Consider the following 144179-nt stretch of genomic DNA (forward strand, 5'->3'; position numbering starts at 1 on the left):
CACGAGTTATCGGGGATGGATCGCCTTCTCTGTCATCTGTCATATTGTGCGAAAGCGCGCGCTCCTATATCAGTAGGCGCAAAACTTGCAGGGCTCACACGAGCGTGTTAAATGCGGTGTAAATAGTGAGAGCGGAAAGAGAAGCAAGATCCGTTGCCATCTCAACGCCCAGCATCAACATCATCACCACCGTCATCGTCATCATCACGAGATAGTCACCGTGTGCTGCTGTGTGCATAAGCATAGTTCTTTCATCTAGGCCCAGCTTGCGTTCCCTTCCGTTATTTCTCTACAGGGGATGGGCGGGTGATGCAGCAACAAGGTTGCGCGGCTACGTGAATCGTAACGACACACGGTAGAGTAGCCTGTTGTCCATTGAAAGCCGTTTAGTTTATATTTAATCGCTGTCGTGGCAAGAGGGAATTTTCGTGTCGTTCTCGCTTTCTGTGTTTGGTGACTTGCTGGCTGGTGCCATCGCCTTCTCCGGACTTTGACTTAACTAGACAGAAAGATTCAGTTGAGCTGCTGAGTTTCGCGCGTGCTGCTTCATCATCGGTGCGCGTTTAAGCGCGAGGTTTGCTTGATTGGATTGTTCTCGGTCTATCGGATTAACATAGACAAACCAACCTACACACGCCGAGACGACCGAGGTTTTGTCTGTTTGGCGCGTTGTGCTTGCTTTTTGCCAAGTGCCGGCACCAGCATCGAACCGGGCTGCATTTGTTTTGCGCTCTCTGGGAGTTGACCGCATTTTCCCATCGCATTTTGTGTGACAGATTTGTGGTGCCCGTGTGGAAACAGTTAAAAATAACTTAAAATCTTCTTCTTGAAGAGTACTCAACCCAACAGTTCAACTGTTATTGAGAGCAACGGAACGGAACGACCCAGCTGAGTAGAGGCAAGTGACAAATATTCAAGACCAGACGGCTCAGTCTGTGGTTGCATGTGAAGTGTGTTTACTGGGTGACATACAGACAGACAAAAGTACCGAGAAAAAAGTGTGTTCTTGCTCAAAGGAAGGAGGTGAAGTGCAGATCTCGGCGAAATAAGTGAGATTGAATTAGTGTTGAAAGGGAAGATTAACCCAGTTCTGTAGCATCAGCTGCTGTTTGTGATTTACAGCTTTGCAGGGTGATTTTATCAACTGTTCGAGTGGCATTTAGAGGAGAGTACGTACAGGAAAACAACAGTTGGGGGAACGATTGCAACTTTCAACTGTTGAAGGATTCAGCAAAAAGGCATCGGTTGAGGCAAACTAAGTGTAAGTTTTTTTTCTCGTCACTATTTTAGTAAGATTGGTTATTTTATATGTTATCATCACATTTCGTGCTACCCTGTCGGTGCAGAGAGCTGCAACCGCAAGTTATGGGCCAGTTTTCTGCTTTGGACAGATCTTTTGGGGTTCGGTTACCACTACACTCTAGTAGCCTGACAAGTCTTAAATCGGAACAAAGTATTTGTGTAAAGGTTTAATTGCAACTCAATCACTTTACACCAAGTGTTTACATTCTTATCGCTCGAAGCGTATCTTTCTGATATCAATTTCGTCAGATGTTCAAGTAGAGCGCGCAAAATTCTGGTACTTTCTGGAACCGATTAAGTGCGAATTCAGTTGAACATGTTTCTCGATACGTAGCAAACCGTGAACGCATTTTGGCGGTTAGTATTTAAAACAAAACCTTAAACAAACTGGACCGAACCAGATGTAGCAACATCCCTCTCTGTGAGTCATGGGTTGTTATTCGGTGGTCCTAACGAGAGGCACTGGTTCGGTCCGGTAATATTGACACTGCAGCACCGATACGGATGATCACCCGAACAAAACCTAATGGATCAGTCCTTCATTTGTGGCAGTTTATTCTCTGCCGTTAACGAGGTTACATCGCTACGGTCAGTTGTGTGTGGTCTAGCAGTTAAGCCATGGATGATCTGAAAGTAAGTGTTCTGAACTTAATAAACTTAGTTATTCGGTAGATTTACAAGTTAGGCATCTAATCAATGTTATGTAGTGCCAACAAAATTAACGACGAATTTGATTGCGGTTCTGCTCTGTCTACTCTTAATCGAAAATTTTGTGAAAATTGTGGTGAATAATAAGTGATAATGATTGGGTTTAGTGAACAATAGTAAATATTCCAACTTCCTTTTTCATTGTGACAATGAAAATATACCTTTCAAATCGGTGAATTGTTCAATAACCCGTTATGCACTTCTAAGTGAATTTTTTCCAAGAATCTCAAAAATGTTGAAATCCAAGTCCAATAGGTATAGAAATTCTTGGATCCTGCAAACAAAAAAATAGGAGGTTAAAATAAAAGAAGCGATCTCTGATATTTTAAAATTCTTAGAGCGAATGAGAGGAAAAATAAATAATTTTAAAAGTGCAAATAGGTCTAAATATTCCTTGATCAAGGAAATAAGAAATCCAGAAGAAAAAAAATGCAGATCTCAGAAATTGATGAACTCAGAATCTAAAATCTCTGGAGTCCTAGACTAAAAATATCAAGTTTTTAATACCAAAATCGAAAAGTACAAATTTCCAAGACCCTCCAGCCCAAACCTGTAGAGCTCAAGATAATTAATACTTCATTGAATTTGCTAGCATGCGACACTTGTAAATTTAATTTTAATTCAATATTACATCACCAACCTAGAATCTCTTACCAAATTAACACATACGGCTCGTTACGCAACCCTATACCCATAATCAGATACAGGACGCACCGATTGGGAATCTGCCGTCAACCGTCAGTGCCAGATTGATGCTGCGCGTAGGTGTCAATTATCTTACACCCCGGGAGGACATTGTGGATTCCGAATGCGGGCTCTACCTGCTATGGCATTCCCAACTTGGTGGTTGTACACTGCACGTGTGATCGGCCACTTAGCTTTGCCCAACTGGTTCGGACCCGTTCGACAACGAGGTGCAAATTGCTTACTGTATGATTATTTAATTATGATGTTTCCGAAAATAAACCGCCCAGTTTGCGGGTTGTTTTTATCTGATTTACGGATGTGTTAATTTGACTAGTCAGTATTCGGTGACTTTGACACGCGGGCGTCAATCGCAGTTGAAATTATGGAAAAATGCTGATGAGCATCTTATTGTACCATAAATCATGTTAAATCGGCACTGGAATTATAAATACCTAATTATCGGTATTAAATCAGCGCGTTTACTGCAGATAGTCGTCGCTGCCGGTGACTGATATGTTTACATTGTTAGCTGCACATCTCAAGAGCAAGTTATACACAAACTATTAGCAACAAGTGGGTGTTGTATAGCGCTATAGAAGAACGTCTACTTGACTGCACAGTATGGCACATTGGGCTCTGTACTCACGGTACTGGGAAAGATCAATGTTATTGTGCTTCATACGGTCCATAGTGAACCCAATTGGCGATGCATTTGCTGATGCGGAAAGCGCACTATGGTTGCGGTGGGTGTCCGTACAGTGCCTACTTGTGTCTGACGCAGGGTTGTTCTGGTATGAGGTTCATCTTTCGTTGTTGCTCATACAGCGGGAATGCTTTAGCATTTCAACCCTACTGCTTTGCCTGTGCAAGCGCCTATTTTTGCAGAAATTGATTTATTTTTCACAGACGTGAGCACCGGTTGCCGGTTTTGTTCATGCTCTGTGCATATAAAATGAATATGACTGTTGTATTGGTGTAAATTGCAGCTAATCCTGGATCTGACATAGAAGCTTGGGTGGATTGTTTCTAAGATGCGTTATTATATTTTTTCCCGATACGTACGTTAAAATTTTTCAGTCTACTTCCGTTTCAAACTTTGCAGGCAATGTATGTGTTAAAGGATTCTAGAAAATCTAGAAATCTAGAAGAGTGGCATGCTGTAAAATATGACCCCCAACAGATTTTATCGTACCGCTTTATGATGTTTATGATCTTGCTGCTACTGATGGACGGAAAAAATAAATTTCAGAGTGTTATATAAACCAAAACGATTCGTCTATTTCTCATAGTTCTACGTCAAAACTGTATTTGTTTAATGTGATTGATGCTTGCGCCCTTTTACTCTAGGATATGGAAAATTTTACTCAGCAAATAGAATGCGCAAAAATTTTTAAATAATCTTCATAAAAGTTGCTTTATTTTTTAAACTCCCCCAAAAAATATATGAATTCAACACTTAAAATGCTTTTTTCTCGAAAACGTAAACTTTCATAATAACGATTTCTCATACGTTGTCCATACGATATTTTATAAGCTATTGCGCTAAGGGCATTTCTTTTGGGAAAGCGATTTACTAACAACAACTCTTCAGAGTTTTTTTTTTCGAAAAAAATGTTAAAATTGTAGGATGTTAATGGATTGACAGTAGTAAGATAACAGAGTTTGCTTGGACACGCGGTGGTCGTGGGTTCCAATCAGGCCATTTTAGTTACTAAGGACTTTATAATGAGCTTATTTTCAGGCTCCTCACCACATAAAAAAATACATATCACTTATGAAAGTAAATTCCGACCGAAGACCCAGCCCTACACAAAAAAAGGTCGCAAAGACTATATTTTAATATTCCTATCATATCGCCATCTGACTTGTAAGGAGGTGGCACGCATTGGTTTATGAAAAATTGGATCGTTAAAAGATGCGCGATGAGGAGAAATGGCCAGTCCTAATCGTAACCATTTGATATTCAGAATTGAGCGTTAAATTTTGTTACCTAAGATATATAATATATATTTTGTTCAAAAAATAACATGTGGGAAATGTTAAATTAAACCTATATAAATGGAATTATAAAAATGGGATTCTGTCTGATACTTATAGACTTGGAAATAACAATTCAGAGGTTTTTGGGACCGGGGAAGCTTCTTATCTTGGTTTGAGACCCAGCTCTTCTCTAGAAAGGAGAGTTCTCATACCAACAAAACACAAATTTCTGCTTAACTCGGGAATTCATAGAGCAAGTGTAACTGAAATTGGGATGTGAGGATTTTGGACTACAGGAAATATTTCAATGAGGATTTGATACCCCTTCTTCTTCAGGGACATAGAAATGAAACACATATTTCAACCAATTTTTCCAGGAAACAGACTACAAAATACAGGATCCTATTAATTTTAGTCAAAAAATGGAATGTAAGAAATGGTTACATTTGCTTAAAAACCTTGAAAAAAATATGTTAAAAAATTAAACGCTTTGTCCAAAAACACTTTTATTTTGGCCGTCATAAATTTTATTTTTTTATGTCACCCTCCTCCTCTTCAGAAATGTTGAAAATTAAAAAGGAGAGAAAAAAGTTTCAAGCCGTTATGCTGATAGGTGTTTCGTTTAATAATATCAATTTTTTGTCTGATTAAATAATTTATCATTATTAAGAAACAGAAAATCTTAGTAATCAAAGAAATGGGTACCTTGCCAAAAGAAACGTTCGTTTTTGGAGGCCAAATTGTCACCACTTCGAGAGATTGGGAATGTGGTTCTGGAAGTTCGTGCTGCATTGATCGAAAAAAGTGATAGTCAAAGCCAAGTCTAGAGTCTAAGTCTAACAATACGGCGGGTGGGGAAGGTAACCCCATTGGATGTTTTCTAAACATCTTTTATGACATTTTACAACATGAGATCGAGCATTGTCATGTTGGAATAAAACTGTGTCTCCGGGCATATTCCGAACGTTTTTCCTTAAATGCACAATGGTCGGAAAATTAAGATTTACGGCCAAATTTGTTATTTTGTTGTGAAATTGTTAGTTTTCTACTGTATATGATTTTTCATATGAGAAAGTATTGTAGTGACAAGGGGCTGTCCATAAACCGCGTGAATTGAGGCACATTTTAGTTTTTTTATACTAATTTTACGTATTCTCGATGTGTTCTTAACCAAATTGGTGTGATATACGAAAAATTTTGTTGATAAATCACTCAAAAATTCAAAACATACAGAAAAACGAGAAACTTTTAACCATCTTTTTCCACAAAAACTTAATATCAAATACTCTTCCAGTTTTAGGAAGCTGATGTGATAAGCTCTTAATTGTGTGCAAATATACCATTACAGCTCTAGTAGGATTATATATACTCTAAAATGTTCAGAAAAACTGTTTTCCTTCATTTTTGAAAGAGGTAACTTTGGAGGCGTTCTTCAACATGATCCGTTTGATATATCAAGATTTTATTGATAAATTATAAAAATATAGATCAAAAACTACAAAATTTGGTGCTCAAAACTTCCTAAATATGAAATTTGCAGCTTGGTAATTTTGGCCACTCCGCTATCTGGAGACCGTTTTATGTGCAATGCTCTGTTCAATTTAATGAACTGTTGATGGTATCGTACACCTGTAATTGTTTCACCAGATAATGCTTATGAATCTACAAACATTTTTGGTTGACCTGGACGATCCTCGTCTTTCACATCAAAATCACTAGTTTTTAAGCCATCGTTCACACGTTTTTTGGGTTGAAACATGTTCAGTATAAGCTTTATTCAATAATCAATAACTCTCTGTAGTCGCTTTCTTCAAATGAAAGAACATTACAAGGCTTACCCGCAAAACGTCTTTTCCTGATCTTAAAATTGACATTTTTAACGGAAAAAACTATGTTCTTGACACAGAGACAAATCAAAACAAAGTGACTTTCAATCACATTCGTTTACACTTCAGAACACAGTAAATGTCACTAGGGTGAGCAGGGGCGGACGATTGCAGGCAGGATGAGTTGCAGGCGAAAACTGATTTCGTTCACGCAAATTATTTCATTACGAAAACCCAGCGATGGGTATACAATAACAATATCGCACGCTAGCCTGGATGGCTAATGCGGTCTCAATCAACGTACACCATTTTACATGTTGTAGGATAAGTACAACGATACACCGTGCCCCAGTGCTGAGTCGAGGAAATTTCCAGCTCGATCCTCGACCTGATCGGGAATCGAACGGACATCACAACCGTTTGGGAGAGCTAGCCGATCCACATCGCTAACCACAGAACCACGGGGACCATGGGCGATGGATATGTGTATCGCGATTCTGTCGATGCGAAAGTGACGTGTCCCAGAAGCATACAAAAGTTTTCTACCCCATCGTGAGAAAGCCAACGGATTCGGACCAAGCAAGGCGGTGGTGGTGACGAGGAGCCTGAGAATAAACCCATGCTTAAGTCCTTCGATAATCAAAAATGGCCTACTTCTAATAAGATTCGAACTCACGACCATAAAATCACAGCGGACTCGATTCTCCACGACCCCAGGAGCAGTGTTATAAAAATGACTGCTAGACAATGACAGCAAATTTTTAACTGATCCGGCTCTCATTGTATTGCACAGCTCTCTCTGTTTCCCATACGTTCGGTTAACAGTCCGACAGCAACTGACGACAGCACACATGCAACTCCATATGGGCTGTTAGTTTTCATCTTCTTATGTCTGTTGGTTATTCCAAGCTGTCGTAAATGACAGCATATAATTTTTGATTATGCCGTCGACGGAGAAGTGCTGCGCACAGTAGATTACGTCAACGACCTTGGAGTTATACTTGACAGAAAGCTGACCTTCGATAGTCACCGTGCTGCAATTGTTTCGAAAGCAAGTCGGCAATTGGGATTCATCGCAAAAATTGGACGTGACTTCAAGGATCCCCATTGTCTGAAAGCTTTATACTGCTCACTTGTACGACCCCTACCAGAAAACGTAAGTGTGGTTTGGAGTCCGCACCAGCTTTCATGGAACCTGCGTCTCGAGCGTATACACAGACGTTTCATCCGATTGGCCCTGAAAGAGCTACCTTGGCGTGATCCTACGAATTTGCCACCCTACCCGGATCGTTGCCGCCTGCTTGGACTAGACACTCTAGAGCACCGCCGCAAAGTACAACAGGCTGTATGCATTGCCAAGATTCCAAACGCTGAACTGGAATCCCCGAAGTTGCTGTCATTGATGAATTTCCGTGCATCTCAACTAGCGAACCTATACATTAGAGAAATGACAAGACACTCATCGTTAAGGCAACTGTCAACATCAAAACGGATAACGGCAATGCAAAATTATACAGATCGCCCGTTTTGATGTTGACAGCTGCCTTAACGGTGAGTGTCTCGGCGTCTCTCTGGTGTATAGGCTGACTAATCTCAACGTATGCTGAGGCCCTCTTCGATGCTTTTGAACCAATTCCATCGCACGAACTATGGTTATTATGAACCTGTTGCTTTTTGTGTTAGAACATTCACGAGTGTCGAGCATCTGTTTGATTTTGGTGTGCCTAGTCATATTTTTAAACGTAGGTTAACTAATTCTAGTTACTTTTAATGATTATCTTTTTTCATTAAGGCTTTATGTCAGATGATGCACTTAGAAATAAACAAAATAAACAAATAATCTTCCGACATCCTTCAGCACGAATCCGAGCGGGATGTCAGGTGATTAAGATACACGACAGTAAAGCCGATGAAAGAATGAAAGAGAGATGGTGCGAAGCACGTTTTTTCTTACGTGGGGAATAATATCAACAATGGAAACGGTTTGCTTTGTATTCAATATGCCACCGGCCTGTGAAAAAGGAGATACGAAAAAATGCGAGTCGATGACAGCCGCAGCCGATCAGCAGACTGTCACACTGAGCAAACTAGGCTGTCATGTCCGAAAGAACAAAATACATGCGCAAGAATGAACTGTCGTTCGCAACACAAGACAGTTTCTTTGCCTTGTTTAAGCTGTAGCTGTATGTGAGCTCTCATGAACAGCTCATGCATGAGGCTGTTAAAGTGAAAAGAGAGAAAAGTCGTCAGTATAATGTTGCTTTCTAGTCGTTCTCCTAAGCTTGCCCAGGAGCGAAAATGGAAGAAGATGGCTTGGTAGCTTAGCTATTCTTCACCTTACGCGATAATCCCCGGGTTGCGGCACTCGAGAACCTAGAGGAGACAGACGGTCAAGCAGCGGCTGTTCGTCGGAGGTAAGAAAAGCAGCAGAAGTAGTGTACCGACAAGTGTCATCACTGTGGCACAGTCGGGCACATGCAGAAGAACTGTCGAAGAAACCGGAAGGAAATGCCATAGCGGTAGTCGATAAGAAGGCAGTAGCGTTCATGGTTAATGGCAACCAGAAAAAGTCTGAAACCGGGAAGATCCACTTCTGTCTAGGGTAAGGATGCAGTAATCATCAGGGTGGGGCAAAAAAAGGATGTTAGCTCCCATGCACTTTTCGTGTTCCTTATGGGTCCCATAACAACTGTGTAACTTTTCAGATCGGTTAAACGCCCGATTTTTAAAGTTTCCATACGATTTTATATGGGAAAATCCACTTTTTCAATACTTATTCTCTAGAGATGTCCAGTTGGCTCTTAAAAAAATATCAATACATGATATTTGTAGGAAATTTCCCTGGGAAAAACTCTTCTGGAGACCGTAAGGCGCTACGATGCTTGTAGAAACAGCTATTCACCCCAAACTGATTGAATGTCTGACGGACGGCTCACCATTGAAATTTTCCAGCAACACTGCTACAGGATGCTGCTATTGCAAACTTGCTTGAGTATGAGAAATAATTTCGCGTGGAATTAATTTTCAAAGTGTGATTTTTGCTCAGAGTATCATCTGGGAAGCCTCCAAGATAAATTCAAGCGATATTATTTCTCATCACATGGTTGAGTTTGCAACAGCAGCATGCTGCAGCAGTATTGCTAGTAGAATTCAATGGTGAGCCGTTCGTCAGATATTCAATCAGTCTGGAGTGCAAATCTTTTTTCACAAGCAAGGTAGCGCCTTGCGGTCTTCAGAAGCGTTTTTCCAAGGAAAAATTCCTATGAATATCATGTGTTGATATATTTTTAGGTGCCAACTAGACATCTCTATAGAAAAAGTTTTGAAAAAGTGGTTTCTCCCATATAAAATCGTATGGAAGCTTCAAAAATCGGGCGCAAATCGGGCGTTTCACCAATCGATCTGAAAAGTTACACAGTTGTTATAGGACCCATAAGGAACACGAAAAGTGCATGGGAGCGAAAAAATAACACCATCGCTTTTTTCCCATATAACCGTGTCCCAGTCTAGTGATCATATTGTGAAGGTTGCAAATCATCTGCGGTCCATGCGAAAGCTGAAAGATCCTTTCATCGGCGACGTGACCAAAAATGCCGTGAAACTGGTCGAAAAGTATGCTAGAGAAATCAGAGGTATGTATAACAATAGAGTTGGGAACTCCGTAGCCGTAAGGATACAGAGTTTGCTTTGTTAAGCGGGTGGTCGTGGGTTCGAATCTCAGTAGAATCAGGCCGTTTGGTTGTCAAAGGACTTTAGGATGGGTTTATTCTCAGGCTCCCTACCACAAACCCTTTCTTCCAGCTGAATTCTACAGCACCCCTGTTGACTCTCCTAACAAAAATTAATCCCAATTATAATAAAACAGGAGTAAGTAACGTATGAAAATTCGCTCCAAGGGCTTGTTATTAAGCGATATTGTTAGGATGGTTATAGTAGAGCAGTAAGCTTGATACGGAAAGGTCAAACTTACACACAAGCACGGATATGAATGATAAGCGTATCACTTACTTCAATAGTGATACTGCTAATAATATGAAGTGCGGAGTACAGAAAACACCTGGGAAATATCACAATAATAGATCTAATCTCTGGTCGAAGTGATGAGTCCACACAGAAAAAACAATGGACCGTGCGGAGTTTCAGGAGAACAGTGAACTTATCAGTGCTGCGTACCTTCGTGGCAACATGTACTTGCTGACTTTGAATGTCATTTCGTTTGGGCAAGACAATATCAGCGTAGTTGGGATAAACAGAGAACGTATCACACGTCTGTTGGAAAGTGTTCAATCAAGCGCAAGTCGAAGGTGTCCCGATGTTTCAAGGCCAAGAGCGCGAATATTTTTAAAATGAGAGATTCAACTACAAGAAAAATCGAGGTACCCTACAGCAAAACGTGAAACCTGAACGCTTCAATCGGACGTAGGTTGAAAAGTTGAGATCAATTCTAACTAATTCAAAATCTGCAAAGATATTGTGGTCGGAAGCAGCTCTGACGCAACGTACCTCCAAAGCTGTTGTCCTGCAATGGTTTTGGCTGGAAACGTAACTTCTACGGAGAAGGGGATGAACGTAAAAGCAGACCTTGACAAGATTTTTACATGTAATGCTATGACATGGATCTCGAACCAGTAGAGAGACGAAATTAGACACCACGAGCCGGTAGAAGGATACGCTTTGAATGGATACCAGCTTTGAGACGAAGTGGCGAACAACGTCAAGTTCAACGATTAATGTTTCCCTTACACTGAGCAAATTAAAAAGACATCCCAAGTTTCCTAGGTGATCCCCATCTTTTATAATCCAGAGAGGGGCGAACAATCCAGATTATGAACTGCCACCTGAAGTGCTTATTAAAGAATCCGATGATGAAGTTTCTTACGAAGATTCGGAGGAAGAAACATCGTAAGAAACAAACCCTGGTTCGCTCCCTTCGCAACAAACAAATGAAGATTGTCCGGACTCCGGAGTCAACGCAGGGCGTAGCGAATAAAGCGCCAACTCCCAGTTCCTTGATTGCCAAACCGGGTTTAAGTCAACCTCCCCGGGCAGGAGAGCATAACAAAATCATAACTCATCAATAGTATATTAAGCTATGAGGACTTATCGTGTTATTCGAAAGATATTCACGTCTCAAACATGCATATGAAAATATCATAAAATTTTGATATCATATCTCGATATACCTTCAATAAGATATTTGAGTTGATTTTAAATATCTGATTAAAAGTAAATTTTTAAGTGAAAATTGTTCGTCATTGATTATTTACAATATATTCAGTTATGCATTCAGTGTTCAATAAGTTGAAAATATCGAATCGGTCATTTTCGCGATTTTTAATGCAAATTCTTGGTTTGTTATTTAAAAATCTAGCTTTGTTATTCATATAGTCTTGGAGGAACAATATTTTGGTATTATTTTTCGTTATTTTACCAACTATGTAAACCATATTGAGATCAAAATGAGGTGTATTTTTAATATCTGGTTGTGATATTATAATGATATTTTGTCCTGCTCGGGTCTGCGGAAAGATGAACGGCATAAGGCAAGGATGACTACCTAGTTATACAAGTCAATGACCTGTTAATCATGGGAGTGAAGCTCAATACGGTAGAAGAGGTGAAGAAAAAACTGTTCCAACTCTTCAAATGACGGATTGCAGCGAGCCTTCTTTCTCTGATTTTTTTTTTTTGAAAGGGAGCAGGGAAATCTGCAAACCGACACCTGAGAAGAGTACACAGGGTGCGGGAATGAAACTATACTATCACTCTTCTAGATGCTGGGGTAGTTATATTCCCCCAGGCACCTACTCGACCCGATCCGGAACCACTAAAACCCCTCCAGTCTTCAGCCCTAATTTTCCCGGACGACGGTTAAGTAGGGGAAAGCGGGGTAAGACCGCCACCTTAAGCATTTCTGTTCATAGAGAAAAAAGTTGCGGCTGCAATTTCATTTTTTCGTCGCTAAGAGGCTCTTCTATTCAATACCCGCATCTAAAAAATAAGAACTGAGGATAACAAATATTTTAAGGTCCAAAACGGTTGGTTTTATCGGTAGAGTGTCTTTGGCAAAGTTGTAGATGGTATTTTTTTCTTAACTAGGTATACACTATGAAAAACTTGAAGAAAAAATTTTTTTTGAGCTTTAACTGTTTTTATTTTTTAAATATTCAAGTTCGAATCAATGTTTAAACAACTTTTTGTGGTTTTTAAAATGAATAGATTTTTCAGAATTGGGGGTTTTCAAGATATTCATTTTATAATATACCTGCTTATAATAAATACTCATTAAACCTGTCTGTATGTTTTTTTCGAAGACTTATTATATATAAACAGTGATGGCATGAACTCGTGCAAAGTTGAACTGAGTAACACTTTTCCAGATTTGAATCCAACTTGAATCTGCTACCTCTCGATAGTTTGAGTTTTTTTGCACCGCACACTCTGATCGATTGAGTTTAAATGCGTGCAATGCATGCAGTGCACGATGTATCCAACGATGCAGGTGATGATGTAACGTGATGAGTTTTGTTTTTAGATCGAATTTATGCTTTCAAAGGACAATGCAACAAACTGTTGCAGCAGACGCGGCGCGAATTTCATCGCAATTTGATTTTTATGCAATTGTTGTTATGCAGGATTCAAACTCAAATCTAACTCAAGTGTAATATACTGTTAGTAGGGTTTACGTGCAAACCGAAAATAAATGTGCAAGCAAGTTTTAAAACTCACTTGGATACGAGTGCAAAGTCACACTGCATACTCTGTAAATAAATTAATAATAATAATTATTATTTTTTTAATTTTTTTTAGATTGTTTTTTATTTTAAGAACAAAATTACTATCTGAAACTTTACCAACGATTCTATACTAGTCAAACGAACCGGCCAAAAATTTTTTTCTTTACAAAATTTGAGCTATTCAAATTTTTATTACTCCATGATCCAACAACCATCAAAGTTGAGCAAACCTTTTGCAGATTTTGCAGGCAAAGACATGATTATTTAAAAAAAAAAAAAATTAACTTTTTTTTTATCTTTCCTTAAAAATTTTTAAACAGTGTATACTCTTTTCGGAAGGACAAAACTTCTATTAACTACTATTTTGAACTCTGCCGGAAACGTCATACCGATCAAACAAACCGTTCTGGCTCTAAATTTTTTTTTTGTTCGTTAATACCATCTTTACACAAGTTAACTTTTTTCAAAAATTAGTCTTGTTGAAAAAATATTACTGGAACTTTAATCAAATCGAAAATGGTCGATTAACATCGTTGTCTTATGTGGCTTGAAATTGCTTTACTGATCCTGTAAACATTCCCTTTGTAGTCGATGCATTTGAGTCTCGAAGCAAAACAACAAACAGTTTTATACGTGGCGGTTTTATACATGGGGTATAGTGGGCGGCTTTACCGAAAAAGTAGTCAAAATTAAAAGATTTCTCACGGCTTTCGATATTTCCGAAAGGAGACAGATTGAGGCAACCGATTCAACGTATATTCACAAACAAAACAATAGATTTTTAGACAGAAAAAACCTTAAGTCCCGTTGCCGCATAACAAAAGCGCATTGACCGGTTACCAGCCGAAAGGTTGTTTTTGATTATTTCTGTGACCGTTTGCGCACTATCGAAGCAAAATAGGGTGCAAAATGTTATGTAATAATACTGTAACAGACACGCTAAAGAAATTTTTCAATTATTATATAACTTGGTAGTAAAACTACGTTGGGCGGTATTACCCCGCAGGGCGGTCTTACCCTGTTTACCCCTATGAATGAGGGCTGGTGTAACTGGAAAGATTTGGCACATTTTTTGCTATGTGTGTCTTGTTATATATGGATATCATCTTTTGGATGTTTTCGAGCAAACCCTGTTTGATTTTAAAAAATTGACTAATTTTCCCTTTCCCCACCAAATTAACAGATTCTATGATTTTATGACAACAAAACCACGAAAAACTTGTCCACTTTTTTTCCTACAAAAATTGTTTGGACTACTCAGCAAAAAAAATCAGAAAAACAAAACAAGGCATCGTGTATTTTGAACACTTTTTTCCAAACAGCAAAAAACTAATAATTTTAGATAGATTCAACCATTGATCAACACTTTATTTTTTGACCAAAACTTTGCATATCTCATAGTTTTTAGGCAATATATTTTCAAAAACTTTCTCCTAGCTGGTCTCGAGGTCTAACAAGCCTGTTTTCGTATGTTCAAACCCTGGAGTAGCCACCTTGACTGCAGTTCTAAATGAGAAGAAGAATTCTATCTGTTGTAGATGCTGTAGTTTTGAGAGACAATTTTAGGTATGCAAAGTTGCGCAAATCACCGGTGTCATCAACTCCACTGAAAACTAAAAAAGTGCAACGGATGGATGAATTCGCATAAAATCCCTCCATTGTCTGTCTATCTTATCATTTCGCAATGATATGTCCTGTTTCATGTTGTCCATTCCACAACGTGCACACATACTCAAGCATGGAACAAAGAGATTAAAATGGTGCTATAAGACATAACCCACTCTCTCTTTAATCTTTTCCGACACAGAATAGAATGTTTTAGATGAGCCACTTGTTTGCCAAGTGGACACTGAAAGCACTAAAGTGTGATTACATGGTTGGGTACGTAGTATGACTTTCAGGTGGAAACTCATCTTCCAAGATTTTCTTCTAGAGACTTCGTGAAAACTGCTGGATAACAAGCAGAAAGGAATATGAACTTGAGATGTTGTTAAATACTCTAGAAACTGGTCTGCTTGTTAGAGTACTTTTCACCTTACGGTAACTTTCCCTTTCTTCGCAATTCCTCGCATTTAAAAATGCTCGTGGATTGACAATACAGTTTCCGGTGTGGGCCAGTTAGTGTACAACATTTTTATTGTAGTAAGCCCAATTTAACGTCAGCGTTACCAACAATTCTATATTTATATTATCTCTACTGTTGCGATGTCGCATGTTCGAATTCACGCGACGGAACTTTCCACGTAGATTTAGAAACAAAGGGGCCGCCACCTGTTGAATTGGATATTCCATCTTGACCGAGTGCAGGCAGACGCAGAGATCACTTTACAACGCCGAGTCAAGAGATGAGCAAACAAACACAACACGGTACGATTTTGCAAACAAGCGGTGCTATGTCTCGCATCATGTCTCGACTGTCACAACGAGAAGATTATTTACGGCAACCGAGAAAGATTCTCCCGTGAAGCCGGCCTGAACTCGCATCGAAACAATACACTCCTGTTAAGCCGAAGCCCGGCTAACGGCAGGAAACATTGAAGATTATCGTGCGTCATAGCCTAGCAAGTGTCATCCACACGAGAAAATGTAATTCACTTTTAGTTATGATAAATGAATTTGTCCGTTCTAAGTGGTAGAAATTTAAATCCGATTAGTGTCGTTGTGGGAGGTTAAACTAAACACGTGAATGATTCGTTCGCGCTAACGTTCGCTTATGCTAATTTGATACTTGAAAACTCTGCTATTGTCACTACATCATAATCTTATCTCGCTTACATCCAGGTAACTCTAAGGTTATATTTTTTGCAGTGCATATTCGCACGTTCAGCCATGTGGAATAAACCGAAAGCTAACTCAATTGTCCGTCTATTTATCTTAGGAAGATATAAAAGCATGAAACGTCAACTTTTTGGTAAGAAAATCAACAACGTATGTTAAATTGGATAAATATTATAAAAGAAGACAATATGTGCACAGCGTGGAACAAGAAGTGTAAAGCCTGTATCAGACTAACCGTTGTAGCGGTTGACCGCTACCGTTCCGTTCTTTTTCGACCAATCAGAGCACAGCGGTCGACCGTCGCTTGTTGTTGTTGTAAAAAATAGAATTATTTCTATTTTGGCCGCCAACCGTTCCCAACGGTTGGCGACTGCTGTCATTGACATGGCGAAGGCAAACGTGCCTCTTCACACCTACAGAAAGTCACATATAGAGACTTATCGAATAAAAATGTGTGCTTCTCTTTTTGACACACACGACAGCCAGTCAAAACATTAATAGCACCGGCAACGCTGCTTGGCGATGTCAAATTTCGACCAACGGGAACGGGAAGGAAAAAAAAAGAAGTTTTGTTTTGATCGTGCGCTAGGAACTTGTTTTTATTAAATATGTGTTTCGTTTGTTAGAAATAGTTCCAGTGCAAGTGAAAAAAAACTTGACCGATCGTGCCTCTCCGGAGGAATATAGTCAAACGGTCAGACTCAGCTTTTTTGCTGCTGCGTTTGCGGGTTTTTGACGTGTTCGCGTAGTGTTTGTTTTGTGATGCTGATTCACTTGCACGTAGGAAATCCAGCGATCAAATTGGACACAAAATCCAGTCGTCCTCTGGAAGGTATCGACGATGTTCGAGGATGAATCCGGGATCGGAGCACGGCATCGGCGTTGGTATCGGCTGCATGGTCATGTCCTTTGCTATTGGACCTATCCTGATGATGAAAAATGCAAGCCTCCGATCGGGAGCATGAATTTCAGAAGTGCTGCACCCAGACTGGTATGCTCTCGATTGAACAAATTATTATTACAATTTCGACGTCCAGCACCACTGGATGATGTTGAATCGCTGGTGCTAGCAAAGCAAGGCAATACTGCTTTTCAGCGGTAGGTTTTCGTGAATATATGGCTTTCACCGGATACTAATACGTCGTCCTATATTTTTACAGGTATTTGCTGTCAGCAGATTGTTGCGACGAGTGGTGTGCTAATTTTAATATAACACTTGCTTTGCTTGAAGCCTGGGGACATACCGATAGCAGAAGCACGAGTTGCTAAATACGTTCAATCTGCTTAATATCGGTTTTCTGTACAGTTGCCATTGTTAGTTGTATTATTAGTTAGTTAGCGAGTTAGTAGTAGTATTATTAGTTAGTTATTTATTAAAATTATGAATTCGAACGTCCCAAGCAGATGAAGATTAGTGTATTATTTTTCAAATAGAATTTTATGTGATGAATTAATTATTTACTAGGTAATATTAATTTAGAATTTATATTGTGTGTTCTGCCATAAACGGAGACATCAACACTATCACATACATTTAACACTTTATTATATTAATAGTTTGTAGTTGCTTTTAAACAAAAAATGAATTGAAATAAAACTCAAACCTAATCTTACATTTATCTTTTACCGGCTATAATTGAGAATTGCAACGATTTTTTCGGAACTTATTCGACATATTTTGTAATGTTTACAAACTCAAATTTAATAGGAATATTCTCTTGTGCGTCTACGAAAACGATAATCGCGTCTTTACTTCTTATTTGTCCTTACGCCGGTTGCCGTAGTGTGAATGATAATATTGATTATGATTAACAGTGAAACAAACTATTGACAGACTAACCTATTGTCTACTCGAAAAACTGTCGAATTATCCATTCATCAATCTACGCGAAAATAACGTTTTGTTGTAACCCGTGTGTACGGCGCGCATGGAATTCACGAGATTGAAAGCTTCCATATCGGTACGTCGTGTTGAAATCGTATATAGCTAGCTAGAGGCTAGCTATCCGGCAAACTTTGTCCCGCTCATTTATACTTTCTTCATTTAATTAACTCTGGCCACCTTTTTTTTCACCAAATATTCGTGACATCAGGTTTTTCAGGTGTGTTTTTCGCGGTATCGTAGCGTTTTTTCTTTTAGAACCCACGAAGTTTATACGAGAGACGTCGCTACTCGATCTGTAAGGTAGAAAACTAAATGTCCGGTTGACCAAACCCCAAAAGACTCCGCGTCGATACATTCCATGAGGTCGTATTATCTACACTTTAGATTCTATAGATAAATCAACAACGAGCAATAGTTATCGGTATAAAGAGGATCACCTTACAAGGAGATGTTCGATTAAGTCCAGTATCTTTGCGTATGCTCATTATTGCGGTGTTATTTCATCAAACTGAAAAAGTTCGGCAGATGTAATGAACTCGACTCGGCGCGACATTTGGTCTAAAGAACCCGACACTCGAAATCAGTGAATCGTTCACCAAAACGAACCCTGTTGTATACCCTGCCCTTTCTCCAACATCCCAGTGATTTCTCGTGGAAGTGCAGAGGTGTTCTCAGCTTCCAATAAAGCGAGTATCACGTCAACATATTTCCATACAAACTCCTTCTTTGACCTGCATTCGGATGCGGCCGGCGCTGGTATTGCCTTACATAAAGATTAAGATCTCCAGTTTTTACACATTGAGGATGCATGTTGGTCCCGAGCATCATCTGTTGGTTCTCGTGTAATTACAGCTGATCTGGCAATAACGGAGTAGCAACCGCGGGCGGTCAATCATGCTCATGCTCATGCTCATGCTCATATTTTGTAATGTTTACAAACTAGTAAGCATATGTACAGGGGTCAAAATAAGTAGGATAAGCAAGTGCCGGTAGGCATGACAAACCTGCTAATTTTTGGATGGATTTGATAATTGGTTACCTGATAAAAATGCTTATTTGCATCATTGGCATTGATGAAAAAAAAAACATTTCTAAAGTGAATGTTTCATCAAGATCAGGAATCGGCAAAGGGCTCATCGAGAAATGGCTATTTCTCATCTGGAAATCCCAGAGGAACTTGTCTCAGGGAACATTTAAATTTCTGCATAAAAATATAGCGTGTGGCACCTATATCTTCAGGATTTTTCATCTGGAATCTTTCAAAAGGCATATTTTTAAATTTAGGCGTCATTGGCCACTTCCGGAACAAACTGGATGTCCCGAAGGAACTTGTAGTGCGAGAATTTACATTTTTGCAACAAAATATGGCATGCGACACCTCTATCTTCAGGATTTTTTATCAGGAATCATCCAAAAGACATATTTCTGAACACAGACTGCATTGGCCGCTACCGGAATAGAGACATTTCCATTTCTGCATCAAATAAAGCGTGCGACACCTCTCTCTTCGTATTATTAGGCATTTTCCCCAACAAGTTCCTAGCGCACGATCAAAACAAAACTTCTTTTTTTTTTCCTTCCCGTTCCCGTTGGTCGAAATTTGACATCGCCAAGCAGCGTTGCCGGTGCTATTAATGTTTGACTGGCTGTCGTGTGTGCCAAAAAGAGAAGCACACATTTTTATTCGATAAGTCTCTATATGTGACTTTCTGTAGGTGTGAAGAGGCACGTTTGCCTTCTCCATGTCAATGACAGCAGTCGCCAACCGTTGGGAACGGTTGGCGGCCAAAATAGGAATAATTCTATTTTTTACAACAACAACAAGCGACGGTCGACCGCTGTGCTCTGATTGGTCGAAAAGAACGGAACAGTAGCGGTCAACCGCTACAACGGTTAGTCTGATACAGGCTTAACACAGTGCCGTGATTCTTCGAATCTATTCCTTGCTCAAGTCTTAGAGATGGTGACGACAACTAACTATAAAACGAAACTTAATCAGGAGATGGACCGAATTTAAATTACAAAAATTAAAATAACGATTGGCGGTGCACCCATTAACTTTATGACAGATTTACCAGCCGACACAGTGACACGGCTCGTGATGCTGCTTGAAACGGTTGAGCAAAGTTGAAAATTTGCCGCACCCACGCATCCTTTAAAAATCAAACAAGACTCTGTGGTAGCAACGACTTTTCGCAGAATAATTTAAATATATCACGTGTTGTTTGAGTGATGTGGTGATTTGACCGAGATAAAACTTCTAATGGATTGTTTTCACGTTTGCTGTTTTCGACGACGAAACATATCCTAGCAAACGGTGAGTAATGAATCAATTTGAATCCTTGCAAAGCAGATTCCACGGCGCCCACACCGTAGCTAGCAACAAGGACCTTGAGAGCAACCAGCGTGTCTCGCGTGTAATGCCTACTATGTCATTATGCATTCACTTCCATTGCAAACCGACAAGCAGACGGTATTCGCTAGAAGCCAACGTCCTTTCAGCCTCACAATCACAGATAATGATGATGATTGGTTGTTTGGCGGCAACCTAGACATGGCATAATTTGGTGAATTGGAAAATTTGTATAACGAAATTGAAGTTGACATCGTTGACCGCTTCTAGATTCAGAGGATTCACTCAACTTCTAAGTCTTTTTGTAAACAAAAAGCAAAACAAATAAAAGTATAAGTATTATTTAACTTCTAAGACTGAAGAGCGGGGATAATTCCATCTGCGATTCTAGATCAAAATCAGGATATAAATGAAAATTTTAAAAAAAATCAATGAATAGAAGGATTTGAAAAAGAGAAATAACGGAAAACATACTGCCAAACAACCTTTATTTCAAGAAAATTCGCGTAAGTTCTGGAATCTGCGTATAAAAACCGTGGAAATATCGAAACTTAGTACTCATTCGAAAACTCTTGCTATACACTTTATAGGTTTTTTTTAAACCCTTTGTCTATTTTTAGAGCACCTTTTTGACTCTTTTTGGCTCTTCTAGAGTTAACTTTTTTTTGTAACACTTCTCACAAAAACATCCATTTATTTTTAGCTTTAGAGAAGTTTAAAAAAATTTCTATAATCAGTTTTGATTCTCTCTAGAGTCTATCTTGGATATTTAAAAACGTTTGAAAGTCATTTGGAATCTATTCCAAAGTTTTTCAAACCGTTCTAAGAATGTTCCGAGTCCTCTCCAGAATTTATTCAGACTCTTTCGAAACTCGTTTGCGATACATCTGAGACTTTCAAACGAAGTGTTCACCATTGCATTACTTTTTTTTTGTTTCTTTTGAAATGTTTTCAGAAAACTTATGAAACATTTTCAAAATTTCAGAAATCTTCGAAGAGGTATTTAAAGGCATATTTGATTTATCCGATTTTCTTTTTGTTAGGGAATTACAATCACGTTGTCCATTGATGTGAACTTTTGTAATTATCCGAAATTTACATTTCAATAAAAAATCTTTTTCAACTCTATCTCTTTTTTTAAGTGATTGGTAACCCAGAATAGACTTTTTTTGGTGAATTGGAAAATTTGTATAACGAAATTAAAGTTGACATCGTTGACCGCTCCTAGATTCAGAGGATTCACTCAACAGCTATATTTTTAGATTCTTGTAGCATATTTATAGACTGTTTTAAGAACTTTTTTTTCAAATTTGGAGACATTTTACAATTTATCTATAATTGTTTTTGATTCTCTCTTGAGCCTATCTGAGCTATTTTTAAATTGTTTGAAATTCATTTGGAATCTTCTCCAAATTTTTTCAAACTATTTCAAAAATGTCCCGAGTCTTTTTCAGAATTCAAACTTTCAAACTTTTTACTTTTTTTTTTTGATATGCCAGATCTATAATATTAACCCGTTATGGAATATCATCGATTTATCATCGATTTATCAAACAGTACTTTAGATTTTTTGATGAATAACTGAGATGTGATGAACATGTTTTGTTCTCTGTATACGATATCTGGGAATGTTAAGTATAACACATCATACTAGGCAACCCTCCATTCCCATGCCGTAAGGAAGGTAGCGTTTCGCGCAAACACAATTTTACAAAAAAAATTTTAAGGCAAAAAAATTAGGAACTTTTAATAATACACTGAGGTCGCTTTTTACGCGGTTGGTTGTACCGCATTTAAATGATTAGATTAGATATATTCATACTAAACTTATTTGCGTACGCGTTCAAACAATCTTTTGAATCGAGTAATAATAATCCGCGTTATTGTAAAAATATTCCGTTCAAAAAAACGCATAAAAACAACCCGCGTAAAAAGCGACCCCAGTGTAATACACTTTTTTTATAAAATCTTTAATACTCTAGTAACTAACAGATGACATTGGTTTTGTACCATTTATTAATGTCCTAAAAAGCATTTTTTGCACTTGGGCTCACTGTAGTGTCAAATAGCAATAAAAACTCGGTTGTGGAAAGCCGGAAAAAAAATTTCTATCATTTTTTTTCTTCATTAGAACAATTAGAACAATTAGAACGCGTCATAAAAATCATGTTGGAGAAAAATCACTGAGGCCCAGTCAATAATGAGCTAATAGTGACTAGCTCGACTCTTTCTGGACTAAGCTCTCTCAGAACACTCTCCTCCGGACGTTTTCATGTACTTTCTAGTTACTCTTTAGATTTTTTTTTGAAAATTATCTCTTTTTCTATGATTCTTAATCAGTTATTTTTTGCTATTTCCTTTATATATTTTTATTGTTTTTTTGAGATTTTTCACAGATTTGTCGCAGGTTTTAAACTTTCTCAGTTATGACGTTAGTCCAATATTTCAGTTATTGTATCTTCTTATCACGGCTCGGAACTGTTACTGTCAGTAGAATCGTAGCGATAGCGTAGTTAGTTGCAAACCCTGTGTATAATAAACAGGAAAGTCAAATTCCGACAACGGAATGTTTACCATTGCATTGCTTTTTTGTTTCTTTTTTAGGTTTTCTATCTTCTTTCTAGACTCTTTCGAGTTTTTTTAAAGACATTTTATAATTTTTTGTGACGCTGTTGAAGTGACGTAATCAAAAGGGATTTCAATGTTTAAGCACCTCCTTAGATTTTCAAAATTATTTTCAAAATGTATTAGGATTCTGAATTACTGTTTACTATAATGCTAAATGAATGCATGAAAATCGATGGAAAGACTGTGTATGAGACACGACCGCAAGATAAACGTAAAATTACGACAGCTTGTCAATGTATTTCCTGCAATAGGTTTGGGAATACACTAGGTCGGTGGGCAGAAACGGTAAATTTCAGCAAAAATTCTGTTCAACAATTCTCTCGAATGCTAAACGCTAGAATTTCGATAGACCATGCTGTATCAATATGTTTTTGTCAATATCTTTTATCCAACATTAGAAAAATAAATCTCTGTAAATAATGTGATGGCTCTGAAGAAATTCAAAACGACATCTGAGGTCGATTTACGTAACAAAATATCAATCATTGGTCGCAGTGACGAAAGTTACCCAATACGGAGGTCGATTTACGGCTTCTGGTTCCATAAATACTTTTTTAAACGGTATTTGTTTTGGGTTGTTTTTCAGAAACAAAATGGCATCTGGAGTAAATTAAAGATATTTCGCCGTTTCGGGCTGTTTTCCGGAGCCGGAAGTTACCATCTTAGAATTAAAATTGGCATACGAGGTCGATTTCAGGTCTCTATTTCCGTTTTCGGTGCAATTCTGGAAGTACTTCCATTGAATGATATTTGGTCATTTCTGGTACTTTTCCATAAATGGGAAGTAACGATTTTGAACTTAAAAATTGCGTTTGAAATTGATTTCCGGGTTCTGAACATTCTGGAAATATGCACATTGGGTGGTACTTGGCCTTATGTAGCTGTTATTCGAGAATCGGAAGTAACCATCTTGAACTTAAAAATGGCGTCTGAAGTTGATTTCCCGGGCATCATTTTAGTTCCTGAAAAATCGATATTTATATTTATATTTATATTTACATTTATTGAATTAATTTCAACCAACTTAAGGTCTAAATGAAATATTAAAGCTATGTGGCTGGGAAAAACTACCTTGAGTAGAAATTGATCCATCCTCAAAGTGGCATAAAAACCCGTATCTTTTCCATAAAACATATATATAACATAATAAAAATTAAATACAAACACAAAATATTCACATTTAAAAGTTCAAATCATGGCGATGGTTATAAACTCTGGCCATGTGTCGTACTGGTTCATGCGAGCCGTAGTTAGTACGGTGAGTCCCAAAAGGCAGCAGCTGTTGATGTCGTTGAGGTCGGGCTGGACAGTGGAAGCTAAGCGACGAGAGTATTTCAGGGCAGTCATAAACACCCAGCAGGATTTTGTGGGCCATATTAGCGATGAGATCCTGCCGTCGTTGAAAGAGCGGTGTGAGACCAACTAATGAACAGAGTTCCTCATACGGTGACAAGTTATCTGGATTCCTCCACGGTAACGAACGACAAATACGACGAACGAAGCGTTTTAGAATGCACTCAATGCGACTGGACCGAAATTCGAAGTGTGGATCCCGAACAACACAGCTGGTTTTTAATATTGGTCGCAGAAGAGAGTGCGCCATGTACCTGGATCTTGAAATTCTTTTCCAATTTTTAGGATGAGTCCTAACTGTCGATTACCTTTATTAATGATCATTTCATAATGTTGTCGAAACGTAAGCTGATCATCCAGAACAACACCGAGGTCAGTAACAACAGAATTACGTTGCAAGGGCTGATCATATATACAGTAGTCATGCATCACTGTATGTTTTTTTTCCGAGAGAAGCTGATGACTGTACATTTTGGAATGCTAACGGGCATGTTGTTGCAACCACACCACTCTGCAAATAGGTTAACTAGTTGTTGTAGTCTCAGGCAGTCATTGTCGTTGCGAATAATCATGTAGATTTTCGCATCATCTGCATAAAATAATCTTGTTCCGGTCGGTAATAGAAGAGATAAGTCATTTACAAATAGCGAAAACAGCAGAGGTCCTAAAACGTTACCCTGAGGTTCTCCTGAATTATTCTGGAACCAAACAGATGTTGACGATCCTAATTTTACTGCCATTCTGCGATGTTTTAGATATGAGGGAAGCCATGCTATCAAATTTGCCGATACACCCAACTTATCGAGTTTAGCTAGCGAATTTTCATGGTCGACACGGTTAAAAGCAGCCTTCAGATCAGTATAAATGGCATCAACTTGATCACGTTGATCCATTGTTCGCGGGCATAGCGAGGTGAATTCCAGCGAATTTGTAGAAACTGATCTACCGGGGAAGAATCCATGTTGTGAGGTTGAAATATAATTTTTTACGCGAAAGAAAAGAAGTTTGTACACAATAGCTTCCAGTAATTTCGAGCAGGCACACAAAGAAGTTATTCCACGATAGTTTTCTACCTTACGCTTATCGCCTTTTTTGAAAACAGGGAACATGAAGGATGATTTCCAACTTCGAGGAAATTGCTGACATCGCATAGAGAGATTAAATAACGAAGTAATAGGCGATTTCAAAGACTCGCAACATATTTTCAGTAAGACTGTTGGGATACCGTCCGGCCCAGCGCTGTACGATTGTTTCATTTTACAGATGGTTTCGGTAACTTCAATTTCAGTGATTGTGAATGTTGGAGCTGTAACCACATCGCGAGGAACGAATCGTAATGCCTCTGCAATATTGTCAGTACTAGCACACTCAAGGTTAAAAACGCTCGAGAAATGTTTAGCAAATAAATCGCATTTACAGCTTAGAGTTGTCGCCTCCTCGCCAAGCAAATACACGCTCGAAGGTAAACCATCTTCCTTGCGTTTCTTGTTTACAAATTCCCAAAGGTTTTCGGCTTAAGACGCAAGCTGCGCTCTGTTTTCCTCACGTTATTCAGGTAGAGTCTTTCGTTGAGGATTTTATAATTTCGACTGGCTGTAGTAAAACGTATTCGGTTGAAGGTATTTCGTGTTTTCTGATACGCACGAAGAGTCGATTTCCGTGTTCGGTTTAGACGGTTGGTTTACGGCGCGGACGAACTAGGGGAATGTGTCGTACAATTAGCTCGTGAATAATTTGAACGAAAATTTCCACCGCTTCGTTAGGGTCAGTGCAGTTACGCATTGGTGTCCAATCAGTAATGCGTAGGTCTGTACTCATAGCGTCGTAGTTGCCTCGATGAAAATCAAATGCGTTGGGGTCAAACTCATCGATAAACGTCTGTTTCAAGTGTCCATGTAAGCTAACCATCACAGGCGGATGATGAGCGTCAACGACACTGAGGACGTCAGGTGCAACAGATACATTACAGGAAGGCAATGAATAACGATTGACGAAAATCAGGTCCAGCAGTCTATCATTCTGATTGTGCACTGAATTGACTTGATACAAGCCATGCAATGCGACACCATCCAGTAAGCAGGAACTACTAGCATTAACTGAGGAATGCAGGGTGTCGACAATGAGGTATTTGTTACGTGGATGCATTGCCCAGGTTATCCCAGCGCGGTTGTAATCGCCAATCAAAATGAGATCGTCGTAAGGGCCCATACAGTCAGACTTTTTCAAGTGAGGAAATGTGTCTCTCGATTACGTTATACTCATTGTACAAATTTGGTCGAATATAAATAGCACCAATTACAACTCTGGTATCACCGGAATCAATTGTAATCCATAGCTGTTCAAGTGATTCCTCCATAGCATGGTGTAGCAGAGCAGATTTTAGTGATCGACGAACTGCTACAAGAACACCTCCACCAATCGTTTTATTGCTGTTGGCCAAACAACGATCGCTACGAAACACAACATATTCCGATCCAAACAACTGCGATGAGCAAATTTGATTATTCAGCCAGGTTTCAGTAAAGACGATACAGTCATACAAAAAGTCAGATACAGCCAAATAAAACTCTTCGATTTTACTTCGGAGACCGCGGACGTTCTGGTAGTATAGTAGCAAGGGTCCCTGGACTAAATCATTGGAAGCTTGATTGCCCCCACAATCCACCGGAGGTCCAACACAGCTTTTCCCGAATGAGCCACGGTTGGAGGTATCAGTATTTGTCACAATATAGTCAATAGTATTAAAATTATCAGCAGGTGGTGTCATAAAGCTTATCTCAACTGGTGATTCGTCATAGTCGTCACCATTTCCAGCCGGTTTGTGATCGCTATAACAAACGCACATTCCTTGAGTTTTTTGAAAAGAATTAAAATACATATACTTAACTGGATAGGGGGGCCGTTGCCCCCCTGAGTCCACCGGCGGAAGAGTGACAGCATTCATTTGCCAACAATCATGTTTTATTTATTTATTTATTTAGAAAAAAGAAGGATGCACAGCTCAGCAATTGGCTATTAGCATCTAATGGACGTATACAGATTTGTAAAAAGGTAAAAGCTAACTACTAGATTTCTAGAATCTAATCAAATTTTGTTATAAAGGTCTGCTTCTTTAAGGAATTTAATCAAATTATCTACATTTCTACAGTTATCGCGTAACGACTGGATATTAATTCCATACTTTGACCGAAGTGATGCATATTGAGGACAGTGTTCTATCACATGTTCAATAGTTAATTGCGTATCACAAAAAATGCATTGAGGAGGATGCTCACGCTTGAAAATGAACTCGTGGGTCAGTTTGCAGTTACCAATTCTGAGTCGTGTTAAGACAACAGATTCTCTTCTATGAGGACGATGAGATGTTAGCCATTCAGATACGGAATTTTTAATATTGCGAAGTTTATTGTTTTCTTGGTTTTCCCATTGATTTTGCTATGATCGTTTCACACAACGTTTTGCTGAAGAGATTAAGTCGTATGATGTAATCTTTGATGGATCAATGTTTCGGTTGGAAGCGTCTTTAGCTAGTTTATCTGCATGGTCATTGCCATCGATTCCTATATGGCTTGAAACCCACATAAAGAGTACCTTTTTTCGGTTCTGTGTCAGATTGTGAAGACTATGATGTATGTTTTGAACAATTGGATTTTCTGAGAAAATATTTTCAATTTCCTTAAGCGCACTTTGTGAATCAGAAATGATGAGGAAGTTCAAATGTAAATTATCTAAAAGAGCAGTTTGAACTGCGTAATCTATACCGATTAGCTCAGCAGAAAAGACCGATGTTTCATCCGGAAGGCGCTGTTGAAAAACATAATTTTCGCTGAAGGAAGCACAAGCCACTCTGTTATCTTTCTTTGAACCGTCAGTATAAATGTGTATAAAATTATTGTATTCGCTAAACCGATGCAAAAACTCTTTTTTATAATGTATGGGAGAGGTATTATTTTTTAGATGTTTTCCTAGTGTCCAATCTACTGAAACTTTCTTAATAGTCCATGGTGCAATCTGTTGAAAACGTCGAGGTATTATGTGGTCAGTGTTACTAGGATATCTTGACAGTAAGTCCTTGAACCGCTCTACAAACGATTTTTTTGGTCTTGTGGAATTCGAATTTTTACTCTCTTCGATAGCGTGGTTCAGTGGATGAGAAGGTAATGATAAAATTCTAATTCCGTAGCTCACCGTTTGAGACAGAGGCATCATTCCAGCTTCAGAAAGAATGCTATTCACTGGGCTTATTCTATAAGCTCCGGTTGCCAATCTTATCCCAAGATGGTGTACGGAATCTAATTGTTTCAACACTGATATAGAGGCAGAATTGTATACTATTGATCCATATTCTAATGTAGAGAGTACAACTGCGTTATGAATGGTTAGAAGAAGACTTCTATTCGATCCCCAAGTCGTGTTGGATAACGTACGAATGATTTTGGCTGCCCCTAGTGCCTTAGCTTTAGTCTGTCTTAGATGAGATTTCCAGGTTAACCTCCGATCGAACGACATTCCTAAGAATTTATGATTGTCAACAACTTCAATTTCTTGATCATTTAGGGTAAGTTCCGGATCGCTGTCACAGTTATTCTTTCTACAGAAATGGATCATTTTTGTTTTACTAGTCGAAAATCGAAATCCTGTTGTTTTACACCACATTTCTAAATTTTTTAATGCAGGCTGAAGCTGCTCTTCAATATCTTTAATGGATTTTCCAGTCGCGTATAAGGCAAAATCATCCGCGAAATTCATTTTACCCACACCTTCAGGGACGCAAAGCTTCAGTGAGTTCATGGCTACTAGGAACAAAGTTACACTCAAAACTGATCCCTGGGGGACTCTGTTTTCTTGATTATATTCAGGTGAAAAAGTGTTTCCGATCGCTACGCCAAATGATCTTCCTTTTAAAAAGCTTTGTATAAAATGCAACATGTTTCCTCTTATTCCGTACGACGATAATGTTTTAACAATGTTAAACTTCCAGCTTGTATCATAGGCTTTTTCTAAATCAAAGAAAATGCATGCAAGATGTTCTCGTCTACTGAAGGCATTTTGGATGGCGTTCTCAAGAGTGGTAAGGTTGTCTAGTGTACTTCGAAATCTTCTCAAACCAGATTGCGAACTATCGAGTATTTCATTAGATTCAAGATACCAAATAAGGCGACGATTAACCATTTTTTCAAAAATTTTACATACGCAGCATGTAAGTGAAATCGGTCTGTAGCTACCGACTTTCAACGGATTTTTATTTGGCTTTTTAATAGCTACAACAATAGATTGTTTCCAATGATCTGGAAGTACACGTTGTTTCCAGAGGTTATTGAATGTATTTAAAAGATAGATGAGTGCATTCGTAGGCAATTTTTTAAGCATTGCATAATGAACGTCATCTGGGCCAGTTGAAGAGCCTTTGCATGTATGCAAGGCAGCTTCCAACTCTTCCAAACAAAACTCAAGATTGAGGCTTGTTGGAATCAATTCTTCGTGTAAAATTTGTTCATTAGTTTCGACATGGTTTTTTATAAGAAATAAATTCTGGCGAATAGTTTTCAGAACTGGATAATGCGGCAAAACTTGCTGCGAGCTTTTTGGATATCAGCTGTGGTGAGTTGATTAGTTGGGATCCTATTTTTAAGCATGAAATACCCTCAAATTTGGTTTTGCCGGATATTTTCTGGATTTTTGTCCATATTTCGCTGGTTGAGGTAGAACTGCCTATGGTAGAAACGTAATTCTGCCACGATTCCCGCTGGCATTTTGGAATAATACGACGCGCGCGAGCCTTCGCAATTTTATAGTTTTTCTCTGTTTCCGCAATTATTGATTTATTAAACGAACGTAATGCTTGTTTTCTTACTCTTATGCAGTTTTCCACATCTTTCTGCAATTCATCCTTGTAGATCTCACATTGCCTCGATAAAGCATGGTGATTACCACGGCAATTGACGCATTTAAGCTCTGGTGTGGGACAAGGGGTACTGTCATGGTACAGAGTAGCACACTTTGCACACACTCGACTTCCCCTACACTGATCCTTTTTATGTCCAAACAGCAAACAATTAAAACATCTCATCGGTTCTGGAACGTATTGTCGAACTTTGCACAGATAAAAGCCGGCGTTGATTGAATCCGGGAGATATCCCATGCTAAATGTAAGAATGAACTCTCCAGAGTCTTCCCATTCACCTTGTCTATTTCGTTTCTGTTGACGTCGCCCTCCGATCACGTGGGCTTCTAGTAATTCTTCCTTAATCTCTTCATCAGTCAGCATCACGAGGTCAGGGCAATAGATTTTACCGCGGCACGTGTTCAAAGTAGGGTGGTCAGTAATAGTGATGGGAATATGACCTCCAAGAATCTTCTGACGCATTAGTTCATCCGCTTGCTGTTTATCAACGGTTTTCAACAGTAATCCGCCATCTCTGGTTCTACTGATTGTTACGTTAGGTGTAATTGCATCAATCGCGTTCTTTATAGAAAAATGGCGGGACGTTCTTCATCGTTAGTTTGTCTTCTGTTCGCATTAGAGTTAATTAACGTGGTCCATTGTTCTTATCTACTTTTGCTGTGTTTGTGTACTGGTTTCCATTATGTCCATCTCGGTTTGCCGTCCTTTTCTTGTTCCGGTTACGTTTCTGCTGCCACTCATTACTCTTGTCGTCCAACTGTAATCCTTCATAACGAGATCCAAATGCCCACGAAAAACCTCCGCCACCGGAGTCCTCCGCCATCATTCACGTTTATCGGTTAAATTTTTGCGTAAAGCCTTTGTGATACTTTTGTTGTATTGTTTCACAAAGACATAATAGTAAGAAAAAATCCAATAGATTTTCGGAGAGCAACCAAAGCACAATGTTTCTCGCTCGGGAGCTGAAACTAGACTGAATCATGTTTTAAACAGATGTTGGCGGTATTGCGAGACCGTTTTTTGTATTAAAATCTTCAAACTCCCTAAAGAAAATACCAGTCGGCCAGGTACTCGGAGACAGCGCAGTTTCCTTATACTTGATCTCAACACCAACTTTGAATGAGACAAAGCGAAGGGTTTTCAAATCTGTATCTTTTTTAACCAGTTTTATAACTTCCGGTACGATGCTGGCCTGACAAGCCAGTCGTCGTATGTTCGAGTCCTTGCTCGGGAGAGACTGTTAGTGTCAGTAGGATCGTAGCCCCGCAATTGTCCTGTACACTTAACAGTCGGCTGCGAAGTCTGTGTATAGTAAAACAGGAGGTCCAGTTCCGATACGGAATGTAGCACCAAGGAAAAAAAACAGTATTGAGAATTGCCTGAGGTTGGTGAATTTCGCCATAGCCAAAGGTCTGGCAATTTGTAGCACATGTTTTGCATGAAAAGAAATATTTTGCTTGGCAACACCCTAATGGCACAGCCTGCTCTTAGACCGAGCTTGTTCTGGTAGACGGCCGGCATTTCTCAGACGTCATCGATGTGCTGTCCTTCCGAGACCCAAACGTCGAAGGGAACCTAATAACCGATGAGACTGGCCATGCGATAGAAACAACATTTTGAGATTGAACAGTGATGAAAAAAGAGTTGTCGACAGAAACGGCAGAGATACTGAGAAAGGTGCGCAAGCTGTGGACCGTCACGCTTGGATGGGGAGCTCGAGTAAAGCTTCCTAATAATTGAGAACCCTAGAAACTGCTGAAAGGACTGCTTCGTTGTCGAATTTGAGCAGCTGTTGCGTTCCGGCAAATCGAACCTTTTACAGAAGGTTCATTGATTTGACAATTCAGTTGCTCCGTCCAATATTTGGATTTAAAAAAGTGTTCTTCTGAATGAAAGAAGTGGAAAACTAATGGTAAAAAATATTGCGGTTTGTATTCATTCTTGGCAAAAACGCCGCGGAGCACTTGCAAACGCTTTGCGGAGCGTTAAGTGCCCTGTGAAGCATGATTTGGGAACACCTGATTCAGACCTTCACCAGGGATTTGAAATGAATAAGTCGAAAATAACGACGCAATCAAGTCTGTTGCTAGATTGATTTTAATAAACAAGCTCTACCTAATCTAGCCTACTAAAGCCCCGGAAAGAAACAATTCTCATTTCCGCTTTTTCTTCCTATCTTTTTCTTGCTTTTCAATTTTCGGCTTGGTACCTGTCACCTGAGGGTATAAAAATTTATCGCTACTCATTTTTTTGCTGCCTACTTCTTTCTCTGCAATTCGACCGTTGTTGTTTCTCCCACGGGAAGCAAGGTGTCTAGTATCATTACACTCATTACGTTACATTTTTTCGGCGAAAAAATGTCGAGAACCCATACTGTTTCAGACTATGAAACGGAAAGTTGCTTCTAATGTCTGTTCGTCTGTGGGAAGGGAATTTTGTGACTACAATCGGTTTTAAATTCGCCATCCAACTGTTTATCATTGACTAAAATACGCAACGATTTATTTAAACAGCTCGTGCGTTGCACTCACACACTTCTCCTACCAACATAAGAAGTGCACATGCAACATCCTTTTGCATAGAGTTAGATCGAAGACGGCATGAGTATGAAAGATATCCCCAAGTGAGAATCGCTTGAAGAGAAAGAGATATAACGTAAACAACACTTTGTGCTGCTCTTTGTGTGAGAACAAAGTACTTCAGTTGAAGCAGTTTGCATTACGAGTAGAAAAAAAGGCTGAGAAAAGAAATCGTATTGCAACGAACCGAAGGAATTTTTACTTTTGGCCAGAAACGGTTTGATACGTTTTTCGCTAGATGTACCAAAATCGTTATAAACATAACCTATAGAAAATTACTTTTAAGAATAATCATACTGCATCAATCCCAACATCCAACATTAAAAAAACGCGGGAAAGAATAAACAAAGAACATCATGAAGTAACGTTAGTATACATACACTGGTGGAAATAATTATAACGCCACCTCTATTATGTATTGCTTTTTATAAAGTTTCTAAACAAGAATATTTAGTTGTTGTGTTTCTATAATCTATTTACGATTACCTACTATTTTGTGTCAGTTGATCATTTGAATATTAAGTCTATACATAACGTGTTGGATCATTTCATTATATCAAGGTGGAAATAAATATAACACCATTATGAAACAAACTTGTTTGACACTTGCGTACCCGACCCCTTCGGAGCCGAAAAGATAAAAATTCTTTTACCTGCCATTCCGCAAGATCTGAAACGATTTTGATCGAACCTTTTTCAAAAGATCACAAATTTATCATAGTTTCCTGGATAGTAGAGGGCATTTCGAAATTCCGTTGTTCCGGATTTATCGAGGGGAACCGTGGGGTAAGTACCCTTCCAGAGACACGGGCTAGGTTAAAAATGGTAGCGAAACCTTGCTTTTGACATATCATACTTTAAGTTTTTGCAAAACAAAACTATTGGCGATCGGTTTTTGGCCACTGATTGATATGTAGCAAGCAAGGTTTCGCTACCGTTTTTAATCTAGCCTGTGTCTCTGGAAGGGTACTTTCGAAAAATTTCGAAATGTCCCTTGCTGTTTTAAAAACTATGATAAATTTGTGATCTTTCGAAAAAGGTTCGATCAAAATCGGTTCAGATCTTGCAAAATGGCAGGTAAAAGAATTCTCATTTTTTCGGCTCCGGAGGGGTCGGGTACGCAAGTGTTAACCTGGTTAACAGTTATTTTAAATAATGTTGAAGTCAGACACATATAGATGGTGGCGTTATAAATATTTCCACCAGTCTTAGATAATGTCTTAGATTATTGCACGCGCTTGTCAAATAACATCCGATAACCACTTCCAGTTGGTCTCGAGGTACGATGCTAGCCTAACAAACCAGTCGTCGCATGTTGGATTCTCGGCTGGGAGAGACCGTTAGAGTCAATAGCATCGTGGCGCTAGCCTCGCAATCGTCCTGTACACTATGGGAGCAGTACAAACTGTGTCTGTGGCTTTGTCTACACTGAGGTGAATTCCAGTGCTACTCATATTCGTGAGCGTGGGCGCGTCAAATCACTGTTTTTCTAATCCCGTTTTGCTACTTGATAGTCGTTGACCAAGTTTTACGACATAACCATCGGCTTGGTGAGACATTAAAGTTCCGGTGCAGACGTTCTTGTGCGCCGCCTAGAAATCAAAGATATATAATGCTCTTCTGTTGAATCTTAAAATGGTAAATAACACACTTTGTTCGTTTTATAAATGTAATCGATAGCTTTCCTCTAAAAGATAAATATTGTTCCAAAATTGCAAACTATATAGTAAGAGGTAATGGACTTTCATAAACTCTGTAAATATTAAATATTCAAAGAGATTTGCATTAGTGTGTCATTACCTGTATATGTTTATTCATTATATATTATAGCACTTTAACATGTACAGTGCTCTCCTGTTTTTAGAAACACCCGTTTCAAGGGGTGAGAATCTGATTATGCTGATATATTTATTACGTAAAATTCCGAAACATCTCTAGTTTTGTTGAGCTTACTGTAGGGTGTACGGTTCTAACCATTTTTCTGAAAAAAAGATTCAAAAATAATCACTTACTGTATCACGCATAGCGATGATAACCTTGCTAGTATCAATCTACAAAAAGATGAAGTCAGCACCGCAGTAAACTATGATTGCCGGTTTGCTTAGCTCATAGTATTGCACACGAATGCAGTGATCAATCGTCGTCCCGTGGCACGAGCTTTAAACTAACAGTAGGCGGGTTTCTTGTTCTTTTTCTTCATGCTAATCGAACTTCCGACAGCGTCGCATACGACATACTCTTGTACTTGAACGTGTGTCAGTTGTTCGCAATATATTTTCCTAACATTGTAATTATGTATTTCGCTTTAACTTGTCTTAATTCGATTAGCGAACATTTACAAGAGTAATGACTAATCACTGCTCTCGGGAGATGATAATGAATTGATTAGGAAGGGTTCGCAGAAAACAGCACCGAGTGTCAAGTTCAACCAATCGCTTGTGTTCTGACGATTATAGCGGTATGTTGGACACGGGTAAACATCAATTGTAGTTATAAATATGCAACGCTCCAGTTGTTGCTGCTTGCGATTGACGGTTGCTTGGATTTAGGTCATGATTTTAGCTGCTACTGTGATTTATGCATTAGGTACGTATTCATTCTACTAAAGATGCACTGTTTCAAATTTTGATGTCACAGTTTCACTTAGCTTATTGAAATATTGTAGATCACTACGTGGTCGTTATCGCTTATTCAAATCCTATAAATGGCAAATTTAGAGAATATATCTAACTTAATGAAATCTATTGGGACCGACTAAAAGGTAGATAAATTTTAAGACGTTAAGAAAACAGTATCACATTCTAACGAGAACGGATACAATCAAATTGCCTGTCATCTTTCTTATACAACAGCAGTTCACATAATCTGCTCAAAAACACCTGTACCAAAATCTGATGACAAAATATTAAAATTATTCACCATTGCAGACAGCAACCGTTGCGAAATCAGAATCACGAACACTTCTTCGGTTCCTACAAATAATGGAATAAATCATATCAACTTCTGCCAATACTCATACTTTGATGCCACGTTTCCACACGATCACCAAGTGTGAAAGAGAGGAAAACAATTTAGTCGAGAATATAGCAGTGGGACAGTTAACCGTTTCCAATTGGAAAACGGTAGTACTTGCTTTTTTCTACTTCACTCGTGCATCAATGATCGGAAACTATGTAATGAGATTAGCAATGGGCGATATTGTATCGGTATCGGAAATATCGATACTTTTGAGACGATATTTCGATTTTTTGGATCGATACACAAGCGTCCGATACTCGACCGTATCGATACTGAAAACCGCGATATGTGTATCGATATTCTTTTATGCATACGGACCAGCTAGCTGACATGTTACAAGGGCTAACATCTCAATGTGTACACGAGATCACCGCCACTTTTGATACGCTATGTTATGCTGTCTGTCAGCGTCAGTGGAGCCCACACATCGTAGAACCGCTGCGATGTTGGCTGCGATAAAGCAAAGCAAATCGGATGGAGATGCCAGCTAGTTGATACGAGCTGGAACCACTGAAAAGCTGCCACTGTCAGTATAAGTATCGCACAAGTCTATTTGCACTAGCAAAACTTAAGCCTGTATTACACTCTTTGACCAAGCGTCAAATATTTGGCACTTTTTGACAGATAAAAATTTGGTCGAAGATAATTCTTTGTCACTCTCCAATTTTAACATGAGGCAAACACGGGCAAACAACAACCATGATGTCAAATAAATTTGACCATTATGTCAGAACGTCAAAAATTTGACCATTAGACAAAGAGTATACTACAGGCTTTAGATGGAGAAATAGATAGACTGAAATAGATAGAACTGTCAAATTCTGAGCCAAACGCAGCATAGGGCCAAATTCGAAATTTATTTTACTTAAGCCACACATTTAAAGCCAAAAAGGAGTGCTCAATAATAACGTGTTCTCAAATACTTTCAAAAATAGGCATAGCTCTACGTTGCATTATTAAGGCACAAAACTTATATTGTTTCTCTGACAATTGATTAAAATATTGTTTGTTTACATTTATACTCAGCTTCATTTGTTTTTATTTCAATTAATTCTACTTTCTGCGTTAAAATGCATCCACAAACCCCTCAAACGAAATTCAACGTTATCAGAAATGATGTTTGGCTTCGATTTAGTTGGGCTAGCGGAAGGCCAACTAAAACGTAGCCCAACTAAACATAGCCCAACGAGCGAAATTTGACTGTATTTTAAAAACAAATATAAGTTTTCTGGTTACACTGTTCAGATCGAATATTTGCAAGCGGAAACTAACTAATGCTTTCCGTCGACACAAGTTAGAGTACAAGAGAAAAAAAAATTGCAATATTTATTAGTTAGAAAAATTCAGCGGTAGACTTCACTATCTTATTTTCGCTGACATATCTAACTTTTTTATGTCATCAACTTCCTCATCAATTAATATGGAAGTTTGTCAATAATGTATACAAATAAGACGGGAGCTTCACAGCCCATTGGGCCAGTGAATACAAATCTTGAAGATATAAGTTGTTTAATTCATTTGTTTGCCGAGGCTCAGAATTTCTGCATTACCTGTATGTATTTGTTTGTGAAGTCATTTGATTCATGCTGCTCTAGAGAATGCGGATAGATACCAGAAAACAACAAAAAGTCGCTTTACGAACTAATTTCATTTTTTGTGATATTGACTTACATTTTAAGTTTAGTAAAGCGGGCAATGTATGTAGTTTCGCGGGAATGCGAAGATGAACGGGAATAGAAGGTGTGACTAGAATTAGAAAAAAATTTCCCTCGTCCAGACGGGACACGAACGCGCAATCTCCGTTGTCTCCGGCAAGGTGTTTTGGCCAATTAAACTACTGGGTAAGGGTAACTCTTCCTAAGACCAATGCAATGTCGAATCACCCTCTACTATTGTGTTCCCGCATCTCAGCACGCCGCGATGAAACTGCACACACTGCCCTGTGGAAGTTTATTTTTGTCAACTGAGAGAGTGGTCTCTTTACGCACACTATGTATGATGACCTATGTCCCTTCTGGACGAGGGAAAATTTTTTCTAATTCTAGTCACACCTTCTATTCCCGTTCATCTTCGCATTCCCGCGAAACTACATACATTGCCCGCTTTACTAAACTTAAAAACAAAAAGTCGGCACATCAAATTTTCATTGCTGGAAACCACCAAAATTTTGCTGATTTTTGGTGTGCTGTGCTTCCAGCAATCTGTTCAGCAAAATGAAATTTGCTAATTATTCAGTAATGCTCAATTGCATAAAAGTGACAGGTCGTTTGCTGCATGTTCGGTAAAACAAAATACAACTTGCTGGTTGTCAGCTATGACAATTTGCTGTTCATACAGCAAAGCATAAATCAATTTGCTGGTTAACCAGTTAATTCAAGGGAACCATGTTTCCGTCAAGCACCAGATTCCATCCGCCCACCGGATCATAGGCAAATTACTGTTGAACTAGAGATGTATGATTATCATTTCAACTTTTGAGATCATCTAGCCCAACAAGGACTTAGCTATGGTCCCATATTCACTATCAGGAGCTTAGCGATGATCCCGTACCAGCTGCACAGCGATTTGGCACGTTTTATTAATGACAGCTTGACGTAAATTTTTTGACATATCAATTCTTTTGCTGGATTCCAGCCACCATTCATTTACTGTTTTCTGTTCAGCAAATAGTTTTGCTGTATTTTCGCGAATCACTGAATCCGCGAATCACTCAATATCAATTTTCAATTTCCCGGTTTTTCCCCGGTTTTCCCGATGATATTTAGTGAAATGAAAACATATGAGAAAAAAATCAATTTTCACATGCTTATTTGTGCCTTGCAAAAATAGTGTTACAAAACTATGAAAAACATTCCTCCTTCATCGTGTTTAGCTGTTTGTCGACTTTAGCAAGTACCTTCGTGGTGATCTGCTGCACAATTTTCGCCCTCTTTATCTCCAAATCGTTGACAATCTTTGCCTTCTCGCGCTTTTTTGCTTCCTTCTGCATCTTTCTCTGTCAACCTTCTCTCGAGCTTGCAGTGCTTCTGTATCAGAATGCCAATGAAATGCGTGGGATAAATTCAAGAGTTGGGGCATAGAGTTTTTGTCTTCTAGAAAAATGTCCTCAGGCAAAACTTCAAGCGGACTTTGGGAAGAAGGACCTCAGAGTGACCAATGAAAAAATGCACATGAAACTGTCTAGATGCATTTTGCAAAATGCATGAAACGTTGAGATCTGTTATTTCAAAACAATTTTTTTTTTTCGAAAAACTTCGATCCTGGGACTTTGAAATTTTCGAGCTGGGGTCAATGTAATGTATAAGAAATTTTGTCATGGTCCGTAAAATAAATTCAACTGACACTCTGAATAAACAATTTGAAAAAAAAAATAATTTAGCTTCTGTTTGTTTTTGATATAGAAAAAATCTGAGAAATCTTTAACAAATAGCTCTTCAAGGTGGCGTCTTTCCCCAACAAAATCAAGTAGTCAAAAAGTCCAACACAGAATGAAAAAAATTTTTTTGCTGCTTTTTGCTGCTTGTGGTTAAAATCATACCAAAAATCGGGAAGTACAAACCGGGTAGCTCCGTTCCGGTCCGGTTCGAAATAAAATCGAGACTCGAAGTTTCCGGTCCTATTTGACTTTTGACCGGATTCTCCCCGATGCGATGTCGAACACTATTCACAAAAAGTTTCGATACGCCTCCCGCGACGCTGATAACTTTTTGACTTCTTTAAAATCTGACAATATATGTTACGGAACAGTAAATTTATCCACCTGATCAAGCCTGATTTTATTTGACGCAGATCTTGCTGCGAAGCCGCTGTCGACTTTAACTGAAACCAACAACCAGCTTTCCCCTATCCGGCAGAATCATGCCAGTTAGGTAAACATAAAAAACAGGGTCTCCTGTTGACATTTCCTCAGAAACTGTTGTACAAATAAAGCGGCAGACATGAAGGAGGATGATTTTCCCGGTGTGAAGCCTAATTTCCCGGTTTTCCCGTATTTTTTTCCCGGTGATTTAAAATTCCCGGCTTTTTCCCGCTTTACCCGTTTTTCCGGTAAAGTGGCCACCCTGAGTAAATGTATTTATCAAAAATTCAAAAAATGATCTCAGCTATAGTATCGATACTTCTGGTATCGATACTTTTTGACCGATATTTTGAGTATCTCGATACTTTCGGTTCTTCGGGTATCGATACTGTAGTATCGATACTCTCCGTCGTATCGCCCAATGCTAAATGAGATCAGGTTTCAGTAAAATTTTAACTATGAAATACAAAATTACTCTACATGCAACCTGTTGGAATAGTTCAAGCAAATTTCTACTTATCTTTTATTGCTATGCTTTGGCGATGTGGAGAGCAATATGCCCTCAAGTTGACACACACGAGTCTTCTCCATCTTCTTCACACGAACACGAAACTCATACACACAACGAAACGGCCTCTCTTGATTCAGCCATTAGTTTTTCACAAATCACAAATCTTCTAAGTAAATTTTCACCCTATATCTTACTTTTACCGAATATATTTCACTACTGGCACACGCGATAGTACACTAAAGGAAAAAATTTGCTAACTTTCATAATATCATAACATAGAAAAAAAGAAAATAATCGGAGCGAGTAAAAACGCGGGTTTGTTCCAATGGCTGTATTGCCAGATCTTCCTTTTTAGCAAACAAAGCATTATATAACGCGAAACTAAAATTTGATTGTCACGAAGCCTATTGCGCGAACGAAACTACTAACTTATTTTAGGATACACGCTCGTGTTTTGAGATGTACCATGTCGATTTTATTAAAAGTATCATAGTAAAGATTGTATATGCGAAATATGTTAACATCCGAATGTGAGTCGTTGTCTAAAGATTTGCTCACCTCGCGAAAATTCATCGTCGTGCTCACAGTGCATATAATTATAATTTTAATTTGATCAATTGGGATTACTGTAATAACTGAAATAGCTAAGATACCTACTGAATATAAAAACTGGCAAAGTCCATGCATGCAAAGCCCAAGAAACTATGAAAAACGCAAGTGAAACCAAACAGAGCTTCAAATTAATTTACAAAATACCAAACCGATCACAATCCTAAATCCTAAATAATTTCAACACGATTGATTAAAAAAAAAAACAATCACAATAAGTGCCAAAAGCTAGGAAAATTAAAAATAAATAAAACTATCGTGAAAAACTGAGCAAAATATCCGTAATCGTCCGATCAGGAATACGTATGGTAACAGATGCAAGCAGATATTCCTCAACAAGGGTGTTACAGATGTGATTTTTTAGACATCTGCAGGTGCAGATGCGGATATGTGATTACGAATGCTAGATTCAGAACACGGGTTCGAAACCTAACTCTATTCTAATGTTATGCACCAACTGGTACTGCCGAACTGTAGGACAAAGAGAACTTTTATAGTTAACTAACTATGGTATGGTGGATGAGGTTCCAAAAGGGGACATTGAGATCTACACATATGGAACCTGGCGGAAGATAGAGGTGCGGAGAGAAGCAAAAGCCGCGATAGAGCGGGCAAAAACCCGAGGAGCCAGTAACGAAGCCCGTCTACGATATTCGGTTCTGTAGAGGGAAGGTAAACGCTCTTGTAGACGGGACAAGCTGGCTGATGAAGGGGGGAGAGTCGCCGAAAACGGCGATATCCGCCTTCTCTACGATATCTCAGGGCGCCTGAGTGGAGTTAGGATAGTCCAAGGATGCCTGTGGAAGATGCGACTGGACAGCTACTTACTTTGAGCACCTCGAACAATTTCTTCAAGTTTCGACAGTCGACCAGCCATCAAAGTCTCGGCAGGACCCGCCAAGGGTATCACTCGCGTCAACTCAGTCCCTTCACTGCAGGCGATCGAAGTAGCTATCCAATGTATGAAATCCAAGCTCCCCAAAGCGAGATGCTTAAAGCTGATCCCATGCTATCCGCAAGAATGCTGCATTAACTATTCTGCAATATCTGGGACATCATTACGAAAGTTGGAGTTGGCCGGCCACACACTTTGAAGGAGCGGACCCGAAATCTGTAAGCAAGCGCTGGACTGAAATTCAACAGGACATCGCAAGGATACAAGTAAGTCGATAAGGATCTTCCCTGGACCCACGTCGAGGCTAAAACGAGCAGCCCCCCAGGATAGAAATCTTTCAAGTCGGCCCTATGCACCACTACGGGTGTATAGGACACATGAGTAAAATTGTTTTACCACATTCAAGGTAGTCTTATTCTAATCAGGCAGCAACGCTCAATCAAAACACTAAATTTACTCTTCCATGCTAACCAAGATAACAGAGGTAGCGAAAGGTAACACCTTGAGACCGAGGTAATAAACATCCCAACAAACAATTGGTCTGAATAAAACAGTTAATAATTATAAAATAGCTGAATAAAGTCTGCATACAGGTGAAACGGATTGCCACAACGCTCAGGTTGATTTATGAGCTGAACAAGCAATAAAATCAGGTTCGAAAAAACTTGTGAAATACTCCACGCCATTATTTAATTGTTGACTGGTTAAGCGCTATTTCAATTTACAGACAGCATCAATAGACAACATCAATTAAACACTGATCAAACTGGTTGAATAAACGCTTTTGGATACTGTATTATCAAGATTTAGATGTGTTCGAGTCGCTTAAACAATAATAAAAATTGTCTTATTAAGACGAATATATATTTTTAATTATAATTTTTGTTTAAAGAGTAAATGTAGTAATGAAGATAGAAAATTAAGTTAACTGAAAATATGATTGTAGAAACTACGAAAAATATAGTTTAGCAGGTGGGACTCGAACCCACAACTTCAAATCTCCGGTCAGATGTGTTTCCGTTACACCACCACAGAACGTTAAAGACGTAGATCTAGAATCAAGTTTTGTATCGCTTATCCAATTCTCGCAGCTACCGTTTGCTGTAAAAGAGTTTTTCTACAAGCTGTACACAAAGCATGAATAATCGCTTCTACAGAATCGATCAGCATGTATAAAAGTTGTTCAAATGGCTGAGTTATTTCTTATTAAGCCCTTGTTCGGCTATTTAGGAAACCGAATGTAACAAGTAGCTGATTTAGTTCTCCTAAACCGACTGACTAAAAGCTGATTAAACACTTAGAAATACATTATTCGTCCTATGTTCAGACGAATAAGATTAGTTATGAAAGCGCTTATTTAGCCCCCAAATATTCTAAAAATCTCTCAGATGACGTCAGTATAACCTGTCCGAATGTTGAATTCAATCCGAATGCTTTTCTTCTGAGTGATTTGTATCTAATAAGCGCATCGACCAAGTTACTCTCCACCCTAATATAATAATAAATGGGTTGAAATTCGATCAGCAACCACTTTGTTCGTTCAATTTTCTTTTTACTTTTGTTCATCAATTCGACGACGTTAAAAGGCCACCTCTTTGTGTTCGATTTGATTTCCTCTGGATCAATGAGTGCGGAAGCTCACACTCGCGAGTATCGACGATTATTGATGTTGAGTTTTCAATCATTTTGACCAAGTCTTTTTGCAGTATGAAGTAATCCGATTGATTTCTTCCTCTGACAACTTGTTTCGTGAAAGTGTTTTTCCGTGCCATTCACAGCCAACTTTGATTGGACTTTGTGCTGTTCACTGTCTACATCTATCCTCATACTGTCTGAATGACGAAAGCAGAAGTTGGTACTTCCAATGCAACTCCGTGTGACGCAGTTTCAAATCAGAGGAATCAGAAGAGTAATTCAAACGCAATTCAGCTCGTTGCGCGCCTGGTCCTTGAAGGAAGGCATGTTCCAGGCGCATGAAAGAAATAGATGTAGTCAATTATGATATCATTAGTATCTTCCCATTCCATGTCGGTTCGGTGTTGATTTCCAATTTAATCTCCGTCAAGCGAGATGCACGGTGACACTCGGTCACCGTGGCAACGTTAGCGCAAAACAACTTGCCACAGAAGTGTGAATACCCAGCAGCTTTACGTGGCAGTTTGCTTCGAGATAGGTTATCTTCCAGAAACAGATTGGGATAATGGTGCGCTAGTGAAATGTCAGGTAAAGCAAAGCATCAGACAGTAGAATGTTGTTCTATTAGCGACATTCGATCTGATAGAGGAAGGAATTTATTTACCACTTCCTGCATTTTTAATTAGGTTTCTAAATCGAGAGGAAGGGAGGCGGAGCAAAAAATAAATTACAAGTAATGCATCCGCCCACCGTCCAGGGTCAGTGACGGGTGGAAAACGCATCCAATTTTTGGCTTCTCTGCCAAAAAGTGCAACTCGAACCCAGCAGGGACCAGACGGCTGCGCATAATTTATCCGGCGAGTGCAGTTGCAAAATGTGTAACGTTTAGTGAAACAACAAATTTTGGAAGGGTGCCGTGTGTTTATTTCAAAACGTAACCTCCGTGGTTTTTTTGATATTGGAGGTGGATTGTAAATGTTAACCGTGTCTGCTTAAAATTGTTATTCGTCGATTTTTTGTGGTAGAATTCATGAAAACCATTTTTTCGTTGTTTAAATGTCACTCATTCTTTAATTCCTCAGTCAGAGGTATATTCAAACGGTCCAGACTGCTCATTCATGCTTCCGTAAAACTGATGCAATTCGTCAACAGACTGGCAAACACTACCAAGCCGGTAGCCGACGAATGGGTCGACGATAGCTTAGTGAATCCTCTTGACCTAGTTCCATACAATGTATCCACTCATCATATTTTTGAAATACTTTAATTTCCTCGTCCCACACCCAGCCAGCGTTAGCGCTAACTGAGTTCGTCATCACAATAAAATGCAAAATAATGAAACAGCCCATTAGGGAGGGCCATTACCAGGATTAAAGGAAGAGCGAAGAAAGTATGGCACGGGATCACTCTCCGTACCACGTTTTCCTCGCTGCGGAAGAGAATAAAGTCGAGTTGAAAGTAGGTGCAGTAAAATCTCAACTTGCTCAAGTCTAACTAATGTTCAGAGCAAACAAAACTGAGTTCGTCAGTAAGTATGTTATTTCGATGCTACAGGGCCTGCTAAGCGAAAGTATTGTGTGATGAAAGCCTTTTCCTGACTTGCTGAATGAAGGACATCAAATGTAGAGTTGCGGAATTAGGAACAAAGCAAAAAATATTAACGTTTGTATGATTGTCTAGTTACCTTGATGCAAGGACGATGAAAGTGCTACTTTTTATTTTGCTTTCAGTTTTAAATGGATAGCGACCTAATTCCCGTTTTACTAGGAAAAAGTTGTCCAATTGTATCTTTGTTCATTCAAACAGAAAAAAATGTTTTGTATTGAATAGAGGCTAAATGCCGTTATGCCGTCTTATGCCGTTTATGCCGTTCGCATGATTCGACTTTTTACGCGCACAGATTCATCGTTTTAGGTGTAATACCGGTTATGCCTCACGATCCCTATGGCGGTGGGTTCGTGCGTCATTTAATGTAGAATTCGGTGAAGCACTTTTCCACAAGAGTTGTTCGTTTCTGGTTGCGAGCTGCGTCTGAATTTTATTTGCACCGCCTAAGAAAGTGTATTAGAATTTCGAAATACTTAAAAATTCCAAATAAAACAATGCGATGGTTTTATTTTGTTAGATATGTTCTCTTACTTCTATTTTGGATTTGTTTAGCTTTTGAATGTTTTTTTCTAGCTTCCACGCAAATTAAGGTAAAATTTTTTAAAGATGACACGGGTTCGAAACCATAAAACCAATAATGACAACATTGGCATTTTGCAAATTCATTAGGAATGCAGTATTGTTACTTATGCATACATGATTTTTTATATTTTTCGAGCTTTGGATGCATGAGTGTTTCCAAATTTAATATTTAATAGGAATATTCTCTCGTGCGTCTACGAAAACGATAATCGCGTTGTTACTACTTATTTGTCCTTACGCCGGTTGCCGTAGTGTGAATGATAATATTGATTGTGATTAGCAGACTATTGACAGACTAACCTATTGCCTACACGACAAACTGTCGGATTTTCCATCCATCAATCTACGTGAAAAGAACGTTTCGTTGTTCCCCGTGTGTACGGCGCGCATAGTATTTACGCGGTTGATAGCTTCCATATCGGTACGTCGTGTTAAAATCGTATATAACTTGCTAGAGGCTAGATATCCGGCAAACTTTGTCTCGCTCATTTATACTTTCTTCATCTTAACTCTGGCCATTAACGACAGCTTCACTTGTTTTTTTACCGAATATTCGTGACTTCAGGTGTGTTTTTCGCGGTATCGTAGCGTTTTTTCTTTTAGGACAGACGAAGTCTATACGAGAGACGTCGCTACTCGATCTGTAAGGTAGAAAACTAAATGTCCGGTTGACCAAACCTCCAAAGACTCCGCGTCGATACATTCCATGAGGTCGTATTATCTACAAATAAATCAACAACGCGTTATAGTTTTCGGTATAAAGAGGGTCACCTTACGAGGAGATGTCCAGTATCTTGCGTATGCTTATTATTGCGGTGTTACTTCATCGAACTGAAAAAGTTCGGAACACATTATGAATTTCGTGGCGGATGTAATGAACTTGTAGGCGCGACATTTGGTCTAAAGAACCCGACACTCGTAATTAGTGAATCGTTTACCAAAACGAACCCTGCTGTATACCCTGCCCTTTCTCCAACATCCCAGTGATTTCTCGTGGAAGTGCAGAGGTGTTCTCGGCTTCCAATAAAGCGAGTATCACGTCAACATATTCCCATACAAACTCCTTCTTTGACCTGCATTCGGATGCGGCCGGCGCTGGTATTGCCTTACATAAAGATTGAGATCTCCAGTTTTTACACATTGAGGATACATGCTGGTCCCGAGCATCATCCGTTGGTTCTCTGTGTAATTACAGCTGATCTGGCAATAACGGAGTAGCAACCGCGGGCGGTCAATCATGCTCATGCTCATATAATGCTTTGTTTGCTAAAAAGTGTCTAGAGCAGTGTACTTTCATAGTTTTCCTTTCCAAGTAGTATCGCTTTTTGGTTGTGGCTGGCGTCACTATTGGTAAAAGTATTATAAACCTGAGGAGACAGTAGGTGGTTGACCTAAAGTCTCCTATCCCTGTGAGGAGCTGGAGGTGGATCCGAGGTGTGGCTTCTCCTTTTATATTCACTCGCTGGATCCAGTCAGACGCTGTTTAAGCCGCCCCTCCACGATGAACAGACGCTCGGGTTGGCGAAGCATTTCCTCTATCGCTGAAAGATGGTTACGCGCCAATGATCGTCGCACCCTATCACTCAGTCGGATTGACACCATTGCCCGGGCTACGCCAACCAGCTGTGTCCATGTTACAGCTGGTATGAAAATATGGCTCATGGAGGCGTGAGATAGTAACTTGTGAGGACTGAAGCCATATTGCCGCTCCTTCCAGGTTGTCAACTCCCCATTTGAAGCCAAAAAAACAATCAACAAACAATATTATTGTACATTATTAAATCGATAGGACGATGAAGACAATCAATGGCGAAAAAAAGTGACCTTTCATCAAGACATCTCAGTCGCTCATTCTGCTCGCGATATGGCCGATAAATTGAAGGTATTGAGCTTCAAAATGATTTTTCATTCTCTGTATTTGCCAGATTTAGCCCGTTTCCTGTTTGCTCGGTTGAAAATGTGGCTCTCTGGCGAACAGTTTTATCGAATGAAGAGGTAGAGTTGGAAACAAACGACTATTGAACTAACAGATGGAGACTAGCTCGTTGTTTTTCCATGAAAATTATCATCTTCGTTACTTTCTTACTGCTTTTTTTTTCAATTTTTGTAACAAAAAAGACAAACATTCTGAATAATAATTTTAATCCTTAGGCTGATAACAAATTTTTCGTAGGTAATGATGTCGTTGATAAATCACGTGGTCACAAACAGTGAATGTGTTTCAAAAAGTGTTTAAGAGCGAATCGCTTTGTCTTCGTTTTGTCTGATTTTTATATTTCAATACTACCATTCTGTTAAATCAGAACACAACATCATAATTATTAAAAATAAACAAGTTCAATGCATCGCTAGAGAATTGTATTAGGAAATAATTGAAAGCACTTAAAGGTTTTGCGATTAGCTTCAAATAAAACCATAATTATTTCTAATTAGCAAAATAACCTCAACAAACTTTCCTTTTTCCCCTTCCAGAAACCTCCCTGCATCGTAGACAGTATTATGTCCAACTCGTATGTGACGTCCAGCTCCAGGCCGACCTCACGATGGAAGCGCTTTCTCAAATCAAACTTGCTCACCTTCCTCACGGTAATCGGTGTGTTCGGCGGCACCGTGTTTGGCCTGATGCTGAAAAACACAGCCGAACCGTGGACGGAGCGAGAAGTGATGTATATCCAGTACCCTGGAGATCTATTTTTACGGTAGGCTCGAAGCGTCCACCCTGCAGTCCCGCCATGGTATCAGTACCAATTGCCTTTTTTTTACCGTAGGATGCTTAAATGTTTGATCGTACCGCTGCTCGTGTCGTCCATTACGAGTGCAATCGGATCGCTGGATCTGAGCATGTCGAAAAAGATTGCCTTCCGGGCAATCGTCTACTACTTCACCACCACAATCTGTGCTGTAATATTAGGCATAATATTAGTCACTACGATAAGGCCCGGTTCTGGGCGCGATGCGGGCAGCATGAAAGGGAAAGCCACCACTAGAGATGTCCTCACCGTCGATACGCTTCTAGATTTAGTTCGGTAAGTATCGGTACTTTTCGCTTCAGTTTTCGATAGTGTTAATGTTGTTTTTAGTACTCAAAGTTTTCACTGCCTTCCAGCAATCTGTTCCCACCGAACATTATACAGGCGACAATGTTTCAGGTGAGCCATTTCCGCCGTCGCAGACAGCGCGCAATGTTCAAAGTTCATTAAACCTGAACCTGCTTATTTTTCTTTTCGTTCTTTTCTCTTGTGCTCATTTTTCAGTTCCGTACTCTTCTAGTCGCACCGGAAAATGCAACTAATGGTAAATATGCTCATGTCTTTTATTTTTTTTAGTAGTCGGTCTTAACGTGTGAAGGCAGGGGGAGTGTCGGGTAAATTGAATAGGCACTATTTTTTGTGAAGTTAATCAACATCAAAGTTAAAGTTTTGGAAAAGTTGACCTATGAATTTTGATAGCAGTGGACATTTTACCCCCTAAGCTCGTATCATGAATACATGATGCAGTCTGCTCCATTCAATTGGCTCTTAGGTTTTTTACTTCTACTGCTGTGGAATGCAATTAAATTGCAATCTGATGCCCGTGCTGATATGATTTCTGATACGTATTGAATCGGACGGATGTCGCGTTGAAATCAGGTCGTATAAAATACAAAAGTTTGCGAGGGACGGCAAATATCACTAGTTACACGTGCTTTTGAGAAGGTAGCCCGCCGTTTGGAGTAATTGAAAATGAGGAAATACTCAATTGTTTTGCAGTATCATAATTCGTCGGTTGATGAAATATTACACTCAACACGGAGCGCGGTGACTCTGCGATGAATGGGGCAGAAAATCCATGCAGAATGCTTATGTTTGACGACGCAAAATATGTATCGCTGTACATTTGTACAGATTATAGATTTTATTAAAAAGATTTTTTTTTTCAATTAAATTGTATCTATTGATCTTTGAATTTTACCTGCCTAAAAAATATCCATTCATCGCCCATTGAATGAACTTCTGTACTTCTATAGAATATCTCACCGAATCACTTTAACCTCACTTTTCTGACAGTTAGTGGTAACTTTGTTTACGTTTTTGAATTTTCGCTTTTTTCTAATGGATCAATCGCGCGTGTAGTGGAAATGCTGCTCAATTTTTAATTGTTCTTAGTGTACTGGCACCTCAAGCACAACATTTAAAGGTCATTTTGATCACAATTGAAATGATCTGTTGTAATTGAGAACAAAACTGCATCACCCGAAGGTAAACAAAGTTACCAGTAGCTGTCAAACTCAGGTGCGTGAAGTCACCGTGCGATGGTCTATTCCATCGATTTCACACTCGTTACGGACGGACGCACACTGTGTTATTCGACACCATGACAACAATTGAATGTTAGGTATTTATTTCTGTTAGAAGCCATCACTATCAGCTCGAACTGTACAGTATCATCTGTTTCAAGTGCTGGAATTTTGGTGAGAGTTTTATTTGAAGATAAATTACGAAAATTGTAGTTCGACTCCGGTAGAATTCTTCGCTAGGCCAGCTAATTACAAAAAAGTAAATAAAATAAATTAATTCTCTTCTTCATCTGCATTACTTCTAGTTCCGTTAACACAGTACAAAATAAAGTCCGAATTCACCGAGGGCACCAATGTACTCGGTCTGGTCCTGTTCAGTGTGGTGCTCGGCGCCTGCATCGGTAAGATGCAGGAAGCTGGCCGACCGCTGCAGGCCCTGTTCGAAACGCTCAGCGAGGCAATGATGATCATCACCTCGTGGGTCATCTGGATCTCACCGTTGGGTGTGTTCTTTCTTATTGCCGCCAAGCTGCTGGAGATGGCATCGTTCGTTGAGGTGCTGGGATTGCTCGGGTGGTACTTTATAACCGTGATGTTGGGACTGTTCCTGCATGGATTTGGTGAGTGAAAACTCCACTGAACAGCATTGTAATAAATCTAATGGATGTTTTTACTTCAAGGTACGATTCCCATAATTTTCTTCTTAACTACGCGAAAGCTCGCGTATCCTTTTGTTGGCAAAATGAGTCAGGTGTTGGCCACCGCCTTCGGTACCGGTTCCAGCTCAGCGACCATGCCAATCACTATTCAGTGTCTGGATAACATGGGTATCGATCCACGAGTAACGAGATTCGTGATTCCGGTCGGTGCCACCATCAATATGGACGGAACCGCTCTTTACGAGGCTGTTGCCGCACTGTTCATTGCTCAATTGAGGAATATTCCGCTGTCTTTTGGTCACATAGTTGCTGTCAGGTAAAAAATCAAGTGCCTTTTTCGGTGATTTTTCCATCGAAAATGAGGCTGTTTTTGTCGATTTCAGTGTTACTGCTACCGCAGCTTCGATTGGTGCCGCTGGTATTCCGCAGGCTGGCCTGATTACCATGGTGATGGTGTTGGATACCGTTGGGCTACCGGCAGAGGATGTTACGATTATTATTGCTGTTGATTGGTTACTGTTAGTGATATTTTATCCCTGTTCATTAATTGTCGCATTTAGCTAAGGATTCTTTTTACTATTACAGTGACCGATTCCGTACCACTATCAATGTTATGTGTGACGCTCTGGGAACGATTCTGGTGAACGCAATCTCGAAGAATGATTTATCCGCTACTCCGAACAATATTGTAAGTACTGGACTGTAGCAGGGTATCGCCAGCGATTCCGGCTATTGGCTATTCGAAATTTTCATATGTTTATTTCCCAAATTCATTGCAGAATACGCATTAGATTTGAGCTTTTTGTCAATATATGTACTCCATTTCGATTCGTAGATTTTATAGCAACCGGTATGCAATAGTTTGAAAGTTGTGTTTACTTTATTGTGTTTTTTCTAATAACCAAAATAACAAAAGCGTGTGCGTCTGATACTTCTTTTCTCAAAGTAATGTAATCTCGGTCTCACATTTAGTCAGACTGGGTTGTTGATTGGGATAATATATGCCTAACCAGACTGTTGGTGATTTGTATTCGGATTGGTAACAGAGGGATTTCACGCCAATTGGTATTGCTAACACCACAGACGAGTTTGCGGGAAATCCCTCAACAATTATTATTCTCGTTTGTTCAATCCCACCATTTTCTTGTTTTCAACTAAATCAAGACGATTGCGTGAGGAACTGTGGAAATAGGCCAAATAATGCGTTTCTCGCGCTTATTTTTAGTGTGACGCTGAACCCCACGAACTGGTCGAACTGCGGCAGGATTGCAACGATAAAGAGTGAACTCCGCTACCGTACGGTGTCAAGCCCTAACCGGGTGGATTATCCCTCCTGAAGAAGAAGTAAACGAAAAAAAAAACCAACTAATTCCCTGTTGTTGAATGCAGCAAATGTCGAAGAGCTCAAACGAAAGAAACTATCCCCGCAACCCATTCTACAGCAAACCGCATGTACTCATCATCGTCATCACCGCAAAGGACAGGGTGCTGTAAACCATAATAATATCGAACGTAGCTCGGTTTTTCCCCCAAGGGGACGACAGTAGCAGCATCCCGGTCAGTGTTATCCTCTGTTATTTACGTTAGATGATGTCAAATCAGCTAGATGCAGAGAGTACAGCAATGGGTTTTCTTCGTGTTTCCGAATTGTGTCCGTTTGCTGTGTGTTGTTTATCCCTGATCGAGTAGTATCGAAAAAAAATACTAAAAGCAGAATTCTCCGAACATTGGAATTCATACGAGCTTAGGTCTAACGTAGCGTCAGTGTTAATTAACTGTATAGTTAAAAATACTTACAAATATATTTTAATAGTTAACGTTTTGTACATTGTTTTTTTTTCTCATTTTTTTCGTGGCTTATTTAACAACGCAACACAAAAGCGCATTTATTTTCAGTTCAGCTTCAGTTTTAGTGTTTAGGGAAGGTAGAAGGAAGGAAAAAATAAACAAACTGCCATCGTAGAAGTTTGTTTTAGTACGCTAGCACAGAAAGAAGACTAACAAACGATTGTCGTAAGCAAGAAACATTTTAGGCTATGAACCAAAAAGCGTAAGCATTAGCCACGAAAGTAATGTACGAAATTAACCCCCGTCTGCGTTGGGCGTTATTATTAGTTTCAAAGAATGATAAACGTAAGTTTGTTTATGGAAATAAAAACACGTTATATTCGTAACTGTTTCATCCAAATCCAAACTCGAGTGTACCACGAATTGAACCAATCTATGCAAGTGAAAATTTTACCAGTGAAAACACAATAAAATGTATTTGATGTTGAGACAAGTTGAAGTCTCGTGTTGTTGTTCCGCAGATTTATCACCTACTCACTTACTTTCCTATGTTACGCCAACGCACTCGGTCCATGGCAGCTCATCACCAGTTTCTTGAGCGTCCTACATTTCCGAGATCTTGCTCCACTTGGTCCAACCACTTAACTCGTTGCACGCCTCTATACCGGCCGGATTCGAGACGAACACAATTTTTTGCGGGATTGTTGTCCGGTATTCTTACAACATTGCCCGCCCATTATATCCTTCCAGCTTTAGCAACTTTATGGATACTGGGCTCGCCGTAGAGTTGCACCAGCTCGTGGCTCATTCTTCGTCTCCTTACGCCATCCTCATACGCCGTTCGAAACCGCTTGCAAATTCTCCTCTAGCATATTCCATTTCTCGTGCCCATAAAGAACTACCTGTCTTATGATCGTCTTGTACCTGGTAGGTACAGGCACGACTTCCAGCTCCAATACGACTGCGGATTTCTCTGCTACAGTTGTTATCTAACGTTATCAATGATCCACGGTACACAAATTATTCTATCACCTTGACCTCATCTCCGCCGATCACTACGCTACTGCTCTTTCGCGCTCGGTTCCCCCTATCCAACCTTAGCCGCACGTTCCATAACTCTTTAAAATGCAATGTTGAACAGTAGTTCTCACATTCCAACTTACCGCCCGTTTTGTGTATGGGGCATATTACTCCCTCCTTCCACTCCTCCAGTAGCTGTTCTGTATCCTAGAACCTGACTATCAGCTGATGCAGACAAAAAGCCAACCTATCCGGACCCAACTTGATAAGCTACGCTGCCATGCCATTCTTTCCAGCTGATTTGTTGTTCTGTTCTTGAGCTGCTTAACAGCATCCTTAACTCCACTTATCGTGGGGGGCGGTATGTTTCCCTCATCCGCTGTGCTGACGAAGTCATTCCTCCTACCGTCTTGGTCCTCTGCTTCTGCGCAATTCAGGTGTTCATTATAGTGCTGCTTCTACTTGTCGACCTCACCTCACGTTCATCCGTCAATATTCCTCAATTTTTTCCCCGTACATTTCAGCTTGCGGCACAAAACCTGCGCGGGATGCGTTTGGCTTATTGTAGAATCAACATTTTTTTAGAACGATACAGCTGCTCCACTTCCTCTTATCCCAGCTCTTTCAGGCGGCTCTTTTTGTCCTGAAAAAAAAGGGTCTGCTGTCTTCGTTCCTGTTTGTATCGACTCACGACGGGTCCTTTGCTGCAGCATCAATGCTCGCACTGCATTCTTCTCGTCTAGAATCGTTTGACACTCCTCGTCGAACCAGCCGTTAAGTCGATTCTCCTCGACGAATCCAACAGCACCTTCCGCTGCGTTGTAAATGGCTGCTTTCCCAGTACTCCAGCAGTCCTCAAGAGGGGCTACAGTAATCTCTCACTCATCCGGCAACGCTGCCTGAAGGCTTTGTGCGTACTTAGTTGCGACTTAGGGGAGTTTAAGTCGCTTCAGATTATACCGTGACAGATGGAAGTGGAATCCATATCGAAGTAACGTGTCCACTTTTTTCAGTGTAATAAAATAACTCTCTGGAAATAATGTGGTGGCCTTGAGAAGATTCACTTTCATTTTACTGGGGTAGATTTACGGCCTCATTATTTCAGGTCTCTCAGCATCATCCCGTTGGAATTGAAATTTAAAATAGCGTCTGGGGTCTCAACTCTGGATATCATCAAGATTTCGAAAATACCCAAACCAGATGACATTTGGCGTTTTTCCGGTCGGTCGCAATCTGTGTTCAAAACATAGCTTTGCGCTTTTTGACTGTACAGTAGATAGCACAGACAAACAGACGTACCACTCCGTACAAAATTCTACGAAAATTAGGGTTCCTATTAACTTGTGTACCACCTGCTGGACACTCCGCAAAAGATAAATTTTCTGCCTTTCTGCTGTTTTGGGAACACGGCGCGCCACAACTGTCAACTTAGTTGAATTTGAATTGACCGTTGTCTTGACCCACGGAAATAAATTTCGTGGTACGTCTGTTTGTCTGTGTAGATAACATCGTACAATCATAATTTTTCGCATTTTAGTAGGTTTTCCAATCGATTGCTTCAAGAATGAAGGAAATTTGTTTAAAACTGACTGAGGCATAATCATTTGAAATTGGACAATTTTCGTGACACTCTCGATGTTTTTTAAAATTTAAGGTAAGAAAATTTTTAATTTTGGAATGACTTTGCTGGAGAAGACGAGAAAAAAAGGTCTCCACTCTGTCTTCACGTCTGAACCAGGACTAGGGGGGCCCTCGTGTTAGGAGGCCTAGGGCATTTGCCCTCTTTACACCCCACCCCCCTCCCTTAATCAGAGCCTGCACAGAATATTGCTGTAAGGCCGTTTACATACTGGCGCGTTCTGCGTTGCAGAGACGATTCGCCTTGCCGTGGGTTAATGTACAGCTCTGCTTAGCGCTGTACATTAACTCACGGCAAGGCGAATCGTCTCCGCAACGCAGAACGCGTCAGTATGTAAATGGTCTAAGACTTGATTCGACGTTGAATAAATTATTAATTAAACATTAAAATCATTTACTAAACCACATCTGGATGAACATCATTACCAATTTTTCTGTCGTTCTGGCGTTTGGAAAACAACTGCTCGTTTGTTGCCGATAACTATAAATGCACTCAACTTTTGTTTTTTTTTTTCGAAAAATAAACAGAAGTGTTGGTCAATCAATGTTGTCTCCCAGTTGTTCTGCCTGAGATTGAGCGACAGTTTTGGCTGCACAGTCTTTCCAGTAAAAGTGGTACTAAGAGCAAGCGCACCGGTGAGTTGCCATTTGAGTTGCTATTTTCACAACGCTGGCCGTTGCTATTTCGGATAGCAACCGATTTTCGCACCGGTCGTTGCTAATGGGGATTACCAATTTCACTATTTCTTTTTCACACCGGCAGTTGCCAATTTCTGAAGACCGTCACTAGCCAGCGTTGGCAAAATGTTTGTTTGTGATGTATTTCGCATTTTTTTTGCGTATCTAGTAATAACCAACCTATCCGTCAATCTATTCCGGAATGATCTACGTTCTTTCTGCTTCATAAAATGTTCCCTCCATTTCACGCAACTTCGTTTTAACTTCGTTTCCGTTTTCCCAAGTTATCGATAGCATAATTCTTTTGCAGGTTTTTTTACATGTTTATTTAAAGTAATTTCGTAAAACTGGGCACGTCCCGCAACGTTGGCTTAAACCACTATTCTACTGAAAGCTGGCGAACTTTCATTAGTTGTATTCTGTATTCTATGATGTCTTGGTTCCCACAGTTTGCTATTAATATTTGAAAATTTGCCACCAAAAAAAACTTGAATATAGAACGCGGAAATTGTTTTCGAGTATTTGGTTGATTCTAGTGATGAAGAAAGTGATTTCGCAAAACAAATTTTCTTATACGCGATTAAGAAAAGGGTTTTTGGAAAGATTCGGGGCGGCTCTCAGCCTAGTAAATAGCCAAACATTGACCGCCATACGAAGGAAGGTGCCATCCAGCGTTTTAACAATATTTTTATGGGAAACACCGGTCAATACAGATGACCATTTCCAACGCCGCTTTCGAACGCATCTCAGGTTGTTTTTGAAGATTGAAACAGTGGTAAAGGAGAAAAATGGTTTTTTATACAACGACCGAACTAAACGGGAAAATAGTTGGTAATACTCCCGAGCAGATTTGCTTAAACCTTCCAGGTATATTGAATAATATTGGCCAATCTTGTGAGGATTTGCGCTTTCCGCATCGTGTAGGTTGCACACCAAAATGGTCATTTCAATAAAAAAAAAACTATACAAAATGTTTACCTGCCCGAAAAAACACCCTGTGCAAAAATTCAGCTCAATCGGAAACAAAATTGTGAAGTAGTTCACGCCGACTCTTGCGTTCTACGACGTGTTCAACAAGCGAGGCAAAAAACATCTCGTCTTCCGTGGCCGACCAATTGAGTCCGCATTCGAAACACTCATCATCTTCGTAATATTATTACGAACATTCACTATCGAGCACAAAAAAACAACAGTTTGACATTTCATTAAATAGCAACGATTCGGCTCGTTGCTATCGCGTTGCCAAATTTAATAACTCGCTACTACCCGAGGTGGGGATTGCTATTTCCCAAACCAACATAGCAACGCCCGGTGCGGTTGCCGCGTTATGGTGGGAGTTGCCAAACTAACTTTAGAAACTTCAATTTAGCCACTGGTGGGCTTGCTCTAACGCAGCGGTTCTCAACCTTTTTCTGCCCGCGTACCCCTTGGCAATATTTTCCAAATTAATTGTGCCCCCTGGCTTCTAATGTCCTCACAGAGTGGGAGAAAGTAGTGGTAGATCACGTTGTGGTAGTCTAGTCCAGGTTTCAAATTGGACTACAGTTTGTTTCATTGCTGCAATCATGTTTTGAGAGTAAGTTTGAACAATAACTGACACGCAAAAGTTGAAGTCTTGTACAATCATTGTGTCTTCCCGATTCGCACAAATGTTGCACAGAAATCGCACAATAAATGTGTGAAACGCATAACGCAACAGTTGTACTGCGAATACATTGACATTGATTGAAATCAGAATATGTATCATATACCGACACTTTATTTCTCACATCGAGTGCTGTTTCTCTCTTGCTCGTAGATTTTCCATGTACGTGCGATGAGACTAGATACGTCACATATTATTTGCAGGTTGCTCTTTCGCTTCTTTTTCGGTTCGGGTTGCGACGCGCAGGACGATGTCTCGTCGCTTTACGAAATGAGCGAGACACCCGTGCTGTTCATACTAGATGCCAGTGTTGTTAGTCTCACTCATACTGTCGGTGCGTGCTTGCTACTACTCAGAGAAATGCATGAAGAAGAAAAAGTATTTTGAAAGCGTGTGTGCAAGAGACTTGAAAAGCGTAGCATATGTCTTGTCCTCAAGCAGAAAGGAGGAGAAAGGATTTGCTTCTCGCTCGCTTTGCAATGCTGCTTGATACCAGTTGAAACTGTTTGGGTGTAGTAGTTTGGAGCTGCCAAATACATTGGAGAAACGCTAGGGCATTAATTGCGTTATGCCCAACACGCAATCATTGTACTGGTTCCGAATTACATCAACAATTGCGCTAAAAACGCACAATTTTGTACTGGTTTCGCACCATCCAACTTTTGCGTGAAGTTTTATAAAAAAAAAAAAACATTGCTTCGTCCGCCACTACTGATTTTTCTTTCGCGTACCCCCTGAAGGCTCTCGCGTACCCCTAGGGGTACGCGTACCCCAGGTTGAGAACCGCTGCTCTAACGCATGCTAGTGCGTGTGCGCAGCGATGCAAACTTCCACCTTTAATAGATGGAGTGCGCTATTGGCCCTGACGACTCTGTTGATATTGGTTTGGTTTTTACTTGCGAAAGTGAAGGAGGGTAATATTTTTGCTTTTGTTTTCACACATAAATAGACAATTGCATATGAGAATTCGCGTAGGTGCGAACAGCCTTAAAAATCTCTTTTACTTGTGTCAGGGCCAATTTGATTTGACGCTTGTCATTTGTATGGGATCGATCCAGAGATGCCAGTCTTCTTGATATGATGTTTTTGACTCGGGGTACGATGCTGGTCTAACAAGCCAGTCGTCGTAGGCTCAAGTCTTGGCTCGGGAAATACTGTTAGTTGTCAGTAGAATCGTAGCGCTAGCCCCGCAATTGTCCTGTATACTAAACAGTTGGCTGCGAAGTCTGTGTATATAATAAACAGAAGGTTGAAGTCTGAATCGAAATGTAGCACCAAAGCTTCGCTTTTTGTTGGTCAATCAGTCCATGCATGCATCATTTATCAAAAGAGATGGCAATCGGATAGAGTGGTGTCAGGAGAATACAGCAAGGGAGTAGGACGTCCCAGCGTTTCTAGATACGTTTTGATTACGTTAGCAAAATGTGGTCAAGTGTTGTCGCGCAAAAGAATCACTTTGTCGTATTTCTTGCTGTGATGTGGCAGTTTTTTTCGAAATTCGACTCGAATGCATCATTTGTCGTCAATGATTTTTCCATTGCTTTTATTTGGCACTGCTCATAGGGTGTTGGAATAATTATCAAAACTGACCATAAACTATCACCCAACAGTCAGAAATACTAGATAGAAAAACGTGGAACTAAACCATTGGATAACAAAAGTGAAAAATGCTATAAATTTTGAATAGGTAGGTTGATATTTCTAAAAAATCATCGAGATCGTAGGAAGAAAATCAAATTCAAATTTTCTTCTTGTGACAAGAAGATTGTCAACTTGACATCAAAATGTTTCCAGTAAACACGAGATGAATTAACTGCCAAAATAATAAGAAATTATCGTTAGAAATAAGTTTTCAAGAAGCTTCAATATTTTTTAGTTTTATCAAAATAATTACGTCTAATACTACACTTTACTAAAAATTTAAGAACCTGACTAGATTTAGACAAGGGAGTCGGAATACCAGATTCACACTGGAATATAGAAAATTGAATAGAAATCCTCATCGACTTTGCCCTGGAAAATAGTGATGTTATTACTGAAGTAGAAATTGAAAAACTTTCAACAGTCTCGATGGAAATGCCGATTTCCAAATTGCGAGACTTCTAACATTGGTGACAAAAATAAATAACCATTTTAAAAATATTGCCTCTAATACAGATGACGAGACGGGCAAAATGTATTGGAAACAGCGAGTGAAACTTGACCGACTCGCCATGTGCAGTTCCAAAATTGGTCAGACGAGCAACTCGCCGCTCGCCTCGTCTTCTGTTGTAGTAGCCCCATAACCATAAAAACACAATGTGACAAATTACGTATTTTCTTCTTTTGCTAGAAAACAGATGAAAATCCTTAACACATAACGCTATTTACGTAGGTGATATTCTTTTTCTAACAGCAACAAAACAACTTAGTTTTTCAAAACTATACTTTGCCAAAATCTGATTTCTTTGTATTTTGTTATTTTATTGATAATTATCATCGTCTAGAGTTAGAGAAATGTATAATTGTATAATCGTTTTGTTTTACCACATGTTTAGCGTTTAAACGCAAAGCTGGATGTTGTTAAACCATCCTCAAATTTGGTTTCCAGAACTAGCATTACAACTCATTCTATGTCCAAAGGTGGTGAAGATAAACAAAACCTTATTATTTAGACATACACAAGGGGCTTTCCGAGTTATCTTTTAATTGTTGGCATACTTAAAACAAACATTCTTAACCTACAGCTTGCCAGAAAGCTTTTGTTTCCGATTAATGTTTCTGCGAGTAAACTGGGGAGAATGCAATATGTGCCTATTCGGCGGAGTCCGCTGACTGCCAAATGAGACGTTCCTCGTAAAAATCTATGACCAGCTGCGGACAGTGTTTGCGTGCTTCCTTGGACGACACCAGTTGTGCCTTGTCTTTGTCCTTCCACTGGATCAAAAACAGCAGCTCACTGTTGGCTTCGGTTGCACCGAGAATTTTCTCTGGAATGTAACCCTTTTCAAATCCATTCATGCCATCGTCGCTGGCAGAGGCATCATTATCGGCTGCTGCACTCTTTGATTTATTCGATTTAGTCGAAGCGGAGTCGTCCTTGTCATCGTCATCCGAACCATCGTTTTCTGCATCAGAATCATTCTTCTTTTTCGATCCACCAGAAGATGGCTTTGTGCTGCTCGGCTTCTTCTTTTCCTTGGTTTTCTCCTTCTCCTTTGATTCTTTCTTGGCTTCTGTTCGCGTATCCTCGAATGCTTTGATCAGATCAGGACACTCTAAATTTTCCTTCGGCTCCCAAGTGTTTGCTGACGAATCGTAACCCTTCCATTTTAGCAAATATTCAATTTTTCCCTTACGCTCCCGACGATCGACAATTTTTTCCACCACATACTCCTCCTCTTCGCTTGACTCATCCGAAACCTTGTTGTTATCCTTCGATTTTCCCATCTTTTCCTGCAGTAATAATTCGTTATTTCACTAAAATTACTTTGTTACCGCGTCACTCACGAAACGGGTACAGCGATCAAAGCAAACACAGATGCACAAGCAAACCTGTCTGCACAGCAGAAAAGAAAAAAAATGCCGACATTAGAGGCCGCCAATTATTAGCCAATTTTACTTTTACCAACTAACCGATTTTCAACTGAAAATACTGCTTTGTGTCCCGAATACCAATTAACGTGTTAATAAAACCACTTTCGTTATGAAAAATGTACAATTTTTGCCGACTTTCGCACTTAACACCACCAGCCTAGCCTCGTTCGCCAAACAGAAAAATGCGCGATGGCTTCCAATTTTCGGCAATCTGCCGCGGGTAGAACAATCTTGACAGATGGCCTCTCGACCGGATTGGAATGGGCGACTTGGCAGAGAGGCGAAGAGTTCGTCTGGTTTTAGACCACTCGCAAACGCGCGCGTTTTTTGATTGGGGCGTATCGCTAGACTAGAGCCGATTCTCGTCCGAAAAAAAATCACAGAAAGGTTGTATGCAAAACCACGACCGCAAGTTGGAGTAGAATACTTTTACAAGAAAGATAAGCCGGCTGCTTGCGTGTCAGGTATTTTTTCTAGTAAATAAACGTTGACCGTTCATTAACAGTGTTGTAATTTCTTTTTGTTTGATACTTTGAATGAAGATCATTGAATATTTTTAAATTTTGTGCAAATGAGAAGTTGAAGTGCTGCCGAATTGTAATATGCACATTTAATACGACATCATTAAACGGGAACGGAACAAAGGCTACGGTTATGCAGAACGCGAATGCCGGCGCGATGCGATTCGCCTTACCGTGGTGAAATGTACAGCTCTTTTTAAGGCGAAGTAGAGCTATACATTCCAACACATCGTCGATTTCGTGCAACACTGGCACAACTCAAAATTTTGCATTTTCGAGTTTTTGATGGCAAACGATGCGAAATATAGTTAAGTTTCATCCCACGAAACCCCGTTTCAAAATTCCAAAAAAAAAATCCAGAATTATGATTAGATTTTGCTGCAAAAATCGAAATTTCTCCATTAAGTTAGTAAAAATAAGGTTTTAACTTGGACAGCGTGCTCATAATATGTGCATGATAGACCTAGAGTGTTAAATGAGGATTGGTAATTGGTAACTTCAAAGTTTTCTTGAAAATCGAAAAATAAATTTTCGACGTAAATTTTCAAACGCGTTTTTCTTGAAACTATGATTTTCGAGTTGTGCCAGTGTTGCACGAAACCGACGACATTTCGTCTTGCCGAATCGCATCGCGCCGTTGTTTGCGTTCTGCATAACCGTAGCCAAACACTAAGCGACGCAAACACGTAATAATAGTCAGAGTATGCATGTAGATGAAGATAATTAACTTTGGATTATAGCGCAAAACGAGAAAATATTAACTCTTCAAATATTCATTTGTGTTCTTCAAATTTCAGTTGTTCAATTTAATATCCGATAAAATGTCTGTTTATTATCTGATTAAGCTCTTATATAGGCCAAATGATGCATTCCCAATTTACTAGGTCCATAACTCTGCCGACCGTGCTTGGGAAAGCGCGGTATAACGACCAATCAGGTCGAATTTTGTGTTTTGACAAGGCTTAAGAATTTTCAATAGTACAATAGTTCGAATGATAAAATTGCAATTTCATGCATTTGGTAGGAATCTTAGAAGATTTTCTAATCAATTGTTGCAAAAACGAAGGAAATCCATCGAAAACTAACCGATTTATTAGCATTTGAATTTTTCCTCACTTTTTTCAGTTTTAGATTTTCATTTCACATCCCTATGTAGCCGAACTCCCTGAGAGAAGTATTCTACTCAAAATTAAATCTTCATTAATTCATTTGTTGTCCTTATAAGGACAATTGTTCAATTTATCATAGGATGTAGTGTTTATCTTACATCTCTGTGTTACCTTGACAGTGAGGACTAAGGCGCACGGTCAAACACAATAAGAAAGGTGTTTTCACATTGAAAACTAGAAACGGCTTTACTGGAGGATGTGTTGGCAAATGCATCTACCGCTATCATACGAAAGCGCGTCGTTTCATGTTGGGAATATCAACAACGGAAAATAACGCGCGTCTAAGCAGAACCCGAACTGTTTCGCCGTGCTGCTTCCATTTACTTCCACATCGGCCTCAGGGAAGTACCGGCTGCATCTACCGCTGAGGCTGTCACTATACTGCTTTTGGTACCAAAAGCTATTAACTCTTTAAATAAGTGTTTCATTTGTTCTCAAAAGAACAACTGTTCAATTCAAAATCGGATTTTCGCAATCGCATCTCTGTAATATTACCGATAATAATATTCCTCTGAACAAAATGAAACAACTTGCCCATTAGGCCTCTGCCATAATAGACGCGAAAAGCGACGCGAACCGATTCGCTCGGCTGTAGGTTAATGTACAGCCATCAGTAGAGCTGTACATTAACCTACGGCCGAGCGAATCGGTTCGCGCCGCTTTTCGCGTCTACTATGGCAGAGGCCTTAGAGAAAGTTGCTGGCTGATGTATTCACTTCATGCAAGCCTGCTGCTTGATGCTTCCCGCTACCACACTGAAACAGCATTTTAGTGAAGAGAGTGTCGTTGCATCAGCTGACCCTGCTACTATCGATGCTGATATACCCGCTGCAACAGCTACGCTACGCATAGCCATGCCACAGTTGTGGCCGCTATACGCTGGCCCAACTGCTGAGCAACTGCAACGCTATCTGTAGCCATGCCACAGTTGTGGCCGCTATACGCTGCCATTGGTATCCGCTGTACCTGCATCTGCTGGCCCAGCTGCTATCGATGCTGAGATCCGCTGAAACTGCTACGCTTATCCGCAGCCATGCCACAGTTGTGGCCGCTATCCGCTATCGATGGTATCCACTGCACTGCTCCCGTTGCTGCTAAGGGAGGACTACTGTTGTCGCTGTCTAGAACTATTATGAGCGGCTTCGGCTGAAACAGGCTCTTATATAGGCCAAATAGCATGTTTTCAATTGCAAGGTATATGATTCTGTCGACCGTGCTTGGGAAGCAATCATATAACGACCATCAGAGGTCGAATTTTTCGTTTTGACAAGGCTTGACTATTTTCAATAGTACAATGGTGTGAATAATAAAATAACAATTATCTTCTTTTGGGAAGAATCGTAGAAGATTTTCCAATCTATTGCTGCAAGAACGAAGGAAATCCATCGAATACTATCCGATTTATTAGCATTTGAAATTGGACATATTTTTCACTTTTTTTTGGTTTTAGATTTTTATTTCACATCCCTACGTAGCCGAACTTTCTGAGAGAAATATTCTACTTCAAAAGTACGATGTATTTTGCGGTGAGAATAGTAAACGGACAATGTTTTTTATTGTAACCATAAAAACACGGTATTTTTACTGTAAGCTTGTAAACGGTTGTTGTCATTACCATATTTTAACAACGTTTTTTGTTGTTGAATCTACCACAGACAATAATTTTACCAATAAAAACATTGTCAGTAACTTCTAAGTATATGGAAAAAATGCCTGAAAAAATGCTGTTAAGATACATAACGTTTTTTATAGTTCCGGACAAAGATATTTAATGTAAAATTGATGTTTTTACAATGAAAAACATAGTTAAAAAATAGATGTACAATTACAGCAACTTTAAATGTTTTTTGAATGCTATTTTTTTTTTGGGCGACCAACATGTTTTTGAGCTCCTTTATCTAACGATAACAACTGAAATCAACAGATATAGGTTTAACATTAATCGATAGCGATTGTTTCCATTCATGGAGAAGCACTTACCCATACTTCAAGTTAATAAAACATTCTCCATAATTCTTGAAACGTTCATCAAAAGCCGACGAAATCGAATTATTCTTTGAGTTTTCTATGAATCTGGATACTAACTGAACCTTAAAAAACAATCTAGATTACTTAACATTATTTGATTTTTTGTTTGATTTTTTACACGGGGGAGTTTCTTTCGGCTTCGCAGTCTGCGAAGCCGAAAGAAACTCCCCTGAGTAAACTAACAGTCGATAAAAAGTATAGTGGAAATATTTTTTTCACGGTAAGATTATTGATTTTTCGTTTAGTCAGAGGGCTGAATTTCCAGAATAAAATTTTGGAATAAAGAAGGGTTTTGACAGCAGTTAGGTTGGTTCCAGGTCAAAACGAGGTGAGCTGGTGGAATGGAGAAATTCACTATTAATTTCAAAGAAATGAAAATCAAATTTTTACTTGCGAAAGTGCAGGTAGGGAATATTTTTGCTTTCGTTTTCACACACAAATTGAAAATTGCATATGAGAACTCACATAGGTGCGAACAGCCTTTAAAATCTCTTTTGTTTGTGTTAGGGGATAATAGATCATTGCATACAAAAAATAACCTAACAGTTCAGGCAGGTATGTTCACAAGGTATTCAATTTTTTTTTCGATTCATCGCTTAGTAGTTTTGTGCTGTTGAAAACATTTTTTTATGAATATGAAAAATAAAATGAAATGAAAAATCACGCGCTACAAAAATCCGATTCGAAAATTGTGCAAGTCCTTGTAAGCAAACCTTCCTGAACTGTTAAATCTCTTTCTTTTTTTTTATGATGTCATCGTGCAATGATCTATATTGAGTTGAGAATCGCACTCAATTTAGTGTTTACTGGGATTTTTGTCAACTGTAAAAATTTCAATTGGGATGTGTTTACAATTTTTTTGTGTGCAGACCTAGGGGCAAGACACTATTGATATATTGCGGAATATTTCCGAAATTCTATATTACAAAGTATTTATCGTTGCATTTTCAGGCACCCGTTTACCTATATCACAACTCTTGACAGCACATTATTGTTGGAGTCTGTCGGAGTGATATGAATGTGACAGATAAACGATGATTATCAAATTATATCCATAAGGGCATCTTCAGCGGTGGTCCAAATCGTTGTTTTGTTCTATATTTTTGGAACAAACTCAAATTCACTGCTGCACCGGTGGTGTAAATTTTGTTTTATACCAGATCTAAATTGAAGAAATTTGAAACTGGTATACGTTTTGGTCTATTTTTGTCACTTTTTGGAACAAGAAATAGATCGTTCTAAAACTCTTTGTACGCTACCAATAGGTGGGTAAAATGTCATATTTTAATTGAATACCTCATTTTTAGCTATTTGCATATAGAGTTCTCCAAGCGAAAACACACGAACACTACGACACGGCCCGCTCTACACTGGTATATTGAAATTTGTAAGAGTGTGGATAAAACTCAGTAGTTTTTTATTCTCTCGTTTAGATGACAGTTCTCACAAGAGACAAAAAATTCTTACAGCTAACAAAGAAAAATCGAATACATCGCACAAATACAAATGCGCCTGAAGAACTCTATAAGCATTTTGCGAGTGTTGGGGAATAAACAAAACAAAGATTTTTTATGACAATTCACAATTCATTTTTGTGGCTTTTCTGAAGAAGAAAATGAACAGGTTTGTCGTTTTTGGCTCCAAGGAAACCGACCAGCAAAAGGGGAAATTCTGGAAGACCATAACCGTAGGTTCAACTACTTGGTTTGCAACCATCAGCCACAGGGATAACAAATATGTTGGCTATTTCGTTAATCGCCTTAATTATAGTGGGACTAGAGGAGACCGTAAGAGGCCAAAAAAAAATGTTTCTTGAAGACACTGAACTGAAAACGTTTATAATGCAGGCTTGTTTCAATATCTTCAAAACCGAACCCAAGTTTAAAGAACTGCAAGATTCTGATAGATTGTTGAGACGAAAATGGAAGATGAACATCTACGCGATCAAATATTTTTCGCTATCCTCCGAAGCCCTACTTGTAGCAGAAATTTTTCGATCATATCAATCCATCCTGACAAATGTCACTGACGCTCGGGTCAAACCGTCAAATCCATAAAGTCTTGTGGATATAAAGTGTCTTGCCAAAGTAATTTTTAATGTGCGTAAAAATTATCGAATTTCCGTTTGTTAAATATTGAGTGCTTTTCATTATAACAAGTCTCATAAACTGATAGCATGGGGTATTGAATTGTTGACAGTGTGACAGATGTCAGCGGTTTAAAACAACAAGATATACAACACCGGTACGGAGAACGAAAAGTTGGTCTATATTAACTGGTTCTTTTCAGGTTTCGCTGGTGTAAATCTAGTATAAAGGTGTTTCAAAAATAGACCACCGCTGAAGATGCCCTAAATATCGCATAATATAATCGAAATATTTCTCTCAAAAATAAAGTTGTTTAGCCCCTAGGTGCAGACATATTTTCGTGGAGATGTGAAGACTAGAGTGCCTTTAAATATATATAAAGTGGTCCCAGCAAACAATTGAGAGAGAATTGAGGTTGAGAGAGAGCTTATTAAGCTTTAGTTCAATCGAAATCCGCTTAATAATAGCTTAATAAGCTGGTAATCAACGAATTCTTTTCTTGGGGTGACACTGTCAAAATTGGAATAGAAATTATTTGTCAGTGTCATTCCAATTGAGCAAACAACCTAATAAATTCATATGGGGAAAAGAGAAAGAATATTCAGTGCTACCAGCGTTACCAGCGTTACTGTGGAAGACACGGCGCCACTCTAGTTATATATAGGCACTCTAGTCTAGCACTCTAGAAGACATGTAAAAAAATGACATGTAAAAAAATGACATCCCTGTGTCATGATTTCTTGGCGGCAGGGTTAACCTAAAATCACTTACAGTGATTGACTTTTGAAATCGATACTCTTAATAGTGTTCTGCTCTTTGAATTAAAAAAAGTCAGAGGAATACGCTTTTCCCCCAAAATACCCTGTTGATGATTTTGCTGATATTTTCTCTTAAATACTCTATAGTAGCAAAATGTATGGTATATTTTATTCAGAATTAGTTTAATATTTTGCTATTCTCGTTTATTTTCTTAAAGCTTTTATATTAAATAGTTGCAAAATTCTTTGGCGAATACCACCCTTTACACAACCAATTCCCCTTTCAGTTGACCTCTCACTGCGGTCGACCTGTTTACCTATCCCCCACCTTAACTGTCAAATAGCGAGTAATCTTTTATTTTTATTCACGTTTGCAAATATAGAAGAAAAATATTCGTCATTTTCTAGCAATAGCCAAAACAAACAATAGCCGTAGAATTGAGTCAAACATCTGAATTCCGCCCAGAAATCATCCTCCATGTGAACATCGTCGGCAACTCGGGATAGCAGTTTATCCACGGAAAGCGGAACAACGCGTACAATGGCAAGCAGCAGCAGCAGCAACAACGCAATGTATCTGCGCCAGCAGTTTTCCGCTCTGCTGGGGAACACCTCGTCATCGATCAAGTTCATCTGCATATCAACGCTGGTCGGGTACGTACTGTCCTTCTCGGACCAGGCCGTGAACCTCTTGAGCGTGACACCCGGTTACCTGATGCCACCAACCTTTTGGGTGTGGACAATATTTACCTTTTTCTTCATCGAACTGCACTTCTGGGAAGTGCTGGTGGATTTGATAACGGTGGGTCTTTGCGGAAAACTGATAGAACCGTCCTGGGGGCAGATGGAGATGCTGCAGTTCTTTGCCATCACCAACACCGGTGTGGCCATTCTGACCAGCTTCTACTACCTGTTCTATTCGATGATTACCAAAGATGCGGAACTCTTGTTTGATGTTCATATTCACGGACTAGCGGGAATGAATGCGGGTAAGATTAACTTGTATAACCGTGCTTAGTATATGTAACGTGTTCGTTTGTATTTTTCAGCTGTAAGCGTAGCTGTTACACAAATCATGCCAGATCATCTTATCGCCCGAACACCTCTCGGGAAGTTTACTAACAGGTGTGCCGCTGTTCAAGATATAACATCTATTTAACACTAAAGTAACGTGTTTGTTTCAGAAATGTCCCTATTACGGTAGTCCTGCTTTCGATAACAATGTGGGCATTCGGTCTGCTGGACGGAACGTACCCAGCAATGTTTGCGTCGGGACTGTACGTTTCGTGGGTCTACTTACGATTTTATCAACGACATTCGAACGGTACTCGGGGAGACAGTGCAGAGAATTTCCGTTTCGCTAGTTTTTTCCCTAACGTGCTACAACCCTTCATCAATTTGGTAGCAAACCCAGTCTATCAGGGATGCCTGCGGATTGGTATTGTAAAGCGCCTTACACCCCAGCAGAGCAATTCGTCCTCACTGCAGTCGGTTAGTGTGCACTCGTTGGTTGGAGTAGATCCTCACGATATGGAGCGAAGGAGGTAAATTTTAATTTTACTTGTTATATCCTAGAAATATACTATCCAAAACTGTTTCAGGCAAATTGCACTAAAAGCTTTAAGCGAACGGCTGTCCAAAACTACAGATTCTAGTCGCCAGAATACGCTACCTAAATCATTCCCGCAACCAGCCGCTGTAGGCGTCGCGGTAGGTTTTTCTGGAAAGCATCACCACCACGCACATCACCATGGACATCATCACCACGGCGGAGGTCATCTGCCTTTCCCGATGACAATGGACCGACCGGCGATTCCTCTGCCGCCACCGCCATCGAAATCCGCACTGAAAGCAACCGATTCCGCAGCGAAAACCGACGACCGTTCAAATAGCACAAGCAACGTCGATTTAATTAACTTGGACCCAAGTGCAGTGCAGTCAACGGGTACAACGGCGACGACAAACAATTAAACCTAGCAGCAACTTGAGGGTTGTCGAAAATTTGTTACACGTTTCATTCGATCATCCACTAACGATCGCATTCCGAAGTGAAACAAGCAGGGCGGGGTCACTGTTTTGAATGCAAAAAATAAGAAGAAGATGCTTTAAATAACTACCTAGGGTTCGCGCTCTACCTTTCTGTTTAGTTTTTTTCCTGTAGGTTTTAATTGTGATGATAAGCTGCTAAACTGAGAAATGATATTGCATAGTAAGGTAGGTCGCCTAGAAGTGCATTATCGTATGAAGATCTAATAAATCCCATTATTGGAAAATCGCTGGTTCGTCTATCTTGTGCTTGCTGTTTCAAAATTACTCTGGAAAATCCTGATGCCTATTTCGTTTCGTTTTTGAGTTTGAAATTGATACCAAATTTGATTCGTGATAAATTAAGTACACAGTTGTTAATAAAACATGTCTCAATCTCAAATTACTTTTCTGAAGGTTCCAAATTAACTGTAAAATACCAGTCTTAGTAGGCGTATGCTTCATCGTGTTGCTGTCAGTTAAGTTTTATAAAAATAAAAATAAAACGTTAAATGCAGTTTTTGATACGAAATTGTTGACAATGTGTGAATATTCGGTGTTTGTAATGAATCACCGAAAATTTATTAAATTTTATTTTTAAAAGTTTTTTTTAAATTGAATTGTCAAGACAAAATTTTTGGATAAAAGAAAATATAAATTAATTCAGTTTTTACAAACACCTAGATAAACTTCTTAATTGGAATAAATCGTTAGTAAAACTGGTGTTTTGAATAGAACAATAGAGCTGGCACAAATCTTAAGAGGTTTGGACTACAGACGTTATGATTTTACTCAGCCTCAGTTCAAATATGAAATGGATGTCGAAAGGATTTCAATATTTTTGTAAACCGTTCATGACACCAGAAGAATTTCGGACACGAAATTGTTTTGCTTAGTTTCTGTCACAACATAACACATATATTACAACAATAAACAAATGTAACATATTGGATAGAACAGTTGTACGAAGTTACCGATGAAGAAAACGCTTGCCTACGGGCATAATCTATGTTTGTTTTGCAATGCGTTCTGGTTGTTTGAAAAACCCTAAGCTGCATCCTTATAAATTTATTCCCTTCGGAATGACAAATTTATAAAAAATTTATTACTTACTGATAACTGGACTAGTATACGATATTCTATTTATCACTGTTAGGAGTATTTAGCAATTGGTTTTGAGCCAATCAAAAAATACTCAATATACCTACATATTGGTATAAAGTGAGACATCGATCAGGCCCCGTCCATTGAGCGGACCATTCGGAGTGGTAAATTTGATTGTATAGCTAAACTGTTTCGTTCCATTCCACAACACACAACAGCACATCACGCGTTCCTTTCGAATCGTTATGCAGCTTGGCAATAAATATATAAATATAGATAGAATAATCTTACACCGCTCCGTAGTTTAAAGACTGCCCCCGTTCGTTCTATAAAAACACTTCCATTCCCACGTCCAGCGAGGTATTGCACAACGAAGATGGGTCTACCGGCGATTGCTCCTGGAATCAGGACTTTATCGGACGGGAGCTCGCTTCACTGGATGGTGCTTTATGTTGTTTGCCTCGTGCGTTGCTATTTTCGACCAATATGTTGGTGGACCGCTCGGATGTCGCAACCGATGCACCGTCGTCCTCGTCGTCGTCTTCTTCATCTAAATCATCGGGGGAAATTCGGATCGCCTGGTACCACTTGTTGGTCAAATCAGCCATTTGACTCTTGCAATCGTGTAATTCCTAACAGTTAGATGGACACATTACAATAAACGTGTGACAATTGTATACCAATATAACTCACCTGATGTGTGAATCTTCTAGTAAAAAATGGTGTAAAATATTTCCTATCCAACCGCGCAAAACCGACCAGTTTAGACTGGGTAAAGCTAACTTCCTCCTCCTCGGTGAGCTCCGACAGATGCTCCGAATCGATAGCCTGTCCCCATTCGCGCGTTTTACTGAGCGAAATTGCTTTCTCCTTTCGCTTCTTGCCCAGGCGACTCGCGCGGCTCGCCCGGCGACTTTTCTTACCCTCGGCAAGGTACTTCATCAGTGGCATAGTTGAACCACCGAAAAACAGCGTCGTAAATAGGACAATAATCAGCGTTGTCGTGATAACAACGTGTCGCGTTTCTTCGCTCGAGAATTGCAGATGCAGGGAAAGAGCGTACGAAATAGCCCCCCGTAGGCCTGAGAACCACATGATGAAAGCCATCTTGTTGGTTATCTTGTGCTCGCGGAATCGGTTTACCAGCCAAGCTAGAGGAAATATGTTGCATGCCCGTCCTATCAAGCACAGAACGATGGCCCAGATAACGAAAGACAGTTCGCAGCGGTGCTTGAAGGAGAAGATCGCTAGCCCCAAATAGGCGAACACGCAAGTTTCCGCAATAAAAGCTAGTGTGCGCATCGTTTGTTGCATCGTGATTTGCGTTACCGTCGATAGGTTGAAATGGGTGTAGTGGGACATTACGATTCCACAAAATAGGATCGCCATTATACCTGTAATAAGAGAGTGATGTAGAACCATTGTCTGTTGCGAACGATATTTTATAATCGACCCATGAAGATTATAACATAATAACCTTATTGTCTTATCATGCACTCACCCGATAAATGGATTCCCTCGGCCAGCACGTACGGAGCATAGGTGAAGACCAGCATCAAACCAAACTCCAGCGATGGATGCTTCCGTAGGTCGACATGCTTCAGCAAAAGTGCACTCATGAGCGCAAAAACAACACCGATGCCGGCGGATGCGAAAAACATCAAGCAGAACGTGTTCAGAGCCGAAATAATCGATTCACCAGTCCCGGAGCTGCCGGCCGCATCCGACCCAGATACCATCGGCATTACGGTTGTCGTGAGCACAATCGAAATCGCATCATTCAGGATGCTTTCACCGAACACCAACATGTTCAACACCGGGTCGATATCCAAGGCGTGGAAAATTGCCACCGTTGCGACCGGATCGACTGCCGAAATGAGCGACCCGAAGGCGAACGATTCCACGAAGTTCAACCTGTACGCTACCTCCGCCAATCCCAGCAAATAAACACCCGATCCGATGACCAGCGCCGATATGGTTGTTCCAATAATAGCAAACACCAGAATGGATCCAATGTTCTGGAAGAAATTGCCCTTGTGCAAGTTATATCCGGACTCGAAAATTATGGGCGGCAGTAGCACTAGGAAAAATGCTGTCGGAGAAAACACCTCTTCCCGTTCCCAGTTGGCAATATGCTTAACGGACGAATTGTTCAGTATTAAACCAATCAAAGCTCCCAAGAATACAACCACAATGCTTTCCGGTAAATACTGGAACCCGGTCTGCAACATCATGTGAATTAGCAGAATCCCAAGCGCTATCACGCAGAGCACGAAGAAAATCGACATAGAGCTGTAGTGCTCTTGTTCGACAGCATTTTTCTCTGGAGACATGGTCGTAGTTGCATTTTTCGGTATTGACTTTTCCTTCTCCGGGTTTTCTTTGGGTGCCAGTGCTGGGTTCCCTATAGCTGCAGCAATTTGTGTTGTATTTGCATCGGAAAGGCTTTTTCCGGCGTTACCCAAAACAGAGGAAACTCCATCGCCAGCTGCTGGAATCTGCACGTCCGAAGCCACATTGTAGAATGTGGTGAAGAGAAATCCGCAAATCAGTAGAAAATAGACGAATCCAGTCTTCATCGTGTCCTTGAGGTGCTGATTCATAACTCACGAGCGCGAATGCAAAAAAGTGATTTTGGAAGTTTCTAGTAAAAGTTATCCATTCAAACAATTATTGCAGTACACTCAGCTGGAATCTGTTCGTTTGTAATTGCAGAACAAATTAAACTACGAAACACGAAAACCATTCCACCGGAACAGCGAATATGTTTTGACTAACAGTGACCGCAGTTTTCGTAGTACCATCAGGTACCATTTAAAATATTGCTCTACGCGTGTCAATAGTGAAAAACAGTGTGCAGAGGGTGGTGATGGGTGGTCGATTCTGATTGGTGATAAAATTGAATTTTGTGACAGTTTGTTGATCAAGCAATCGATGAAATGAAGATAGCGAAGCCGTACGCAAGGTTGCCAAACATTTATTTGATTAACGCAAAACTGATTAATTCTATGACAAAGTTCTTCCGCTAAAGAAACAAAAGTGTTGATTTAGGGTAAACATAAACATTTAAAATAAAAAAAAAAGATTTGTTTTTCTGTTTTTCTAGTATGTAATTTTTTTTTTTATTTCATCTGTAATCATTATTGTAATTTTAATGCAACAGCAACAAATAATTCTGGAAATAAACAAATTTTTGTTGATTTTGAACCGCTTTGTTTTAAAGTCTTCAGTTTTAACCAAATTAGATCCTGTATCCTAATTGAAAGGTTTCCGTGTTTAATCTAAAATTTTCAGCAGAAAGTGCAATTAGACACAGTTTTTGAAACGAATTTATAAGATCTAAATGAAATTTTTCTGAACATAAACATAGCATAAACGAACGAGATAATTTTTAGGAAGAGTCTTAATGCCCAGTTACACACACGGCGTAATGACGCCTTCCCAATACACAATTGAAGGCGTGATTACGATCAAACCTTCTATTTTGTATGGAGAAGGCGACATTGTGCCGTGAGTGTATCTGGGCCTTTAGTTAAATAATTCATTATAATCAACAAATCATAAGTAATTTCAAGTTATTTTGTTTTATACATTCTTTAAAATAACAGTATCACAACTTTCGTGATACACATTCTCAAAAGATTGGAGTAAATTTTCCACTGTTTGTTCAAAACACTTCTTATACATTTGTGAGAGATCCGTTTCAGGTGGCTACCCTAGAAATGGATGATCAATGTCTCTATACTATCACGTGTATACAGATGTGTTTTAAACCTTATCAGCGCGTATCGCTAGTTTTTTTTTGTCATCAAAATAGAACAAGTTTGAATGACTTGACAAAATGCAAAATCATGATCGAATCATTATTTGACAAAAATTGTCTGAGACTTTAGCAAAGTTTCGCTTAGTGGTTTTTAGTACTCAAATGGTTACAACTATAACGTCAAAAATTGATAAGTGCAATCATGTACCTTGTAAAATTCGTTTGTTGTGTTTGCTATGGATTACTTCTGTTATCAATTTCTTCCAGGGAGTATTTTCCAACCAATACCCTGGAACAAATCTCTATACCCTTGAAAATACCCAAACCGAATAAAGAAAGAACTTTTCATGTGGACTGTAATTGAAAACTATACAAAACTCTAGTTCACTTAACAGTGAATCTATGTCCTTCTCACATTTCCGCCGAACTACAGTTAATAATATGGGATGAACTCAATCACGTTTAAAGGTATTTCTCTTGTATCACAAAATGTCGAATCAATTTATACAAAGAACAAAGCTCGAAATAGAGTTCTCTTCATAAATATTACTTTATTTCGCAAGTATTTTTGGAGCGAAATCGAATCTTTTCCCCAGTGAGATCGCAAATAAAAATTGCAAATATACACTCAATGAACAACAGATAAGACAGCCAATATTATTCAGCGCTTTCTTTCAAATGTTAGCAGGGTAATCAGTGCGCTAATCGCACTTTTGCGAATACAAATTCGCGCTGAGGATCGTCCGGACCATCAGTTGGCGATTGCAGACGTACCAGAAAGCATCTTTAGTTCACCGCCGAAAATTATTGACGGGTAGAAGGTGCCAGAAGATTACTAACAGTTTGGTTTCTATTTGTTGCTGAATATTTTTTACAATTTTGTGCATTTTTGGATAACGGTGCAGGTGGAATCGATTAAACGCGCTCTCTTCTTTTGCTCTCAAACACGCGGGTGATGCGAGAGAATTCTGCGGAAAACGCTCTCTTTGGCTAGCCGTCAAGAATTTTCTTTCGAATCGATCTCTTTTCCACAAAGTTTTGCGAAGTGTAGACGGGCCGAAGCGAGGCTCCGCGAGTGCTTATAAATTATAAAAGTTAAATAAGACATTAAGAAAAGTCCACTCCAAAGTGCGTTCAGCTGCAAGTGTTGCATGATTTAAAATAAACTTTATTCTACTTAGATCGTGTTTTTCTGTCTGTGCAATTGAGCTATCGAAAGTCGGTAAACACCGCTGTGTATCAACCCATTCCGTGCAACTAAAGTCCCGTAAAGTGCTCGTGAGCCAGTAACGAAAAAGGCGAAGAAATTCTGGTGCAGTTTTTATAGAAGAAAAAAGTTAAAGGCAAAGTATTAGATTATATCGACAAAATGCCGCAGACAAAAGCGACAAACGGATTCACTAGCAGCAATGGTCACAATGGCTACGAGATGGAGGACGGTTGCTCGTTCCTGTTCACTTCAGAATCTGTGGGAGAAGGACATCCGGGTAAGTGGCAATAGTTTTAAATAATTTTTCGTGAAAAAAGTTAGCCCATACCTACTTGCGTGCACCATTCGTGGTGTGCGCCTTGTTCCCACAGTTTCGAGGTTATGGTTTGATTTTATTTTCAGTCTGCGTTTCCTCGCGGTTTTGTAAATGCGAAGTGTGCTTTTGTAATCTTTAAAAAAGTGCATCTCGTTACGCAATGACGATTTGCATGTGCAGCTGCTCTGCTGCAGATTTCTTTGCCGATTTCACTGTCAAAGGATAATATTAAACAATGCTTTTCTAATTGGAAAATTCCAATGTTTGGGTTGGGAAAAATGGCGGCGAAGTGGGATTTTTATGTCGGCACTGCTGCTTCATTTGTGATGAGGCTGCGCGAAGCGAACCCCAGACAAAATCACCAGTAGGACTTGATTTTTAGCTTAGAATTAGTATACACAACGTTGTAGATGAAATGAGTTATCAGCCGGTAGTAACTAGACAAGCTTTAATTTTGATAACTGCGCCATCGATTTCGCAATTCAAGTAAAATATGCGCCTCCAGCAGTGATGCCACATTTTCATCTGTATTTTGGAGCTTAAAAAATCCTATCACCTTGGTAAAATTTTAAAAAATCTTTAAAATAAAATCTGCATATGTACTGGGCATATCCTTCTCAAAAAAAATGCAATATAGCTTGTTTAACATTTTTTCCGTGATTCATTCATGCACACTTTTATGCGTAGCATATGAATATAGTAAAACCTCCGACACGCTCCACCGCATTTGAGTTAATTTATATTTTTCAACTATAAAAAGAAGTTTAATTTACGACCCCATGAAAACCAAAAAAATCTGTATAAATCTGTATTATTTCCAGAAAATCTGTAATCTGTATAAATGCAGATAAATCTGTATATGTGGCATCACTGGCCTCCAGTACTGGTGGACGGTCATTACTCTGGAGTGCAGAGCTGCCAGATAAAATCAATTCTGGTGCAAAGTTCTAACACTGTGGGCTGTGGTCATAATATTGTGTTTTGTATTGTTTCATTTATTGTTAAAAGTACAATCTACGAGGTTTGTTAAAAATATATTCAGGATTGTTTCACAGTGATCTTTATTATTGTTCAAACAAGCAATTTTGAAATTTTTGATAAGAGTTTTGTGCTGATTTAATCCGAACAAAAGATGATTTTTCGTGTTCACTAACCTTCTTAAAGCTTATTCTATTTTTAACAATGATGTTGGAAAGCTTCAAACACTGAACTGGTTTACAGGAACAAACATAGAAAAGTCGAGGAATTTTTAGAAAAATAAAATCATGATCTAACGATAATCCATATAGCCGCGACTATATCCCGAACTCGTTGGTAGGAGGCATGTTTTATGATTATTGATTTGATTATGTGGAAAGCACCAATGCTTATTTTTTGGTGTTGCCAAATGACTTACAGAAGTTTATATGAAATAGTATAAAATCAAACAAGTTTCACAGTCAACGGTTGACGTACGATCACGATGACTAACGGTCTCTTTCATTCGGAACCGACTTACTTTTTTTTTTCTTCACAAATGACCGACTTACTATGAATTGATTTAACACCTCGATATAATTCATTTTGGAACAAATGGTTACGGAAAATTTTCTTGATTCAAATTTTGGTGGCTCAAAATGGCGAAAAAGTTCTCGAAATTAAATTCCCCGATTTTCTGTGATATTCTCTGAAAAATAACAATAATTTCCCTGATATTTTCCAGCATTCAGGATAAGAAAGTGCAACGTATATAAACGCAAGTCTGAAATCCCAGTGAAAAACAGTATTCGATCGGATGAAACCAAACAGTAGAAATCCCGCATCAGCCTTACCCAGAAAGTCGATTTTTTCCGATTTTTTTCTAGGTAACACCAGATCTCGACGTTTTATGCATTTCAAAGACATTTGGCATCAAAAAACTTTTCGATATCGACAATTTTATATACTACTACCTGTGCTTTTCTTTATTAGCCGAAAAAGTAAAATTTTAACCGCTTTGAGTACTATTTTCGAGAAGACGAAATTTTTGAGCCCTACTCCTAAGCAAATTTTTTAAAGTCCTGGAAAGTCGATTTTTTCGAAAAAAATAAAACAAGATCTCGACGTTTAATGCATTTTTGATACATTTGGCATAAAAAATCGATATTTAAAAATTCATATAGGGGAGGAGTACCAGTTATGGCAATACCTAAGAAATGTACCAGTTATGGCATGAACCAGTTATGGCCTATGGAGTTTAAATGGACTATTGCCATAACTGGTACCATTGCGCTTATGCGATATAGCCATAACTGGTACACTTGCCATAACTGGCTCACCTACCCTACTTGTGCATTTTTCTTATCGATAAAAAAGTGAAACTTTGGCCGCTTTGTTGAGGCACGTGTTCCTCAGATTCGATTGAGCTGAAACTTTGGGTGGAGGGTTTTCTCGGGAAGACGAAACTTTTACACACTATTTCTAAGCAAAATTCGAAAAGTCGGTTTTTATTGCCACCCTACCATATGAGAAATATCCAAGCTATTTCAAGCTTTGATTTTGTGTTACTAATTTAGCGGGGAAATACAAGTTTAAATTACAAGTGCAAGTGAAGCGAATTTGATAAATTTTAATACACTGAGGTCGCTTTTACGCGTTTTTTAAGCGGTTTTTTTTACGCCGATTCCGGAATAATCGCGTTTTTTACGCAGATTCCGGAACTTACGCGGTATTTTTTTCTTACGCAGATTCCGGTTTTTCCTCACGGTTTGCAGAATTTACGCGGGTTTTTTTTACGCAGATTCCGGAATTCACGCGTTTTTTTACGCGGATTCCGGAATTCACACGAATTCCGGAATTAACGCGTTTTTTACGCGGAATCCGGAATTTGCGCGGTTTCTTTTTACGCGGCACGTATCCCCCGCGTAAAAAGCGACTTTAGTGTATGTACTCTTTTAATCATACGTCAAAGCTCAAAGCAAAGTTTTTTTTTAGAGAAAATAGTTAATTTTCAATGAAAATGTACCATAAATTTTTAGTAAAAATGTTTTTTGCTCAGCCTCCTGATACTTGAGCCCTTCCCACTCATGATGACTCTAGAGCATCAACAATTGTAACGACCATATCTTGACAGAGACTAGTTTGATTTGATTATTTTTTTTCTGCAAAATGTTCCATTTATAATACACTTTCAGGGTAGGCATATCAAACGACAGTGTGAATCAATGTGTGAATTGTTATAAAGAAAACTGCAGAGTGAAGTCTGAATTTTATAATGGAAAAATAACGTGTGTTTTTGACAAGCGTTTCTCAACAACATTCATTATTCTCTTCTAGAATAAAAAAAAAATGTAAATCAATTGTTAATGTAGAACAATCACAGACAAGCAGACGTGCCTCTTCGAAGAAAAATCCTGAAAAATCTTCGTACCTGTTCGAAACGTTACACTCATGCGCCACCATGTGAGCTTATTGCCTACTAACTTATTCACGTAAAACGGTTTTTGTCTTTGCTAATGGGTGTGCACGCTTGCTTAAATCAACACCAGCGGCATTACTGACGGTTTTGTACACGCTTGCTTATAGCGAAACTAGCGGCATTATTGCCCACTAGGCAAAATTTCAAGTTATTCGTTATTTTGCTGGTCGATGGAATCGTCATCGAGTGGCGCGTCTTTTTGTCTGTGTAACAATTGTCAATGTGCAAAGAATCATAAAATATGCAATTTTCATATTTTTCGCTTGTTCCAATAATTTTTCTATGGTGCCTCAGGGTATCGCTGGGTACACAGACGATGAAAAATTACAACGTGAACTCGCTTTAGATATCAGCGTTGGCGTTTGGAGACACACAATGTACGTCAATGTAATCACCGTGACCGCTTCACGCACTTTAGGCGTTCAAAATATTCAAAACAAAATATTGCACTTGAAGAGAAACTGTTTTTATATATTGCATAAGATATACATAACTTATTTTTTCTTCGAAAACTACATTGTTTTTCTTCCTTTTTGGAATAGTTTCAAATAAATGCTTCGAAGTCCCTGCTGTGCTCAGAAATGCTCTGGAGCAACATTTTAAATTTTATTTTTTTTTTCAAATACAATATTTTTTCTTAATTAGTTTATAAAGTACTCTGCATGAATTAACCCGAAATCTTGAATAACCTCGTGAGCAGGAAAGGGTTAAAATTAAGACTATTTGGGGTTTTTATTTTTGTTCTTTCAGCGTTATTCTCGACGCACGAAAAGTTTTGTTCGACCTCGTTTCATCGGGATTTATCTATTTTTTCTCTAACTTGTCCGAGGAGTTTCTGGAAATTTAAGTAACCCTGACACACAATTATTTGTATGATGAATTGGCAGACAAACACTGCATACGATGCTGATCTAACAAGCCCTTCGGTTGTAATTTTGGATAAGAAGACAAGAACCAAAGTGGCGAAAATCTTAAAAAAAAAACTGCAAAATCGGGGAATGTCAGGGATTTAATTTTTTGATCAGAAGGGGAATATCGGGAAAATTGGGAAAAAATTTTTTTTTTGACGTAGGACTACGTCTAACCGCACTATATCGAGATACATTCTGCGGAAACTAGAACCAAGGTGTAACGTTGGAATGAAAGATTTCAAACGGTAATGCTGGTGTAACCACATGATGGATTACAATAATCAATATGTCGTTGGATTAATAAAATGATGGACAATTTTGTGATTCCTCAGTTATCATTATCATTTCATTGTTTAACTGTGAAAATTGAATAAAAGTTTCAAGGTCGAATTTTCACGAACAATGTACCAATCACATGCGAACACCCCTGGCACAGACTTCATGAATAGACACCAACTGGTTGCTGTGATATCCCGTATAGCAGTGGCAAAAAAAAAAATTTGACAGAATCCCCCCGTCCCAATAGGTCAACTAACGTTTGCTTCTATGAGCCTAGACTATATTGATGTCTTGAAGGTGAAGCTTTTTCGGAAAGTTCGTAACCACCTCCACTATCAGACAGTTTCACGTTCTGCTGTCAGAATGTTATTGAAACTGATGTCTTGATGGAAAACATGCTGGCACAGGCAACAGTACTGCACCGAGCAATGTATGAATAGAGCGCTGGTTGGTCACTCGTCGTCTATCAGTATAGTAGAACTCGATATCCATCTGTGTGCAACCGAGCCAAGCTAAGACTACATTGCCGTTGTCGACGCACGATGGGGCGTGTTGGGTTAACGCGTAGGTATCGTTTGGCGATCTGGAATACAATCGAATTGCCGTTTAAATTGTCTTCTTCTTGTTTCGCATATGTAGTAGCAAATATCAGAATTCAATATGATTATTCGGGTACCGCAAAATACGCTGCGCCACCGGGGACAGCAGAATTCTGTACGTGTCGGTAGAGGCAGATAGCAGAGTATATAAATTAGGCTCATTGTACAGATAATCGCGTTGTTTATTTTTAAACTCTACACTCTGTTTTTCTCATGTCCATTTCAAGTTTTCTGTGAATAACATTTTGGTTCAAAAACTGTAATTTTTTATCGTTATTTTTTCCACGAACTTGTAATTTCAAGGAAATTTTATTATGTGACATCTTTGCCGCTTGGTGATTGGAGAGTGAGCCATAACAACAAATAAATATTGTTTAATTTCTACTAAATCGTACTCAATTTAGGTCTGTATAGAAGCTTGCCTTTTCGCGTATTGAAGAAAATTGACTGTATTAGAATGAAAGATATTCATCAATGTTAAAGAGAACATGTTTTCTTTTAAAATAGAGTGCTGCAAATAAATAATCAAAACAGACGCCGTTTGATTTTGCCAAACACGACATGGCAAAATTTGCCAAAAATGAACGGTTCTCTTTTCATAACGTTTTTTCATGGATATTTCCTCCAATGAACTAGTTTTAGTTCAAGTCGTTTGAGGTGTCGCTTGATGAATTGAGGCTGATGTCCTAGATACTTGATATTACTACCCGAATAATTAGAGGCTTAGTAATGCTTAGATCATGATCATTATACATATAACCGGCACATGTTCCGGTCATGTTCCAGGAACCGTTTTACCAATTCCGGTCATTCTCTTTGGCAACATAAAGAACCAAAATAACTCCCTTTTGGAGGATGTTAAGCTTAAATTTGTTTAAATTATCAAGAAGGCTAAGAAATGTGTTTAGACATAATCGCTCGTTTTGGCACATGTGTGCCAAAATCGAACCGTGCTAGAAGTAAAACGAGCTCAAATCAAACAGAGCCTCAAAGGGAAATAGAAAACTATTGTAGTCCTACGTCAACTACGCGGTCGTATCACGGATACCACCCTCCTACTATTTTTTTTCAAATGGCTCTAGTGCTAAAACGAGTCTAGTTATTGACAAATTCATGAAATTTTTGAATTTATACTCTAATAATATTACCTTTGATACGGATGTAAACATTTTTTGAAAGGGTTCAAAATGTTGACTCAACGCTTTGAGGCAATCGAAAGTTATCTTATTTTTAATATAAAAAGCGATTGCGACACTTTTATACAGACGATTGAAATTTAGAATGTTTGGTAATTGTTTGTTTTTTTTTCACTTGTAGCAATTGAATGATGAACAATTTTCATAAAAACATTTCCTAACTTATCAATTGAGTTTTTATTGCATTTTTTTTTATAACTAACGTTAGAAGCTGGCGTAATCAGGTCGTTCTTCCAAAATTTTAAGAAAAAACAGCGATTAGATGAATTTGCATAAACTAGTAAAATGAATTACAGTGCATGGTCTCATTATCGATGTGTGCATTTTACTCCGTGATAAAAAAATAATACTTTACCAACAAACTAGAGATGGTCGGGTATGGGAAATTTGTTACCCGTACCCGACTAATCGAGAATTTTCAAACCCGTACCCGACCCGAACCCGAAGTCGGGTTTGTTTAAAATACCCGTACCCGACCCGATCCCGAAAATTTGTTTTGCCAACTACCCGTACCCGACCCGTACCCGAAAGAAAAATACCCCGAAATTGCCGGTACCCGACCCGTACCCGACCCGTCCTAGATTTTTTTTTTCAAAATACCTGGTTACCTCGCACATTTTATGCACTGATTGTCATATGTGGTTTCTCGAGATGATGGCCGGAGTTAGGCTAGATCCGATTGTTCATGTGAACGAATGTGATGACCCAGAGTTCCAAGGATTTCAATTATTTATTTCGTATGTATACGTATGATTCATATAAAATGCTGGAAATTTTTATTTTGTTTTCGAGAGATCAATGAAAATTCACTAGATTTTTTTTTGAAAGATTCATAATAACTTTATAATGAACCAGATCGAAACAACTAGAAGATCACGATAAATTAACCTATAGTGGACCCCTTTATTTTATTAATTTGTGTTTGTGATGCAGACTGACTGGACAAGATATTTCCAGATGGAAGTTTTCTGAAAATCACTCGAGTTTTCACATACAATGAATTAATCTGGCGGGTGGTCCACTATATGGAAGGGATCCACTATATGTTAATATACCCTACTAGAACAACACGGAGAATGATGAGAAATGCATGTCTGGTAGAGTTTAAAATAAACGACGAGTTTTATGTGCACATCGTAGCAACCTGGAATCTAAAATTCGGTATAAAACAGATATTTCTTTACATGCGGCATCCCTGATCATAGTGCAAACCAAGACCTGGGAGGAAGAAACGAATACTACACTAAAAACCGGTCGAAACAGATGAAACGGACATTTTTCGTTTTTCGATAGCGTGCAACTATCCTCCTGCTGTAACCCGAGCATGACTCGAACTAAGTTTCTAGTAACATCAGGAATACTAAATGTGCAAACTTGTCTGTAAAACACAGATTTTTCTAGTCAGTTTCTTCAGATTTTTAGGTTTATATATATTTACGCAGACTTTTTTTTTGTTCACACATTTATTTGACACGATTTCGCAGACTTGCGCAGAGTTGCAATACTTCGACAATTTTATACCTCACTATTTTGTAAAACGAAAATCAACATTCAACCGTGATGAAAGGTATAGTTCGAAATTGTGACCAAACGACAGTTTTTTTGATACCCAAGTAATAATTACGGAGGAGGTATTCCACATATTACACGTTTTAACCACAAAAATGCCTTAAAAAATCGGCAAACTATCAAAACTCGTAGCTTACCAAAGGACAGAAATATTATGTTTCAAAAAATATTATTAATTTTATTGCGTGTATGGATGTTATCATGATAAGTATTTTTCGAATAAGTCCACGGTCAAGTAAAATGCAAAAATCCTTCTACAGTGATGACGTTGCCGGTGCAACTACAAAATTGTCGCTACATAAAACAGAAGTTGGTTAAGCAATTCCTCAAATTTCAAAAGCCGGCTTGCACCGTAAATCCAGAAAGCGCAAATTTAATAATCGAAATACGCTGGCAGGATTATCACTGAAAGTTTATGAAATTTATTATTCTACGTAAAAATAAACCAAAATATTTTGGGTAACCACACTGAATACAAAAAAAAATGCTTGCGTTGAATATATTATCAAGTAAGGCGATACCTTCAAATTATTACAATACCCGCTACTAAAAGATGCTTTTTTCTCCTGGTTCAAATTGACAACTCATTCTGATTTATTTGACTTTCCCACAGTTTCGTATCCGTTTCTCCTTCCCAGACCAAGACAATGCTAAAACACCTAGGCTTGAAAAGTTAATAATTAAATTCTCATAATGCACGAAAATCGAATTACCCGTACCCGACCCGAACCCGACCAGTTGAGAATTTTTCAAACCCGTACCCGACCCGAACCCGAAGCCTTGGTTTTTAAATTACCCGTACCCGAAAAATATTTTTTGGCGTTACCCGAAACCCGACCCGAACCCGTCGGGTACGGGTATCGGGTAAAAATACCCGTACCCGACCATCTCTACAACAAACCCAACAATCAGAATGGTTTTTGTCATCGTTTCATAAATTCTGGCCCATCGTGCATTGTTCTTGACTACTACACAGGTAAATTTGAACTGGCAACACTTCCGCAGAGAGCTCTTTGGCGCTGAGCGAGCATTCAGAGCATTACTGATAAGGAATTGCGAGGCGAATGTGTGATGCAAATAATCTTGGAGCGATGTAGGTTTTTTTCTTCCGGGAAGCAACGCGTTTTCCCAAAACCACGTGGTGAATCAGCAAAGCCTATTTATAGCTTTAGCGCAGTTGCGGATATTTGACTGAATGGATATGCAAACGAAGGCTTAGAAGCTAAATATATGTCTGTGGGGTTTATGAATATCACGTGAATGGTTGACAACAGAAGCATGACATGCTTTTCAAGCGTTTATCAATGACGGGAACAAAGTGTAGCGGGAAAGAACGACGACGCGCGTGTGTTTCCGTGACGCTTCGCGATGACTTCTCTGATTGCGCTTCATTTCCATATTTTTGTCTAGAACGACTGGACAAAGGCTCACTTTAAAATATGTTTTATTGACGTAGGTCTTAGTTTTCTAAACTTGGCATTTTGTGAAACATAAAAATGAAACCGACACGGTTATCAGTATTATTCCACTTCTTAGCAGTAAGCATGATTAAGAAGTTTTAAGGTTGGTAAAATTAAAAAAAATGTTTATTTTTTTCATTAATACAGACAAGATGTGCGACCAGATCAGCGACGCTATTCTTGATGCACATTTGAAGCAGGATCCAAACGCAAAAGTAGCATGTGGTAAGTTAAGTTAGCTCGAACTGTGTACATTGTCGATACATTTTATATTCTCAACAGAGACTATCTCAAAAACCGGAATGATTTTGCTGTGCGGAGAGATTACTTCAAAGGCCGTCGTTGACTATCAGAAGGTGGTGCGCGAAACCGTGAAACACATTGGATACGATGACTCCTCCAAAGGTAAAAAACGTCTCATTAAAGCATGTTTCTCAAATGAAGCTCGATGAAGATTTTGAGTTGAGCTGCGAGAATGTTCCACAAAATTTACCATTGTCCTCCTGTTAGGCTTCGATTGGCGCACGTTGAATTTGTTGATCGCGATAGAGCAGCAGTCCCCAAATATCGCCCAGGGAGTACACATTGATCGCGACGAGGACGATGTAGGAGCCGGTGATCAGGTACATTTTACGGCTTCAAGGGACTAGGGCAGACTGCCAGAAGCTAGTGGGTTGATTTCGATGTGCTCGTTGTGTTTGTGTGAGTTGTCATTCGCCAGTCGTCGTACCTAAATCACATTAATCATTAACGTCACCCTTAAAAATCACGTATCTTCACCGTAATGAAGCGGATCATACTGCATGGGTAATATGACAAAATCGTCTGGTTTCAAAATTGAACATTTCAAATTGGCTTTATTGGATTCGTTCTGGTGCTGTGACGTTGTTTAGTCTGAAAAGGTTATCGCAGTAGGGCCAGCGAATCTGATTTTTTCCCTACACTGTTGAATTTCAATACACACTTCGGAATAGGAGAACCTCGTGGGTAGCATAGTCGGCACGTGTTTGCAGCTTTTACTGGATTAAGCTACTTTTCTTGCGTAATGGCAGTGCCTAATGGTGAGAAAAAGAGACAGCTCGGATAATAAAAAAAATGTGTAGATTACTTCCAGTCGGACAAATCAGCGTTTTATACAGGAAATACAAGCCGTCTACTTTTACATTTCCAGCGACTTATAAGAACTACCTAGCAACCGTTTCAGCTAACTTCAATAATCATGCTCTGGTCCTGCTGATATTGCGTTCGTTTCGTCTCATTTTACGGTTCATGGAACCGACCTTAGATTCGAACGGTAGGCATTCTTGTACGTCATGTCTGGTCTTCTTGTTGTGTCGTTCGAATTCGACATGTGTCGTCTGGTTTCTCAAAGTCAGCAGAACTCGTGCCGTAGCTGTTTGGCTCGTACGATTCTCATTTGCTTCTTCAGTAGTACATCTTTGCAAATTTATTGGTGGCACGCGAACGTGTTCACAGAATCAGCATAATTGTGGTTAGCAGTGCAGTAAACAATGCGGAGTTAGGAGAGGTGGTTTCGGTTTTCCCCGTCTGATTCAAATCCCTTAAACTCACGTTCATTCGCACGAGATCAAAGTGATACCCATATTGACGAATTGTATTTGCACGTTTTTCTTTACTTCCATCGCATGCGAACGGGGATATCGTAATATTCATTAATTTCAACCAAACAAAAAAACAGGATTCGATTACAAGACATGTAATGTACTGCTTGCACTGGATCAACAATCACCAAACATTGCGGCCGGAGTGCATGTTAATCGGTCCGAAGAGGAAGTCGGCGCCGGAGATCAGGTTAGGCTAATATAGATTATCATGTCTGTTTTTTTAAATTTTTTTTTTGTTAAGCTCTTCCATTTCTCTTGGGTGCACGAATAGTCTATCAATATTATGTACTGTATACCGTCATTTGGCGCTCGTGGGTTATCTCGATTAGGTCCAGAAGTAGCTAAAGAAGTATAGAATTAAAAAAAAAACAGGTGGATAACTTCTAGTGGCGTCTTCGCATTTTATTTGTACATAGTTTATATAATCGACGCGTGGTTCACGGTGGTAGGGTTGTTCAGTTAACGATTATCGCATGTTTACTAATAACAACCGCGGGATATGAAAAGTTTATAAACAAACTGACGACGGACTTTCCATGCATGCTTTTTTTTGGCTATATCATAACTTGTTATTACTCATAATAACCTTCGGCTTTAGACTAAATAAACAAAAAACAATAATGATTTCGCTGGTTTGGGTTTTTGGGAATTGGTTGCGAACAAACACTGGAGGTTATTTTGTGCTTAAACAGTAAGCTTACACTGCTAGGCGAATTGAATTATTTGCGTTGCGACTATCAATGTGGTAGAGGGAAGAACCCCCAGCAGCTTTTTTTTCGATTACATGAAACAATTTTGTCTTAGAACGTAATAGCAGTTATCAGTTCTAGGAAACACAGACTGTTGACGTGAGTGGCAAAGGCGAAAAATAATAATCATAAATTTGACCGCATAATCAGGCGACTGCTAGTTCGACGCAGTTTGAGTTGTGTTCTATTTTTTCGAGTTATGTTTTTGCAAAGGTAAATTTCGAACGTGATCTGCATTGATATTGATAAAAAACGCTAGCGTAATTTATAGCAGATTGACTTCCTTAGAGATTCAAAGCTGTTCAAATATTGTCACGTTTTTTACTGGTACAGATAATATTAACGAAAACTCCCATCTATCGTGTGACTTATTATTATGCCAGCTTGTGGCTGATAATAAAAGATAAATAAATGCATTGTACCTCGCCTTCCACCGCTCATTTATTATCACGTAGATAATGCAATAACCGTGGGAAACATCTGCTACACGGTGTCAAAAAGATTAAAATTGCTAGTAACTATATAAAAATCCTGAAGTGCATTGTAGTGAATTCAAAAATTTGTTGTAGAAAAAAAAGTTTACGGTATGATGTTTTTTTTCGGTTTTCAAATGCTCAACACTGCAGAATTATAAAAAAATGATGGTCGAAAAAGAGTACTAAAACGAAAATATAAACAGATGACCAAGTAAGATAAAACCCAACGGAAAATGGCTGTCTTTCTTGTAAGATTAATAACTTTTCCTGGCCTGGCAACTTAACGTCCCTGAAAAGCCACAACTAGAGATCATATCAAGCGGTTTTCTAATAATTATACATTTAAGGCAGCATCGAAGTTTAGAGATAAGCTGAGTTTGCCTATGAATTTCAAAACCATTCAATATCGGCTTGATGTAAGCAGCTTTCCTGTACGGGTCCAACAAATATTCCTATGCTCACACCAGCTCGGTAGAAATACGCTAAATAACATCTAGATTGGACCCGAATGTGCTAAGAATGTTCTCTGGTTTGATGAAGCAAAAGTATGTTTGATTGGATTCGATGGAAAATTCACCGCTTAATGGACTCTGCCTTCAAACCACAGTACACATTAAAAACATACAAACATGGAGTTGGAAATACCATGGCCTGGAGATGTTTCTGCTGGTACGGAATTGGACAATTTCCTGATTAAATTCGGACAGTGGATCAGTACATATTCACGCTATCACATGCTTAATGTAAACTGATGACTGTCAAAGAAGATCGTTAGAAAGTTCGTGAATCATGTAAAATCCAAATACCTACTAGACTAGAGGGTCAAAATTCAGAAAGCATGGTTCCAGAATTGCGCTCATATACGATGCGCTTTTCTGTACTGAATGCTTAGAAATATCTGGGAAATTAATGTTATGTTTCAGAGAATATCATAGATAAATCGGCAAAAACTGTTAATTTTAGTGTTTTTTGAACGGAAGACTCCGTGCACCTATCAAAGTTTGAATCTAACCTCTCATAAGAACAAACTTATGCTAATGCTTGAACTTTACAATGAATTGTAAAGAAAAAAAATACAATATCGGTTCTGTATTTGTTTTAGTTTCGCAATGCAAAATAATCCATTTCCAAAAAATGCAGAAAACCCCGACATGAATAAAAATCGTGTCCGAGTCGAATACTCCGATAGAAGCAAATCTGACCCTCAAATTAAAAGTGATAAGAGGGAAGAGGCTCGCTGTAATTGAGGATTGTTCGCAACCAACAGTCACGCGTTACTGTAATCAGTGCTATTTCTCCACGATTGAATGAAAAATAACCATGACTTGCCAAATGCACCTAATCCCCATCCATGTAATATTTGCTTTGCTTTCTCTGCTTCTAAAAACATACCCTATTATCTCCGAGTTGAATTCATTTAAACAAAACAAAAAAATTCACCAGGGACTGATGTTCGGTTATGCTACCGACGAAACGGAGGAATGTATGCCCCTGACCGTGGTGCTGGCACATCGGTTGAATGAAAAAATCGCCGAATTGCGCCGCAGCGGGGACTTCTGGTGGGCCCGACCGGACTCGAAGACCCAGGTTACGGCGGAGTACATATTCGAATCGGGTGCGTGTATTCCGCAGCGGGTGCACACCATTGTCGTTTCACTGCAACACTCGGACAAGATCACCCTGGAGGATCTACGCAGTAACATCATGAACAAAGTAATCCGCGAGGTCATTCCGGCCAAGTATCTGGATTCGAACACGATCTTCCACATTAATCCGTGCGGATTGTTCATTATCGGTGGACCGCAGGTATTAGATGCTCCTTTGGAATGCAATGCTTCGGTTTTTTGAAATGTTAGTTTTTTCTATTTAGGGTGACGCTGGCCTAACAGGTCGAAAGATCATCGTTGACACTTATGGCGGTTGGGGAGCGCATGGTGGCGGAGCATTTTCCGGAAAGGATTTCACCAAAGTTGACCGTTCGGCAGCATACGCTGCCCGTTGGGTGGCCAAATCGCTGGTCAAGGCAGGAATCTGTCGGCGTTGCTTAGTACAGGTAGCATACGCTATCGGTCTTGCGGAGCCACTTTCGATCACAGTTTTTGACTATGGAACTTCCACATATAGTCAGAAGGAGCTGCTGAGCATCGTTAAGAAGAACTTCGACTTGCGTCCCGGAAAAATCGTCAAGTAAGTGTGACACTCTGACTCAATGATTTGTGATTTGTTTTGATACGATATTATGACCTCTTCTAGGGATCTTAATCTGAGGACACCTTTCTATCAGCGTACTAGCACATACGGCCATTTTGGACGCGATGGTTTTCCCTGGGAGGAACCAAAAGAGCTCCTGCTGCTTGATTGATTGCCTACCGAATACGCAAGCGTCGCTGGCAATGACAGCGACGATGAGGTCGCACCGACCGCGTCTAAGAGAGCCAAGTTTACTGTTCAACAAGCATAACCGGAAATAGTGTTTTAGTTTGATCTTACTTCCGTTTTTACGTGTAAGTGTGTTTAAGTTCCCGTGACAGCAGTGTGATGTTCATTCAGTGGTAGAATCTGTTGCTCCTGTACCGCAACCCACATCGTGTCATATCAGTAATTCCGAAAATAGTTTATATTTTCCCGCGTTTTCTACGTCTAAGATTGTGAATTACTCAAGTTCCTTTGTGTTTAATTGATGCACGAAGTTCATATCAGGCTCAGTTACCTTCCAGTTTATTACCATGAAAGAAGCTCAAGTTTTTTTTTTATTAAAATTATTCATTGAGTAGCATGCATCAGAACCCTAAAAGTAAAAGTTTGAAGCAAAACCATATTCGATAGTTAAAAATTGTAAATGAATTTCTTCGCACTTGCTAGCTTACTTATTTCGTTAGACCCAGTTCTACATTGAGATGAGAAAAACCATTACAAAAATGCTTCTACTATTAGTTTATACGCTTAAGCTCCATTTGAAATCGAGTAAAATAGTAAAGATAATCGTAATTCTTGAAAAAACAGTGACATAGTGTTAACAAAAGTACAGAGCAAAAATTAAAAAAAAAATAAAATGTAAAAAAACTAGTAAAAAAACACATCCAGTTCGTGGGTGTGTGTGTGCAATATGCATAGAGAAAAAAAGGACTCGTGAAACTTTGTCAAGGCTAGACCATTCCGTTGGCCACAGTAGGAACCCCATCAAGTGCGTTTCCAGCATGCCATCTATGGGAATGCTGCCTGCTGCAAATTCGTTGTATGACGTGAAAAAAATCAGTTCAAATGTTTTATAGTGATAAATATTTAAAAGTATATGAAACAAGAAGAATACAGGCAAAGAAGTAGTTGAGAGATGGAATCAAATATGTAAGATATAAAACTTTTGCAAGTTGAAACTTCGTTGAATTTGGATTATGCATTCCGTTTGTACATTTCCTTTCATATAACACTACGAGTAAAGAACGACTCGATAAACATCATCGGGATCACGTGTTTAGCGTACTAAACCAGCATTTAGGACGGTAATACCCTCACATTATGAATCGAATGGTGCTTTTTGGAAATGTTATGACGTGACACAAACCGACTGACGGACTGAGCGACAGCTACTCAGGACCTTAATTCAGAAACAATTAAAAAAATTTTAGCAATCAACTGCCAGTTTTTATCATTTTGAATGTTATAGTAGTTACTAGTGAAGACAAGAGGACAAACGGCTAAACACGTTGGTTCTTCGTAGCCAACCACACCGAAACTGAATCTCCACCGTTTGTAGGCTGATGTGTTTCTAGAATTTATAATCCATAAATCTAAATTCTAGAAGCACACAGCTACTACCATAGCTCGTAAAATTTTCATGCTTCTCTCAGCGAAGCGAACATCAGAACCGTTACAATGCACAAAACAGAACTTGTTTTCTTTTTAAAAAATAAAATTTCTTCCCGGGTGGCAGTATTTTTTTAAGCTGCTTGTATTCCGTTTCTTGCAGAAGCCGGATACAATCAGTTTGCTGCAAATTAAAACTATTGTGCCCAAATTTTAGTCTTAATAATCCACACGCAACGAAGTTTATTTTTTTCACATGTTCATACGCGTTTTGTGTTGTGTTTACGTAAAGGAATTTATTTGTGGAAAAGAGCCATTTCGAAAACACTCCGGTCCGCTGGATGGTTGAAAAATGTTGAGCGGTACGAACAAAAAAATCAGTAAAAAAACCTAAAAATACCATAGAGGATTCTTTCCGATAGTAGGCAACTATTAGGTGTTAGATTATTTAGTTTTGATAAGATTTTGGCAAATGATTGCACTTCGTGAACATTCACCTAGCAAGGGCGATCTCTTATGCAAAGCGAAATTTATCGAAACCAACTATCTAACGTCTTACTCAAACGAATGAAAAAAACTAGTAGAAAAAAATGCAATAATAAGTACCGCGGCACGCCTTGAGAAAGACACGGGGCCAGCAAAAAAAGAGTTTCAGTGAATAGGTTTTTCATTTTTTCTTGAAAAGATAATGCTAAGATAACAATTACATATTACCGCGCCAATCTAAAGCGATGATAAAACAACATTCAACAGATTTGTATGGAATAAAAACCAAACAGCAAAAACAGTGAAAAACAAATAGAAAAAAATCAATAAAAACTAAATTTACTACTTCCGGTAGCAAAACGACAAATATGATTGCAATTTTTTTTTTGAATGATGATGACTTGAAAAAGAACCTATTTTGTGAATCTGTGTCTTATGGTAAAGTTACGCTGATGGAATAATTCCAGAATTAAACCAGAAGGAATCCGTTGTGCCCACACATCATTTGTTCATCGTGTTTAAATCGGCATACGACACAATCATTCGAGATCAGCTATGGCAGATCATGCACGATTACGGTTTTCCGGATAAACTGACACGGTTGGTCAAGTCGCCGATGGATCGGGAGATGTGCGTAGTTCGAGTTTCGGGGACACTCTCGAGTCCCTTCGAATCTCGAACAGGGTTACGGCAAGGTGATGGATTATCGTGCTTGCCAGAGTAGGCAGTGTGACTTTGCACTCGTATCCAAGTGAGTTTTAAAACTTGCTTGCACATTTATTTTCGGTTTGCACGTAAGCCCTACTAACAGTGCACTACACTTGAGTTGGATTTGAGTTTGAATCCTGCATAACAACAATTGCATAAAAATCGAATTGCGATGAAATTCGCGCCGCGTCTGCTGCAACAGTTTGTTGCATTGTCCTTTGAAAGCATAAATTCGATCTAAAAACAAAACTCATCGCGTTACATTATCGCCTGCATCGCTGGATACATCGTGCACTGCATGCATTGCACGCATTTAAACTCAATCGATCAGAGTGTGCGGTGCAAAAAACTCAAACTATCGAGAGGAAGCAGATTCAAGTTGGATTCAAATCTGGAAAAGTGTTACTCAGTTCAACTTTGCACGAGTTCATGCCATCACTGGTGCTTGCTATTCAACATCGCTTTGGAAGGTGTGATACGTAGGGCTGGTATCGACACGAGTGGCACGATTTTTAGAAGGTCTGTTCAGCTCTTTGGCTTCGCCGATGACATTGATATTGTAGCACGAACCCTTGAGAAGATAACGGAGACGTACATCAGACTGAAGGCTGAAGCCGGAAGAATTGGACTGGCCATAAACGCATCGAAGACCAAGTACATGAGAGGAAGGGGCTCCAGAGAAGACAGTGTAAACCTCCCGCCACAAATTCATATTAGCGGTGATGAAATCGAGGTGGTAGACGAGTTCGTGTACCTGGGCTCACTGGTGACTGCTGACAACGACACCAGCAGAGAAATTCGTCGACGCTTTATTGCAGGAAATCGTGCCTACTTTGGACTCCGGAGGACGCTCCGCTCGAAGAAAATCCGTCGCCGCACGAAGTTAACCATCTTCAAAACACTTATATGACCGGTAGTCCTCTATGGCCACGAAACCTGGACCATGCTCGTGGAGGACCAACGCGCCCTTAAGGTTTTCGAACGTAAGGTGCTGCGTACCATTTGTGGTGGAGTGCAGATGGAAGATGGATCATGGCGGAGACGAATGAACCACGAGTTGCATCAGCTGCTGGGAGAACATCTCATCGGGCTGGGCATGTCGTTAGTATGTCGGACAACAACCCGGTGAAAGTGGTTCTTAAAAACGACCCAATTGGAACGAGGCGACGGGGCGCGCAGTGTGCAAGGTGGCTCGATCAAGTGGAAGACGACCTGCGGGGCCCCCGCAAATGACATGGCTGGCGAGCTGAATTGAATTGAATGGAGACGACTTCTTCGAACAGCAAAGGACACTTTGGCCTGGATCTGACTGGAAAAGTAAGGTAAGGTAGGTATAAAGTTTTGAGTGAATCAGAATAAGCCTATTTACAGTCACCCAAGTTTGCACTAAATCAATGAAACAAGTCAACAAATGTATTTAAAATGGCAGGTCAAACGCTTTTCAACTGATGTAGTAAAAACAGGCAAAAAATGAAAATTAGGTTAGTGGTAAAAACACGCTTCGAAACCTCGATCAGTGTATACTGATACGGAATAAGAACGCGAATTTCCAGTGTCGCGAAAAACTCTGGAGCCTTTATAATCTCAGCAAGTACGCGCGTTTCCGAGGAGGATCTTCGCGGTTGGTTTAACCATGGAAAGGGGATGAGACATTCTTTGCTTCACATCCCCCATGTCCAAGGAAATCATTGCACAGACCGGTTCTCGCAACGTTAATGGTTTTGAACAAATGTAACGGTGATGTTTACATTTACAGCTGCTGGAGCGCTAGTTCCTCCTAATGTGATCTTGCCAGGCCAAAGAATCCGAAAAGAAGTGGTTGAACTGCGGTGTAGGACAGACCGAACGTGGATGATGGAGGCAAACTTTTTTTTTTTGACCCAGGACTACGTCTTTGTTTTCTATACTAAATTGCATTCTGTAAAATTTGTAATGAAACTGGTAAATGTTCCGTCAGATTTCAAACGAAAATATCAGCTTAATCAAATGATGGAAAAAATAACCAATTTCTTGTTCAGTGCGTCTTGAGCTGCCCAACAGATCAGACGTATTTTCGGTTGCTTGTGGACTGGTCTTTGATTGCCTATAGCTTCAAAGTTTGTGTTTTGTCAGTGTGTCTTTACCAGAAAGTTAACTTACATCAGTTCTTACATCAAGACTACCTATTTGCAATTTGATATTATTTTCCAACTTTTTTCGTATCACCTGAAATGGCAGGACGAAAAAAGAACGCATCGCTACGGGGAGGAAAAGAGAGGCATCTTAACCCGCTTAACACTAGCTTATGCAGTAAAATTTCTATAAAAAAGAGAAAGTTACAACTAGTGTGATAACTATTGCTTCTGAATTTAACATTTAAAAAAGAAAAGTAGGAGGGTGGTATTCAAGACACGACCGCATGACGTTGGACTACGGTATTCTTATATTCCATTAAAACAAATAATAGAGAGAATTGCAACTCTAGTATTTGCTGCAATTTTATCTAACAGTGCATTTCTGGATGCTGAGACGTTAAAACGTTATAAATAAAATTATATACTAAAAGAATGGATATTTTTTATTTAATCGCTGTCATTTCATACATATTCGAATCAACCCTTTGTTTGCTGCACTACCAAGACAATCATTTAATTGAGCGAATTGGTAAAATTTTCCTATCTAAGCAAAAAGCAAACTTTACGAAACTATCTGAAATTGGAGCCCAGAACGATTCAACCGAAAATTTTAAATTTGAAAATTGTTTGACATTTAATCGATAAAACTCATGCTAGGTTAGTTCCAGCCCAGCATATAACTTCATGTATTTGAAAAGAAAAAAACGTTTGGTTCAATAACTCAATATAGCAAGAGCTCAATCACACGTTATTCGGTAGTTGTTATCAAGGTTTGGGCGAGTGACAGGAAAATATCTTAACTTCTTCAGTTGTGATTTAGAGCATTTCTAATTGTTTTGTTATTTTTCACGATAGCGACAAGTTTGTTTCTTTCTCTGTGTGCGAGAAACAAAATCAAAACCGCGCACCGAGAAACAAAAACGAAAATTTAATGAATGCTCATTGAGAAAACTTGCAACTCTTTTTACCAATAACTTATGATACTCAAAAGAACCCGTTTTGATCTAAATCAAATTTCTAGTAAATAAGTGTTGATCATTCATAGGTAGTAATTTTTCCTCGATGAATAAAGACTGGCTGAAGAAGTTAAAATCGCTGCTGTAAAATCAAATTCACAACTGTGTTCTTTAAGACGTTTTAATATTTTCAATGACAATAATAATCTTCGATAAACACCCGCTATAGTTATTCACACACATGCTATAACTATCTAAACACGCGTTAAAACTATTCATACACACGCTGTAGCTATAGCTATCCATACACACGCTATTCCTTTCCATACATCCGATACAACTATCTATACACACGCATAAGCTATCCAACCATGTGCTATTACTATCCATACATACGCTATAACTAATCATTACACACGCAGCAGCTATCCACACACAAGCTATAACTATCCGTACACACGCTGAAGATATACACGCAATAGCCATAATATGCTACACATGCTAGTGTCTTACACACGCTATAGCTAGCCATACACACGCAACAGCGCCATCCCTATCATCGCAAATGTCATAGCAATACAGATGCACATACGCTATATGTGCACACTGCACACACACCCAACGTTTTCACCCAACGATATCTGAATTGGATTACCGCTGGTGGGGTCCAACTCAGATCGAAGGAGCACCGAACTGAATGAAGAAATGCAGCTTCCCACTACCTCCGCCGCTGCTGCCTGATACCACCGCTCTGGTTCTGCTGCAGCTCAGTTTGGCCGCTGGAATCAGCCACCGCTGCTGATTATACAAGACCGGCCTGGTGGCCTTTCACATGTTAACTGATGACTGCTATGAGACGACACAGGCTATTATATAGCCCAAAGCAAAAATCCATCCGCGAGCAAACAAGAAGCGAGCTTGTGATTGGTTGAATGTGCACGACTTTTAACACAACTTTTAACTAGTTTAGTATCGAAAACATATTTAAATTATTATATGACAATCTTGCGCAATATTTCCCCTATCAATCAAGCCATTGGTGTTTAGAATCTGTTCAGTGGTAATGATAAAAGAAGCATTTTAAAACGGTGTTGAAACACCTGTTGCAGCTACCGAAAGCGAGCTCGTTATTGGTTAAAAGCTGTGAGACTGTTTACAAAGTCAGATCGGTTGTATCCGTTAGTGTCGACTGTGCTTGTGAAGAGAGGTGGTGATTGGTTGCTCGGTATGATTTAGACAATCGATGTGATTTATCAATTTTTCAATAGTGTATCTCGAGAAACATGTTATTTTTGTTACATAAATTCAACCGTAAAAGAAGTTCTGATCGGTTGATGCCAAAACCTCGAAATTCTGAAAAGAAATGACTGATATATAAGCGCTCAAAACCTGACCATTTTTCCCTGGTTTTCCCCGGTTGAATTACTAGATTTTCAAATTCAGGTGCCTAACTTCGATATAGACGTTAGTCCAACGTCAAAACTTTTAACGTTTCTCTCCGACGTCAAAGTTACCTATCAAATTGGCCGAAGAGGCGAATGCCGCTTACTGGCCCAAACATTGAAAGATTGGAATCGTCTTATTCAGTATTTAACTAAAAAGGTCTCACCAACGATCAAAGTTACTTTCACAGATTTATTTGGCATAGCCCCTACCCAAGTAATTCTAACTAGGGTTACTGATATTTTATCGACATTTGATATTATCGATATTTGCCCCTCACGATATCGATATTTTTGACCGATATTGGCGCATTTGATATTATCGATATTTCGATATTGCGACTCGATATTGCTGTCCGATATTGTCGGTTGCCATCAGGGGAGTGCTGCCGTCGAAATTTTGCCTACCGATCATAAATTCATCATGGCATCAAAATTAAATTTAAAATTACTCTATTTACTCTATTTCAGCCATTTTAGGGCAAATCAACTAAAAAGTATAGGTACCACAATTGTTGGTACTAGAATCAATAAGTGATAGATGGAATATGTAAGCAGTTCGACAGAAATATGGTTGCCAAATCTCCATTTTTATTGACAGCATGCTTAGAGCGAATTTCCAGAAATTTGGGTGTGGAACTTCTCGGGGCAATAACCACCACATTAAACCGATCAAATGCGATGCCTTGGTGTTGCATTGGGATGGCAGAATCGATGAATTTCAGTAAAGAATCGGTGTTACATAAGCGATAACATGAATGCTCAGGTAGGATGCTTCAGTAACTGGCTGGTGATTAGTCAATGGATCAGTGACGATTAGGAGAGGCGGCTCATGAAACGTCGGTTTTATCTGATTGGAAAATGCACCTTGCGTAAAGCGATCAGCAATCGGCCCGCTGTCCTAACGGACGAGATGAAATAGCAAAAACTTCGCCAGAATATTCAATACTAAGGCATGAAACATGCTGAACGCCAACGCGACCGATCGGGTAAGATTCTTGCCGTAGGTTAATGAAAAACTCTACTCACGTCTGTTTATTAACCTTCGGCAAGAATCTCGCCCGATCGCTCACGTTGGCGTTCAGCTTGTTCAGGCCTAACAGAAAGCCAACCCGGTGGCATCACTGACGTTTACGTTCAGCATGAGTGAAGCCAGCATTAGCTGGATCACTGGATCAGTTTTACATGTAATTTGACAGCTGATTCATCGAAACACGAAAAAAAGCAGTGTTCATACGTGCATACAGTATCGGTGTTCAGTGGCAGTGTGCTTTTGTATTGTTTTCGGGTGATGTATTTATTGCACAAAACGTCGAGTGCTTTGCTTGATGAAACAAAAAAAAAATGCGTTGCATTATTTTAGAATGTACACAACGTTTATTCTTGCCGATTGCGAACGGCGGTTTTTTATGCAGGCAGCTGACATCGCGCGATGATTTAAGGAATAACATTTCAACGTACGTGTAAATGAGATAGCATATCAGCGCCACTTTTAAACATTTACAAAGCTAAGCTAAGCTTTTTTTTAAATAATTAAATTGATTCAAGCGCATAACTCTGTGCAACATATATTATGCTTCGATCGTTGCGCTTACACTGCTGCAGGGCTCTACATTTTCGAAACAAAACAATGAAACTGATATACCTGCGCTGTCATTTCGATTCGAATAGTTTCATTTTCCCTTGATTTCTTCCGGCTACTATCAACGAATCACTTCTTTCTCTCTTTACATCTTTCTTCTTTCGGATCATTTCAAATGAAACTAATGACTATATCAATCGACGGGGAGAGTGACGGAGGGAGAGACTCTTTCTTTTCCTTCAGCGTCTCAATTGAAATTAGCACCGCATCGCATCGTTTGATGGTAGTTTTCTAATACCGCAGGCTGTAGTTAGAACGGTAATAACATCCAATAGATACGTTACGCAAGTTCCGATCAATATTTCCATCCTCTTTTCTATATAAACTGTATGGAAGCCTTCTGTCTCCGCCAGCGCTCATTGCCATTTTCAATTGAGATTCGTCATTTGAGAGTGATAGTGATAATCTCCGCTTTCAATTGAAAAGCGTTTGTATCAATTCCAAGCCCTTCAGCTGTCAGAATCACAGCAAGAGCTTTCGACTGTGTGTCATGTGACTCACGAACTGCTCGAAAACGATACAAAAGCTTTTCAATTGAAAGCGACGGGTCAAATCGTCACTATAACCTGATAATTGTCAATTAAAAATGACTTTGTCAGGCTCTGCACTGCTGTGTGAACAAACCTTCAAAAACATAAATGAGACTAGCGCCACTGTCTTTCACGGCAGCTTCAGGAAACAAGGCCGATGCCACCGGGTTGCTGAAAGCCAAAAAAAAATATACACTAAAGTCGCTTTTTACGCGGGGGTTACGTGCCGCCTAAAAGAAACCGTGTAAATTTCGGAATCCGCGTAAAAAAACGCGTAAATTCCGGAATCCGCGTGAATTTCGGAATCCGCGTAAAAAAACGCGTAAATTCCGGAATCCGCGTAAAAAAACCAGCGTTAATTCTGCATTCCGAGTGAAGGGAAACCGAAATCCGCGCAAAAAAAAAAATACCGCGTAAATTCCGGAATCCACGTAAAAAAATACCGCATAAATTCCGGAATCCGCGTAAAAAAACGCATAAAATCCGGAATCCGCGTAAAAAAAGCCGCGTAAAAAGCGTGCATAAGTGCATAAAGGAAAATATCGATATCGGCGCGATATAAATTTTAATATCGATGCCGCTTTTAACATCGATAAAGCAAATATCGATACTCTATTTCTAATATCGACAACCCTAATTCTAATGAAACCAAAATCACGAGGTAATAAATAGTCAGAGAGCTTGTTAATTATTTAATTCATTTAAACCGCACTGAGGTTAACAATTTGAATTTTTCTGACAAAGCATATGATATCTACAATGTGCGAGTGAAATAGGAATTATATCGAAAGTTTAGCGGAGGTGAAAAGCATATCATCTAAGGCCGTATTTTGCCAACGTTGACGCCATGGTACAAAATTCTGGAACATGGACCAAAAATGCCTCATTTGTGGAGACTCTTCTCACAAAAAAAAACACATATCCTGTCAAAGAGAGTAAAAATTTTCGCTGTGCGAATTGCACCGGCATCCATATGTCAAATTTTCATCAATGCCCAATCCGTTTAGCAAATGTTAAGGTAAGGCAGGGTAAACAAAATTCAATTTCCCAATCAAAACAAAATTTTCGAGGCGTACCAGCTGTACCACCCATTTTTCCTGCTCCTTTGCATACCCGTTCATCGTACGCACAGGTAACAAGTAGTTCGAACATTATTTCGTCTAATGTAGGCAGTTAGAAAATGACCGTTAATGTGGGGGGTAAACAAAAAACGGTAGATAATAACAATATTATGTATTTAATTTAATTGGGAGAGATATAAAACTCAATTGAAAATAATTTCAACAATGAGCTGGATTTGCAACACGAAGTGAGTATTGATTCCGCTTTAGAAGCATTAAAATGTGCAACTATTGATGCCAGAAATTATTCTGTACCAAAGGCTCAAGTGAAGTTTGATTCACCGAAAATCTTCAACTGCTAATCCGTTTGAAAATTGTCCGCAGACGTCAATATCAACGTTCTCGTGACTCTGTTTTCAAAACTATTTATAAAGATTTACATAAAAAGATTAAATACAGATTTACTCTTCTGAGAAATCAAAATTTTGAGACTAAAGTTTAAAGATGGAATCCTTATTCAAAGACTTTTTGGAAGCTGTCACAGATTCTTAAGAAACCTTCAAAGCCTATTCCAGTTTTAAAAGATGGTGAACGTTTTCTTGTATCCAATGAACAATAGGCTCAAAGACTTGCTCAGCAGCTTGAGCGTGTTCATAATTCAAATTTGAATTTTGTGAGTCCAATTGAGAATAAAACTTTAGATTTACAAACAAATTTTTAGATCAGCAATGCTTTGTACTGTACCGATCTGGTCAAGCTGTTGTTTAATACAGAAGAAAACGCTTCAAAGGATTTAGAGTAGAATTCTGAAAATGATTATGAAACGTCCTCCTTGGTTTGGCACACTCGAATTACATAGACGTACTGATGTTGAAACATTAGAAGCTATGTGAAATAAAATTATTCACAATTTTCGAAAAAAATCGTTGCAATTCTCAATTGCTAGGTTAAGCTCTCTTCATAGCCAATAAGTTAGCAATTAAGTTAATTGTTAGTTCACTTCCCTTTTTGACAAGTAGGTTTAAATCCCTACGAATGATAAGTTCTAATTGCGAAAGCAAACACATCTTTATCTGTACCATTGTTCAGTTTGTTCTGTAGTGATAATTCGAAGTTTCTCGGTATGTTGGCTTGCAGTATTTTTGTAGTAATTCCCAGAAAAATGCTAAAAACACTCAACACACTCAGTACAGAAGATACAGTTCTGCTTTAAATTATGTTTTTAAGACTTCATGGCAAAATACCAAAAAATCCGAAATCACAACAGAAATAATTTAGTTAAAGCCGCTTTTTTTGGCGAACCTAGGGAACCAGATTAATGCAATTTGCAAATGATTATATTGATGGAAACATTCACTACGCAGGACGTGCACGCTCCCTAAAATGAATTCAAAAATGATTAGAAAACAATTCATTTCCATAAAAAGTGGAACAACACGAAAATTGAGTAACTCTGTTGTTATTCAAAATTGTGTAACCATAGTATGGGCAAATACTGTGTATTTATTATTCAGAATGATGTATACAATTGAACTCATTTTTTGTGTTTAATAAAACTCATTTAGTTCTTAAAAAATATCAGTTTATGTGTACAAAATTATCCATTTATTGAATTTAAAACTACTCAGTTTTAAAATTAAAACCTACACAGATTTAGATTTTGAAACTATCAAGTTTTTGAATAGAAAAATATTCATTTTTGAATTTAAGACTAACCATTTTCAGAATTTAAAAGTACTCAGTTTAAGAATGGAAAACCACTCCGTTTTAAATGTGATGTTAGCGTAGAAAGGGAGGTTTGTGCCAGTAACAGTCAGAACAAAACAAAACTTAGGTTACATTCTATCTGAACGGTGTCTAATTACATTTATTTTTTAAGTATATTTTGCTCTTTTTTTGTGATGTATAATCACTTGATATTTCACTCTCCCACAAATTTCCTGATGACACGAACAACCTGAAAACTTTTGGTTCCTTAGAATGAATAATGAAAAAAGTTTATATGTGTACCTTAAAGCTTTTTAAAATGTCCGTGACCACCTTCTCAGCGATTTTCTCATTTTTTGGAATCACTCAAACAGCCACAAGAACAGATAACACGGCCGCAAAGGCTAATTAATGGCGCACAAATGTTGAATCATGGTGCCGCCTTTTCACTCGTGTCAAATAATGGCGTCGTTTCTTCATGCTTAGTACTCAAAATTGAGTTTTAGTGGTAAATTCAAAAATGAGTTATTCAAGATTAATCTAAAATCAGTGTAAAAATTACACAGAATCACCAAATGCGGTATTCATTTTTTGACGTTTCCATGCAACTTATGAAATTGAATTAAAACTAATTCATTCGCCGTGTTACTTTTCACGAGCGTGTGCTTAACAACAAAACGTCATATTGTTACGAAGTTCAATGACAGAAGACAAAATTGGTTTTTCACATGCTTTATTCCATATTTAGCATATATTAGTGTTTGAAGAAAGATTTCATATAATCCATGGTAATTTTATGATCATTTTTATAGCCGTCAATAGTGTTCAAAAGCTTTTCATTATCCGTTAAAGCCCGACTGAGTCGCTTTGCTTGAAGATTACGGTAGTCCGCAGGTACTGCCTCCAAATCGCTCAGATGTTCTTGACAAACAATCAACTCGTAACTTCCACGGTTGTCCTTTCTAGCTGTTCGGCCTTTGATTTGTGTTACCTCCTTAACATCAAGCGAGAAAAACTTCTGAATAACATGCAATCCTCCACGTTTTTCGATTGCTACACTAGACTTATAGTCGACACCCCGTCCCATGGCAGCTGTCGCCAATGTAACAGTTTTGGCCACACCTGCTCCCTCAATGTACTGCCTCATCCGAGCTGGTTCCGTATTCAGTGTCAGCACATTCAGCCTATCGAACTGGCCACAATATTCGGCGTGAAATCTATTCAGGGGAGTTTCGGAATCGAAAAACACAAGCACAGATCGGTTCTCTCCCAGTATGGCGTTGACTCGAGCGAAGATTTCAGTCTCCCATTTTATGACGCTTGTCAACACTCGAAAATCATCGGTTTGGTTGAAGCGAAGATTAGAACCTCCGAAAAATGTTGGCATTATAGACGATTTACGTATGTTGTACAGATTCTCAATTGTCTGTTTTTCGCACTGATTAAGGTCAGCTATCGTACCGGAAACACCCAGAATGAGGGGGTAACATTCCGGGAGGATTGCGTATGAAATTCGGCCGCACTTCAGAGAGAGGTATCCGTAATTGGTTTCGTTTCCTACTTGAGTAACATAATTAGACCCACGCAGGCGGAAGTAATTGAATACCATATAATAAGTAATCCAGCCCAGGGTTGATATTTGTTGACACTCTTGAGTGAAAGTGAAAAAAAGCATCCATAAACGTTTTTTTTTACAATCCTCCAGAGTTCTCCCTTCCCGCTTTTTGCATGGAAGTGAACTGTCAAAACACCTCATTATATTTCATGCGATGGAAGCAAGACAACAAAATCAGTTTATCAGTTAACGAAGATTGTCAAGGCATCGGTCAGTTTCAGTGAAAAAGTGTTCGGTGAGGTTCATTTTGGTTGAGTGGCCTGTTTGTTTTTCTTTTTCGCTTTGAAGTGAAGATCATTTGGTTGGATTTGTCGTCAAATTTTATTCCGTAACCGTGAACGATGCGCGCGATCTATTTCATCCGAGTATAACAGCACGTTACTAGGACGAAAATCTAGTGTATCTGAAAGAGTCCTGCGATCATTGGAAGTGAAAATTGAAAATGATTGGCTGTAATTTTCGAAGAATTTTGCTGGGGAAAATGACTTTTATCAGCACTGATCCAGCCACGGTTACTATATTTGTCTTTGGAATTGTAAAGGATGGTACCTCGCTCACTGAGTTTGTAATCCATCCTACACTGCTCCAATTTGCTTACATGGATGGCGCAACTAATCATTTCTACTAAATGTTCATCGAATAGTCTTTTGTTGGTATAAAGCACAATTGTCACTCTTTCAGTGTGGCCCAACAAAATTCTGTACTGGTTTTTATCGTCAATAAACCTATGAAATTCTATTACTTGTTTCATTTTCTCAGATTCGATGTAGCAATAGACGGTTTTTGTGATCTCGTCGACGTTGTCATTTTGGTTTCGAAGTATAATATCCCATATTTTCTTCTGTATTAAATCCAATCCTGGTAACATAAGCCTACCACCAGCTCTATAAACGTTACCAAAGAATTCAGCCGTGAAGAAAACATCCACTTCATCTATGAGAAGAACCGAGTTGCGCATATCTTCAGCAACTAGCTTACCTTTCGATTGATCAACACCTAGAAGCATCTGTTCAAGTAAATCTCGCAATCCCATGTGTTTGCCGTCAACAACAGGGTTTATCAAATCGTTCGCCATTTCGTCGAAGGTACCGTAGAAAATTGAGGGGTCGATCCCAAATGTGGAGAAAAATTGCTTGAAATCTTTTTTATCTCTCGACACCAAGTATTCGTTATAGCAAACTACACGAGGCCGATGACCGGTCAATGCCAGTAGAGCAGCCGTTAGGCCCAGGACCAAAGATTTACCCTGTCCAGTGAGAACCTGCGCCAGATGGTTTATCACGCCTTCAGTTGTTCGATCAACGCTGAACAATCGCAAAATGCATAGAATCTGGATACTATGTGGAGTCAAATACTTTCCGGTACTGGATACATCTTTCGATACTAAAATAGACCAAACAGCTGCCAGTCCAGCCAGCATTTCTGGTATTTTTTCTGTTTTATGTACATTATCCCACTTGGCGTGCGGCTTCTTGAATGGAAGTTTTAATACTTTTTCTGCGGTTTGTGTTGCTTTTGTGATATATTCTGAAACAATAAAACGAAATAAAGTTACAATATAAGAGTATTAAATCAAAATATTCTCACCATCGCTGGATAAATTCATGAAGCGCTGAAAATAATCAGCGTATGTTTGGTACACAGAAAGCAACAACTCTCTATCGGATTCGCTGTTCAAATCGTCGAATAACTCCAGGGCTTGATCGATGGCCATTTCGCTTTGCTTCCGAATATACCAAAACGACTCCTTAATGAGGGTGATGCGATTTGTAAAGTCCCGATGGGAGCTACTGTTATTTACAGCACTGGCGAAGGGTTTTACAAGTTCATCGTGGAACATCTCAAAAGACACATACTCGGGTTGTTCGCTGAGGTACAAAAACGAGTTTCGCACGGCAAAGATCAGTTCGTTGGTTGTGGAGATTTGTTCTACTTCGGACAACTGGTCGTCTGACTGCCAGTTTGCTTTTACCAGCTGGTTTTTGATGTACGACAGTAGAGTCAGTAGTATGTCAAGGATGTAATGCTTTGGACATAAACAAGCTTCAAAAAGTGCTGGTACTGCTTTAGCAAATCTTTCCACTGCTGTGACACGATAGGTTTCATTCACTGTAGCTGCCCATTTGTTATCAACCAATTCGATCAGTTTCAAATCAACTAGTGGGTTCATACTGGCATCGGTAATGGCTTTAACGAACCAATCGAATTGGATATCATTCAAATCTACCAAAAGATCACTGTATGATCAGAAGAAGGATACCACCGATTTCGGGGGAACATTTTTGTCCAATACAACTGAAACAGTTTCCAGTAGAGCCGTCTTCAGTGATGCCATTTCAACCAAGCAGATTTTAGAAAACACATTCCGGCTATGATGTCTCCTCTGTTTTTCCAGTACATATTGAACACGTCAACCAAATCTCGAAAGCTATTCGAAGTCGACGAGTGTTGGATGGCTTTTGTATTGATTAGATCGAGCTGTTTCTGCAATTTTTGTCTATCAATGGATGAATTGTCTGTTAGTCCTACGTAGGCCATAGTTAGTATGATGAATCGAGCTGTATTGTGTGTCATGACTCGCAGTGTCTCCAGCTGACCTCGTTCAGCTTTAATCAAAAAGTCCTTGTAACCTTGGATTATCTTCTCAAAACAGTGGAACTTATAATCAGATGGTAAAATATGATCAAGAACATCATCAAGCAAACAGTACCAAACATACTTTTCATCAGTAATGTTCAGTGAGTTTTTCGTTGCTTCCTGGTAACCGAGCATCTTTTTCGTACCTCTCAAAAGTTGTCTCCAAGATGATTGTTGCTTTGGTTCTTCGAGCAGTTTGACAGTGTAATCGAAAGGCTTTTTTGTACTTTCGGAACCGAAATCGAAATGCTTCAACAGTGTGAAAATGAAAAAATATTCCCGCTCCAGACACTTTGTTAAAGCATTTTCCAACTTCCAGTCAATTTTCTCGATTAGATGCCATCCGGAATGGTTACTGGTTAGTAGATCTTCTACAGTATGATCTGTTTTGCTACTGATTTCAACTATCAACTCCTCCAAACTTTCAGCCAAAAAGTAGTAGATTGGATTGGTTTGAGGTTTAACTGAAAGCAGCTTATTGATTTGTCCACCGAGTGGCAAGGTCGGCTAATGGTTTCTGGAACAGACTTTCTTTCAAAACTCCCGTCATGTCTGAGAACAATTTGATATCGGCGGTTTGAATGAACAAAATTCGATCGTTGCAGATTTTACCGAGAGTGTTATGTAAACAGATTGGTGCTTTTTCTATCAGTTGTTTTCTGTAACCGGTAGTACATTTGTCAAGCGTTTTACGCAAACCTTTAATTAGTTCCTCACTGTCTGTTTTAACCGGGCGATGGCCAAAACGAGTTAACCTACTATCTCTCGCAATACTGCGAGCTTCGGCCTGCAAAAACAATCCCGCTTTATGACGTAATTCTTCGCATATGAATTGGTTATTTTTTATTCTTTCACACAGATTAGCGAATGTCATACGGGTGTTGTTTTTTATTTATTCTCGCTTATTTTTCGTCGGTCTAGTTCCGCACTGTTGTTGTGCCAATCACCGACGCCTGAGAGGCGACTCCACCCAGCACCCTAACTCACGATCCGTTGATTAACGGACCGGCGCCAACGGCTTTACTTCCTCATGCGATGAAAGGCGTGTTTCTAGAGATTTTTCGCCTCAGAAAATCTCCCGGTGTCGGCTAGGATTGAATCTAGACCAGTTGGCTTGGTTATGAGTGGATCACGCCACCTCACAACCATCGACACCTATGTCGGCGTTGGGATTTGAACCCAGGCGTCGAGCGTGGTTGGCGGAGACGTTACCAACCACGCTAGGCCCTCGCCTTATACGGGTGTTGTTGTTGTTTATAATATAAAATAGCTGAATGCGATCCGCTGCAAACTTTTCGTCTGCCAAAGCTTGTTCTAGAACTGTTTGAATCGCCTCCAGCTGCTTTCTCTCCTGTGCCCTTCGCTCAGCCAATAAATCGTTTCGAAGTACTTGCACAATTCGGAGTTGTTGGAGTATAACCCTTTTTGCTTCTATAAAACCAGTAGTTCGATCCACGAGGCTCGGATGAATGATCCGCACTATAGCCAGAAAGTTGTCATCCGCTGACATTAGGCACCCTTCGTTGTTCAGTTTGATGTCCAAATTTGCATAAAAAAGCCGTGCGGAAAAGCCCAATTAGTCTACCCTTTTTTGTGTTGGAATTTTTTTCTTGATATACTCATGACCAGTCCGGAAAATTCCGGTTTCGGTTAAACATTTCACTAGCACTCCACACTCTTTCCCGTGCTCTGCTGTTTTCCATTCCAAACTTGCCATTCTTCTTCAACTGGTTCGGTGCATCTGTGATATGCCTAGCTACGCCTGAAATCTGTACTGTAGCTTCTGGTAGTTTGTCCACTTTTAATTTATCCACCGTTTCTTCCATAACGGCTGTTTCTGATGAAATTTCTCTTTGTCTCTCTGTCGGAATTGTATCGATATATTTATTGTCCATTTCTGCTTCACTAGTTTCTTCGGAATTTTCAATACAAGTTCTGCCAGTACAAGTTCCATCTTTCGGACTGATTCTGCGGTTTTTAGAGCTTTGGGTTTCGTTCAGTGCGCTAGAATTAGGGATATCCATTTTTTGTTTCAATTCCATCGTATCAAAGACTCGCTCAACATTTAAAATTTGACTATCATTCAATTTGATACCGTCCTCGATGTCAACATTAACTACACCGTCTTTCCCCAGAAATGCTTCCGATTTCGTTCAAACACCACTGGTCCCAAACGTTTTCTCCGAAGCATTGTCAGATTCCTCAGACCTTGTCTTACTGCTTTCCAAATCGATATTTTCCTGTTCGCTATTCGAAATACTGTGGCTGTCTTCTGGCTCACTTGAAACCTCTATCGGTTCATCGACTCTTATCCTTTGATATTCACTTTCGGAATCATCCTGGATCGACTCACTAGCGCTTACGCTTGGATTGACTTCATATATCGGGGCCATTTTGGCAACTTTTGAAACAACAAATCTGAAACGACACAAACATGTTTCACCGTGAGACAGCCATATCTTCTTTCAGAACTGCTTCTGAACTTACCTTCTAAATAACCAGAAACTCTACGAACAATAAAAGTACTTTGAAATACTTTGCAGTCAACAGATTGAAACAAAATGACGCTGATCTTAGTGTGAATCACTTGTGAACAACAATTTGTAACTGAATGGATGGAACAGAATACGGGTGATCAATTTCGACTGTATTTATACGTTAACAATTTAGGTAGCAAAAACAATAGCGAGCGGGTATATGCATACCGACGAATAGGTGTATTAGTGAGTCTTGGAGATGTTAAACTTAATTTCTACCGCAATCCGTACAAGGGAACCAGGGGAAGATCCACGGGATGATCCAGCGAAATGCTAAAACATTCCATTTTTTAACGCCATCGCTGAGTTTCGCTTTTTCAACCTTTGATGGCATACGTTCAGATAACAGCTCTGTCATAAGTTCTTGGACCATGGTTTCTTCTGGGAACTTGTTCCAGAGACCAAAGCCAGCAAAATGACATATTACAACACAGGAAATACTGAATTTTTAGCGAAATTTTCTCGAAAACATTTCGGTGTCGTGTTACGGAAATGAGAGTTTTTCAAATTTAAGTTTTTATTCTTACTATCTTTGGCAAAGTTGTTGTTTAGGCTAATACATACCAATAAGTTTATGCTGTGACATTTACATTTGGTTAAAAAATACGCCGATGGAGGCGTTTCAGATTTTTATTACTTTAACCCGTATCATACTGGGAATATTTTCCTTGAGAAAAAAGCTATATTTCACTCAGACCTTAACCTTTTTGATACAGTTTTATTTAAGGTCCAGGGAAAACACTTTAAAGTCAAGGGAAAACACTTTTCGACTGATAAACAAAAAGTCTCGTTTGAAATACATGGATTTTTCTGCTACAATCTTATTCAAAATTGCACGAATTGGTCTCTGTCCAGAATAATTATGACTATTTAAAAAAAAAGTAACTTTTCAATCTCTCAACCGATTTCAGATCTTTTAGCAAAAAATGCAGGTATTTGTGGAGGCCTTCAAGAAAAAAATGTACATACTTGAAGTATAAAAATATATGTTAAAAACATGAATAAATCCGTTTTTAGTGTTTTTGTAGGTTGTGTGTTGGAACATTAGGTAGTGTCGTAACCATCAGGTATCGAGTGACTTCGGTAGGAATATTGTTAATTCATATAGTACCTAGAGTTTTATGAGTTTGAATAAATGTTGAAAAGGTATTAGTCCATGGGCGTAGCCAGAATTTCAAATAGGGGGGGCAAGCTCTTCAAAATTTTAGAAGTAAAAAAATGGTACACTAAGGTCGCTTTTTACGCGGCTTTTTTACGTGGATTCCGGAATTTACGCGGTTTTTACGCGGATTTCGAAATTTACGCGTTTTTACGCGAATTCCAGAATTAACGCGGCACTATCCCCCGCGTTAAAAGCTTTTGGAAAATAAAAATAAATACTAGTCTTTAGTGATTGTTACATCAAGACAACCAGTGAAAAGTTGTCCTTGACATCAGAGTGGAAGATTTTATTATTCTTTGTCCAACCTCGAATATTAATAGATGTTCTTTACTAAAAATTCTTAAGTTCATTTAAACCTTTGGACATATTATTTTGGTGACGAGGATCTCAAGAATCCACGAACATGGCAGAAGATAGAGTTGATCAGCAGCCGCAACCGGGAATTCAAGATTTGATTCACAAGATGGCCCAAATTTTACAGCGGATAGCGGTCCAGCAGCAGCAGCGTCAGTATCGAACCCCGGAGCAGATTTTGGAGTCCCTCTCTTCAAACATCATAGAGTTTGTCTTCGACGAAGAAAACGGAGTTACGTTCTTCGAGAACGATGCAGGCCAGCTAAATGATGCGGCGAAGGTACGTTTACTTCTCCGGAAGCTGGACACCCTTTCGCACAGTCGCTATCTCAACTACATCCTGTCAAAGCTTCCCAAGGACGTGAAGATTGAAGACACAGTCAAGATTCTCAATAAAATCTTCGGGCATCAAACGTCAAACGTTCCGGAAGCGGTTCATGTGTCTTGCCACATTTGTTGTTGACCATCTGCCGATGAACACTCAGCAAGCAGACTCAACCGCTGTTCAAATATTGTTGACCTCAGCCAGGTTTTTACCCGACGTAATGTGCTGAACGAGCATTCAATCGTGCATGTTTCCATTATAGAGCCAGTGCGGTTTTAACTGCTTTCTCAGTCGCAGGGAAGAAAGAACGGGCTTTAGCTAGCAGGTCTATATAATCCAACTTTTCCAAGTTCTTACAGTCTGCTCCCATACTGCTGCAATATTAATACAAAACTTCCGCCTCTCAAACAAAATTGTCAACTTCATAAAAAAATACGAAATTTTCGGTTTTGCGCTTGAACTCTTCCAACGACATGCGTATTACGTTAGCGGGATGCAGCAAGGATAACGCGTAGACAGGTGCACTATCTTCATTGAACCGTGTTTCCAGTGAGTTTACAAGAGAATCAAGGTAAGGAATTATCACAGCTCAGTTCCGATACTCCAAGCTAGTTGATGCAGGCGGATTTGCTTGGTATTTTGCCGCTGCAATATCCTTGGTGGATCAACTGAAAAACCTGTGTAATTCCACGCAACATAGCGCAAGCATTTCAATTAATTATTTCTGATCTGGCTGATACTTTACACAGATGTTTCTATGGGCTAAAGATGTCTTTTTGTGCTATTAGAGTTATTGAAAACAAAATTCTGCACCAATGTCCCCCCCTGCCCCCCTTGGCTACGCCTATGTATTAGTCAACAACTCTTCAAGGAACAAGGTGGAGTGGAATAAACCTGGTTGTTTTCGTCTTTCGAAGTTTTTAGCATCGAGAACCAAAGAGATCCCATCGTTTGGTATTTCTCTAAGGAAGTTCATAAAATCTCACATACAACATGGAGTTTTAAACATGCTTGGTTTCGCTCTTTTGCTCTTTGAATGCTCATTAGGCTGTATTTTATCAAGGAGGTAAAATTCGAGCAAGGTAGTCCACATAAGCACTGAGGAAGACTGTATGTCACAGTCGAAATATATATTTGCGCGGACTGAATTTTAATATTTATTTCCAAAAAAATTTCTAGTAGAGTATAACGGAAACCGATAACTATTTCTTTGATTTTTCAACTTCGTTGTAATTGTAGATTTCCTCACCTTTTTTGCTAGAACTTGTTGAAAACTCTGTTAAACATATCTCCTTACAACCTATGTAACGACTCCGAAACTATTTAGAGAGTAAGAGTAAGATTCATTTAATAAATTTGATTAATTAAGCCTTAAATAAAACAAAACCATGCATTTTGATAACGTAAATGTTGTTGGATTTGATTTTTGAGGAAATAGAGTTAATCCTGATCACGCATTACGATAAATTCTTGGTGCTTTTTCAACAACAACGATACGTTTGTGCCGTTTCAAATAAATGTTGTTTCTAGAAAAAAAAACACTACAGGTACAATATCGCCAATTGTGAACAAAATTCTTTCGAGTGTTGTAAAGCATATATCTAAAATAAAAATTTAAGGGGACGCTGAGAATAAGAAAAGCATAAGCCACTGAACGAACGAAAAATTCTGTTTGTAACTAAAAATCCCTCTAATTACAGGGTTTAGTCCCACGTTACCATTTCATACAACCTTAGGGCTGTATACCTTGTAGTATTTAATTGCATTGTACACCATTTTTCTCAGCATTCCAATGCTTGTCTTAGATTGAAAATCGATAGTGGCAAACACGGTTGAAGTCGTATTTTTCTGATTTAATGACGGTCAAAATTCTGATCATTATAAAAAAAAGCCAAATCATTTCTCTTTGCAGAAAAGTGCTACTTGTAGTAGGTTCCATGACCAGAATTTCAGAGATATAGCTTAAATAAATCATCAAGAATTGCTAAAATTTTAACATTTATAATCTACTAAAGCGGGCATTACACGAAGTATTTGCCTAAATTATTTGTTGAAAAATATTTGCCATCGTATTTGCTGAACAAAAAAATAGACAAATATTTGATTCGTCTAATGTCGTTCTTTGCTAGTGAGGTCACAACCGAGCGAATATTTGCTTGTATTTTTTCTTTGTTCATACTGAAATTTGGTATGAGCAATAGAGTGGCCATATTTTATATGACCGTTTTTGGAACTATCGATCTTAATGAGCGCCGGGCTGAAAAAGTTTCCTTTTGAACTCTACACGGTGACAAAAAAGTCCGGTCACACTTTTTTAAGGGTCGCCTGTAGCCTACACGTTGCATTTCTCTGGTGCCATCTATATGTCAAATGAAAGGGTTAACTTTGCTGCCCGAAGTGCAGTGCAGTTTGTTTACATTGAGTTGTGAGCCATGGCAGAGTTAAGAGCAGCTGTTATCGCTGAATATGTGAAAGGGTACAAACCCGGACACATATTCAAACACCTAAAACCGCTCGGAATCAACCGGAAATTCGTGTACCGGACCAAAAATCGGTACCTAGAGACCGGAGGCACCAAGGACAAGGTACGATCTGGACGACCAAGGTCTGTGAGAACTCCAAGGCTGAAAAAGATTATACGAGACCGGATTCGCCGGAATCCCGCCCAATCTGCACGGAAGCTGGCCAGGAACCTTGAAATGAACCGAGAATCAATTCGCCTGCTTCTGCGCAAGGATTCAAAACTTACACCGTACAAAAAACAGGTGGTTCATGGGGTTACCGAAGCTACAAAGTACAAGAGGTACCAACGGTCGCGGGAGTTGCTCGGTTGGCGCGCTGATGGCGAGATTATTTTTTCGGTCGAGGAGCTGTTCGTTTTGGAGCAAACAGTCAATCGCCAAAATGATCGAGTTTAGAGTGTGAGCCTCCAGCAAGCTCCTGCGGACAAGCTGAACGTTTCCCGGTTCCAAAATAGAACGTCAGTGATGGTTTGGGGAGCCATTTGCAAGAGAGGTAAACTCCCTCTAATTTTTATCGATAAAGGGGTCAAAATCAACGCTGCGTACTACCTGGACACGGTTTTGAATAAAAATGTGCTGCCTCAAGCTGAACTATTGTTTGAAGACGATTACTACTGCTTCCAGCAAGACGGCGCCCTATCCCACACCGCAAAGGTTGTTCAGGCGTGGTGTGAGGAAAACTTGACCGATTTCATTTCTAAGAATGAATGGCCTCCGTCGTCTCCGGATTTAAATCCACTGGATTATTTCGTGTGGGGATACATGATGTCGAAGCTGAACGACTATAAAATAACAAATTTGGAGCAATTCAAGCGAGTTATCACGAAAATCTGGGACGAGATACCGATGGAGCACGTGCGCGCCGCTTGCGACGACTTTCCGAGACGTCTGAAGCTGGTTCGATCAGAGAAAGGTGGTGTAATTCCGAGATATCGTCTGTGAAGTATCTTAATGAGTTACTGAATAAAGTTATGAAAGCCAGATCAAGATTTTCTTCTTATTTCTGAAATATTGAGATTTTCTTGTGTGACCGGACTTTTTTGTCATCCTGTACAATAAGCCACGATATTTGAAGTTCATCGGAGTTTATTTGATGGACCCACAAAGCGCTTATATTTGGGAAATCGATTTACATGAAAATTGTATGGAGCTTTTTTTTAACATATATCTCTCGATAAACTTATTCAAATACACTTGTATTTTCATAAAACAGTAATATTATCACCCTAATTTAAGTTTAAAAAAAATCTATAACTTTTGGTGCATGTTAAAAAGTTTGTATTCTGAATGAGGGGTGTATTTTTTCGGTATAATTCAACAACATGCAATATAAATTGAAATTCGTCTTAATTATGTGTTGAAACACGGTTAGAATTTTTCATAAATTTAACATTAGGTTTTGAAACCAAAAATGGCCGACTTCCAGTCACCATTTTGAATTTTCAAAGGCCCAAGACTCGGTAACAGTTAATGCGTCACCTGTGAAAACGCTATTTCATGTTTGCTGCGTTGAAGCACACATAAAATAGCGTTTTCACACGGAATGCATTATCTATTTCCGAGTCTTGTGCTTCTGAAAATTCGAAGTGGTGATTCGAAATTGGCTGTTTGTGGTTTCAATACCGTTTCACCTTAAGGACCATTCGCTTTTAATCGCCTGATCATTTTTTGTTTAATTTCAAACGGGATATCAGGCCATTCCAACTTATTCTGGGCTTAAATACCACAAGCGATTATTCATCTTTTCAGTTACAGCGTCTGAGACGACTATCATTTTCGGCATAAGCGAAAGAATCACGTAGAGAAGTCATAACTTGATTAATACATTAGTCAGCACTCGTACATCCGAAAAACACCTGAATGTGAAGTTTGACTACCAACAGGGACATGTCTTGAATGCAATTTATGGTCAATGATCAGAACTTTTGGATCATCGATGTTGTGAGTAAGTTGATTGGCTGTGAATGAGTTGATTTCGTTTGATGCTCTTATAAAACGGTTAAAGGCAAGTGTTTAAGCTCCGATGCTCTTGCCATGTAATATATTTTGCATAAAAGTTCATAGAAATGAAGAGAACAAGTAATATTGGATCGTTTTCGAAACTTTTCCGAAATATTTCAATCCACTAGCGTATTATGAACTTCTTAGGCGATATTTTTGCCGTAGCTTGAGACAATTTTAAGCGCGCCCAAGAACTTTGCACTTTCATTGAAACACATGAGAATTGCTATTCGATCAACAGGAAATCTACCGACCGTATTTGATAAAATTCACCGTCTTAGTGCATTCAGATCACTAGTGCTGAACTGTTTCCTAGAAAATAATAATAATAATAATACTAAAAATAACAATAAATCCATACATAAAGTTCTTAATAATTTTAATAGTTTTGCTTCACCAATCCGATTGTGACGGTTCGCTTCACGCAGTTGCTGCAATAAGGTACGATTAAGGATATAATCACTGAAAGGCAGTTTCAACACCGCTAACGAATATGAGAGGTCATTCATTTACTACGTAACGTACTAAGAAGAAGGGGATATTCAACGAAAAAATCCATTGCGCGAGGCCCCCATGCAAAATTGCGATATTTAGGGGTGGGAGGTGTTCAAAATTGCTATAATTTAGCGTTACGTAATATGTGATTGTCCTAATGATATGATTTTATAATTGAAGAGTATTTCGACGCAAAATATACAATATAAATATTTTAAGAAACTAAGGCAAAAAACTTCAAAAAGAGATAAAAAACAATAGTTCTAATGAGAATCTATTTTTTTTTAAATAAAAGCGTTTTGTGGGTCCATTAAATTAACTCAGATCAACTTCAAATTTTCATGGCTTATTTTTGGAGTAAAAAGGAAACTTTTTTCGCCCGGCGCTCATCGAAATCGCATGATATTACAAAAATGGCCACTCTAATGAGCAAACTGCAGCAAATGCATCACTTCACCTCAAATGTTTTGACTCTAGTTTTCCATGTAGTTATCAGTAGGGGAATTGTGGGTAAAATGAACAGGGGTGGTAAAATGGACACCCGTTTAAATCTCGACTATTACGTTGAAAAATAGAACAAACTTCTTTGGCACCGTATTTTAGAGGCACTAGAAGCTATTTGAGACAAAGTATGCGACATGAAACAGTCAAACAGTCAAAATAAAAAACAAAAACCAAAAACCCGTGCACTTTCATGGTAGTGATGTTATTTTTGGCCCACAAGAAATAACCTATTTTTTAGTGTAAAACAGTATTTTATAACGATTTTTCAGCAAATATATGTACTCAGACTACTAACCAGCAGAAATCATCAAAGATTAGTAATAGTTCAAATAAGTTTCTTGATATTTTTAGGTATTTTCAATAATATTTATGTGCGGGTAAAATGGACAGCCCATTGTGATTATCACTAAATTGTGTTAACTTCCATTAAAAAATCTAGATGCTTCGTGTTTATATCCAAAAATCGAAAACGTAAACTCGGATCGATGAACAGATGACCGCGGCTAAACGTAACGTTGAATGCGGAATGTCCGTAAGAAAAGCTTCCGCCATTTCTCAGTTTCTTGCGGATATGATCATATATTGTTAATAATTCTACGACAAACGGTGAAAATTGAACTGTTGGTGAATGCATATGTGTTACGTGCTATGGAACAACATTTTACTATCTGTAAAGGGATAATTAATGTTCACGCCCAGGGTGTTCATATTACCACCTCCCTATGTTCATTTTACCCACACGTGTCCCTTTTACCCCAAAAAAAAAACTGCTTTCGAAAATGCTCATGAAAACTATGAAAAATACTATATTTGAGTACTTCTTTTTATTTTTTGTATCAACCATTAGTGGATCAGTTGATATGCGCTATCGACTCATAGCTGTAGTGTTAAACTGTGGAGGAAATTGGGAAATGGCTTAGGGTGTCCATTTTATCACCCCTTCCCCTACACGTGAAACTGATATAATTTCACTTGAGTAAAGATTTCTTGAATTGTTAAAAACTATTAAAACCAAATTTACATATCATGCTTCATTTATTTATTATTCAATTTCGTCATCGAACTAGGTAATATAATTGCAGGGTCAAGTAGTACGAAAGTTTTACCTATAATCGATGTTAATATATTGAAAATAATTCTGATTTTTCCAAGAAGCGACTTGAAATAAATATTTTAATTATTCTCAAAGTTAAAAGTTTCTTTCTTCCCAGCAACAATACGGAATATGGCACGCGCAATTATATAGCTCTTCGATGAAAATCGTCGAATGATGGAGAAACTATTATATTATTTTAATAAGTAAAATCCCAATACAAAATGCTGCTTTTTAATCAATGAAGATACAAACTCCAAAACGGTGTGAAAATTCACTGTTAGTGTGCGAGAAGTTTTGATTTAATAGTGGTAATTCATCAGTCAACCGTAGCATTTTCGTTTCACTCTGAAAGTTTGACCCAATCTCACACCAACACGCATTCAAACAGCCTTCTGATTCTCGTCATTTTCCATGGTAAATTGGCAAGCATGACCAGACGGGCAAACTAAAAACATTTCCTCTCATTTGCGATGGGCAATTGCCACTCGGAACAAAATATATTATATTGCAACGGTAGCCTTTATGAACCAAAACGAAAAAAATTAAATTTCCTAGTGGCATATGAGATATTGTTGAGCAATGGAAACTAGATTTGTTTAATTTTCTTCTAAGTTTATTTTCTGAAAATAATTTGCATCGTGTAATAGCACAGTGAATATATTTGCAAAAAATGAGCGAAGAGGCTTTGATATCATTCGAGCAAGCAGAGTTTTAAACAAATATTTGTTACAGTGTAATAGCGTAACAAATATATTTACTCGAAGAAAAATTTCGCGCAAATGAATGACATACCAAATATTGCAAATTTTTGCCTCGTCTAATGTCTGCTTAAGACCTTGTGCATCTAGTAGCCTGATTTCAGCGAGAATTACTCGAAGGTGGTTATTTGAAGCCTAAAATAATGCGATCGTTAGTTTCCCCTATAACAAAATGATAAATGTTCTAATGATAAAATACTAACCAGCTTTAATTTTTTTAACGATTCAACGCAATTATCCGAGATATCGTTCGTTCATCTTTAAACCAACTTTATTCGTCGGGCAGCTAATCAAAGAAAGTTCACGCACAAGAACTGCCTGTGTTATGCATGAGCATCTAGAGTTACCTACAATGTGCAGATCTTCATTAGAAGTTGCATAAAAACTCGCGTTGAACAAATAAAACAGCTGTTCAATGGGGCCCGTGCATTGCGGGTTCGTCTGCTGCCGTGCATTCATGTCCATTGTAGCGGTAAATATTTTCACACACTTTACCAGAGAGTGCAATGCCAAGAGCACTCTTTGGGTGCACTACGCACTTGCGCTCCGGTTGTGACTATCGAGTGTGGTGGTATCAACACTTACCGGAGCGCGGTCACCCAGCCGAAGGTACGGATGTAGGGATGGTGGGAAGAATTATGGTCGTAATTTTTTTTTTTCACTCATGCTATGCCATGTGATCGCGAAGCGAGAAACTCCACATGTAAGCAGAAACCGCAATCAAAACAAAAATCCAACGACGAGAGGTCTTAGTGGGTTTATTTTTTTCCTGTACAGGTAACACCGATGCCGTCCGTGCGATGCAAGGTGGGAGCGCTTTGACCGCTAAACTGGATTAACGTGAACTTGAACTTGGTTATCAATCACGTGGCATACTTTTGGAATTGCCTTCGACTACTGGTTTCAGAGAGAGATTGCATACATATCGATTTAATCCAAAGCTAGGAACTTGACTGCAGTACGGGAAAGTAGCGTAAGCTGCTTATGGATGGCCGGCTTATTTTCGTAGCCTTTCATGTTTGGATTGGTTAAACACTTCTGGGATAACGTGGATTGTATTGGAAAGCAGCTCTAGCCTTACCATTTATTGTAGAGGAAAAACTCATTCTGAAACTGTACCCAATTAGAACTTATTCAACTTTAGTACGCTTTGGTTCATTTACGGTTCCATCATGCTTCAATGTACCGAACAGTTTCTGGGTTGCAATCAACCAGCAGGGCAGATCGCTGCAGATCAGAGAAAATAACCTAACCGATGGTATGGCAATATCCCGAGGCTATTGCCGCAGTACTTGTATTAGTCAACTAATCATAGCTGTACGGTACTTGGTGAATTGTATGTGTGTGCTTTTGTGTAATTTCGATCACGAATTGTGCAAATCATACGCATTGCGGCTTTCATCGATGGCTATTAAAAAGCACCGTAATAAGATTATTTGTGATTTGTTTTGTAATGCTACTAACAGTAATAGTACTTTTTAACAATTGAACATAATGATCGTTATTATTCGTTCCACTTAACAATATTGATAACCTATGTCCTAATTTCCTCCGCAAGACTATTCGATTGAAGAAATAATTGAATTAACTTCATTTAAAACTTAATTCCCCCAGACAATTAAATGTTCAGGGCACATAAGACCTACCATTATGCTAGCTCTGCAGGTTTGCGATTGATCTAGATATCAAATGTGGTAATAGTGAAATGGGTGTAATTTGTCGTGCAGGTAATTGGGTTTATTGCGATTGATGATCTGCAAAGCGGAGCAGAAACTTTGCCCTTCACTTCCACCATTCACGACAAGTCGGTCGTCATTAGATCTGAACTTTCTACTGTAGTCGTGTAGAAGTGTACTTGTTGTTGATTTTATCACGGCCAAAAACAAATTAGCGTTGATTTGGTGTAACAAATTCTCTCTTACGTCAAACCTTACATCAAAATATATTTTGAGGATTTTATTATTTCTCTTTTCCCTTTCCCTTTTCGTTTTATTTTATTTTTATTACTATTTCTGGCAAAGTTTTGATGTAGGACTACGTCTTTCTATAATGGTCCATTTTGAGATTTCTTTTGCATCTTATGAATCGTTTTATATGTCACTTTTTAATCATGTAAAAATCGACACATATATTTATGGTTTATACATAATTCTTGTATTTTACAAGGATTTGTTATTAGCATCAACAGTACGACATAATATGTTATAATAGTTATTATTTAAAAAAAAAACATCAACAAGTCCAAATTTAATCCAAAATTAATTTCATTCAACCAACCACCTGTACGCTTCCCATACATAGATATCGCAGAATGTACCAAATATTACCTTTACACCTCGTATCTCCATCGCTCCTACGTGATTGGTAGTTTCATCAATCATCCAACTGTTCCCGTGGAAGAGATGGTGTCATTCTCACGCATAAAAGCAACACAGGAATGCGGTTCGCGTTCATTTCCAGTCTGGCTTCTGAAACAGAAGCATCAGCAGCAGTTTTTAAATATTTTCTGAGAGATGAAGCACATACAACTATAAAACTTTTGTAAGCTTCGTCATTTTCGCATCTACGTTTACGAAGCCGGTCGTTTACATTGTCCAGAGAATTGTATTGAAATGTTGGTGGGCATTGCGAAACCGTAAAGTCAAGACGAGAGAAATTTTTCCTAAGTCAAAATCACACCCTCAGCCCGTGTTTATTTTTCGCAACCTTGAAAAAATCACATGCATTGCCTACTTTATAACCTGGAATGTAAGTCATAGGACAAAAAAATGTAATTAACTCATGAAATTGCGAAGCTGGTCGTTTTATTGCCTCAGACAACATCTGGTTTTTACCAAATCTGGATTTTATCAGATTTCTGATTGCGCGCCAGACAAACAGATAAGCCTCAGAATCTGTCAGATATTTGACGATTCAGAATTCATTCGCGTCGTCTCGCTAAAAGTTCATCGTTGCGAGATGGGTCGTGGTAGGCCTTGGCCTACCTACACCCGGTGTTAATGTTAATGTTAATGGTTTGTTTTTGCCTTTCTCCTAGAATGGTATAGCAATCACTTGCAAAACCGAAAGTATAAAAGTGCTCCAAAGGGCCGAATGGCATATATCACTCGACTCAGCTCGACGAGCTGAGCATTTTCTGTATGTGTGTGTGTGTGTGTGTGTGTGTGTGTGTGTGTGTGTGTGTGTGTGTGTGTGTGTATGTGCAGATTTTTATTCTCACTCACTTTTCTCAAGGATGGCTGGACCGATTTTCATGAAATTAATTGCAAATGAAAGGTCTTGTTGTCCCATAAGACCCTATTAAATTTTATTGTAATCGGATTTATAGTTTAGAAGTTAAGTATCAAAATGTAATAATCATGAAACATCATTATCTCAAAAACTACACAACCGATTTGAACAAAATTGATTTCAAATGAACGGGCTACCTAGAAAACCCTTAACTTTTGAATTTTATGAAGATTGAAGCTATGGTTCAAAAGTTATGAAAAGAAACGTGTTCTGAAGACTGTTTAATCTCACTCATGTTTCTCAGAGATGGCTGGACCGATTTTCATAAAATCAGTGTCAAATGGAAGGTCTAGTTGCCCTATTGATTTGTTTTGCAATCGGAGTATAACATTGCCTGTTATGTTTAAAAATGTGAAATCCAGCTATGAAAAGGAACATATTCCGAAGACTACTTGGACTCACTCACTTTTCTCAGAGATGGCAGACCCGATTTCGACAAAATTAGTGCCAACTAATAAGTCTAGCTGCCTCATAACACTCTACTGAATTTTTCCGTAATCGAGCTGTAACTTCGTTTGTGATGTACCGAAATGTGAAAATCACGAAACTTTATTATCTCAGAAACTACACAACCGATTTGATCAATATTATTATCAGATAAGCGGGCTAGTTGAGAGTTAACTGATGAATTATGATTGAACACGTGGTTTCAAAGTTTGGCTGCCCTATACGTTCCCATTTCATTTGATTATAATCGAACTTAAGCAACCGTTATGTATGAAATTGTTAATAAAACAACGAAAGTACGAAACGAAAGATAATAGTATCTCAAAGATTACATGACTTGACATGACAAATTACGAACTTCATAACAATTTGATATGTGGCTCAAAATTTATGGAAAGAGAAAAAATTCAAAGACTATTTAAAACTATACCTGCTTTGATCGATATATGTGGCCTCAACATAATTTGAATGTGGTATCGTACTATTTGAACGTTCCAAATTCATTTATTCCTTGCGATGTGTTCAAAGTCTGCAAATGCACGACGAATCGGCCATAGGATATGATCAAAGTCAAATTACAAATCGTTTGAAATGATTGGTTTTAACGAAATAACAACCTCCTCGACTTTTGGCTTCTGTACATCTCCTTAATTCTGAATATATTCATATTGGGTGGTATTCGGTCATTTTCAGCAGATTTTCTGGCATTAATCTGACACCGGAGATACCCATATTGGGAGGTATTTAGTTGTTTCGGTGTCCAGGGTCAATGTTTGGTTTCTATGCATAAAAAAAAAAAAAAATCCATATTGAGTATTATTCGGTCATTTTCGACTGTTTTCTAGAAGTTGCCATTGAGCAATGGTGCCTGAGGTCAATTGTTAGCTCATTGAATCATTCTGGTTCCAGAGATACTCATATTGGATGGTATTTGTTTTTTAAGGCTATTTTTCACAAACCGGGAGTCGCCATCTTGGATTTCAAAATGGTATTTAGGAAAAATTTCTGGCCTCTGAGCGTCATTCCGCTTAAATTTCTTTAGAGGTAACAAATATGTTCATAATGGTTCGACGCCCCTCCCTCTTTTGGAAGCACATATTCCTGGGAAACAGCCGAAAAAGATCGAATAACACCCAATAACGGAAGTCGCCATCTTAGACTTCAAAATGGTATCTGTGGTCGACTTTAGCTCCTGTGTATCATTATAGATCCGGATATTGTTATATTGGGTGGAAATCGGGCATTTTTGGCTGTTTTCCAGAAACCGTAAGTTGCCATCTTACAATCCAAGATGTTGCCTGAGGTCGACTATGGAACATATTTGTTACCTCGAAAAACATTCACATGCTAAATTTGGATCCCTTTACTAAGTTAGTTCTTGAGATGTGCAGAAATTTGTGTTTAATTTGTATGGCATCCCTCCCTTCCGAAAGAAGGAGGGGTGTCAAAACATTATGAACATATTTTTTACCACTTAAAACATTTACCTGCCAAATTTTGTTCCATTTAGTTGATTAGCTCTCGAGATGTGCAGAAATTCGTGTTTCATTTGTATGGAACTCCTCCTTTCCAGAAAAGAGAGGGGCGTTCAACTATTATGGACATATTTGTTACCTCTTAAAACATCCACATGCCAAATTCGGTTTAATTTGCATGGTTTGTTCTTGAGTTATGCAGAAATTTATGTTTCATTTGTATGGGACCCCTCCCTTCCAGAAGAGGGAGGGTTCTCAAACTATCATAGGAACCTTTATCGGCACCAAAAACTCCTACAATTTCGACGTCGATCGTTTCGGTAGTTTTCGAGCCTATATGGATCAGACAGACAGATAGACCGAACTGCATTATTATATGTATAGATTGCAGCATTAATATTTTAGAACCTAAAGAGTGAATAAACATTTATTGAATTGAAGCGTTCATGTAAATCAATTTTTACAAATAAAAGTTTGAATGAGAAAGGCTGGGTCTGACCGCTAGGTGGATTAATTTAGGTTTTTGTTAATGATTTTTCTTACGCCAATTTTTGGATTGAAATCGGATAATGTTTTTTGATACATAAAGTGAGCACGCATCGAGTTTGCAGCTCATTCATTAACTTAAAAGCGAAGGAAACGGATGGTTTATTTTTATTCCGAAGACTTATGAATATAAAATCTTACTCTGAAATCTCGAAGTACACGCGTGCAACGTACGTTCGTGACTGCCGAAAGTTGTCAGAAGCAAGGAATTATTCCTGCACCTGTCGAAAAAAGACTTGAGTTGACTAACGGTTGCGTTACCCTTACAGGCACTAACGAAACTACGCAAGCCGGATCAATCATATTGACCCATGAATCAGCAGAAAAAAATTGACCGTAATGGCGAAAACAGTGAAGCTACTCCGTTCAGAAATGTGCGCGTTCAAAGAACGGTACCACGTCACGTCGAAAATGGACATCGTGCAGCAATTTGTGGGCACCGGATACGCCCATTCCGGCATCTACAACGTCTTGACACTAGTGAGCAACAATCAGTGCATTAAGAGAAAGCCCGATTCTAGACGGCTAACGACCCTGAATGAGAGAAGCTCCAAAGGATGCTAAAGAGAAAGACCGACGGAAAAAAGGCTACATTGCTGCGTGCGCTTGGCCGGGAGGTCGGTGCAACCGGCCAAACTGTGAAAAAGTACCTGGCGAACATGGACATACATTTCGAGAAGCAGCAGTCCCGTCCACTAGTCTAGAACTGCAGACAATGACGCAGCAACAGCGCCTAATTTAGATGCTAAAGTCGATTTTCCCGACGAATCACGTGGCGGTGGTGATGGTGATAAAACCTATCGCACCCTGGACGGCAATGACTGGCAGGGTACTTCGTATTTTGCTTCCCCCACGAAGGAAGTGAACACCGAGGTGACGTGTTTTTCACAAACCAAGTTCCCCAAGAAGGAGCTGCGGTGGCTGACAATCAGCGAGAAGGGGATATCAAAGCTGCTCTTTTTTCGCTCCGGACTGGTCGTGAACGAGGAAATTTGTAGTACGAAGTGGCTGCCGAAAGTTGCGTCGTTCATCGAGAAATACTATAAGGGCGAAGAAGCGGTGTTCTAGCCAGATCTGGTGTCGGTCCACTAATCGAAGCGATCGAGCGAGGAGATGGAGCGGATGAATATCGATGTGGTACCCATGTTGACGAATCCGCCCAACGTACCCAGGGTGCGCCTTATCGAGGCAAACCTGAAGCGTGAGATCTATTCCAACAATTTTGTTGCGAAAACTAAGGTGGAATTGATAAATAAAACGAAGAAAGAACTCAAAAACATGCTTACACGCATGTTTTCGTTCGCCATGGCGAATGTTAACTGCCGGAAGGCCACACGCAAGGGCGTAAAATTTTTTTGTAAGTAAGCTAACCTTCAATGTAAAATTTATCAAACACAATTATCTGTTTTAGGTATTTTTTTTCCACCATCCAAAAAAAGTCCATTTTCTTAACGTGAGAACGTGATAATTTGAGTTTTCTACCCTCTTGCTCACTGTGTTGTGTGTTAATGAATAATAGCTCCTCGTTGCTCTACGTCAATAATGCGGTCATGTGTCAGATATAACCTATTACTTTTTTTTTAAATTTATATCAAAACGTGAAAGTTCGAGAGCAAATTCAGATGTAATTTTTCTATGTTGTTTCGTGTTTCTGTGACAGTAGTATTACGATTCTAATTAAATAGTTTGGATGAATCAGAAGGTCAGAAGGCAATGGATTATTGCGAATTTCTAGTACTAAGCATAATTTTATGCTGTATTTGCAATGTTTTGAAAAGTGTGATAAAATCGAGCATGAATTTGGTGAATAGTGAGATAAATGACCAGTGGTAAAATCAATAAACCACAAACAATATAAGATTGTATTGAATGTTAAAAATATCAAAACTGTAAAAAAAAATCTAAACATATCAAAGCATCATAAGTTAAAAGGTAGTTCATTCTAATTAACATTTATTATTCCTATTTATGAATCTGGGTAATTTTTTTTCATCGACGTTACTGATAGGGTAAGTCGACCTATAGTGACCCCTTTCCTATATTGGACAACTCGTTAGATTAATCCTATTTCTCTTATCAACAAATCAGAATTTGGGGTAAATTAACCTATAGTATACAGCTCGTTAGATTAACAGAACCTCTCCTAACATAAATCCGAATTTATAAATGTTTGTGATGTAGAATGGCTGTATAGGATGTTTCCCGATAAAAGTTTTCTGAAAATTCCTCGAGTTTTCGCTTAAATTGAATTATTCTGACGAGTGATCCATTGAAGGAAAGGGGTTATCTTTAGGTTAATGTACCTTATGAATGTTTCTCGTTATTCTGATGCAGATTTTGGATATTCCTGATGGAAGTTTTCTGAATATCCCTCAAGTTTCCGCAAAAATTGAGTTAATCTGACGAGTGGTCCACTACAGGTTAATTTACCCTGAATTGGCAAATCTCTCTAAAATCAGGCTACTAATGTTATGAGGTCTTTAAAAATTATTATTTTTGTGTTGATTTGATTAAAGGCATCGGAGTCAACACATTAAAAAAAACCGAAAATTTATTATTTTTATCGAATGATGTTTTCGACATTTCGCTTTCAAATCCTCTACAAACAGCACGTCGTTTTGCAGGAAACATCTAGGACTTCCATTAAAAGTGTTCTGAGTTTTGGCTGCCAACTTGAATTTAATCAGTAAAAAGCGTTTTTGGACAAGTTGGCAACCACCGATTTTAATTTTTATTTTGGTCCGTCCAAGGTTAGGTAAAATTACCTTGGATGAACGACGTCCTTTAGTGGACTACTGGACAGATTAACTCAGTTTAGGCTGAAACTCAAGGCATTTAAAAAAAATTTCCATCGGGAAACACCTTATCCATCTAATTCGTGTCAGAATCACGAGAAATATTTGTAAATTCCAATATAGGTAAACCCTCCCTATAGTAGACCACCAGATTAACTCTATTTCCCTTAACATAAATTGGAATTTTTAAATGTTTCTCGTGAATCGGATGCAGCTGGATTGGCTGGATAAGATGTTTCCCGATGGAAGTTTTCTGAAGATCCCCCAAGTTTTAAAATAAATTGAAGTAATGTGGCGGGTGGTCCACTAAAGGAAAGGGGTCCACTGTAGGTTAATTGATGATGATGATGGTCCCACCTCATACCCCTACATCGGTTTGAGCTGGACGATTTATCTATATGAGATATTTTTAAAAACATGCAATATAACCAGATGGCAAACAAATAACGGACTGGTTATTAATTTCAGACATAGTAACCCTTCAAATGAATACCAATAATTTTAAAAAATGACGAATTTCCATCCAAGGCTCATCCAGAATGTTTCCAACCCGAAAATTATATGGATTTGATTAGGAATTGATCCCAATGTTTAAAAGCGTTTACTAATCAGAATTGATTCTAGATTCTAGATAACGATTTAGAACTGCGAGAGATATCCAATGATGCTATAGTTCTCGATAACGAGCTTTACAGATCACAGGCGAACTCAAGCCTTTTCAGTTTTCGCTCCAAACCCTATTTTAAATCGTGGAAACAGATGAATTGTTAAAAAGAAAGTAAAATAATTTCGAAAATATTACAAACCAAAAAGCAATTTTGTTTCCATTTCAGGGGTTTAAACCTGATGTACTCAATATCAAGATTGTCTATGTCAGTTTTCGCGCACGTGACTAAACATGTGAAGCCGACTCTTTTTTTACTCTACTATTTATTAACTATATTCAAACAAAAAATCCATCATCATCAATGAACATAATAACTTAATGTACCAAATAAATTAAAAAAATATTTCAGTTTTACAATCTTCACTATAAATTTACAAAAAAATCTATGCTGTCTACAAAACAGACTTTATGTGTGAAATACAAAGCCGTTTGAACTCAGCCATTGTTGCTGCACGTTTTATATGCCTGGGCATCGAATTGAAAAAGTTTGTTCCTTTGTAATTCGGTGTTCCGGCATCTTCCGCGTTTCTAGTGTTATACCTGTGCACAGCGGGGCGACTCCATACAAATGCTGGCCAAGCAAAAAAATGTCTTCAAATCATGGAAAATACATGGTTTTTATGTAATTTTGGGACGCTGAGTCCGAATATGATATTATTTTTGCATGAAAATGCATATTTTTGATGCCAGTGGAATTTCAATGTTTTTTATATATATTATATGAGGAAAAATTTACGTCGGTTCCAATGTTTTGCAAAATAAAACTCATGATGCTTGAAAGACTTTCATATGCAATAAAAAACATTAAAATATCATTCAGTTATAAAGAAAATTAAAAAAAATATCAATTGAAAATTATGCTTTTTGTTGAAAATCACTTATGTCTTTTTTTTAAAAAAAAAGGACTATATTACATTGCTTTTATTATCTCATTCTTCTTTTTATTCACTTCCACCTTCATCTTCATATTTGTGTTCATTTACAATACAGTTTTAATACATTCAAGAAAAGTTTTCAAAATGCAGTTTCTAAAGTCAAAATAATAATTCACTATTTGCATTGTAGAAATTAGCAGGCGATTTGTTATGTCTTGGTTTGGGTTTACACGATTATTTCTACATGTGACTGGTATGATACAAACTTAAAACATGGTTTTGGTACTCAGTGCTGGTGATCCAAAACATAAACAATGGTTAGTTTTTGATACTGCGTTAAAAAACGGAATATAGATGAGGTTAACTTGTAAATATGAAAATAATGTGATCAATTATACTGAAACATGTTTGAAAACGTTGTTATTATCAAACTAATGTGAGCCATTTGTTATTCTGTTGACGGTTTGCAGTGTACAATTTAAATTTACATTTATAAAATCCGATATGTGCCGAACACTCGTTGTTTCTTTTCGAAAGAAGGGTACTCTGCGCAACTCTGCGCAGGATCGGACTAGATGCATTCGAAAGCATTTTTTCCAAGCTATCTTTTAAAACTAGTGCTAATAGAGCCAAACCCTGCCGTCCAAACTTTAAACGCTGTTTTATGCAAAAAATACGTAATTTTTTGATTCCGCCTTATTTTTTTGAGTATTACAATGAGATTATACATTATCGAATGATGAGGATTTATTTTCCACTATTTTACAGACAACTTTTCCTTAGACGTCATCAAGATTCAAGTTACCCTTGAGGCTTCAATTTTGGGTCGATGGCCAGCGATTCCCCACTGTGCTGTGCAAATCTCTTCCTCTATCAATCCGGTCACACAAATATCGAGGTAGCATATTATTAAAATTTTTACATAGAAACACCATTGTCAAAAAATATACTCTTTGCTTCACAGAAAGCCATTGCAATGCGTCCAGCGTAAAACTCGAGGAAGTGTATCTATTATATTTTAACATTAATCGCACAATTCTATTTTGTGAACGTTGCAATCTCATTCTGTGCCGAACACGCATCAGTATCGGACGTGTTTGGTGATCGCTCCGATAGAATATAAAACAAAAGAAGTGTGAGCAAGTGTTGGCATTGTTTGCCTGGTCGAGTGGAATTTAATCGAGTTCAAGGTCGCCCGCCTTTGAGCAACTGTTGTACATCTTGATTGCCAGCTGGTGCGTAAGCCGATTGTGCTACAGCAGTGGACACAAAAGAGGAAAAAGAAGAAGCCATCAGTTGACAGTGCAGCTGTGTCGCTGTGAAGAGTGATCTCACACCCGGCTCGCTGCTGGTGGCTGTTTGGTGCTGCTGTATTGGTGCTGCTGACTGTAACGGCTTCGAACGATCGGACAACCAACCTTGCTGGAAAGGAGAAGCAAAAAGGTACGTGTTCTTGTCGGCGCTAGTGCGCTAGACTTAGCGCGATGGATGTAGATCCCTCGCCTCCCGCGCCACCATCCCCGAACCCCTCTGACCCTGACCCTTCTGTTACCCCCTCCCCTGTTCATTCTTCAGTCCCCCCTCGCCCCAGGCTTTACCCAGACGGGGCCCAGGGCAGCTATACTGTCTATTTTCGGCCAAAGGCGGGACCGAAATCGAAACAGTTGAACATCTTGCAGATTTCTAAAGACCTGACGAACGAGTACAAGGGCGTGACCGAAATTTCCAAGGTCCGGCCTAACAAGCTCCGTGTCGTGGTCAGTAACCTGAAAGAGGCCAACGATATAGCTTGCTCTGAGCTCTTCACACGCGAGTATCGCGTTTACATACCCGCACGAGACGTGGAGATCGACGGTGTCATAACCGATTCGAGTCTGTCCGTCGAGGGTATATTGCAAAATGCCAAAGGGTGCTTTAAGAACAACACATGTCCCGATGTAAAGGTGCTCGACTGCAAGCAACTGCGGTCAGCATCGATCATCGGTGGCAAAACAGTATACACTCCGTCAGACTCGTTTCGAGTTACGTTCGCCGGGTCAGCACTACCAAGCCACGTCTCGATCCACCGGGTTCGTCTCCCTGTGCGATTATATGTGCCTCGCGTCATGAACTGCCTGAATTGTAAGCAGTTAGGCCACACCGCCGCCTACTGCTGCAATAAGGCACATTGTGGCAAGTGTGGGGAGAATCATGCGGATGATTCCTGCAATAAAAATGCTGAAAAATGCATTCACTGTGGGGAGAGTCAGCATGAGCTCTCGACATGTGCGGTATACATGCAGCGCAGGGATAAAATAAAGAGGTCTCTCAAAGAGCGTTCGAAGCGTTCTTACGCTGAGATGCTGAAGAAGACCGTTACCACTTCTCCCATTACATCAAACCCTTCTGATCTGTTGTCCTCTGATGAAACCGATTCTGACGATTCACCAGCGGGAACATCTTACGCCAATCCTGGGGAGTCTAGAAAGGGGAAAAATATTTCCTCTCCTAAACTTCCCAGAAAAGGTCCTAAGATTTCTCAAAGTGAAATGAAAGTTACAAACAAACCAAACAGTGCTGCGGAAAAACCGAAGCAAACTCCTCCTGGGCTTGCAAATTTAAAGTCCCAGAAGGAGTTCCCAGCACTTCCAGGAACATCTAAAACCTCAGTTGCTCCTTTTACACTCCCAGTTGATGAAACAAACTCTGGATTAGTGAAATTTTCTGACATTGTGGACTGGATTTTTGAAACTTTCAATGTACCCGATCCAATTAAAATTTTTCTTACAGCATTGCTCCCAACAGTTAGATCATTTTTGAAGCAGTTGACTGCCCAATGGCCCCTCCTTGCAGCGATTGTATCCTTCGATGCCTAATTCAACTGCGTATATGAAGGATTCTATTTCCGTCTTACAGTGGAATTGTAGAAGTATTTTACCAAAAATTGATTCGTTTAAAGTTTTGATAAATAAAAACAAATGCGATGCATTTTCCCTTTGTGAAACTTGGCTTACTTCAAATATTGATCTCAACTTCCATGATTTTAATATTATTCGCCTTGAACGAGACACCCCATATAGAGGGGTACTTTTAGGGATTAAAAAGTGCTATTCTTTCTATCGTATTAACCTCCCCTCGATTCCAGGCATCGAAGTTGTCGCATGTCAAATGAAAATACAAGGTAAAGAGCTTTGTATTGCCTCAATATATATTCCTCTCAGAGCACAGGTTGGGCAACGACTGCTCTTTGATTTAATAGAACTTCTTTTCTCGCCACGTTTGATTTTGGGAGACTTCAACTCTCATGGTGTGGCTTGGGGTTCCCCTTACAATGATAACCGCACCTCTTTAATCTATAACCTTTGCGATGACTTCGACATGACTATTTTAAACAACGGTGAAATGACACGTATCCCGAAACCTCCAGCGCGCCCAAGCGCTTTGGATCTATCCTTATGTTCGACGTCGCTACGGTAGGATTGCACTTGGAAGGTAATCCCCGATCCTCACGGTAGCGACCATTTGCCTATTCTTATTTCAATTACCAACGGATCAACTCGCATGCGACCAATTGACATTACGTATGACCTCACACGGAATGTCGATTGGAAGTTATACGAGGAAATGATTTCAAAAGCGGTCGAGTCGATTCAACATCATCCACCACTTGAAGAATACAACCTCCTCGCGAGCTTGATTCTCGACGCCGCGTTGCAAGCCCAAACGAAGAAATATCCCTGCGTAACGATCAAAGAACGGCCTCCCACTCCGTGGTGGGACCAAGAGTGCTCCGATGTCTACACGCAAAGATCCGTCGCGTTTTTGGCCTTCCAGAAGGGAGGTATACCTGGCGACTATTTACGGTATTCGGAGCTTAATACCAAGCTGAAAAGCTTGGCTAAAGCAAAGAAACGCGGATATTGGCGTCGGTTCGTGAACGAGACGTCGAGGGAGACATCGATGAGCACTCTTTGGAACACAGTCCGAAGAATGCGGAATCGCGTAACGATCAACGAAAGCGATGAGTCTTCAAGTCGGTGGATATTTGATTTTGCCAGGAAAGTATGTCAGGACTCTGTTCCTGAGCAAAACATTGTTCGCGATGCGTCTCCGGGCCACGACGCGATAGAATCACCTTTCACGATGGCAGAATTTTCAGTTGCCCTCCTGTCCTGTAACAATAACGCGCCTGGGTTAGATAGAATCAAATTCAACTTGTTGAAGAATCTACCCGGCAATGCCAAGAGGCGCTTGTTGAACTTGTTCAATAAGTTCCTGGAGCAAAACATTGTACCGCAGGATTGGAGGCAAGTGAAGGTGATCGCCATCCAAAAACCAGGCAAACCAGCTTCTGATCACAACTCTTATAGGCCGATTGCAATGCTATCCTGTATCCGGAAATTGATGGAAAAAATGATACTCCGTCGTTTAGACCATTGGGTCGAATCAAATGGTCTACTATCAGATACTCAATTTGGCTTCCGCCGTGCCAAAGGGACGAATGATTGTCTTGCGTTGCTTTCAACAGATATTCAGCTGGCGTATGCTCGCAAAGAACAAATTGCGTCTGCGTTCTTGGACATTAAGGGGGCTTTTGATTCCGTTTCTATTGACATATTTTCGGGTAAACTTCACCGACAAGGATTTTCTCCAATTTTGAACAGTTTTTTGCACAATTTGTTGTCCGAAAAGCACATGCATTTTGCGCACGGCGATTTAGCAACTTTTCGCATTAGCTACATGGGTCTTCCCCAGGGCTCATGTTTAAGCCCCCTTCTTTACAACTTTTATGTAAATGACATCGACGAATGTCTGGCAAATTCATGCACGATAAGACAACTTGCAGACGACAGTGTAATCTCTGTTACAGGAGCCAAAGCTGCCGATTTGCAAGGACCATTGCAAGATACCTTGGACAATTTGTCTGCTTGGGCTTTACAGCTAGGTATCGAATTTTCTCCGGAGAAGACTGAGATAGTAGTTTTTTCTAGGAAGCATGAACCTGCTCAGCTTCAAACACAATTAATGGGTAAAACGATTTCTCAGGTTTTGGTACACAAATATCTTGGTGTTTGGTTCGACTCTAAAGGCACCTGGGGTTGTCACGTGAGGTATCTGATGAAAAAATGTCAACAAAGAGTGAATTTTCTTCGTACAATAACCGGACAATGGTGGGGAGCCCATCCAGGAGACCTTATAAGGCTTTACCAAACAACGATATTGTCTGTTATTGAGTTCGGGTGCTCTGCTTTAGCTCCGCAGCAAACACACATTTGATCAAACTGGAGCGAATACAATATCGTTGTTTGCGTATCGCCTTGGGTTGCATGCAACCGACCCATACGATGAGTTTAGAGGTCTTAGCTGGAGTACTACCATTGAAAAACCGCTCGTATTCTTATCAAATGTGAGGTCTTGAACCGTCCCGTGATTGAAAATTTTGAAAGGTTAATCGAACTTAATTCTCAAACCCGTTTTATGACATTGTATTACAATCACATGTCCCAAAATATTAACCCTTCTTCGAATATTCCAAATCGTGTCGACTTATCAAGTACTTCTGATTCTACTGTGTTTTTCGATACATCTATGATAGAAGAAACTCGTGGAATCCCGGATCATTTACGCGTGCAGCAGATCCCCAAAAATTTTTCCAATAAATATCAAACATCAACTCCGACAATATGTTCTACACTGACGGATCACTTCTTGATGGGTCCACTGGCTTCGGTATCTTCAATAACAATTTAACCGTCTCCCATAAGCTCGATAATCCTGCTTCTGTTTACGTCGCAGAATTAGCTGCAATTCAGTACACCCTAGGGATTATCGAAAAAATGCCCACGGACCATTATTTCATCTTTACGGACAGTCTCAGTTCCATTGAGGCTCTCCGATCGATGAAAGATGTTAAGCACTCTCCGTATTTCCTGGGGAAAATACGGGAACATCTGAGTGCTTTATCCGAAAAATCGTATCAGATTACCTTAGCGTGGGTCCCTTCTTACTGCTCGATACCGGGTAATGAGAAAGCGGACTTTTTGGCTAATGTGGGTGCAACAAACGGTGATATTTATGAAAGACCAAGTGCTTTTAATGAATTTTTCGCATTTGTACGTCAGAATACGATCATCAGTTGGCAAAATTCATGGACTAAAGGGGAACTGGGAAGGTGGTTACATTCCATAATCCCCAAGGTATCGGCGAACCCGTGGTTCAAGGGGTTGGATGTAGGACGGGATATCATTTGCGTGATGTCCCGGCTTATGTCCAATCACTATAGATTCGACGCGCATCTCCCACGTGTTGGGCTCGGGGAAAGTGGTATCTGTGCCTGTGGTGAAGGTTATCACGACATAGAGCACGTTGTTTGGTCATGCCCTGTACACCGTGACGCCAGGTCTAGATTAATAGCTCCCCTGCAGGCCGAAGGTAGGCAGCCGGCTGTTCCTGTTCGTGATGTCTTGGCGAGCCGTGACCTATCCTACATGTCCCTTATATACGTTTTCCTGAAATCCATCCACGCCCCAGTTTAGTCCTATCCCCTCCCGCCTACATCCAACCAAACGACAAGAACACGTTAAGACCCCGGATCCGAAAACAGCAATCAGACCCGCACGATACTCTCAAGGCCCGAGGGAGACAACCCAATATGCCAGTCCGTAAAATCTTGGATTTAGTTCCAGCTCGTAGTCGGCAGCGAGGACAAAAAATTTGCTTTTTTTTTTATTCTCGCTTTTTTTTCCGTCGGTCTAGTTCCGCCACTGTTGTGGCCAATAACCGACGCCCAGGGAGGCGACTCCACACCCAGGACCCTAACTCACGACCCGTTTATTAACGGACCGGCGCCAACGGCTTTACTTCCTCATGCGATGGAAGGCGTGATCCCAGAGATTTTTCGCCTCAGAAAATCTCCCGGTGTCGGCTAGGATTGAATATAGACCAGTTGGGTTGGTTGTGAGTGGATCACGCCACCTCACAACCATCGACACCTATGTCGGCGGTGGGATTCGAACCCAGGCGTCGAGCGTGGTTGGCGGAGACGTTACCAACCACACTATGCCCCCGCTGAAATTTGCTTTTAGTTATTAAGATACTTTAGAAAGTAAGCTACTAGATATAATTGGCGCCGTTAAACATTGAATTGTATTTGTGCCGTGTCAAATAAACTATAGATGAAGAAAAAAAATAACACGCCTATGAACTGTTCAAATGATTTCATTTTTAATGGAACATAGATTATCAGTTTGCACATCCACTGGTGCTAATAACTCAATTTTAAAGCAAATGGCGCTTGGCTCGGTCTGGTCGCACGCCGACCAATTGTGGGTCAGTGAGTATTTTGGCTATTTATATTACTTTGGCATGACAATGCATCGAGACTGAATGAAATGACTCATTATCAAGCTTTTACAACAATAAAATAATTTTTGTGATGTATTTTACCGATTTTGTGATGTATTTTACCGATTTTAAAAGTGACCAATAGTTGTGTATTTTGCAAGTAAGTGATATTTTTCTTTCTAACTGGTTTACACACATCAGCTGCAGTAAAACTGTTTTTGATCGAAACAACATATCAGAACACAGAGACAGACAATGAAACATTGGTAGTTGATAACTTCTCCTATTTTATATTTATTTTTGAACATTCAGATAACACGTTGACTGACCCATAATTGTAGAGGGACTGTATTTGAGTCGTTAACATCGGTATCAACGGTATTGATCGATGATATCCTTTCTGTTGCGAGTGTATTGTCGGTGGTTTCTATTTTTTTGTGGTTTTCATTCGATTCCAGCATCTATTAATTACACTAAATAGATAGTCGTTCAATTTAAGTTGCTGAATTATAATCTTTCTCTTTTGGTTAAATATATCTTGTGGGATTAGCTTTCAAATGCCGAAATCAGTGGTTGCCAACTCTTTCAAAAACGCGTTTTACTGAATAAATTCAAGATGGTGGCCAAAATTCTGAACACCCTTGATGGAAGCTCTGGATGTTTCCTGCCTTATGACTGTCTATTGTGTGCACAATTGATTTCAATCCAATCAGTCCAAATGAGTTGTTAACGATCGTTGATTGTTTTGTCAAAACTGTTATTCATTCATATTATCATGAAGATTACGGTATAAAATCTTATGCTTATATTTTTGAAACAATAATAATTCGACAGACACAAACGCTATGTTTGCCTCAAATGCTCTAATCGATAACCATCATTTGCATACAAAGTTCGACTCGAAGAGTTACTATGCTTGAAAACTACACATCACTTGAGACATCAGTAAAACATCACAATGCAAAACTGAACTGAGCGCTAAAATATGTGCCACCTTAAGTGAACGATGTGAAGTGAACACTCACTTGCATTGATTTCCCAAGCCCACGCCAAAATCAATCGATTTCATCGAGAGACAATGTCTAGTAGTTTGTTGACCCACAATGATGGACTAACGGGAAACTTTATTTAATTTACTTTTCGTGACAACAGCTTCGATCCGAATATTTTCCACGGAGGCAATCAGCCACAATGACCATTCAGAAGTGAAGATGATACACACTTTTGGAACAATAGAAATGTGGCTCGCAGAAAATTATGTGAAAAGACATCATCGTTGGCGTAATTTGCAACGGTCTGTCTATCGTCTTCGCTTTTACTCATCTTATGTTGCAGTTCGAAACATCAGCTTTCTGTGATCTGTACAGACCCAAGTCCAATTTATTATAATTTGGCAAACCCTGTGAAACAACACACCATTAGAGCCTAAATGGCGTTTGTCTGATTCTTTCTGGCTTGATAAATTGCTCCCACATCTCTAACAAAACTATTTATGAGGAAATAGATAGTTGATGTAAGGCTCGTGATCACTCGACCGGGGCTGAAAAACAATTTTTCTTTCACCTTCAGACCAACTAATGAGAAGAAAAATAAGGCAAAAATCTAAATTCAGACTATCTCGAGGCAAAGAACAAACAATTCAAACGATTCGCCAACTAACAGTACTTTTCTCCTACTGCTCAAAGCCACGAGAAAAGCGCGCGCGTCGGTTGCACATTTCCGGTCTCCACACAACTATTGCCTCATCTCCTACTCTTCCTCCCTCTTCGTCAACCAACTTCAACACCTCACAAAGGCTCGTTCTTTTCGTAGCCAACCGATTGAGGTAGCCGTGGACCACCAAGAGTAAATCAAAGATGTTTTAATTGATAAGCAAATAATGGGAAACAAACGAGTGAAAAAGAACAATTTTCTTCCCCATTTCCACTGTGCCATACAACTGCGCGTCAATGCTAAATCAGAAAACACTAGGAAATCGTCGGTGTTACAGACAGGAAAGCAAATGTTCTTGGCTTTGTCTAGCTTGTTTCGTTGGTTTGTTGCTGGTGGTTCAGTCAGAACATGCTCGTGTTCGGTTGTGCCTGCTCCTGCCTGACTCTGCACATGATTCATTCTGTAGGAGTTGAACAAACGAGAATTCATACGTAATTGCAGTTTGTTTTAAATTAGATAAATGTTGACTTGATATTTGATAACAAAAGAACGGTCTGGTCCGGGTATGAGGCTCTCATATGGTAATAACCAGCGAACTGAATTGAATAATGTTTCTTATTTGTTTTGTTTAGTTTTTTTTTTGCAATAGCGCAAATATCTGCACGATCATTGAATTAAATAATGCTGACCAGTTGGGAGTAAAACGGTTCTCCCATTTCAACAACTGTCCATCCCGGAAGAATAGACCAGCTTCGCTGTTGTTTTCCGTTGGTAGGTAGGAAAAATGTCTCGCATTACGGATTCACTACGTGCCGGTCGTGGACTTAGTCTGGGTGTCGGCCGACATCATAGAGGAGGGATTTCATGCTTATTCAGCCAGTTGTTGGGGGCTTCCAACTCATATTTTTAGGAAAACTTTGTGATTTCTTTATTTAAAAATTCAAGCATTTATTCAAGCATCTCATCGGTTTTTTTTTTCAAATTTTTCTGACAATTTTTTGGTATTTTCATATCCTCATACAGCAAAGTCAGTTTTGTTTCTTACAACTCCATAGACGAGTCCGCGTGGAATCCCCCAAAGCTAGGTGCAAGCATCGGCTTTCCCGCTGAGAACAACAGTGTTAATCATAATGTGTGCTTAATTAAGTCTAGCTGTAAAGCAGAAAGTTTTCTTCCTCGGCCAATATGTGCTCGCTTCCCCGTTGATTGCGGTGACTCCGAATGATGTTTTAATTGTTTTGCTTTTCGTGCGGGTAAATGGTTCCAGTCCATGCTTAGGTTAAAATATGTAAGAATAATGTAATGATCACAATTACAATGAGTCTTATCAGTTGATATGTCCGATGCAAATCGTCGTATTCAGTGCAAGAAACATTAAACTTCGCAGCCTTAAGTTCTCGTTTTACTTCTTAATTTAATGCGGAATTATAAAAACAAACGAACGGAAGAGTAGCATAATTCAGCACGGTCGTAAAATCTGCTGGGCTGTTTTTGTTGGGCACATTTGTAGCTCACGAACTGTGTTTTTCGGCCCAACCAGATGATTAACACCCAAATTGAGACTCAGAGGTCACCCGTGCCGAATAATCCCGCCCACCGCGAAGTGAGAAGCGTCTGTCTGGTTTCGTAAAATTTATGGATGAAAAGCGCTTATCTTTTGTTCGGCATGAATGAATTCCTCGACTTCCTCTAGGCGGCTAGAACAACGACGTTGTGGTGACTGGTGACACAAATTGTTTGCTGCCGGAATGTGCCCTGCTGGGTTTGAGAGAAAGAGAGAGAGAGGCGTCGCGTGCGATGCGAAGAGCTTTCTTGTGGTTGAATAGTCGCACGAAATGAAGTCTTGCTACGTAAATTTCTAGTGTTTGATGGCTTATATTGACCTAAATTTTGATGAAACGTATAATCTTTCACAATACGGTGACTCACTCCACGTAATACAAACTTCAAAAAGGAAAACCGCATAGCAGCACGAAACCGTTCCAACAGATGCACAATAATGGTTAAAACCCTCAAAACAACCTACCAGGAGGCTTGCATTTTAAACAATTTATGTGATAAACCTCACACATTCACCTGAGTAGAAGTGAACAAAAAAACATTAATGCGCGGAACAACCGTTATCATGTTACTTTAATGCTGTTACTTCTCAAGCTTTGCATGGTGCCACCCGAGAGCGGCCACAGACTGCCGCTAGGGCACAACACATAAAAAACGATTACGTGGGCAAAGATGGACACTGCTGTAACTAACGATGCGTTTGGACTTTACTCGATAATACTTGGGTTTCGAGAAAGGTGAGATGATTTTTCTTTTTTTTTGTTAGGGAATTAGAATTACGTTGTCCATTGATGTGAACTTTTGTGATGAACACATTTGATTTTTCTTACTATTGGACTAGTTTTTTTTGGGATTAAGGGTCATCCACATACACTCCCCCCCCTCCCCCTCCGTGGACAACTGCCCATATAAATTCTAAAAAAATTGCATGGACCAGCGCATGCCCAAATGTGTTGTTATGCGCAGTGCAATAAGATCGACATTCATTTTTATTAGTGGCATTTTTGAATGATATTAGTTTGATGATAAAATACAATATTCAACCTTTTAGAATAAATTGTTTTTTTTTTCGTTTGAATATTAAAATTATTTTCGCATAGTTTTAACATAAACTGTACATAAAATCTAATGAAACTAAAAAACATTTAAGAATATACGGTAGCAAAAATTGGAGGTATATTAGTTGTACTGTTGCACTGAATAGATTTATCAAAAACGATTAAACTATTCAAATAATACTTTAATCAAGTATTTTAACGTTTGCTGCTGAATACTATTGTATTGTATTGTACTATTGTAGTATTGTTATTAGGTGGCGTAATGTCTTTTTTTTTGTTACTTTATTAAGGTGGCTTTCAGCCACAGGCTGGTTCGCCACCATGTTGAAAAAAATGCAAGAAACAGGCTTAACTGTATTGCCAAATGTATTTTCCAATTTTTGCAGGTTTATGCAATATGAGAAGCTGATATGATCCACCCGTGGTAATAATGTAAAGTAGATGTGATCGGCCTTTTTACTTTAGAAAGGTATGTATTTTGTGTTATATTGAAGTGGTGCATTTTGCCCCGGCTGGGTATTTTGTCCACAGTTCTCCTATCTATTTTTAATGTGAAAAAAATATACGATTTGAGTGGTTACGTACGTACCAATATTTGTGGAAAATACTCCAGTGGTCACCGGCATAAAATTGTAAACAACACCTGGAGGAAAAAAGTGGCGGGAAAAAGGAGTGAAATTCGATAATACTGCGTGCTTTCGTGCTGAAGTAGCAGTTTAGTCTTCTTTTTCATATATGAATGTACAATTCCGTAACCTATTTGATCCTATTGATATTGTGCTTTTCGATTCTTAATTCTATTCGACTGTAGAATGGCCAAATACCGTTCAACATGGATATTTTAGAGCTAGGATGATTCCCAGAGGCCAGAAACCGACCCCAGGTGTAATTTGAAATCCAAGATGGTGACTTCCGACATTTGTAAAACCGTAAAAAATGGTCCAAATCCATCCATAGTTCGCGATAATGCCCTAAAGCCGCAAATCAACTTCAGAGGCCATTTTAAATTTTGGTTCAAAATTGAAGAAGTTTTCGTCATTGTTTTAAAAAGGTTCCGCCAAATCGTTTAGTTTATGAAGTGTTTCGCCGAGTAAACGATCTGAAAAGTTGACTGAGAAGAATCTGTTTTTCCTAAGGTTGATTTTTGTTTTACTCGATTTGGGAACCTCTATCCATGATCATAACTTCCGGTTTCTAGTAAACATCCTGAAGTTGCCAAATAAACTAAGGTCTTTTTACGCGTCTTATTCACGCAGATTTAAGAATTGACGCGGTTTTTATGCGGATTTTCTTACGCGCTACGCATCCCATGCGTAAGAAGGGCTTCATTTTCAAAATCGAAATAATTTGCAGGGGTCGGAAATCCAGTCCAGACGCAATTTTTATCCAAAATAGAGACGCCGACTACCGGTTTTGAAAAACAGCGTAAGGCAACCGAATACCATCCAACATAGGTATTTCCGGCGTACAGAAATACAGACACCGAGATGTAATATATACTAAAATTCTCCCCGTTATAAGTATTTTTAGAGTCTGGGTGATGCTCTGGGGCCAGAAATCGACCTTGAACGCCATTGTTAATCCAAGGTGGCCATTTCGAGTTTTGAAATACAGCATGAGCGGGTCAAATGCCACTCAATATGAATAGTACCCGATTGTAGCCATTGAAAGCCATCGGAGCTCCCATGCCAGTATTGCGTTCCTGTTTTACCTTAAAATATTTTTATATAATGACAAATAACATTTTTATTAGGCTGAAATCCATGGATTTTGTAGCAATGTTTTGGGAACGGAAATTGCAGCCCGGATTTCTAAAAGAAATATTTTCGGTTTTTGAGCAGTCGCAAACTGCTTAGATTAGATCTTATTAGGGGTTTAATTTTTCTATTAATTTTTATTTTCTCTTTTCTCTCAGATTTTATTTTCTTTTGAACTCTCAGATGGTCTCGAGGTACGATCAGTTATCGGCTTTTACACACTGAGGATAATTGCTCTTAGCAAACTTGCTCATGCTCAGGGTTATTACATTTTGAAAGTTTCTATGATTCACTTGAGTAATTTGGTAATAATTTTCCATAGAGCGTCCTACAACAACAACAATATGGCACGCTAGCCTGGTGGGCTGATAGCGGTCTCGATCAACTAGATTAGTTGAAAGAATTCATTATCGATACTGTTTTTGGCACATTTTGCATATTGAAGAATAAGTACAACGATACACCGTGCCCCAACGCCTAGTCGAGAAAATTTCCAGCTTGAAAAGATCCTCGATCTGATCGGGAATCGAACCAGATTTCATAACCGTGTAGGAGAGCTAACCGACCGACATCGCTAACCACAGAACCACGGGGACCATAGCGTCCTAGAAGAGTTGAAAAAAAAATGAAAAAAAAGGTTTCCATCGAATTCTGCTTTTTGTACTAGAGGTCAATGAAAACTTTTGCTGCTTAAAACAATTAATTGATTTAAGTATTTTCTCAGTCTTCACTGCAGTTTTTCTTTTATTCCCAGAAAATTTTTCTGATTCCATGTTGTTGATATTCTGATTATAATACTGGTCAACACAGGTGCGCTTCCGGTGAATTTCGGTGTCCCTAGCCACTAACTTCTTTTCAGAGGCGAAAATGAGTTTTCTCCTCAACATGACGTTGGTGACGGCGAGCAATTACTATGCGAACCCTCACGTAAGTTGACCCGTTTTCGAAATGGCCAGAAGCACCAAAATTCATAGTAATGGTTGAATAGCTATAATCTTTTATTTTTCCGGCTTGGGCTTTGGAGTGCGCTTTTTTGTTCATTTTGTCGAACAGTTTATTCTATCATCTATCATTCATCATATATCCATCATCCATCATCTATCATCTATCATCTATTATCTATCATCCATCATCCATCATCAATCATCAATCATCAATCATCAATTATCAATCATCAATCATCAATCATCAATCATCAATCATCCATCATCCATCATCCATCATCCATCATCCATCATCCATCATCCATCATCCATCATCCATCATCCATCATCCATCATCCATCATCCATCATCCATCATCCATCATCCATCATCCATCATCCATCATCCATCATCCATCATCCATCATCCATCATCCATCATCCATCATCCATCATCCATCATCCATCATCCATCATCCATCATCCATCATCCATCATCCATCATCCATCATCCATCATCCATCATCCATCATCCATCATCCATCATCCATCATCCATCATCCATCATCCATCATCCATCATCCATCATCCATCATCCATCATCCATCATCCATCATCCATCATCCATCATCCATCATCCATCATCCATCATCCATCATCCATCATCCATCATCCATCATCCATCATCCATCATCCATCATCCATCATCCATCATCCATCATCCATCATCCATCATCCATCATCCATCATCCATCATCCATCATCCATCATCCATCATCCATCATCCATCATCCATCATCCATCATCCATCATCCATCATCCATCATCCATCATCCATCATCCATCATCCATCATCCATCATCCATCATCCATCATCCATCATCCATCATTCATCATCCATCATCCATCATTCATCGTTCATCATCCATCATCCAAGCTGGCGAAAACAGCTACTCCGTTCAGAAGTGTGTGTGTTCAAAGAACGGTTCCCCGCCGCGTCAAAATTCCCGTTCCTGCATCTACAACATTCTAGCAGCGATTGACGAGAAGACCTATTTCACCCTGGAGATCAACGACTGGCAGGGCACTTTGTGTCTTATTTTTCTTACGAAGGAAGTGAGCTCCGAGATGAATTTCATTTCACACACCAAGTTCTCCAAGAAGGTGCTGCTGTGCCTGACAATCAGTGAGAAGGGGCTGTCAAAGCCGCTTTTATTTGGATCCGAACTGGCCGTGAACGGGGAAATTTATGGTACCTAGTTTAGAGTATGGTGTCTGCCGTTTATCAAGAAATACCATAAGGGTAAAGACGCGGTATAGCGTAAGATCTATGCCAACAATTTTGCGAAAACTGACGAGAAATTGATTAATAAACCGAAGAAAAGACTCAAAAACATGTTTTCATCCGCCATGGC

General features: G+C 39.1%; 6 protein-coding genes and 2 long non-coding RNA genes across 14 annotated transcripts; 4 read left to right on the forward strand and 4 right to left on the reverse strand.

Annotated features, from left to right (window-relative positions):
- The first annotated feature begins 366 nt into the window (after nucleotides 1-366).
- LOC129732562 (uncharacterized) lies at nucleotides 367-1061 on the forward strand. Its single transcript, XR_008729286.1, has 2 exons — nucleotides 367-574; nucleotides 777-1061. It is a non-coding gene; the product is annotated as an uncharacterized LOC129732562 (long non-coding RNA).
- Nucleotides 1062-1783: 722 nt separating this feature from the next.
- Nucleotides 1784-52594, forward strand: LOC129732561 (excitatory amino acid transporter 3). Of its 2 annotated transcripts, XR_008729285.1 has the most exons (11): nucleotides 1784-1935; nucleotides 47851-48077; nucleotides 48147-48404; nucleotides 48485-48527; nucleotides 48633-48672; nucleotides 49960-50274; nucleotides 50335-50629; nucleotides 50697-50831; nucleotides 50899-51001; nucleotides 51093-51163; nucleotides 51539-52594. XR_008729285.1 is itself a non-coding variant. In XM_055693531.1 (10 exons), exons 1-10 carry the CDS (start codon nucleotides 1921-1923, stop codon nucleotides 51596-51598), a joined length of 1491 nt encoding a protein of 496 aa, XP_055549506.1. In that variant the 5' UTR covers nucleotides 1785-1920; the 3' UTR covers nucleotides 51599-52594. The 2 variants fall into 2 exon arrangements, 1 of the variants encoding a protein (XP_055549506.1); XM_055693531.1 differs by lacking the exon at nucleotides 51093-51163 and having other exon boundaries at nucleotides 1785-1935.
- On the reverse strand, nucleotides 33686-35885 carry LOC129732563 (uncharacterized). 3 transcript variants are annotated; one of them, XR_008729289.1, is made up of 4 exons: nucleotides 34758-35885; nucleotides 34522-34702; nucleotides 34373-34440; nucleotides 33686-34313 (listed from the first exon to the last, which is right to left on the reverse strand). It is a non-coding gene; the product is annotated as an uncharacterized LOC129732563 (long non-coding RNA). The 3 variants fall into 3 exon arrangements; XR_008729287.1 differs by having other exon boundaries at nucleotides 34522-35885; XR_008729288.1 differs by having other exon boundaries at nucleotides 34373-34462; nucleotides 34522-35885.
- Nucleotides 52595-59493: 6899 nt separating the features above from the next.
- On the reverse strand, nucleotides 59494-60887 carry LOC129732564 (chromobox protein homolog 3-like). Of its 3 annotated transcripts, none has more exons than XM_055693534.1 (3): nucleotides 60698-60887; nucleotides 60572-60620; nucleotides 59494-60517 (listed from the first exon to the last, which is right to left on the reverse strand). In XM_055693534.1, the coding sequence occupies exon 3, from the start codon at nucleotides 60509-60511 to the stop codon at nucleotides 59876-59878; it is 636 nt and encodes a 211-aa protein (XP_055549509.1). In that variant the 5' UTR covers nucleotides 60512-60517; nucleotides 60572-60620; nucleotides 60698-60887; the 3' UTR covers nucleotides 59494-59875. The 3 variants fall into 3 exon arrangements, with proteins under 3 accessions (XP_055549509.1, XP_055549508.1, XP_055549507.1); XM_055693533.1 differs by having other exon boundaries at nucleotides 60690-60887; XM_055693532.1 differs by having other exon boundaries at nucleotides 59494-60620; nucleotides 60690-60887.
- Nucleotides 60888-67555: 6668 nt separating this feature from the next.
- LOC129732566 (transmembrane protein 115) lies at nucleotides 67556-69509 on the forward strand. The gene is made up of 4 exons (XM_055693537.1): nucleotides 67556-68210; nucleotides 68271-68346; nucleotides 68406-68765; nucleotides 68823-69509. Exons 1-4 carry the CDS (start codon nucleotides 67763-67765, stop codon nucleotides 69190-69192), a joined length of 1254 nt encoding a protein of 417 aa, XP_055549512.1. The 5' UTR covers nucleotides 67556-67762; the 3' UTR covers nucleotides 69193-69509.
- A 633-nt stretch (nucleotides 69510-70142) lies between these two features.
- On the reverse strand, nucleotides 70143-73248 carry LOC129732565 (sodium/hydrogen exchanger 8). Its single transcript, XM_055693536.1, has 3 exons — nucleotides 71852-73248; nucleotides 71044-71744; nucleotides 70143-70982 (listed from the first exon to the last, which is right to left on the reverse strand). Exons 1-3 carry the CDS (start codon nucleotides 72951-72953, stop codon nucleotides 70755-70757), a joined length of 2031 nt encoding a protein of 676 aa, XP_055549511.1. The 5' UTR covers nucleotides 72954-73248; the 3' UTR covers nucleotides 70143-70754.
- Nucleotides 73249-74866: 1618 nt separating this feature from the next.
- Nucleotides 74867-92596, forward strand: LOC129732567 (S-adenosylmethionine synthase). 2 transcript variants are annotated; one of them, XM_055693539.1, is made up of 7 exons: nucleotides 74867-75600; nucleotides 85237-85314; nucleotides 85372-85494; nucleotides 85600-85712; nucleotides 89383-89745; nucleotides 89810-90126; nucleotides 90193-92596. In XM_055693539.1, the coding sequence occupies exons 1-7, from the start codon at nucleotides 75483-75485 to the stop codon at nucleotides 90299-90301; spliced, it is 1221 nt and encodes a 406-aa protein (XP_055549514.1). In that variant the 5' UTR covers nucleotides 74867-75482; the 3' UTR covers nucleotides 90302-92596. The 2 variants fall into 2 exon arrangements, with proteins under 2 accessions (XP_055549514.1, XP_055549513.1); XM_055693538.1 differs by lacking the exon at nucleotides 85600-85712 and adding an exon at nucleotides 86789-86901 and having other exon boundaries at nucleotides 74869-75600.
- Nucleotides 92597-103143: 10547 nt separating this feature from the next.
- On the reverse strand, nucleotides 103144-108665 carry LOC129728171 (uncharacterized). The gene is given in 6 exon segments (XM_055686590.1): nucleotides 103144-103946; nucleotides 104902-105531; nucleotides 105592-106387; nucleotides 106534-107148; nucleotides 107150-107428; nucleotides 108318-108665. Coding segments are annotated over 6 exon segments (3471 nt in total).
- Nucleotides 108666-144179: the final 35514 nt, after the last annotated feature.

Source organism: Wyeomyia smithii, chromosome 3 (genome assembly GCF_029784165.1).
Source record: "Wyeomyia smithii strain HCP4-BCI-WySm-NY-G18 chromosome 3, ASM2978416v1, whole genome shotgun sequence".
In the NCBI taxonomy this organism is placed as follows: Eukaryota; Metazoa; Arthropoda; class Insecta; order Diptera; family Culicidae; genus Wyeomyia; species Wyeomyia smithii.

Coding starts and splice junctions, on each gene's coding strand:
- LOC129732561 (XM_055693531.1), top strand. Junction 48,673..49,959: donor ACCGGAAAATGCAACTAATG/GTAAATATGCTC, acceptor CATTACTTCTAG/TTCCGTTAACACAGTACAAA. Junction 50,630..50,696: donor GGTCACATAGTTGCTGTCAG/GTAAAAAATCAA, acceptor TGTCGATTTCAG/TGTTACTGCTACCGCAGCTT.
- LOC129732564 (XM_055693534.1), bottom strand. CDS start 60,511: ATGGGAAAATCGAAGGATAACAACAAGGTTTCGGATGAGTCAAGCGAA.
- LOC129732566 (XM_055693537.1), top strand. CDS start 67,763: ATGGCAAGCAGCAGCAGCAGCAACAACGCAATGTATCTGCGCCAGCAG. Junction 68,211..68,270: donor ACTAGCGGGAATGAATGCGG/GTAAGATTAACT, acceptor TGTATTTTTCAG/CTGTAAGCGTAGCTGTTACA. Junction 68,347..68,405: donor CTCGGGAAGTTTACTAACAG/GTGTGCCGCTGT, acceptor TGTTTGTTTCAG/AAATGTCCCTATTACGGTAG.
- LOC129732565 (XM_055693536.1), bottom strand. CDS start 72,953: ATGAATCAGCACCTCAAGGACACGATGAAGACTGGATTCGTCTATTTT. Junction 71,745..71,851: donor CGAGGGAATCCATTTATCGG/GTGAGTGCATGA, acceptor CTCTTATTACAG/GTATAATGGCGATCCTATTT. Junction 70,983..71,043: donor CTAGAAGATTCACACATCAG/GTGAGTTATATT, acceptor TCTAACTGTTAG/GAATTACACGATTGCAAGAG.
- LOC129732567 (XM_055693539.1), top strand. CDS start 75,483: ATGCCGCAGACAAAAGCGACAAACGGATTCACTAGCAGCAATGGTCAC. Junction 85,713..89,382: donor ATGTAGGAGCCGGTGATCAG/GTACATTTTACG, acceptor AAAATTCACCAG/GGACTGATGTTCGGTTATGC. Junction 89,746..89,809: donor TCATTATCGGTGGACCGCAG/GTATTAGATGCT, acceptor TTTTCTATTTAG/GGTGACGCTGGCCTAACAGG.